The 141,854-nt window shown below is 43.2% G+C and overlaps 9 protein-coding genes across 15 annotated transcripts in view; 4 read left to right on the plus strand and 5 right to left on the minus strand.

Moving 5' to 3' along the window:
- Positions 1-6,574: 6,574 nt before the first annotated feature.
- On the minus strand, positions 6,575-73,617 carry numbl (NUMB like endocytic adaptor protein). 2 transcript variants are annotated; one of them, XM_030108098.1, is made up of 9 exons: positions 73,491-73,617; positions 25,644-25,794; positions 21,743-21,817; positions 20,251-20,325; positions 17,578-17,718; positions 15,014-15,221; positions 14,631-14,900; positions 12,185-12,364; positions 6,575-12,078 (listed from the first exon to the last, which is right to left on the minus strand). In XM_030108098.1, exons 2-9 carry the CDS (start codon positions 25,767-25,769, stop codon positions 10,925-10,927), a joined length of 2,229 nt encoding a protein of 742 aa, XP_029963958.1. In that variant the 5' UTR covers positions 25,770-25,794; positions 73,491-73,617; the 3' UTR covers positions 6,575-10,924. The 2 variants fall into 2 exon arrangements, with proteins under 2 accessions (XP_029963958.1, XP_029963957.1); XM_030108097.1 differs by lacking the exon at positions 73,491-73,617 and adding an exon at positions 39,418-39,568.
- Positions 73,618-78,024: 4,407 nt separating this feature from the next.
- On the minus strand, positions 78,025-88,673 carry coq8b (coenzyme Q8B). Of its 2 annotated transcripts, none has more exons than XM_030109079.1 (16): positions 88,560-88,673; positions 87,888-88,069; positions 87,289-87,433; positions 86,751-86,956; positions 86,293-86,359; positions 85,925-85,999; positions 85,386-85,505; positions 85,221-85,306; positions 84,986-85,126; positions 84,811-84,892; positions 83,932-84,025; positions 83,239-83,380; positions 81,009-81,116; positions 80,841-80,906; positions 80,547-80,633; positions 78,025-79,106 (listed from the first exon to the last, which is right to left on the minus strand). In XM_030109079.1, coding segments are annotated over exons 1-16 (1,899 nt in total). In that variant the 5' UTR covers positions 88,561-88,673; the 3' UTR covers positions 78,025-78,809. The 2 variants fall into 2 exon arrangements, with proteins under 2 accessions (XP_029964939.1, XP_029964938.1); XM_030109078.1 differs by having other exon boundaries at positions 87,289-87,436.
- Positions 88,674-93,310: 4,637 nt separating this feature from the next.
- On the plus strand, positions 93,311-103,910 carry fbxo46 (F-box protein 46). Its single transcript, XM_030108181.1, has 3 exons — positions 93,311-93,711; positions 100,762-101,361; positions 101,540-103,910. Exons 2-3 carry the CDS (start codon positions 100,882-100,884, stop codon positions 103,355-103,357), a joined length of 2,298 nt encoding a protein of 765 aa, XP_029964041.1. The 5' UTR covers positions 93,311-93,711; positions 100,762-100,881; the 3' UTR covers positions 103,358-103,910.
- Positions 103,911-105,830: 1,920 nt separating this feature from the next.
- Positions 105,831-110,910, minus strand: slc5a2 (solute carrier family 5 member 2). 4 transcript variants are annotated; one of them, XM_030108548.1, is made up of 15 exons: positions 110,812-110,910; positions 110,670-110,741; positions 110,376-110,480; positions 110,229-110,288; positions 110,038-110,142; positions 109,862-109,967; positions 109,048-109,128; positions 108,364-108,593; positions 108,070-108,205; positions 107,377-107,484; positions 107,152-107,302; positions 106,860-107,028; positions 106,580-106,795; positions 106,353-106,500; positions 105,831-106,289 (listed from the first exon to the last, which is right to left on the minus strand). In XM_030108548.1, exons 1-15 carry the CDS (start codon positions 110,908-110,910, stop codon positions 106,075-106,077), a joined length of 2,001 nt encoding a protein of 666 aa, XP_029964408.1. In that variant the 3' UTR covers positions 105,831-106,074. The 4 variants fall into 4 exon arrangements, with proteins under 4 accessions (XP_029964408.1, XP_029964409.1, XP_029964411.1 ...); XM_030108549.1 differs by lacking the exon at positions 110,812-110,910 and having other exon boundaries at positions 105,831-106,292; positions 106,368-106,500; XM_030108551.1 differs by lacking the exon at positions 110,812-110,910 and having other exon boundaries at positions 105,831-106,274; positions 106,362-106,500.
- Positions 110,911-111,751: 841 nt separating this feature from the next.
- Positions 111,752-117,410, minus strand: LOC115400567 (kelch-like protein 8). Of its 2 annotated transcripts, none has more exons than XM_030108547.1 (5): positions 117,217-117,410; positions 116,452-116,605; positions 116,263-116,341; positions 115,068-115,295; positions 111,752-114,924 (listed from the first exon to the last, which is right to left on the minus strand). In XM_030108547.1, the coding sequence occupies exons 2-5, from the start codon at positions 116,603-116,605 to the stop codon at positions 113,427-113,429; spliced, it is 1,959 nt and encodes a 652-aa protein (XP_029964407.1). In that variant the 5' UTR covers positions 117,217-117,410; the 3' UTR covers positions 111,752-113,426. The 2 variants fall into 2 exon arrangements, with proteins under 2 accessions (XP_029964407.1, XP_029964406.1); XM_030108546.1 differs by having other exon boundaries at positions 116,948-117,409.
- Positions 117,411-117,999: 589 nt separating this feature from the next.
- Positions 118,000-123,815, plus strand: sars2 (seryl-tRNA synthetase 2, mitochondrial). Its single transcript, XM_030108553.1, has 16 exons — positions 118,000-118,295; positions 118,856-118,951; positions 119,100-119,129; positions 119,224-119,364; positions 119,472-119,526; positions 119,692-119,755; positions 119,843-119,948; positions 120,035-120,082; positions 120,634-120,742; positions 120,996-121,041; positions 121,136-121,223; positions 121,329-121,441; positions 122,162-122,255; positions 122,430-122,522; positions 122,617-122,682; positions 123,440-123,815. The coding sequence occupies exons 1-16, from the start codon at positions 118,014-118,016 to the stop codon at positions 123,578-123,580; spliced, it is 1,572 nt and encodes a 523-aa protein (XP_029964413.1). The 5' UTR covers positions 118,000-118,013; the 3' UTR covers positions 123,581-123,815.
- Positions 123,816-125,545: 1,730 nt separating this feature from the next.
- Positions 125,546-133,331, plus strand: LOC115400242 (vicilin-like seed storage protein At2g18540). The gene is made up of 6 exons (XM_030107989.1): positions 125,546-125,717; positions 129,379-129,419; positions 129,514-129,583; positions 130,195-130,260; positions 130,374-131,395; positions 131,569-133,331. Exons 1-6 carry the CDS (start codon positions 125,672-125,674, stop codon positions 131,635-131,637), a joined length of 1,314 nt encoding a protein of 437 aa, XP_029963849.1. The 5' UTR covers positions 125,546-125,671; the 3' UTR covers positions 131,638-133,331.
- LOC115400243 (inositol-tetrakisphosphate 1-kinase-like) lies at positions 132,744-137,757 on the minus strand. The gene is made up of 11 exons (XM_030107990.1): positions 137,621-137,757; positions 137,438-137,540; positions 137,152-137,176; positions 136,311-136,433; positions 136,046-136,163; positions 135,866-135,967; positions 135,725-135,765; positions 135,388-135,553; positions 135,033-135,100; positions 134,560-134,722; positions 132,744-133,613 (listed from the first exon to the last, which is right to left on the minus strand). The coding sequence occupies exons 2-11, from the start codon at positions 137,518-137,520 to the stop codon at positions 133,516-133,518; spliced, it is 987 nt and encodes a 328-aa protein (XP_029963850.1). The 5' UTR covers positions 137,521-137,540; positions 137,621-137,757; the 3' UTR covers positions 132,744-133,515.
- Positions 137,758-138,531: 774 nt separating this feature from the next.
- Positions 138,532-141,854, plus strand: part of LOC115400245 (proteasome subunit alpha type-6-like) — a 4,056-nt gene continuing 733 nt past the window's right edge. The window contains exons 1-6 of the mRNA XM_030107992.1: positions 138,532-138,793; positions 139,645-139,739; positions 140,624-140,705; positions 140,973-141,128; positions 141,274-141,452; positions 141,673-141,767. Coding sequence (XP_029963852.1) covers positions 138,718-138,793; positions 139,645-139,739; positions 140,624-140,705; positions 140,973-141,128; positions 141,274-141,452; positions 141,673-141,767 — 683 coding nt within the window. The 5' untranslated portion in view covers positions 138,532-138,717. The remainder of the gene's footprint in view (positions 138,794-139,644; positions 139,740-140,623; positions 140,706-140,972; positions 141,129-141,273; positions 141,453-141,672; positions 141,768-141,854) is intronic.

Below are 141,854 nucleotides of genomic sequence, written 5' to 3' on the forward strand. Positions count from 1 at the left end.
GTTCCAGTGAAACCAAACACTGGCATATCTATGAATACACCAAAATCACCAGCCTCCATAGAATTGCCCATGTTTTTGTAGCTCCGGCTGTCTGTGGCAAAATAAAGAGTTTCAAAATAATGTTAAGAGCAGCTATTCCCAAATGGCTTTGGCTTCAAGTCATTTCCACACCATTAGTACATCTTCTATATCAGCAGCACTACATCACCATGCAGACCCACTTCTCACCCTTCTATGACAATAAGATCAATGAAATAAATATCGTATTGTACTTTTCATGGGAAAATATTCAGTAAAGGCATCAGTAGAGTTATACCGTGCCTTTCACATAAAACAAAATCAGCAAAATTCATTCCTTGTCGATCTTCATTCAATGTGATAAAGTAGGGTATGGGTCAAATATCTTCCTATATATAAAGAACTGAGCACCCTTTTCATTTACCTGTAAGATTACAAAACGGGATGAAAGGCCCAATATTCAGCTGAAAACAGCAAAAAAATTCAAGTTGGGCGAATAACAAAAAAGGCAGCTTCATAAGATGGTTAAAAAAGATTTGAATGGACGCTTGATTCTATTTTAAAAATAACATTTGGGCCTTTTAGGGTGTTGTGAACATTAAAAAAATAATAACAGTCTAATATATCAGACACTGGCACTGGGTTAATGGTCAATGGTGGACAATAACATTTGTTTGCTCAGTCTTTAATCTGCGCCTCCTCTCACCAGGACATGTAATTTACTTCCTCTCATTCTGTCATTTCAGATTCTTCGACAGATCATTTTGACAGTGGGGAAAGTATTCAGCCAGTCGTCGCCTTGACAAATGACGCTCGGCCCTTCAGCCGCTTCACTCCCAAGGTCCTGGCGGACGTTTGACTGAGGCCTTTTTCCACCATCACAAATCAAGCTGTCCTCGGAGAAAAAAAGACCTGCCAGTGTGAAATAAAGGATGCCAGCGAGAGTTTAGTCATCGAGGTCATCAGAAATGCAGCAGCGGTCACTTAAAAAAAACTGAGCCCATCAAGAAAGATACAGTGTTTGTCACGCAATATCAAGCCTTAAGTCTTTTTTTTTTAATGCTGAGGAAAGGTCACTGGTTTAACTGCAAACCTTCAGACATGCGCAGTACAGCAGAGACCCCCAGTCATGAAAAAGAGTAGCTGCATCTGGTAGAATCTACAGAGAAAGGTTTTTCTCCTGGTTGTGATGTGTTGTTCCTACACAGGAGGGCGCCAGATGAACAGAAATGCATCAGCAGCACATGTTGGAGGAGAGACCTCCTGCAGTTCGTCCTGAGTGAGCCCCAGCAGGGGATTTCACTATGAAGCTGTCCTCTTTGGAAGTCATGAATTAGCATTTGCACTGCTAGTTAGTGATTCATTTTTTTTTTTTTCATCCAAGCCTCCTTTTTTTCATTCCAAGCTGTTGCAGAGGAATCCTGACGCGCCACTGAACAAACCACCGCGGCTTCGTGTGTCATGTAAAGCATGTGTGCTTTGATCAGTGTGGCATTACATGGGCTACATGTATTATAAACATCCTCATCACACACTCAGAAAATCTTTCCTCATTATGAATGCTGTGAGCCGTGTAGCAGCATTACAGATTAATCAGATCTTTTAACTGTGGCACAACAACAGAGACGACATTTGGAAAGGAAGACATAAATATTAGAAGATTCACTCATATTGTTGACATGATGTCAAACAGGGAGACGGAGAGGGAGGACGATTAGGCTCATGACTAAGCCCTCCATTTTTCGAGAGTTGTAATCTCAGTCTCCTTTAGGCTTATTAGGTGTAACACGCCATACGGGCGAAGCTCCCCACCGGCGCAGCAGCATAGTAAATAGACGATTTACATCACCCACTTGGATGATTCAGGGAACAATGGGTGAGAGCAGCCTGGCTCTGGTCCTCTCTGGCACCCAGCACTGATGAGTGACAGCTGCTGGCAGGGGGTGGTAGAAGCTGACACTCTCGCTTCAGTGTGTGTGTGAGTGTGTGTGTGTGTGTGTGTGTGTGTGTGTGTGTGTGTGTGTGTGTGTGTGTGTGTGAGTGTGTGTGTGTGTGTGTGTAGTGAGGCAGCAGTCATGTGCATCTTCTGGTCTATGGGGAGTAGAACAGTGTTTCTGCCCACAGCCCTGGAGGGAATGCCTCATTCTGCAGCCAGTCCACCAGAAAGAAGGAAGGCGGCTCCAGACTCGACCTTGTTAGGAGTTTGTGCTTATTGAGGCCTTAAATTTAGTCTATAATCATAGTCTATTTATCATATTATTCTACACTAGTGGGTTTAAAAACGTCTTTGTTGAGGCCTGTTTGCTCAGAGAATCACTTCAGTGAACTATATATCTTTAAGGTTTACATTATTCTGGTGTGTCACACACCTGGAACCAGCTGTGTAGCAAACAATAGTCAAGCTTCTCCTCTAATCAATAGCAAACACAAGCAATTAATCAATTTAATTACTCCTTTCCAACTCCAAGGACTGCAAGGTCACATTGCCAACACTGTATCAATCGCAATTAGCAGTATCAGACCACACAGAGTGTGTGTGTGTGTGTGTGTGTGTGTGTGTGTGTGTGTGTGTGTGTGTGTACTTCAATGTGACCCTTTCAGGACCCTTTTGTTTGAAGACACACACGTCTGCATCAGTCGTGTCCAAAAGTCAATGTTCCGAAAAAAATCAGTGCTCAAATAGTTACCATTTGCTTAAAATAAAAGTGGAGTTTTAAATTTGTAACTTGAGAAAATAACTCGTTACTTGCAAATGTAATGTGTATGTTACTTTAAATTAGGGCTCATTTTAAGACGTTCTGTATTCAGTGACCTTGTTTGAATCACTTCTGAATGTCTTCAGCCCTGATCGTCCAGTCAGTTCTCTCACTGCAGCCTTGCGTATCCAGAGTTTTTAAAGATTTATTTGGACATCCTGATAATAGGAAATTCCTACAGTGCAGTCTGGAAGACTTGGTATATCCTTTTTATCACAGTGTTACATTTATCCATGTAGGAGTATCATATATTTTGACAGTCCAAATATCCGCTGTTTTTTAATGCCTTGCATTTTACTTACTTTTGAACATGCCCACATGTGTGTATTCAGACATTTTTATGTGACAAAGAGGCAATGAGAAGGATAAGCGAGTGTGTGTGCATGTTGCATGAATGCATTATCCAGTCCCAATCTGACAATCTCGCCACGGCCCATTACACAGACACCATTACCGAGGAGAACGCTATAGTGCCATCAGATGCTGCCATCACATTGTCAGTGGCGTGCACGCACACACACACACACACACACACACACACACGCACACACACACACACTTCATCGCGATTGACTTATGTGAGTGGTGATGCAAAGAGCTGAAAGAGACAACAAGCTTCATTTTGTAAACATCCTCTAAAAGCAGCGAGGAGAAAGGGAGCACTAATTAACAGTCTTTTCTTTTCTCCACACACTCAATGATTGCAGCCCATCCTCTGGCAGCTGCAATGAGTCACACACACACACACAAACATGCAAAGCTGCTTGAAGATGCCTCCTCCAGGTGACGGCACACCGCTGTCGATGTTCAATCTAAATAAAACACAGACGACTCATTCACTCATTCAGAGGGTTGGCAGAAGGTTGAATCACCTTCATGTGTTCATCCCCATGACGATCCAGTCGCCCTTTCACTGCAACCATGTCAACAAACTGCTGCTGCGAGGGTCTCCAATCTGATTATGCAAGAGAGAGAGACACACACACACACACACAGAGACACACCCCACCTGCTACGGGAATCCATTAGGATGACATTGTATTTTCAGCTGCTATCAATTCTTTTGGCCCTGTAATGCACAGGAGGCAGTTTTTGCAGATTACAGCACTTTTCAGATGTTATAAATTGGTCTTTTACCATGTCACCATGGCAACCAAGCATCTCCGTCGCCCGCATAGGCTGTTGTGACCATCCTCTGTAGAGTATAATGGAGAAAATAAAGATCAGTGAATGTAAGAGGTATGCATGCTGAGGCTCAAGTAAGTCTCAGTAGTGTGGAAAAGGTGGTACAATAGAAAAAAGAGCTCGCAGGACACTAGATGAGGAGTCAGCACAGCTTGCTGTAATGGTATTTCATTGAATAAAACACTTGATTTCTATCTATTTCAACCTGGAAAACTGTAGATTTAACATTCCTTTGCCTACACTTGTTATGATCTCAGGCATATGTGTCAAACTCCTTTTAGTTGGAGGGCACTCCGATAAGGCCTGAACTGATCTGTAATGACTGAGTGAAATTAAAGCACTATAATCTTAAAATACAGAAAATCTGAATCCCTTAGTTGAATATTGTCTATTTCAAATATTGAAAACATCCTTCATTCCTCACTTCTACAGCTTTCATCTTGTGTGTTTTCACAAATTCACCTCCATCCTATAGGCTAAAGATGTCTTCACTCAACATAAGGTTCTGCTGCTGCATCACTCAGGGTTTCAGTCTTCGTGTCCACTACTTAGTGTGAAAAAATCAGGCATTTCTTGTGCAACCTTAAAGATTAGAGACGGTTCCTTAAACAAAAGTTGAATATGCACAGAAATAATCAGCCAAATTAAAAAAAAAAAAAAAAAACCTTGTAACTGTATATCAAAAACTCAAAAAATAATTTTAATTACATTAGATATGAAGAAAATATGCCAAGTACTGTAAAGTGTGACTACAAATCTGTCAGTTTTCTGCTTATTCATTGAATGAATAAAAGGCTGTAATGAGGAAAAATATGTTCACTTACTATTCACAGTCTTATATTAAAATCTTATCATTTCTATTGACATAAAATAAAACATTTTGATAACGTATACCTTGTAATTTAGAAAACATCATGAAAAACTATTATGTTCACAGCCTCTCAGCTTGAATATATAATACATGACCCTTACTGCACGCTTCAAAACAGTGTCATATCAATAAGTTTGCATGTTTATCTCTGTGCTTCTCCAGGTCCGATATGGTTAACAAACTTGAGCAAATTTGTTGCGCACTTTATTTTCTCATCAAATTAGTGAAATCAAAGTTTGTTCCATCAAGATACCCTATTAAGAGAATCAGTGTAATCACAAAAGTAACAGACAATCCGAACAGACATTTTAATGACTAATTGTTAAAACTCCTCAGGCGAGTTAAGCTCACTGCAGGTTGATTCACGACTAATCTTTGTCTCCGGCTGTTAAAACTGATCAGATGGTGCAGTAATGCCGGTAAATCTGCAGGCTCGGAATTTGTGATCCCCCTCCTTATATATATATATTTTTTTTTTTTTCACTTGAGCCACACGGACTCATTGACTCAGATCAGCACACAATGGCCTGGTGAGGCTTACTGCTGCTCAAGAGTGTGTGAGTGCGTGTGCGTGTGTGTGTGTGTGTGCGTGTGTGTGTGAAGAAAAGAAGCCTTGTCTGGCCCCATTAGTGACCCGAGATGCAGCACCGCTCGGCCCTGGATGACTGCAGGACTGAGCAGCAGCAGATCCAGAGAGGAGGCTTTAGTCCTACAGGAAACATGCAAGGTTCACAAAGGAGAGAAATCAGTTGGTGTGTAATGATGCAAAGAGTTTTAACTTGTAACCAACCACAACCAATGCTGTGTTGCAGAGTTTGAATGCATTTCAGTACGTGCTTGACAGATAGTTCTGATAGAAAAGGGCCCTGACGTGTTTAATGCCCGGATAAATCATCCATCATTAAAGACTTGGTGTTTTTTGATTATAAAGCCTTTAAGAAACAAGGTAAAAGGTGCAATGTGCATAGATGCAGTATGAAAGTAAAGTACAGCACCTGAGCTTCATTTAATCCAATTCAAGGTTTCTTTTCTGAATTGTGACCACATCAATCAAATGTGAACGAGGCCAAATACAATGCTTAACATCGTCAGACTATAAACTGGGAAATGGGAACTTTCCAATAGCTCCACCAGTTTCCAGCTCCATGGACACAGCTTTAGACTTCTAATTGAAAAAAAAAAAGTTAAATAGTTAGAATTAAATTTTGTTCTCATGAAGCAACATTGCTTTCAAAAACTTCAATATTGTTTGTTTTAAAGGAGAAGTGTCTCATGTTTCAGTTCCAGATGAAGATATTCCCTCTTATAAACTTGTCAAATTTGTTGGATTGATAAAATTCGGAAGCTAAATGATGGTAATTATTCATTTCAGTGACTCTTTCCTCTTTTTAAGACATTGCTCACCATCACTGAGCATTGGTGAATTTTGCCAAGAGATGTGACAGTGTAATGTTCCTCTCATTTAATTCACAGCGAGACATTGAACTATTGCTTAAACACGGTTTGCCTGAAGCTTTCACACCAATAAAAACGATGAAGATGCAACCGCTGCGTCACATTCACGTACAATAACAGAGAAGAGAAGTTGTAATAAGATTAATAACAGGAGGCAGCTGGAGAAGTGAATATAAAAACAGCAAAGAAAAAACACATAAAGGGGGAAACCGAATGTATTATTATGTCATAAAAACGAAAACAGACAAGAGAATCCAAAAAATTACCATCTGCAAAACAGGAGCAGTTGTAATATTATATTACTTTATTTATCTTTTGTACAATGTAATTACAATACAAATATGTTGGTTTAAATACAAAAAGTCTGTAAATAAAGATTAAAAATAAACTCCACTGGTCTGCTTTGTTACCATCACTAAATTATGGTTTTACAATCAAGTTTATGAGGTCATTTAGTTTGCTTTAACCCGGAACACAATTAACCAACATTTATAATTTGGAGGGCGTGCAAACAAGAGTCAAGGGCTAAAATATATTCCTAATGAAACAAAACCTTTTGATTTTTCAGAGTGAATCTGTATCGATTTGTAGAGAAAGGAAGGGAGGGAGAAAGACAGAGAGCGGTTTGGGTTTGTTGAAAGAGGAAGAAATATTGATTGACCCTGAAGACAAAGGACTGAAGCCCGGGAGGATCCGAGGTGGGACAAATCAGTGGCAAATAAATCTGAGTTCTGAACAGCAACAAAAAAAAAAAAAAAAAAAAAGCCGACATATCGGACAGGAAGAGACCAAATAAGCTACTGAATCTGTAGGAAGTTAATGGGCAGGAAATCTAATCAGTGGCAGTTCACATCCATACAATTCAATTCCCAAGGAACATAACAGGAACATCTCGGGGAAGGTAACATGGAGATAACGTACAGACACAACGTGAGGAAGAAGAGCCCTTGAATCATGACTTTTTTCTATTTGAATCCTCTGTGACGATGCATCTTCGTGAAAAGACACAAGATTTATTATATTCAGTTTAGTTAGTTAAATAAAAACAGCTTATGAATTTTTTTTTCGATTATGAGAAGTTATATTTGAAGCTTAACGAGCTGAGGAATATGACGTTGAAAAAAAAAGAGCAATTTGGCCTTAAGAAAAAGGAAATGATGGCAGACAGTGCTCGTGTTGTCGGCTACGTACGTGATGAACGTGTCTTTGTTCTCAATATTTTCACACGATCCGCCTCTCACTCTTATCTCCGTTTTAGCACATCTTATCCAAACGTCCTTCTTTCAGACTTCCGTCGCTCTTTAAAAGAATATCTCCGTCCCTCTTTCAGTCTGAAACGTACAGCTCATCCCTCCTCTGTGAAGAAAACTTCTGAATCTGCTCCAACTTTGTCTTCGTTAATCTGTCCAAGACGTATTTGTCATTTGTCACACTTTTATGTCAGATATCCTCCACTGCTCATTTTTAACACCTGAGTCTGTGGCTGCACTCAAAACTGCCTGCTGAGCTCACAAAACACACCGTTTTAGAAAAATGTAACCTGTGGTACGGAGAACACAAACCGAACTGTGCCACAAATACCTGGATCTTGCACAGAGTGCAGAGATATTTTCATCCCTACGACAATATTCAACAGCAGGATTTTATTCTCTGGATCTGGATAGAAAATAAGTCTCAACCTGAACAAAAAACTTCATATCTGAAAGTCTACTTCTGGAGATGTAACTGTGCGGTAAATATAATGGGAGACATGACCCACACAAGACATTTGTTAGCTCTTCAGCACTTCTGAGCTACAATACTTAGAAAACCTTGATTTGCCTTTTCGACAAAACAAGCATAATCACATAAAAAGGGCAAAATGAAAGAAATGTAAGATCGCATCAAGTGCTAAACACAAACAATTTCAGGGAGATATTTTGTCATTGTTTAGACACCCCTGCCATAGATGCATCACTTCTTTTTTCCTGCAACATGACAAATGACAAATGACAAAACTTTCCTCCCAACTTTGTAAATACCATCATCTAGTAAATCTACAAGTGGGAGAGCTCGTAAAGACGCCCTGCTGGCATCCACACAGGAACAGATAAACGCATAAAAGTTTCAAATTAATTATAAATCTTTTAAGATTTGTTTGCTCAAGGATTTTGGGAGAGTGTGGAATAATCCTACATAAAGTCTAGTTCCATTTGATTCATTTCATCATCATCATTTTGATCCCCAGGTAACATTTAATCTTTGGGAAAATCCTTAAAAATCTCAAGAGAGTAGCTTTATTGTTTACAAACGTGAACTTTAGCCCTTTGATGTGGCATTTTTAACCTATATTTACCAGAAATAAGCTCTACTTGACTTTGCATTTGAACCCTCATTCTGTCAACTACCAAGAATCTGATCTACTAAATGTTAATGAGTATAAAACTGGTGTAAATATGACACACACACTTGGAGGATTGCGTGTCAGAAGTGTGCAAAACAGCACACACTATTGGTTTAGTATGGTTGCCTTCATGAATATGGCGTGTCGGGCACATTCTATATCCTGCAAATTCCTGGGAGTCTGTATGAATGGATTAATGTACAAATTACATTGTTTATGCATCTGTTTTTCATGAAAATGAGGAGCAAACTGGCTCTCCATTTTGCAGAGATGTTATTATTTTGGCATTTCATCAGCTTCCTTCCACAATGTTTTCTCAGGATTTTATTATTAACATTTTCTGTGTTTTGCTCCTTCTTAAATCCTGTGATTTATTTTTTCTGAATTTCTTCTGATGCTCTTCTTTTTCTGGTAATACTCCAATTATGTTTGAACACTTCCTCCATCAACATATCAAACACCGTACATTTAATTTTGTGTTTGTGGGGGCCTCAACTGGTGAACTCAAGCAAATGAAAATGGAAACAATATTATTTCCAGCACACCGTTAACATGTAAACCATGCCTAATGCACACAAAACCCTCCTTTGAATACTCCTGCCACTCGTGAGCTTATTCTCACTTGATCATCTGCAGCACTCAAGACAGAAAAGTGCAATCTATTTGAGTGTTCAATTTACCACGCTTCCTGCAGGACCTCGGTCAATCAGGCTCTTCCTATCGGACGTGCAGTAAGATGCTCATAGGCAGCGTGCAGAAGGCGGATTCGTGGACAGTCCGTGTCTCCTCACGTTACCCTTTTTCTCTCCACATGTCATTTTTAATCCCGAGAAGTAATACGAAAGCGGCACTACCGTGACTGACGCGAGGTGGCTACACAATCACACTGAATGCAATGAGACCGTACCCTGTGTTTGAAGACGCAAAAATATTTATGGATGCTGGAATGTAGTGCATTATGTTTCGCTTGCACAGTGTTATAGATTTTCGTAAATATTTACTTCCACTGAGTTGTTAACATTCCTTGGGTGTTGTCTGGTGATGACGGCATCCAAAGGACTGTTGTGCTGTATTGTCCAGAGTGTCTGTGTGCTGGATATCCTGAAGTGATTGTTTATGTCCCAGAGCCGTATTGTCAGACATGAGCGAGAGGAACAGGCTACACCGCACAACGTGAAGCCATACTGGACTAATCCGGCCTCGGGAGCAGGGAAACATATAGTTTGTCTGTTAGGGTGAAAGAAACATGCAGCTATATACACTTGAGTTGTATGTTGAACTACGCAGCTGCACGGCCGGCCTTCACTATTTGGTTCCTGTGATGCGATTCAGTTTCACACAGTTCGCTCGATGACTGCCCAATCACACCCGCCGACTGTCTGCTCCCTGCACCTTCTCTGCTCTTTACAATTCACCAAAAATAAATATAGGGGATAATAAAAATGAAAATAAACACATGCTTCTGCAACATTGATTTTAAATTCTGAGATTAAGTACATATAACTTGTTGAAATAAAAAATAAAATACAATAAATAAAATAATTTTGGCCATAAATCTCTACTATTGGTCAGTCAGTCCTTTTGGGTTGGTAAGGTTGAGTCTCACATCATTGCCCCGTCCTTTGAGGAAACCAAACTCCTGCTGTGCTCGGCTGACTTCAACATCAGTCCATTCAACAGCTGATCCTTCCTGTGCCTCTCTGCGTATCTTCTGATGTTACCATATCTGCTAAAATCACCACCAAAATCAAGCCAAACTGCCAAAAACAAAACAAAACAAAACAAAACAGCAGTTTGTGGGATTGGAATGCATCTGAGTGGAGTCGGCTTTTAAAGAAAGGAACCACTGGACTGTGTCCCCCTCCCTCCACTGCATTTGCCAGAGTGGGCACATGCAGTACATTTAGAGACTTGCAGCAGGTGAAGTAAAGCCAGAGTGGAGAGGTGAAAGCAAGAAAGGCCGGCAGGCAGCAGGTAGAGTGGAAGTATTCAGTCCGTCAAGTCTGGAGAGCTGGAGACCTGATCTTCCAATAGCAACCCGTCAGACTGCCAAGTTCCTCTCTCACTCACATGGGAGCATAAAGAAAGCAATTAAAATATTTGTAGGATTGATTCCTGTTGAGAGCTTTGAGCAATTGCTAGGCTAACTTGAAGGACCTGCACCCCATTCTAAGCAAAGAGGCTGGAGTTAGCACCTGGCTGTCTCAGGCTTTAATTCCAGGACTAGTGCTACAGCTTCAGGATGCTGAGTTCATCTTAGAGCTCAATCTCAAAAGTCTTCTGTAAATTGTTGGAGAATGGGTTGGCTGTAGCAGTTGGCGCCTTGTTCCCAGACTGCTGAGGCGTCGGTTTTGTCTCCAGTGCCGCCCACTTGGCCTCGAAGCGGTCATCATCTTGGGGATCGCTGACCACCGGTGCCGCTAGTTGGCTTCCCTCCGGAGGCCAGCTACTACTGCTGCCACTGGTCCCTCCACCGCTGGAGGTCCCATTCTGAAGGCCCAGTGTGGCGCTACTGTGTGGTGGGAGGCCATTAATCGCTGTCGGTAATGGCGAGGTGGAAGAAAACGAAGGCGTGGAGAAGCCTCCAGCATGACCAACGGCGCCGGGGGCTGCCGGATAGGGATGGTGCTGCCCGACTGTTCCCAGTGCACCCACCTTAGGTCCTCCTGCAGCTGAGCCTATAGCACCTCCTGTGCCGGACGAGCCTGTGGCGGTACAGAAGACGTTGGCCACCATTTGGGATGGTGTGATCCCAACCACCGGCACGCTGGCGTTGGGATACGTCATACTGCTTGCCAAACCTGGCATGTAGGTCTGCATGGGCACAAAAGCAGGTTGGACAGGCTGGCTGGCAAACATTCCCACAGGAGCTGGAGTAGTATCAAAAGCCAAGGGGAAGGGCTGCATGGAGCTTGGAAGGGAGCCTGGGGGTCCAGGCAGGGAGGTTTGCATCAACGAGGCCCCGGACATGCTCGGACCCGACATCGTGGGGATGGACATGGATGGAAGAGACATGGGAGGACCTGACACAGGGGGGCCTGGTATTAGAGGAACAGACGGAATTGACATGGGTGGGAGGGGCATCGGGGCCTGACCTGAAAGAGTAGAGGGACCCGAAATAAGAGGCTTAGACATGGTGCCAAGGGACATTGTGACAGTGGATACTGGGGCCGCAGACATGACTGCCTGACTGGACATCTGATGACTGGACATGGAGGGTGGTCCAGGAATAGTGGGGATGGTGGGGCCTGGAGGGGGGGTCTGTTGGGCCTTGACAGCCTTGGAGACCTCCTCTAGCCATCTCTCAGCTTCCGACGGTGTGCGCTTGTGGCCACTCTGCATCGCCATCGCCACAGAAACCGGAGGAGGAGAGTGGAGTGGAGGCTCTGGCTGCACCCAGGAGGAGGTGGCTGGAGGGGGAAAAGTCAAAGTTTAGAACATTAGGATCAACTCACGACACTAGCTCAGTGAGAAATATTTAAAGTCTGTTGCTTTCAGACATTTTTTGTTTCTTACCCTGCACTGGTGCAGGTGGTGGGGGCAGAACAGGGGGCACAGTGCAGTCCGGTGGACCGTTCGCAGACATGGAGGGATTAATGAAGAGCTCATCTGATGGCTTGGTGAAAGAAGTGTTGATCTGGCTACACAATGCATTGATACTACTGTCCCCTTCACCTGGATACCCCAGGTCCATGTCTGGCATTTAGCAAGATGTAAAGGAGGGGGAAGAGAGGAAGAATGGGTAGGGTGGGGGTGAACAGAGGGACAAACAGAGAGAGGGAGAAATAATATTTATTCCATTGTGTAACAGACCCAGTTAACATCATGAAAAGAAAAATCTGGAGCAAATGAATACTCTGATATTGGCTGCTGTTGACCTAAAAAGACTAAATATCACAAGTTTCTCAAGACAAATGAGCCACTGTGTGAAACAAAACTGACTTATTGAAGAATCATGAGGTGCAGACTTAACAAAGATGAGCTATTATCCACATTACAGTCTATTTTGTCCTGATTTGTCCATTTTGCAGTTCAACAGCGCAGATCAAGTGTAAGTGAAGGCTTTGGCGCCAGCAGGAAATCAGCCATTTAAACCACAGATATAATAATTGTGTCTGCTGGTGTCTCCTCTGACAAACACTCAGAGCCCCTGGAGAACGACGTAAATCTCTCTTCCGCTCTTTGTCTTCCTTTCATGTCATAACAGATAGACAAGGAGGCAGTGATTATATGTGCAGAGCTAATGAAATAAAATCAAGACAGATGGGCTTTAACTGAAGTAAGCAAACACCTGATTACCACTGACGGGCCCACAGTGCAGCACAGGTAGCTATGCCGTTCAAGCAAATTCTCCCCAATGCAGGTACGTCTCCTTAAGTTATGTGCATTTTATTTTTGCGGGCCTTAATTCCCGCTTGAGAGAGCAGGGGGCGCTTGCAGTTTGAAGAAGGTCTTCCATTGCAGTTTTCTCTGTACTTTGCTCAGTAGCCTTGCTGACTCCGTGATCCATGTCTTTTCCCTTTCTGGTCAACGTCGCACAGAATTCAGAGGCGGTCCTAACAACTGACACGCGTGTCTCCGCTGCAGGAGTGCCTTTGTCAGCACCGCGGCAGGTTTAAAGGCTGGTGGGAGACTTGCTGAGGGCTAACCAGGGGAGCTGATTGACCGCACAAATCAATACACTCTATTGTTCGGGGAGTCACACGGGAGCAGAGAGGCAGTGGAATTGGCTGCTACTCGTGTTGCAGCTAGGTATGTGTGTGTATTTGTGTTTGTGATAGAGAGAGAGGGAGCACTGTGTATTTAATTCAAAATACCACTATACTACCACTGGATTTTTGTTTGAGTGAAAGGTGAAAATCAAAGATTAGACACTGAGTAATTGGTGAAAGTGTCTCCTGACTGCTGTGGTTTATTATTCCAGTCAAAGGAATGACTCTCTCTCATCTTTCCTAATGACTGCAATCAGCCTCACTGCTGAGCACTCTGATCCTGCAGCACTCACACCGAGTGGGAGTGTCCATGCTTCTGTGTGTTTTCTAATATGGACGAGAGTGTGGATACATCAGCTTCTCAGTTCAGACTAATTATCCCCTAAGAAAAAAAGAAAAAAAAATGAAGCCCAGACCTCCCAGGGTGGCGCAGGTAGAAGCCATCAGTATTGTGACAGTAATAACAGCAATTCATTTGCCTGGTTTTTAATCTTGTGAAGCATTCAGCAGGAGGAGAGAACCGCGATTAAACAGAGGAATGACACCTTGTCTGCTTTCAAACATGAATGCAGATGTGCCGAAGGTTATTCGGTGATGTGCTTAGTGAATCCTCTTCAGACAGAGGTCACGATGCCACTCCAGCGCCGAATGGAAAATGCAGTAATGCTTCAACAAACAAACCATGACGTAAGTGGAAGAGTTCCGACGTGAAGTTTCTGTTTGCGTCTGATGACAGCAGGAATTTACTTGACTCCTTCTGGGATAATTTGAAGGAGGAAATCCTTCCTGATGACACCGAGGGTGTGTCACAGGCATCTCACTGCCGTGTGTAAATTAGATGTGAATAACGCTGGAGATGTCATGCTCTGAAATTAGCTTTTAACAGGTTGTTGCCATCAATCTCTCAGTAAACTGAGGACCTTGTTTACAATACTGCAGCCTGAAAACAGGATTGAACATGGTTTGTCATGGCCAATACTCTAACGTCTGCACTGACATAAAAACGGTAAAATAAATTTGGAAAGTTCCCACATCCTTGGTAGCATTGTGTTCATTTTTGTCAATATAGATCTCCAAAACAACTTTTGGTTTTGGGTGTAATTCAAAGTACTGCAATTGTCCCCCCACCACAGATTTCAAATTTAGAACTTCTAGCCTGCTAAGTCGACCATCCTAGAGGTCAGAGGGATCAACAGGTGTATTCATCTGGCAACAATTGCGAGTCTAATTTCATAAACATCTCAACTTACCCGGGTTCTTGGTCTCAAAGTCTGTCTTGCGCTGCAGGGTGGATGGCAGGTCGTTGAGGCGGAGCGACAGCTGCCGCTTGAAGGGAGAGTTCTTCTGGCTGAGGGCCGGAAATCCCCGGAACGAGCCCTGACGCACCAGCTGCTCGATGGGCGCGTGGCGGCGCGGGATGGCATGAGGCCCGCCCGGCTCTGGACGCTCCATGGGGGATGCTGCGCCCTCGGGGGGCGAGGCGGTGCCAGGAGGAAGGGCGGGCATCACAACTGGCTGGTCTGGAAGGAGAAGAGGTACTGAAGGTAAACGTAGTTTGTGTTATTCTTCACCAAAGATGTGAGTTTGTTTTGGACATCGCGAGGACCGAGTTGAGAAAGCGGTGAGCGGGTACCTTTCCTCTTGTCCTGCAGCTTGTCCTCTCGCTCGCTGCTGCTGCCCTGCTGGCTGCAGGAGGAGTTGGCTCGGAACGAGCCCTCACGCACAAAGGAGGTGCGACTGGCGTCAAAAGACGCCGTCACGCCGCACTCCTTCTCCCGTCGCTGTTTTCTCTCCAAACAGGCAGCAAAGGCACACCCAACTGCATGGCTCAGCCTCTCCCCCTGTTCCCAAAGAAGCATTAAAAATAGATTTGAAGTTGTAATACAAAGCTCATTTTCATTCTTTTTTTTTTTCAATAACATTTCAGTGCTCCATTATTCTAACTACATCACTTATTTCCTCTCCACAATGAAAACCTTAAACTCAAAGCTGTTTCAACACTGAGCTGCTGTCGACACTGACAGTGTTTAAGATTACCACAGTCATAGATCCTTCAAGGGATCCTCTTTAAAAGCCGGTACTTACTTGAAATATCACACCTGAATACAAATTGCATAAAACATTCAGATGAATATATTTGAGTATGACAGAACTTTTAGGGATCAGTCTGCAGTTGATCGCCTCAAATGTTTAATACTGATAAAGGTTCCTGCCCCCGGCTCTCTGTTCTGCAAATAATCCCCCCATTTTCCCACTAATTTCCCCTTTCGCCGGAGTTAGCTCCTTGCTCATACAATGCGATAGCAGAGATTGTTTTGTTTAAGATGTACAGATAAAGATGTGGAGAGAGTGTGGTGGAAACAGAGACAGACCGAGATGGACGGATAACTCCACGGGTTTCTGTCTAATCCCTCCTCCTAATCCTGGAGGTCTGTGCAGCGTTCCCGCCCGTCCGCATTAATAATCCAACTCGCAGTCTAAGCTGATGAAACTACCCTGAGGGCTGAGACCACAATGCACCGGTTCAATCACAGCTGCCTTTAAATTCCAATCTGCTCATCCCAAGGTCAGCAAAGTCAACAGTTCGATTCAGAAGCTAGTAAAAGTAGGAATTCCCAAAACAATACGCTGGACATCCATTTATTTGCTACCACAACAGTATTTTGGTATTCGGGTGGTGTAGGATCGACTGGGGTGGCTAAATAATACAAGCAGGACACACTGTGGTTTGTGTTATGTAACATTAATATATAGCTGCAGATGGTTAAGAAAAATGTGAGTACGCCCATCACAGTTCCTCCAAGAGACTGCAGTCAAGAGACTTTTTAATTGGACCACCAGTCGGGAAGCAGAAGCAAGTCAAGCTTGAATTTTTACTGTATGTTCTCCTGATGCATGTGTAACTTTTCTTTCAGTGTCAAAACCATGCATTTGAAGTTAAGTGGTGACTGTAACTGTTTAAGCAGGTGTTAAATGTGCTGTCTCTTTGTGTTTGACCCGTCCATATCCTGCCCCTGCTCATGAACATGCAAACTCCTCAGAGGAAGGTGTTTGTCCACGTGTCCAAATATAAACTAAAGATTGCTCTTTTAATTTTAATTTTGCATTTATCAATTTTACATAAAAATATCTATAAAGAAAAGTGTTTTTCTTGAATAACAAACTTGAATAGATAACTGACGTAGTCATATTGTTACAATTTAATGTGTTTGCATAGAGTAGTATATAATCACCTGAAGCTGCTGAGACTGCTTTAACGAGCCCATCATAATAAATCTACACAAATGAGGCTATATGTACTGCCTTTTTAGTTAAAATGGGGGTTTGGCTGGAGTCTCATCTTTCAGATGCAGCATAAGTTGGATGCCAAGATTTTTGAGAATACCAGAACCTCATCATCATCACTATTTTCACAAAACCTTATTAAATATACCATTATACTATAGCTGATATAGCAGAAGTAAACTCAGATACATTCAGCTACATGGGCGGCTGTGGGTCAGTGGGGAGAGCAGTTGTCTCACAATTGAGATGTTGTTAGTTCGATTCCTGTCTCCCCCGTCTGCATGTCGAAGTGTCCTTGGGCAAGACACTGAACCCCAAATTGCCCCCAGTGGACGGACTGAGCGCCTTGCGTGGCAGCTGCCTCCACTGGTGTGTGAATGTGTGTGTGAATGGGTGAATGTGATAATGCAGTGTAAAGCGCTTTGGGCTCTGTTAATGCAGCGTAAAAGGGCTATATAAGTGTAGTCAAATTACCATTTACCATTTTACATAAAACTGTATGCATTGTAAAAAAAAAAAAAAACTCTTATTTTGAAGGTGGCTGATTCTTTTTTTCCCCATTTTATTTTGATGATCGTACTTTTTCGTACTTTTTCCCCATCCTAAAAAACAAAAAGAAAAGCTGCTGCAAAAAGCCCAGAAAACCACAAGAACTTGCCAAGTGAAGAGTGGAACTGAGTGGAAACATCTTTCTAAAACCATGTAGCCTCCATCCATTCATTCACCTTTAATATCGCTGTATCGTGTAGCATGCTGTTTTTAATAAAAGATCAGTAATCGTTGAGCATAATTATGTTTTTCTTATGGCTCAGCCCTCCACAGCAGTCCAAGTCCTTCAAGAAGCCTTTCAGTGTTTCGCCCACCTCTGGTGTCGATAATGAATTGTTCACGGGAGATTTACTGTCCCCTCACCGAGTCTTTCAGAGCCATGAAGCAGTGGCACATCCACCGTCTGGTCGTCCCATCTCTGCAGATGTAGGAGAAGGCCTTGTCGTAGTTGCGATCGGGTGCACAGAACGAAACCTTCTCTATGGTCTGGTCCACGATGAGGTCCTGAGAGACGAACCGGAGGAGGGATTCAGCTGAATCAATCAAATCGTTCCAGTAGGTACATCACATCAAATTACATCTGACAAGGATTTTTTTTTTCTTTCAAACTCAATAATTGACATGCTGCTTTCAACCTCACTTAACCCCGCAAGCCCCCTCCTTCACTTCAGCCTATTGATACTTCCACCAATGACAGAAAGGAGAGTGACTACAGACTAATGACACTGAACCCTCTTTTAATCTCTACGATGTTTCCACACTACCAACCAATAAAGAGGCCCGATTCAGGCAGCCCTCAGTGTCCATAGTCACTATAGAAAAAAAAATCCAAGAGGGGGCCCCGTCTTTCTCTGTGTACATCAAGGGGCCCTCAGCTCACCTCTTTGACGCACCAGAGGGCTTAAAGAGGAGGGGAAACAAGCGGGAGAAGGAGAAGAAAGAGGGTTCACACACTCATCCACACACTTCCTTCCTCTCTTTCAGCCGGGCCGAGAACAAAGGGAGGGGAGGATGAGGGGAGCAGAGGAGGGAGACGGGAAAAGGAGGAGAAAGGAAGGAGGGATGTGAAGAGAAAGAGGTTGAAGAATAACGGCCATTCATTGTGGGCCGATCAGTGAACGGAGGGGGGACGCTGGTACCGAGGTGAAAGGCTGAGTGGAGACCGGTCCATCCATCACTTTTACAGTCGAACAAGTTGTTCGAAGTTACAAAGTACTGAAGGCACAATGAGTTTCCGATTGATTTATCATCATTTCTGATGATTTCTGACGACTGGCGTGGGGTCCGGGTGGGAGCGTGACTCACTCCAAGTTCATATGTCACTGAAAGGATAAGTGCGGCAGAGCAGTATGTGACTCACGCTGCGTCGCCTAATGCAGACAAGTCCTTCTGACTTAAACTCGCACACAAAAAAACCTGCTGGACTGAATAGGACTTCAGTGTTTCATCCTATTGGAGAGGCATTATGAAGGTCAGGCCTTTCTGTGAGAAGCGAACACGCAGACACTGGACATTCACAGGCTGTGGGAACGGCTCTGAAGAAAGAGTTGTGTGGGCGCCTACTGATTCATGGATAGAAGCTGAAAAGATGAAAAGAAGAACCTTATGACAAAAGTAAAGACGTCGGTAAAGGTCACAAATTAATCTATAAATGATTTTCATACTAAGAGTCAGCATTATGGCATTTATCATATGATCTCTATGTTAAATGCAAAAGACGCATTGCAGACTAATTTTGACTCTCATACATTTTCAGTGATCAAAACCAGATTTGGCTGGTCAAACGACAAACATTTAACATTCACTAGCACACATATGATAATTACAACTACCAATCTGATGACAAAAACTGAAGGTATTCTGTAAATAAAAGAATCAACACACATGCAGCTTAATATTCAACTAGATATATAAAACTATTCTAGAGTGAAAACAATTAAAATCTGGTTTGACATTGGCTTAAATAACCCTCCTCCTGTTGCAAATAATTCAACAGTTTTTAAAAATTGTCCCATTATCCAAAAAGACTGAAGACTGAGGTTCACACATGTCTGATCAAACCGATCATTCAGCTTCATAAAGATGATCTAAACATCAAAAACAAGTGCAGAAATCAGGACTGATTTCTCTTGCTGAGCATTCACAGTTTCCAAGTAAAAGCCGGTGTTATGGACTGTTAATGGGATACGGCAGACATTGGCCAATATTTCCAGAAGCTGAATAAACTGTGGATTCGTTGGGGACTGCATTTATCTGTGAGACAGATCGAAAATCGATATTCGTGTCTATGTCCAGAGTCGTAAAAGAGAATAACACCCACCCAATGTTTTTAATAGCTTTTGGAGAGCATTGGATCTCCACGACATATGAGCAGTGATAGATATGAGATGTGAGGTAAAGTAAAAATAGAGCGATAAATGTGACGCGAGAGCAGAATAATGCTGCTCCGAGACTCTGGGAGGTAAGGTCATGTGTGGCCTTGACAACAAAAAATAAAAACTAGTGAAAATGACAGAGTTTTGTCGGGCTTGCTCTCTGCTCCGTCCTCCAGCTGTCTTTATTCTGCTCAGCTTCCAACAAAGCCACAGCGAGCCGCTCTCACTGTCGGAGGCCTCCCGAGCCACCAGACACTGCTCAAGTGCATGTGTGTTTACTCCGTCGTCCCTCCCCGGGCACCTGGAGCGAGCAACCGTGAGTCATACGTGCCAGCTCCACAACTGCTCACTCAACAAACAAGCACACATGGGCACACAGGACGGGGAGCGAAACTGGAGAGGCGGACTTCGGCCTGAAGCGGCAGCAGAGTGAGACCCTTGTAGGAGAAAACGCGAGTCTTAACTGAATATTGGACAAAAGAAAACAATTGTGCAAAATGTACTCTTTTTTTCTTCTTTTCATCAAGTCATTCAGTACACATTTATAAACAGTACACAACTACAAGGTGTACCTCTGTCCCCATTGTGCTTTTTCCTCATGTCAATGATGCCATAAAGACAAGAACACATGAAACGGGGCAACACGAATATGGCTTCTCACCTTGGTCTTGTCATCCACCACCCTGAGGCCATCAGCTGAAACCCACAATACTGCTTTTACTGTCTTTTTCCCACTCTGGAAAGAGAGAAAAAATAAAACAGAAGAGTCATTTCAAGTTGTTTTGTCAATGTATTTTTTTTCCCAGTGCCGTCAAATGGTTTCCAGTCAAAAACTGCAAAGGTGCAAGCTTGTAAACAAGCAAGTCAATTTTATTCCGACTCATGGTTATGTAAAGTGATCATTACAGCCTCTGAGCAGATGAGGTAGTGGAGGGTTAAGAGCCGAGAGGCGGGCTGAGGTAAAAACTGTGCCAGCTGGCACCGAGTATTATTTCTCCAGAGGAGGGCACCAGGCAGCGCTAATAACATACTCAGCATGGGCCGCGCTAAAAATACACAGGATGGAACAGCAAGGACTCCATACGAGTGCATATGAGTCTGCATATGAGGATGACAGTGTGTGTGTGTGTGTGTGTGTGTGTGTGTGTGTGTGTGTGTGTGTGTGTGTGTGTGTGTGTGTGTGTGTGTAAGAGGAACAGAGAGCCAGGGCGCTGCAGGAAAATGGCTTTGAAACCCACAGAGTAGCGATGAGGAGCCTCAATTTTTGCATAATCCCACTGACAAGAGGAAAGGGGGAGTGGAGGAAAAAAAGAAGTGAAGAATGAGAATAATGGAGGGGAATGGCGGGAATGAGAGGAAAGGAGAGCATGGAGAAGAAGAGAAAGACAAGTGTAAGAAAGTTTTTCGTTGGAGGAACTGCAGAGATGCTGAGTAGATGGAAGGAGGTAGAGAAGCAGAGTGGATCCATCAGGGAGAGCCCAAAGAGGAAAACAAATGAATGTAGACCAGGACACACACACACACACACACACACACAGCACTGTTCTCCTGCAGGAAAGTTTTTCTGACAAAATGGCACAATTAATAGTCAAAAGACACCCCACGAAATCCAACGCAAACAAAAATACACTGTATTCTAGCTTCCACACACTAATCCAGTGTGTTTCCAGTAACATCAGTGAAAGTAACCGAGCGTGTGTTTTCTGTGTGGACTGTGACACTGGACTATCTGTGGTGCTCTGTTCGCACGCTCCCTGTGTGAATCCTGCTCCCCAAGGGAGGGGGAACTGTGTGTTTGTTCGTCCATATTTGACTCTGTGTGTGCTCTTTTTCATAGGGGGATTTGGCAGGCTGGCAACGTGAAGAGCAAGCGGACAGACTCGGCAGCGAGGGCGATTAAAATGATAAACAAGGGAAATAACAGGAAGAAGTGAGCGGTAACTGCAGGGAGTATTGAGTGTGTGAGTGCATTTGTTTTGTATGCTGCTGCGGTCGATGCACCGACGCGGGATCTTCCCGTCTGTAATGAGTTCCCACGAAGGTTCCAGGTCCTTGAGGTTACGGTTTGTAACTGCATCTATACACCAAGTGCAACTCCACTATTGCAGATGTGTGTGAGTGTGTGTGTGTGTGTGTGTGTGTGTGAGACGTACAACTTTTAGCTTCTTCACCGCCTCTTCGCATACGTGCATCCCTCGTGACTCCTCCACCTCCACCAACCCCAGGTACTGCAGAGAAAAAAGAAAAAAACAGCAGAGGCATCAATAACCAAGGCTGCACCGATGTTCATTTTTCCTCATTTCACTCCATTTTTAAACACTCTCGTAACCTTCTTGTCAGCAAAGCAGACTTTGTCAACTCAAGAGAAAGAGGCAAAGTGGCACAAAACCGACCAAAGCCTCATTAGTCTCCATCAGTATTTCAATGGCGGCTGTGCAATTGACAAGCAAGTAGTTAATAAGCACCCATACAGGATATCCAGTTGTATGCTGGTGCTGATAATGAGGACGTACGCTTGAGAGAGGAAGGCTGCAGTCATTTATAGCATCACATCCTCTTTTGTTGTCTCTCCAGTGCTTCGTTCTGCGGTGTGCCGAGAGCCCACGGGGACACAATTAAAGCTCCCATAGCTCGGCAGAAGTCAGAAGCCAAGTAGTGAGCAAGGAGAGGGGTTTTCACCGTCTTCAGGAGAGCTCCAAGTTTGGAGAACATCTGTCTGAGAGCTCAAGGACCAGCAGTAAACACTACAGCATGGCCATGAGTGGAGGACATATGCACATAATTCTTTGGCAATCCATTGATTTGGGGGGATTTAGGCATTTCAGCTAAAGTTGTAGTTGGTGTATAAACAACATATAAACAACCACAAAGGTAATTCAATAATCACAGAAAGTAATCATCAACAATATTGTATTAGAGTTAACAAAGGACCAACTGGGAAAACAGACATCTGTGGAGTCAGTTTATCCTCCATAACTACAGCTGGGCAGGTTATTGTGTGAAACCTTCAGAAATTCCTCCATGTTACCTGCAGGTTGACACCTGAACCTTTGGATCATCAACTGATACTTCTAAAGTGAGGATTATAATTGGCTTCATAGGTTTTTGATGAAAAATGCAGTGCTGGTCTGTCCAGGGTGCAATGCTGCCTTTTGACCAATGTCACCAACTTCAATTACTCTAGTTCGGTTAAAAGAACACATATACTGTTAAGAAATAAAGAAACCGTATGACTGAGATGGTGGTGTCAGTGTGGCTTCACAGCCGCAACAACAGTTTTCAAATCCCAACAGGTACTTTAATTCTCGTTGTTGCATCGTCTCCCTCAGCCTGGGTTTTTCCACCGAGGTGATTCCGCCTCCTTCCAGCACTGCCAAAACATACTTATCCAGTTGAGTGTCATCTGACCCTGACTTTCACCTCAAGGTAAGGTGGGATTGGCCCTGCACCCACCAACTGTAAGCTGATTGAGAAGACAGATGACTGAATCAGTCAGTTTCTTAAGGAAACTTTACTTGAAGAATATGCTGCATTATCAAATGTGATGTCTCACTCGGCACATAATGTGCCGTTTCCCCAGTGGGAGCTTGTATCTGGATAATTTATAGTCACAGTAGTATTTACTTTCCCCAGTCAGATGAAGAATCAATTTATTTACTTACACGACCATGGGAACAGTAGAAGTGACACACGCATGCATTCCTTTATTTAAACGTCTGGAATTACCTTGTTTAAAGCATGCTATCCTAAATAAGCATTCTGTTTCCATCTGTAATAATTTTCCGGAGAAGCTGTAGAGAGGGAGTGAAAACAGACAAATCACTTGACAAACCTTTATTCGAGTCTTTTTCTCTAAAGCCCCAGTTTTCTCAAGTCAACTTCTCTAACATTGGCGAGCTCAAGCAGTTTGCTGTGCGTTTTGGTTCAGCAGAGGAGGCATCAATAGTGAATGACTCATAAATACATTTAAAAAGTGAAAAACAGAGAGAAGGCCCAGATATGAAAAAGAAAAGTTGTTCCAGAGAATGTGGAGAAATGATCAACACATAAAGCGAGTAGGAGGGTTTTTCCCTCTTTCTTTAAAGCTCCCGCGGTGTGCCATAAAGCTTCCAGCCTCACTCCACTGCCCATTTCACTGCTAACCCAGCGGACCGTTAGCATTAGGACCATTTTCCATCAGACTGCCTGAGCCACTCCAGCTGCTTCTCCCCACTCCTGTTCTTTCCACCTTTTATTTTCCTTTTCGTCCTGGCTCCGCCATCCACTCTTCAGTCTTTCCCCATCCCTCTCCTATCTGCTTCTCCATCTCCCCTGCTTTCTCATTTCATATCTCACAATGTCTCTCCATCCCCTCAGTGAGCTCTCATCTCCCACCCTGTCATTTCCTGTGGCCTCCGTAATCTATAACTTCACCTTATTGTCACTCCTCCCTCTCTGGCCTCCGTTCCTCATCGTCATTGTCTGTCCGGCTCTTCAACAAATCACTTCAGCTCTCTGCGATAGGCACACAGTACAGGCTCAGGCTGCAGCTGGTTATCTGTGAAGTGGTCCATTAATAATGCCCCTTTTTGCTTTTATTGCATGGGAGACATTCGGCTGCACAGCTGAAATACGGGAACGTGCCTGGCTCTAAGGTACATTAAATATCGTATAAATGGCAAAGGTCAAAGCTACTCAATCCTAATTTACACATTCTGTTTACGACATAAAATCTATTAGACTCTGTTTGACAATCCACATATTTGAGTCCATTGTCTCACTGGCAGTTCATGGAGGTTAGACTCAAAAGAAACTGACGTGATGAGCACACTTTCCTAAAAGCAATTTTTTTTGCATGTTTCCACACAGATCTAGTACTCCAGTTTCCCCTCACAGCCCAAATATATGCGCTAAAGGTTAACTGGCGATGTTAAGTTGCATGTAGGTGTAAATGTGTGTAGCTTTCTGTTTTTCCTGGGATGGATTTTCATAACCGTCAAGGGTGCAACTTGAATTTGTCCATTGTAAACTGGATCAGCTGGGGTCCAGGACCCTGAGAGAGAGACGGATGAATGTCTTGGTATTCATATGACCTTCACACAATGTCCGGATGTTTGTTTTCTCAGTCCCTCTTCCAAATAATGATGGTATTTTTCAGGATGTTTTACATGCAATATACAATGATGGCACCCAAAACAGGCTGTTAAAAATATAATATGATACACTATTAAATCCAGTAGTAATCCTCTCATAAACAGGAGAGACTGTCAAGTGTCTCCAAGTATACAGAATAACACAGTCACATTATACTGTAAGGTAAAGTCAAATGGCATTAATTAAGCATAGTTTAACTTCAAGTCAGAACACAGTTACAGGGTAATGATTGCACATAATTGCAGTTCTTCTTAAAGTAAAAATACTGGATGATATTAATAGTTCTCTAAAAGTGAGGAGGAGTATCACTGCTCTGCTTTGTAATACCCCTCCTGCCCATGTATAGTATCCAGTAACTTCTAAAAAGAGCATCAAAGAACTTTGTCCCAATACAGATTTATGGTTTGCTCTTCTTCTGTCGTGTTCAAAGACAAATACATGATAAACCTGTTTTTATCTGCGTTGACCTGAGCTATGAATAATGTTTTGTACTCTGGGCATTAACCTAGGAATCTTTGTGTGTGGCCCTGTGATTTACTCAGTAGAGGTCATTTAAACATATAAATAACAAAAACAAAGCAACAATAAAATCACCCAAAAATGTTTATAAATCCACCAAATATAAAATCTTTCTGTGAAGACTCAGGGTGTGCATGAACTGAGGGCACTTTGGTGGATTAGAAACAGGTGGTTGGGGGGAAAATAAAAGGTAACCGTGACATTTGATCTTTTCCACCAATAACTGAACAATTTATCACTGAGTAAGCATGAAATAACCTTCAGACTGTGGATGGACCGGCTGAGTGAACGAACCTCCTCGACGAAATGACTGAGCTTTATAAGCTTCATGAGACTTTTGGTTTATTATGCTATTCTTGTAATCTTTCATCTTAAAACAGGAAGCTCCACAAAGCGCCTTACCCGAACAGCAAAGTTACACTTTCCCTTGCGTACAGCCTCCTCGTCCGCCTGCCACTGATGCGGTCTGCTGGCCTCTGGCACATAGGTGGGCTTCTTCCTCCTCAGGCTCTGACGAAGCTTGTTCATCTCCGGGGTCACGTGCTCCCTGGTACTGCAGAAACAGAAAGAGAACATGGGTTCTTTTTTTTTGTTTTGTTTTGGGTTCTTTTGAGTTTTGTAGCACAAATAAGCTCAGCAATTCTTCCCCTTAATTCAGCATTGACAACAAAAAATAAACACAATAAAACCAGCCTTCATTTACACTTTGTGTGTTGTTGAGGTTCATTAAAAGCTGTTTAAATGCAACTGTTCCAAAGCGGAATTTAAAGAAAGAGCTTTGAGAAGAGAAGACGCTATAGTCTTGTGCCTCATACAGGATTATGAGTGAAGGGGGAAGGATTTCATTGATTAGTGCGAGCTCATTATGCTGTAATCATCCTTAACAAGGCAGCCGGTACATTAGCGCCATGAACACTTTCCGCCATGATGCTCCATTGATTCTCTATTCAGACACAGGCAGTACAAATCACACAGGTGGAAAGCTAATGAACGCAAAGCGTGGGGCATGCTTTCATCTCTCCAAGATACATCAAAAAAACGACAAGTGCATGCTGATCAGCACACACACACACGCACACACAGTGCAACCCCCCCGTCCCCGTTCCCGCCCCCACCGCCTAATTAGGACCATTCAGCCCGCTGGCCTGTTTAGAGGCACTAATTTCCCAGCACAATGAAACAGGATGATGATGCCATCAAAACATGACCTGCTTTAAAAAATAATTACTGTTTTCATCCCTCCACAACAGTCACATCCCCCGATCAACAAGAAGATCTGGAGAATAGTAAGGAAAGAAAGAAAAATCTCTCTCCCGCATATTCTAAGTTTTCGCTGAGACTGAATTAGCTGCATCATCAGCTCACTTGTTATCTGTGTCAGAGGTTTCTCATCTGACTTTACTCTCACTCGTTTTTCCTGCCTTTGTCATCAAGTCTTTGCACACGCTATCCCCTTTTCTCCTTTCGAACATGCTGGCGGCAGTCTGAATGAGAATCTGCAATATCAAATCAGTGAAGAAACTAAGAGTCTCAGGGGCTTTGGGAACATTCTTGTAAATACAGCAAAAAAAAGAAAAAAAATCAAAAGAAATACATAAAATATGAATAGTGAAGGAATAAAGTGCTCCTCTGTGCCCGTATCCTTTTACATTGTTTGAGTTAATCAGAACAAAAACTACGTTATAATAATTTCTTACCATCTGGGAGCTCCATAAATGGTTATTCTGGCTTTCATGAGGTGTGAAAATGTACCAGTCCCACACCGAACACATGAAACGTCCGTATGTAAAGCACAGATCTCCATAATGAAAGACTTCTGAGGGCTGTGCCACACTCAGGTCAGGGTAGGCATGCAAATATATACACAAACAGTCACATCACTTCTCATAATCACTGCTGTGTTGCTGGTAATAGAGGCAAAGGCCAGTGTGCCGGAACTGTGTGCAATTAGACGTTCTCGCTTCTTACACGCACGCTCAGATGTGTGTGTGTGTGTAATGAGGAGTATTTGAACGCGGCAGCTCAAGTGGCTTTACTCATGCCTGGCATGAGAGGAACGCATCCTTTGCCAAGCGCGAATGCACATGCACATCTGTGCACACGCACACGCACACACACACACACACACACACACACACACACACACACACACACACACACACACACACAACAGGCCCCTCTGCAGCCTACTCAGTGTACACATGTTGAGGCCTGCGCCAGTCATTTCTGGGCAAAATGCCAAGGTGGCTGGCACCTGGCAGGCACCAGTACTGCTACAGCAGGTGTGAGGGTGTGTGTGTGTGTGTGTGTGTATGTGTGTGTGTGTGTGTGTGTGTGTGTGTGTGTGTGTGTGTGTGTGTGTGTGTGTGTGTGTGTGCAATGGGTTAAAGCAAAGTGCTGTATAATGTCCCATGAGGGATCTTGGGGGTGGGGGTTCCTGTTTGGGGAATCCAGGATGCCCTCTGACGGCCCTCATACGGTTTGGGGCAGCAAACAGTGGATGGAACTGGTGTCTGACGCAGGCCGCAGGGAGACGCTGAGATGAAATGACGTGAACTGAGCACCATGGGAGGAGCTGAACGAGGACTGCTGGAAATGAAGCGAGCTGGAGAGAGGAAACTGCACTGCAACGCACAAAACTAGCTTGATCCCGATTCGACAGTGATGTAGAGCTGGCAACGTGTGAGGAGCAGAAGACCTTGACCTTTGAGAATAAACAGATAGAGATTGACCAACATTAAAAAAAGAGAATCTTTCACGAAAGATCATCCATTACATTCAAAAATTTAAATGGACTGTTTCAGTAGCTTCATTTTTTATCCTTTCTCCTCATTATGTGAAGGTTACGAAACTCAACTGTGTGCTCAAACTACTCCTTTTGTAAACATTGCAATACAGGCAGCAGGTTGTAAAAAACTTTAAGGAACTAGCGAGTTCACTCTCACAGTGTTCGTCTCCTCAGATATTCATTCATGAGCAAAATCTAATTAAGCCTGATTAAATCAGCCACTTCAGAGCAAAGATGTTCATAATTTAATCTTTGTTTATTTCTCCACTAACTGTCGGGAGTATGAATAATAATTAGTCTAATCAAGATAAAAAGAAAAACTTCCTGCTTTGCAACTATATCTGGTGTATTTGATTCTAGCGGTAACATTAAGGTGGATCTGTTGGTCCAGTGACTCCTGCAGAACAGAAAAACATCCAACAGCAGCTGCAGTTTTTCAGGTGCTTAGATACGATCAAAACTTTACGTTTGTCTTGTTTCGGCTTTGAACACTCGCCCCCTTGTATCCCACCACCTGGCACATGGTTCAAAAAAGAGGAATTGACATAGAAGTGGTCTTAATATGTCAGAGCTGACTCAGCTAAAAAGCCACAGTGTATTTAAAGTAGGGATAGGGCAGAATGAATGCCATGTTATTTGTCTTTCCAATTTAAAGCCAGCATTGGAACAAGTGCACACACAAAACTGAAAACATGTGAAGGAATTAAAAAAAAAAAAAAAAAAAAGTGGTGTAAATGTCCAACCCATCAATTGGAAGGAGGAAAACACAATGAGGGTACACCAACAATGACACTTTAAGAGTTTTGCATATTACATTAAACGGTCTAAACGAAGAGCATGTGGACAGATGTGTGAGGCGGCACGTTGGCAGCATCACTGTAAGTAAGCTTTATTTGTATAGCACTTTTCCCAGACCAGGGTCACAAAGTGCTTCACATAAAAATAATATGTACATAATAGAAAATACAAAAAACAATCACTAAAATAACAAATATGCAAGGTAAAACAGTACCATGCAGGCCAGAAAACAAATAGATATACAAGATAAAAAACAGTACCATACAGGCTAAAAGGCTTGTTCAAAGAAAAAGGTCTTTAGCTGCTTTTTAAAAGAATCAACATTGTCCAGAGACCTGAGCGAGCAGGGAAGCTCATTCCAAAGACGCGGTGCCACTGCCTTAAATGATCTATCCCCTCGAGTTTTGAAACATGTGCGGGGAACCATTAACAAGTTTTGGTTGGAGGACCTCAAGCAGCGAGTGTAACAGCAGAAACTTGGTGGGAAGATGAAAGACGACGCCGCGGACCGGAGAAAGAGAGGTAGCTCAGCCGTGCACAAAGAGTGGAAGTGGGAGGAAAACAGTCCCGGTCCAAAGCTAACAAAATTTGCTGCCCAGTAACAGCTACTTTACCAGACGCCTGCGAGTGGAACTACAATCCCAGACCTGTGGTTGTATTTTTCGGCCAACTACCGGAGCTATAGCTGACACCGCGGCTTATGTACATGGTGAAAGAGCCTCAATTAAAGGATATAAATGCAGGCTTTTAGAAATGACAGAAAAGGCACAAACATGAAGTCATTCAGTAGTTTCTGATTCTAACTTCAACCAGTTGAGGCCAAATTTACAAATCCTGGGTTTTCTCACTCGGATTTTATTGGAGTGTTAAATGTCATGAGATTACTATTCTGAAAGTGGTGGCATTTATGTAGAAATGTGTTGAGTTGAATTAAATAAGCCTCAAATAGTTGACCAGTTCATCTTTAAGTGAGCGTGAAACTTAATTTCAGAAATGCATCATGTTCTCTGAAAATATCACCTCAGTACGAATGAGATGAAGCCAGTAGAACTTTTGATTTTAAAATTAAAGGGTCTAATTTCTGACTGTTTCCTGTTTTTCTGAGGGCCTGTTAGATGAAAGGAAGAACATCTTGGAGCATCTTGAAGAGCTGGTGTTTCACCCCAGAGGTTGAGCTGTAAGCTTGAAGAAGAAAATCTTCAAATGTCTCATTCAATTGACTTTTGAGTTGAAGTTGAGACTTGCTGCAGTAAGCCATATCCGAAACACACTGATCATTCGGCCATCACTTCATATTTAGCAGAGAGTATTGAACATGATATCTTTCTTCTCACCTAATTCAAACCTCATTATATACCCATCCATCAGCCACACCCTTGTAGATGGTTTGTGGTGGTTGACCAACGATCGGGGTCCAGGTCAGGTCACCAGGACTAACACCGACGGAGTAGTCAAAACTGAACATCAAAGTGCAACTTTAGATTGTGTAAGGCAGCCTGGAAAGACCCTGCAGACTTCACACAGGAAGGCCTCAACCATGAATAATCTTTCACCACAGAGGTGTTCTCAGTCTCCACAGTCCTCATAAAGAGGTCAGAACCAGATCAAGGAGAAAAACATACTCACAAATCATGTCTGTTAGGAAAAGTGCCAGACTGCGCTGAAAATACAGGTGAAAACACGTCGCGAGTTCTCGTCTCGGTAGGCAGCACGGCGTGAAATGAAGCAATCTGGTAGTAAACACTCATTCGATGGAGGGACACGAGAGGGTGGAGACAGAACCAAGCAATGCAAGAGGCCTTGCGTATAGCTGCGACCTCAGGCTGCACAACGACAACCATCTGCATGGTGGGAAAGAGGCGAAGGGCAGACAGTCGGGGCGAGCTGGCAAGAAGGCCAGGATGCAAAGCATCAAAATAAATCTATAAATCAACTGTGCAAATAAAGCCCCGCTCTGGTCATAAACCCACACGAAAAAACTCAAAAGCACTTCAGTGCAGACTACACAAACAGGAGGCCGCGCGCCAAAAAACACATAGTTGTTCCACATCCAGCGCTCCAGTCAGCGACCATCTGGAATGTATTGTTGCGGAGGAGGTGGCAAGAGGGACCACTTGTGCTCATGTGATGTTATGTCGCAGATATTTAAATTTGTTCACCCGGGTTGGCCTCTCTTGATCGCCTTATCCTGATTCTTCATCGTCTCACTCCAGATCTTGACAGTTCCACAAGCGGGCCTGATATGAGGGAATGGGTTTCACAGGGATGAAATTTGGTGTGAAAAGCCTTCCTACGCATAGAGGCTCATAAAATCTGGCAAAAAACGTGCACTTTGTGCTTCAGCTGGTAGATTATTGGGCAGCGTAGGTGTGTTTTATTAATATTAGTAATATCCATTTATTACTCTTTCACTACTTGAATACATTAAGTGTTTTATATACACACACACACACACACTCGTCACTTCTGCATTGACTATATAATCTGCGTTAAAGCTGCATGTGTGTCCAGCTGCACTTTGTGCCTGCCAGATGCGAGTCTGATTGATGTCTTTGGCTCGTTGCCTTTCTTTCACACACACATATCTAAACACACACACGCGCACCCTCACACTAACACCACGCCCCTCCCCGAGCCAGATGTTCTGTGTTCAACGGCAGCTCAGAGGTTTTTTTGGCAAAACGGGACACGCTCCTCCCTCACACATCTTCACAACCAGATGCTCACAAAACAGACTGGAGACCAAGCAGGTCGGAGGCGGAGGAAGAGGAGGAGGAGGAGGAGGAGGAGGGTGGGTGCGAAAGGGGTGATGCTGCTCACACACACACACACACACACACACACACACACACACACACACACACACACACACACACACACACACACACACACACACACACATTTTGCAAACACACAATGAGTCACTGCCACCTCACATTACGGTAAGTCATATGTCTAGAGTTCTGGAGAAACAAGGAGTGAACAGTGAGGGGTTGACCGTGTGCCCAAGTGTGTGCTCTTGTAAGTGTGTGTGTGTGTGTGTGTGTGTGTGTGTGTGTGTGTGTGTGTGTGTGTGTGTGTGTGTGTGTGTGTTAGCTGCAACGGAGGTGGTGGGATGGGGCGGGGCGGGTGTGGGGACATGTCTTGGCTTAGTCATCACTGATCCCATCACTTCATGTGAACACAGTGTTCAGGAAATGTCAACGTTTTTGGCCGCACCACAGAGAAGATGATGTGATTTGCCAGAGCTTCCAGAGTGACTCAGAACATTTAAAATCATCGAGGAAGAAATCCACCAAAGCCTCGCTCTCCCACAGCGACACTCAAGTTCAATGTCTTCGTTGTACTGTGTCAGGATCGGGGGGAAAACAAATAAGAAGAGGTGATATTTCTCATGCAACACTGACGAGAATAAATATTGTTTCCCAACCTGGGGTTTGAGACCCACTTTTGAGACTCATTTCCTTCAGATGTGCAAATTTGAAATCGGAACTTCAGCTTTAGACTCTACAGCAAACCTGGGAAACCACCACTGACTGACCACCATCGTTTTGCTTCACTGACCATAAGTATGGCTCACAATGTTTTTCTTCAGTGGTTTATTGTAACCAGGCTTTGATGGATGGATGATAACTTACAAAGGCCACCAAGCATTTCTGCTTGTTTTAGAGTTATTTATGAGTCTTTAAGTGTTCATCCTCATGCATGTGAATCAGACGTCCCTTTTATATCTACAAAAAATACAATAAACAATAAAAAACAAGCATATTGATATAAAAAGAACACAGAAAGGTGAACTGTCACACCATTAATCCAAAGACACAATGCACAAACGTGCTGCTGATGGGATTAATTCAAAAAAGCATCACACACACACACCAGCACATAATGCTCGCACACACACAGTTAACTAAAACTGACCCACTTTCTGTGCTCTGCAGACTTCGGCCGACACCAAATGACCCATATATGGACACACACACACTTTTACTATCATCCCAATCTGGCCGCTTGACTCCCACTTTCACAGGCCGAGCGAGCGACAGGTGGTCCGTGTGTTTGTATGCGCGAGTGTGTGATTGAAAGAAAAAAAAAAATAAAGGAGTGTGATTCCATGGAGACAAAGCAGGACATTAGTGTTTAGACTGCAGTCTGACCAGGGACAGGACGGCCCTATTCATTATAATGGTGTGTGAGCCTGTATGCATGTGTGTGTGCAAGACGCACAAGAGAGCTGCAACACATAAGGCCAGCGACTCTGCTTGAAAATTCTCAACCGAAAACATTTTTGTTAGAAGTCAAATCACAGATCAAGATTCGTCTTTCAAGTGTTTTTCAACTCTCACAACATAACCTGAACTGTTTGAAGCATTTATCAACTTTTATAATAATAACAGGATCTGTTAAAATAAAGAAAAGTAGTAATGTTCCAGAATACAGGTTGACGCATAACTTACAACAATTAAAAGAAAAGAAGACAGGCTTGGAATATTTCAGTGGATCTGTTGGACATCTAAAAGTTATTCTGTTTCCATGAAATCAGACACACATTTTGACAAACTTGTTCAATCAGAGACTGGCGAATCTCCATTTGTTTATAAAAAGGCAATCAAAAGACAATCTATTGTCATTGTTTGCAGACTCACTGGTCTGCTCAGAGCTGAAACGCGAGCGGAAATGTACAAATAACCGAGCCGACGTTTCCTCGTCCGAGTTCATCCACAACACACAAAAACAGGCCTATATGAAACGTAAACGGCCCGAGGTGCTGCAGCCACAGTGAGCGCAAACAAAAAGCAGAGTTTCTCTTTGAGAGGGTCCAGATGAATGCCGTATATAGTCCGCTGTGTGGGCGGCTCATGGAGCGTGCATTTCTGTAAGTGAGGAGGCAAAAATGATCGGACTGCGTCAGAAATGGACCGCCTCTGTTCAGATGAGCAGCTTGGACAGACTGATGGACAGCGGCAGCTGAGGAATCTATTGTATCTGCCTCCTACACGCATGTACACACACACACACATAAGCACACACACACCTCATTTTTCTCCATAAACCAGATCAGCACTGTAAAAATTCTACGTGATCATAAATCTCTATTATTAATATTCAGGCCGGTTCCACAATACATGGTGGTTTTTATATGATGCTCATCACCACCGCTCATAACATTAAACGGGACGCGCATTCCTCCATGAATGATTTTCTTTGCTGTAAAATACATTTATTTATGAAGTCAGACCTGCTGCATGCAGGGTTCACTTTATTTTTTAATATAGACCTTGTCATAAAAAAAGTGAAAAGAAGCAGTGCCTCAGTAATTTTATTGCCCGCAACTAATTTAATAACCATCAGTAAAAGAATACATAATAAATGTAATTTATTTAGATTTTATGTAAGGAAATGACATTATAAAATCCACTTTCAATGTATTTGACTAAGCAAAACGCCTCCAGACATGAGCACTACAGTAAGTTCACAAAGAATTCATTCTTCCTCTCAGGTCTGATGAAACCGAGGCTACACATTTGACTACTAAAGATTAGAAATGACTGATTATATTAACATTTCCAGAATGAAGCAAACATGTTCACATCATTGTGTTATTATGACATCTATCATATTGTAAATGAAGAGTAACAAACTAAATGATCCTTGATATTATCAGATGACGTTGGCTTTTTGAGGTTCTCCCTTTCTACCGCAGCTGTGTTCTTGAGTGATATCTTCTGTGACGTTTGAAATGTGATGTTATTTGTTCACTCGTTGAGGTTGAAGTCCAGAGAACAAGAAAATACTCATCTACTTATTGCTGAGGAATGACGATTACAACACAGAGTTAGATAAATTACAAGGACGGAGAGAGAGCGACTGCGTGTCTGATGTGCGTGTGTGTGCGTGTGTGTGTGTGTGTAGTGAACGTTAGCCCCGACAACATGTTTAACAAACATGTCAATTAGATTGACTTTCACTGGGAGACACGCGTGCACGCACATGCACGCACTGTCCTTCCACTGACCTTCTACTGCAACAAGGTCTATGTGGGAGTTTTCTGGGTGGGGTGAACGATTACAGGAAGCTGCACTAATATAATTACAGTAAGCATGCGCATAGGTGTGTGTGTGTGTGTGTGTGTGTGTGTGCATGTGTGTATGTATGAGTGTATGGTCATCTTACGTAATCAGATTGGAGGCCCTCGCAGTGGGAATTCTTTGACATGATGACAGTGAGAGGATGATTGGATCTTAGTGGGGACGATCACGGAGGTGATTCAACCTTCTGCCGACATCGGCTCCCTCACCAGCACTCACTGAATAACTTGTGGGCAACAAGTAACTTGACCAGACCGACTTTCTCAATCACAACTGAACTTATGTTATCACATGTACTTAAATCTGCAGAAAAGCATTATAAAACTAGACTCTGTGACGCTGCAGCTTGATCGCAGTGTCTTCTGCTTTATGAGACGCACAGATTTAACCGACATTAATTCTCGGCAATGGAAGTATACCAAAATTCACGTTCACTGTGTCTTCCATCATGTGGATTGTGATATTCATTCCTTCCAAGGGAAGACAAACTCTAAGTAGAATATATTGATCACAGACAGACAACCCCATTCATACTCACATTCACACTTCAGTGCTACCCACAGCCTACTGAGCATGCTTTTGTGTGAGGACTCAGAGGAAACCCACACACTCACAGGGAGAACATTCAAACTCCACTGATAGAGGCCTGGCCCAGACTTGAACCCACAAGATTCTCATTAAAGACTTTTATGTCTTTGCTTTTATTGACTGATTTAAAAAAAAAAAATCACTGTTGTGTTCCAGAAATGTCTTCATTCTCTGTTAAAACCCGCACAGCGGGTCATTCAGCCAGTCACACTCATTGCTCTGAGACAAAATTCATTCATATCAACAAATCCTGGAAACTTCAAGTATCATACATGTATTTTTTTTATGCAAGCAAACTTCATTCATTTTTATCTCTGAATTACCATTATTACCACAAACCATTTACCTGTTGACTCCATTTTCTCCTCATTACAATGCACTCCAAAAGGTCAGTAATTCTGTGATGCACTGAAGGAGATCACAAAAACCTAAATTGTTTAAAAAAAATGGAAGATATTTTTATATTATCATACACAGGATGCTCTCATACTGGTTACTTTCAGTGGATTCATACCTGAGCACATAATTGAGAAATATGCAAGAATTCCACTGTGCTTTAAGGAAGTTAAATTTGCTTCTCTGAACGCTCAAAATAATTCCATTTTCCAAAGAGAATTTACTTTGATAGCACTCAGAGGTATTTCTTTGACTCGGAAGTTAAAGCTTTTACATTTCTTTCTCATGCTCACTGAGGTAATTCCCGAATCATAAACGTACCAATTTGTCTTTATCTGTTCATTTTACTGGTGTAGTCAGTAAAGAGGGGTATATGTTGAGAGTGAGCTCGAAAAAACAAAAGCGATGTAACTCAATTGTGAGAGAGTGACACAGTTTTCCATGTTTTGGTGAAAACAGCTGTCGGGTGTGGCTGCGAATGGAGAGAACATTTTCAACCACTCTGCCGGGGATTAACTGAACTCTCGCTCTGAAGGTGAAGATCGTACACTACAATGCAGCTCTTTCCCTGATGAGTCTTTGAAAATTGGAGAAAGTCAAAACAGACTAATTATTTAACATTGCAATCAGTGTGGACCTCATTAGATGCCAAAGATATGGAAAGAATTAGGCAATTGTACTAATTACAGATCTGTATGGACTTGGACCAAAACTCTAATGAACACAAATCTAGAGGTTTAATCAAGGCCAATAGATGAACTGTGAGTCTGTAATCCCTTTGTAGTCAAACAGTGAACTTTAATGCAACTTGGACAACTTGCAAACTCAAAGAGCGCAACTTTAAAGGAAATGAACTGTCAGTGCTGGGAAGATGGATAAATCTGGGAAGCAGCCCAGGTTTTCAAAGTTGACTCTGCTGCGGTTGACTGAGTTTAACTGGTATCCACGCTGGTCTTTCATACTTTCAGGGACAGAATATGCGATGCACATGTGCAAACACACTTCGTAACGCACATGCAAACAAGACACTCAGCTCGTTTCCTCTCTTCCTGCTTTACTGACTCAAGCCAAATAACACTGAGGTCAGCTCGATTCAGAGGACTACGCTTAATAGAAAAGAGAACATAAATTACAGCGATGATAGCGTGCCAACAAAAGTAAAGTAACATGTAGGGGAACGATTGGATGAGGAGGTCAGCCTCCGCAAAGCTGGGAGTCTGAGAAAACATCCTGCAATTAACTTTATCTGCTTCCCCAAGTCTGCCCGGCAAATAGGATTTAGCAGGGAAACTCTGAATTACATTGCGTCAGCTTTTGCAGAGGTGCAGCGAAGCCCTGGAGATGCTGGGATCCGGGCTTGTGCGCACGCACCATCACCCAGACGCCGGGAACACACACACACACATAAACACACACAGACACACATTTTATCCACCTTCAGGGTCATTACAGCACTGTGTCACGATCCCATCAATATGCCAAGCCACTATTTCAATTCCCACCCACCCAAGTTAAGCCTGGAGAAGATTGTATGCATCAGGATTTCTGTGCATGCACGTGCATTTCCGCAGGACGATTTGTTTTCACCGTCTTCTATTAGAAAAAGATACCGAGTTGTCCTCCGTAGGTGACATAAACTCAAAAGATTCGTGCACAAAAGCCTGTTTCTCCATGTCTCTATACCTGCTTGTGTCTGTGAGGCTGAATGGGTTCCAAGACGCAAAAGAGAGGCAGATTAACATAACAATATCCAAATCCCTCTCTGCCCTTGGAACAGCAGGCTAAAGGCGCAGGCTAGCTTTACCAGCGCTAGTCACTGTGTGCATCTAACGCGCCGTCATATTCATCTCCGTCAAAGCATGTTCGAGTTTACACGTCTGTGTGTTCCTGCGACTGTGGCAGAAAGAGTGTGATCGGTTGTGCGGGTGGAAGCTAATCTGAACACGGTGCAGCCAGGCGTGAAGTGGAGCAGTCTCGTCGATATGCTCCAGCCCTGCATTGTTGCGGCGTGTTCCCACTTTGTACGTCCCTCCTATCAGCCTCGACCAGAGCCCACAGGGCAGCTTATCATCTGCACTGCAGTCGTGATGTGGCAGCCGAGTGTGCACGGCAAACTTTCATCTCTGAGGACAGAGATAAACTTTGAAAAATGAACAGTTTTAAAGACTAAACTGGTTGTGAAGCCAGATTTACACCGCATGCTGCAGAACGTCAATAGACGAAGTGACACTACCGCCGACAAGTTAAACCCAGTTCTGCTCTCCACAAATGCTCCTGATCAGAGCGGAGGATCTTTTTGTTGCTGGTGTAATGTCTGAGAGTTTTGACAACTCCACCCTTGGGCTTGAATTGTGCAGATTTTACGTAAGACTCCAGTGTCAGAGAAGAATGTGGATCGACCCAACATGGCTTCACTGGCTGCATTTCAAATCTAACAATGATATAAACATCCTCGGTTTAGGCTTAAACTCTTATGTGCATTGCAGCATTGTTGAAACATTCTTAATTTTCCATTTTTTTTAAACTCTTTCTCGCATTATTTCCTTGAACTTATAAAAGTTAAGCATGCTTTCTCTACATATTTTACTTTTATCCTTACATTGAGTCAAATCTCTCTTTTCCTTCAACTGCTTTAGAGTCCCTCCAGCCAGACTTTCAGTTTCCCACACCCGCCTCTTATCTTCACCCTCCTGTTGAGCCCCTTGTCCTGCCGTTCTCCGTTTGTCCTCATTTCACTCATCGCGCAGGTCTTTGTCGCCTGCAGCATTCTCACTTGTACGCTTCATTCATTTTCTATTATGCACAAGAGAGCTGGCCTCCTCAATTATCCAATCAAGAGGGCAAGGACACATAGGGAGAGAGAAAACCAGTGGAGGAAGTGCCACCGTCAACAGGGAATATTAAAGCAAAGCAAAGCAGTCTCCTGACCACTGAACTCAGAAGGACTTGAAACACTCAGATACGCATATGTGTGCACAGAAAACATATGAAGGCAAGAAGACATGTGCGAGACAAAAAAAAAAAAAAAACAAAGTTGGGCGTTTGTATCAATTTAGCAGTTTAATCTCTTCCATATGGGCATGGGGGCTAATACATCTGCTAAGACTATTAGCCGCTATGAGCTCTGTGGATACAGGCTGGACTAGATCTATGATCAGTGTGGCACAGACTGAGAATACCACCACAGCCAATAACGCCACGCCAAGAACGCATATCGCTGTAGCGAATTCGTTTTGGTGGCACAGCTTGCGGATTTCTCCCCTGCTGAAACAGGGTCAACTTGATGGACAGAAAACAAGGTGAGGCTGAGAAACACAGCCCAAGGTGCTGATTGCTATAGTAACAGTCGACCTAGTTAGCAGCAAAAAAAATGCACCCAGGTGCACGATCGCACTTATACGTGTTTAAAGTATGTTAGGGAACCCTCCAAAAACGAATGTGCCTGCTGGACCATCTGCAACCAGTTTTCACACAAGAGACAAACCGAGCTCCCAGTGATCCTCTGCGTCTGACTCACCTGAGTTCGATGGCCTCCCCCATCTCGCCCCAAGAACTCATCTCACTCAAGGACCACAGCAGATGAGAGAAGATGCAAGGACGATGACCTGAGAGCAAGGACTCCCTCAGACTAGTGGCCACGGCAATAACAACAGCTCCAGATAGAGATGAGAGGAGTGAGAGAGCATGTGATGATATTGTGCTCGGAGTGAGGGACACAGACAGGAGAGAGAGAGAGAGAGAGAGAGAGAGAGAGAGAGAGAGAGAGAGAGAGAGAGAACACCACACCTCCTCTTAAGGGATTAACTTAGAAAAAGGAGCCCTGACACATTCTGAGACACACACACACACGCACGGGGATGCACCCAAACACAGTCAAACTGCCCACGACAAAGCATGGAGCAGCGTCTGGTGCGCACACACACATAACCCATTACAGTACACACACATTTTCAAGCACAGCTGCTCTAAAAATAAAGACAAATCAATGTTTGACGCACTAAATCCTGGGACTGAGGGAAGAAGAGAGTGGGAGGGGAGAGTGAGGCAGAGCCAGAAAGAGAGAGAGAGAAGGGGAGGGGTGATTAAGCGAGTCATGGCGGGTGGTGACACAGTTTTCTTTTGCTCTCCATCTGCTGTAGGTGCGCTGGTCAAGAGTGCACTGGGGGAGAGGGCGAGAACTGGAGCTGGAGCCCCAGGGACAGACACTGGAAGGTGGAACCGGGGGGGAATGAGGCCAGGCGAAGGAGGATGTGGTTACCTCTGAGAACATTCAGGCTGTTTGCTTCCATCTGTGCTAATGCGCATGAGAGGACACTGCTGATCTTCCAGGACTGGATGGGAAAGGGAAACCTGCAGATATGCAGCAGATAGACCTCCTAAGATGAAACCGTATGGTAACATGGTCAAGTGTGCATGCCACACTCAAACAAGCTGCGTCATGATTGGAGTATTGTGGTTCACTTTCCAGATTGTCTGTATCAGCGGTTCCCAACTGGTTTGGCTTCAGGACCCACGGTCGTCCCACAATAACAAGCCGCAACCCAAATCAAGAGACTTCATTTACACTGAGTTAAAGCAAGCAGCATTCTGAATCTGTGATTCCTGAATAGATGTCAAAACAAGTAGGCAACACAAATTACACAAGTTAAATTAAATGAAATAAGCTGAAAATGGGACTGTGGAGAGGGGAATATTTTGTGGTAAATTAGCAAACAAAACTCTTTATTTGTAATTCCATCTTATTTTAAACAGACCACTGTGTTTTCATGTATTTTGCAAGAAAATGGATCTTTCCTGAGATGTTTCCAAAATGTAGGTCCACATGGGTTAAAATCTTCCAGTGTGAAAACGTCACATCAAACAAAGGATGTTTTTACCCGACATTTGCCTCAATACAAAAAAATCCATATTCATGTTCAGTATTGCACCTGTGTTTCCTCATACTGGATTCACATGAGCTCACTTTCTAACCACCGTTTAGGAGTGTGAAAAAAACGACATTACAGTAGAAAAGCGCCAAGTGACCCACCCGCTCCAGCAATTTTCACCTCAATGTAGATATGAGGTGTTTAAGCAAGAACTGGCCTGTGAGGCTACTTATTTCACCCCATTTCAGTCACAGTGAATCAGATTTTTCAGTGTCAGAAGGTTTGTAGGTCTTGCTGGGAAGCCCTGATTTATACACCGTATCAGTACAACCAATATGCAAAGCTGTATATCACAATCAGAGCAGCCGCTGAAGCACAGTGGTTCAGCAAGACTGCATAGCCACTTAAATATCGAAATACACACATCAAAAACAGACGTTTTCCACAGCGGTGATATAACTGCAAAGTGGTTGATTTACTATAAAAGTAACAAGAGCCTTCGATCAAAATAAACTGTCTTGGCTGCCTTAAAAGGTTGAAATAAACGAAGAAATGGAGATAAGATGAGCTGAATGCAGGTTTAGTGAAGTGGTGTCAAACAATTTAGTTTAGAGGTTTTAAACAGCCCAATCTCATCCTGAGTGGGCTGGACCAATAAAACAGTGTCACATTAACTTCCAAAATGAAACTTTTATATGATGAGAATGTCTATATTTTCACAAAGTGAAACAATTACAAGCAAAACTTACTACAATCTCAACATAACGACAGTTCTAAAGATACCATCTGCTGCAAATATAGTGAAATATCAAAAAAAAAAAAACAAAAAAAAAACAGTGCATTGTCTGAAAATCAATGCTCTCTTCTTACAATTTGCTTGGTGGTTTGATGCGCTGGATTGATGCCTTTTGCAAACTGGTTTTGGCCCACGGGCCTTATGTTTGGCACCCCTATGAACAGACAAAAACAAAGACAGCCACAAAAGAAGATGTTGTTGAGCCGATCAGGATGTTTTACAATGATCATCATCTTCATGATGAGTTCACTTGTTGACATATGTGGCTTGACTGTCATTTTTAAATACAACTATGCAGAAGTACTAAACACATCTAAACAGACTACAAGCCATATAGTTGGTGGAGGTGTGAAAACGACTGAGGCTGGATGCAGAGATCCAGTTAAGTAGAGCAGAAAACAAGCTTAAGTTTTGAAGAACTTGAAAAAAATACCCTGGGGTTTGTAAAAGGAACAACACAATAAGGGTTCTAATAAGGGAAACAACGCAACAAAGCTGATCACAATGAACCGTCACTGGAAGGGACAGTAGCATTGAGATCATCAGTAGAATAGCAGATTTAAAAAAACGATGACACAGTATATCTTGACTGAACTAGAATTTGGCACTCAGAGAGCGCAGACCTCCGCCACAGCTCAAATCCGTCACCAACAACAATAAGAACGCCATATATAAATATAACTTAGCAGATGTAAACAAAGCCTGTCATCAATTAAAGACGTAGTACTGAGGCCCTCTGCTGGATAGATACAGTACTACACTGGTCAAATGAAAGTCGTCACCCTAACGTAACTCAGCAATTAAAAAAACAACACATTGACGGACATGCAGAGATGCATAACAAAGGAAAGGAACAGTCCAACACAGGGTGAAATCACTTACAGATGAAGCTCTGATCAAGTTTTGAAGAGAAGCCAACTTGTGGCGATTTTGTTGTGCTGCTGCGCGACTGTTCCGTCCGTGAAACAGGTCCGACTAGGAACTAAAACTAAAGTTCCGCTGGGCGATACACCGTATCGGTCAATGATAAAGAATCCTTTAAAAAATTCCTGGATCCAGACAGTGATCTGGATCATCACCAAAATTTAATGGATTCTAAGTTAGCCCAAGACCCACCTTTCCACAAAGTTTCATTGCAATCCATCCATAACTTTTTCCGTAATGTTGCTAACAAACCAACCAACAAACCAAGCAACCAACAAACCGACGTGATTACATAACCGCCTTGGCGGAGGTAATAATAGGGAAAGTATTTCAGAGTTCAACAAATACATCAGACGCATGGATCACATTACATAATAATAATCAAACTATTTCAGGTGGTTTCAACACAGTTTATTTTTTACTTTTTAAGAAGTTCATTGGAGAATGTTCCAGAAACATCTGATGTGTTTCTTCCACAGTAGTTACTTGTATAAGGTCTTCATCACAGCAGCCACAATTCTGCCAAGAGTTTCCATCTGTTCATTCATCTCATCTACCGTAGAAGTCTTCATGCAGAGCAGGGTTGCTTTGAGCCCATCCCAGCTGAACATGTTCTCAAGGACCAGTCTCATGGCTAACACAAAGAGACAGAAATCCCTTACGTCCACGTAAAGGCGATCAACCTGACAAGCACATTACTGGATCATAGGGAGATGTTGGACTTCATCTGCAGAACTAAATCACGATCCTTTCACTGTGAAAGGCAGTGTGAACCACTGCACCATGCTGGAGTTTCCACATAACTCACATCAAAAGAGAGATTTGATCTGATTGCTGGTAAAAAAAAAAAAAAAAAAAAGTGACCTGCCGCCGAATCTCACCGATTCAGGTGAACAGAGAGCTCAGACTGCGAAGCCGAGACAGTTAAACTCACTGCCGGGTCGTGTTTCAGCGTTATCTCTTTCACTTCTCACACATTCTCAGGCTTTCGTGATGCCAGTTTATCCCATAAGCTGTTTACCCTCCAACACCCAGGGCCAGAGCTCAACCGTGGATGAAACCAGGGGGATCAAAACGTCCTTGTTGTGCTCCAGCTTTGTTCACGTGTTGGTTTCATGGACAGCACTCGCAGCACTTTTTGAAACAGTCAACACCGTCTCTCCTCATGCTTATTGTCAGTTGTTTTCATGAGACAGTCTGCTGGGAGAAGAGAAACTAAAACCCTGACAGGACCGGCATCATTGTGATTGCAGCGTCCTCGTGACTTCCCATGGGGAAAGTCGTCTGGGCGCTCATCGCGTTAGAAGGGAACACGAAATACATTTGTACACACGCTCTGCAGCTAATACAAAAATCTGTACAAGACTCTAAACAACCTGATCTAATCCAGACAGACATCCCAAAGCATCACAAACACGAGCGTCAGGCCTGATGACAACAGACACACACACAACCACTGCAGCTTTAATGGATAATACCACATGGGTTTAAGCAACAAGTCACATGAAGAAAAACACTTTTATGTGAGGTTTGTCAGGAGAGAACAGATGTAAAACAAAAGCTATTATATCTGTTGAAGGCTAAAATTACCATTTCACTATTACCATCAGATATCTGTTAGCAGTATCAGATCACATTTTCCAATAACTCTTGAGGAACGTGACAACAGAAATAGAGATATTTTACTGAATTTATACTATTGCCTGTAAAATTTAAAATAACTGGATATTCCAAAAAGAAACATGGCTGCACTGCACAAGCAGATGTTTCTATGATGAGATGAGAGGTGTTTGAAATATGCAAGTATACAGTAAAACTATAACTGCTAGATTTTAGTTTTTCTCGGATGACCGTGTGTAAAAATGGGGGCCCAGCGATACTGACTTTTGATGTTGAGCCTTCAAACCTGACAAAAATAATGAGAGTGGACATTGTGAAGTAGTTTTAAAATGTGAGCGTTTTAGAACGTGTGATAGCTTTAGTGGGACAGTTCCAAAATGTGTGAGAGCTTTCATGCATGTATTCTATTTATTTGCACTAAAACGTTTGGATTTTTGGATGTTTGTTCATTATTGTTCCATCATTTCACTGGTCTGACCTCCTCTAGTTTCTTCCTGAACTAAAATGACTTCAACAAAGCTGGCTTAAACCGTACAAACACTTTTCTTAATGCATGCTCCATTATTTCACCTCCTTCTGGAGAATTCACATATTTAGTTCGTGCAGCTGGTGGATCACAAAAGTGCCTGTGTTGCAGTCTCCAAGTGACTTTGACCCAGAACTGTATTTGTGATAAAACTTTGAAGAAAATTATATTGTAGATCAAGTTTATACCACATAGTCCCTATTTTGAGAAGAAATATGCAGGTATGAATGTTGGGCCATATTGCTCAGTCTGAACATGAACATTCGAAACAAGTTTGATTTTTTCTAAAATCTTTCTTGAGATACAGTATGGCTTACATTGAGGTCAGTGAATTTCACATCTCACCACTTCTGAAGGATCTTTATGTTGAAGTATGTGCAACATTTGAAATGTATTTCCTAGAGGGCCTTCAGGAGATATTACAATAATGAATGTGAGACAGGTGGGTGGATATAATCCTAAGACAATCCAGCTGCATTCAGCCTCCAGTCTACAGCTGCTGTTGTTGTACAGACAGTAAAAGCCCCGTGACCTCCTCCTGGACCTCCCCATAAAAACCAGCCCTCCAAAAGCAGCTGCAGAACGGAGGAGAAATGCAGCCATTCCCCATTCTCTGTGAAATGTCATATTTATTTGAGATGTATGAAAACACCAAAATATCTAAACACAAACCAGATAATTAACTGAAATGCAGAAAGCGTGAGCTGCTTGTCCTGCTGACGTGACTTGAAAGTTGGCAGGTCTGAAGAGTTGTCTTATCTCACTTTACACCACCTGTCACCTGCTGTTCGAGCGACAAGGATAAGGATCTGACCGAGCCCAGCGGCTTGCAGCAGCGCTCAGACTCCACTACACCTTCCATCGTGACTGACCTGACCAGGACCTGCCTTCTTGAGCTTCTCAGCCAATCACAGCGCAATAAATGATGAACTTCCTTATTCACTATACTCAGTTGCTCATACATATATTCTTCTCTTACATGCATATAATTTCTTTGTACATATGCACATGCCTATTAATTTAGGGGAATGTATGCAATGAATAAAGTATGTGTGTGAGACGGCCAGAATGAATTAAGTCTAGTACGGCCACACATATTCGAATCTCCAGTCTCACAGTGTTCATGCTATTGTCATTTTATTTACTCCTTATAAAAATACATGGATTTATTTCACATATTTTCTAAATGTGGATAGTTTTCTATTTATTGTGAAAACATTTCTACTGCCATCATTGGGGGAAAGGATTCAATTAAATCTAAAAAAAAAATGCATTTTTCTGTTTACATTACTTTAACCAAAGTAACCCAATACTCTTGGCTGGTATCATTACTTTGACACCTCAAATCATCATGTAATAATGTGTAATATTATTGATTTTCAACGTTGTGTCTTTTTATTTGTTGTCATATTGAACAGTATTTCAATGGTAACTTCGCTCCAGTCTCCCCGATGGATCAGGTTAAAGGGGACGCTTGAACAGTAAAGGTGAGATTCATTATTTGCTCTATGTTCTACAGTCCATTTGGTTTGAAGACGATTTCATTTTCCCCTTCCTCCTCCTCCTCCCCCTCTGCTTTTTGTTGCACTCCTCCAGAGCGATATTCATAGAGAGAAGGATGAGGGCGGCAAGAAACAAAAAGGATCTAAAAATAAGAGGAGGGAGTGAAAGATAAAGCAACGAATGAAGACAAAGAGGAGAGAAATATTAAATAACAACAGGAAGGTACAGAAGACGTTATCTCTCTGGTGCTGTACCAGTATCATAACTCTAAGGATTGTGTGTCTGTGACATCTGCTCGTGCATATTCACGTCTGCTTGTGTATGTCCGTCTACGGGGCAGACAATAACATAAGCCTATTAAAACTGCTGCGCAGTTATGAAACATGATGATCTCAAACAGGTGGTAACAGACACTCCTCCTGTTCGCACTAAGAAAACCCTCCAGCACGTGTTTCCACTGAGCTTTTTCCACCAGTTCCAGCCCAAACAGTAAAATGAAATTGAGCTGTCGGCGTGTGTGGCTTTATGTGTGTGTGTGTGTGTTTAACATGTTTGTGTCAGTGAGCGTGCTAAATTGGAGACTCTGTGGTTTTATAACCACCATGCCTCAGTGAATCTGTAACGGCTTGTTGCTTTAACCAACACTAAATGTGAATTAGTCTTTGTCTGATGCCTGCACACACACACACACACACACACACACACACACACACACACACACACACAGTCTTGTATTTCTATCCTTGTGGGGACCGTCCATTGACTCCCATTCATGTCTAGCCCCTAACCCTGACCCTTACCCTAACCCTAACCCACACCACAACAAAGCCTAACCCTAAAGAAATGTTTTTGCACTTTTACTTTTTTCAGTAACAACAACATGGTCAAGAAAACACTGTTTCTCCTACTTAGGACCGGAAAAAGGTCCCCACAAGGCACGTCGTTCCACGTTTTGCTATCCTTGTGGGGACATTTGGCCCCGACAAGGATAGAAATACAAGAACACACACACACACACACACACACACACACACACACACACACACACACACAGCTACAAATACGCAACAATCAACCTGTGTCAGCATATAAGAAATGCTACTGATCAACAGGCCTGCAGCCCAAACCTGCCTGCAGTAAGCAATATTTACTGTAACTTCAACTGGAATAAACAATGACAAGGCATTCAGAAGTATTTTAATTGTTCCAGTATTGAATTTACAAACCAAAATGCATTCTAAATTTTTACCTATCAAATATCCACCGTGGGTAGATGCAACAGTTCACCAGACTCACGGCTTTCTTTCTTCCACGGAAGTCAAATATTCTTCCAAAATTCTTCCCCAACTCTTCAGCAGAAGTTCTCATAAATGTCTAGCAGTTGTTTTGATTTCACTCTTCTGTCCAGTTCATGGCCAGACCAGCTCCATGGGGTTAATGTCTGCGAAGCATGCTCCACTTCAGGATTTCAAGTTCACAATCTTGTTTTCACTGACGTACGTCTGGCTGGACTCAAGGTTAGATTTGTGTTTTGGGTCATTATCTAGGACGAACCCTTGACCGTCTAGACTTACGAGGTGACCATTTCAGTTCAGGGTGTCTCAAGTCACCCATCCTGGATCCAGCAAGACAGTCCCAGACCATCATACTGAGGACCATCCTTTCTCCTACTGAACAGCGTACAAAGATCCTGCGCGATGAACCGAAGGTTTTAAACAAACATTGACAACAAACAGAGCAGTGGCTGTGGCTCACTTGGATTCTAAGCTTCTGACTACAAGGTGGTTGTAGTTTGAACACCCAAGCTGCCGGGAACATATCGAGGTGAGCAAAACATTGAATCCCAAGTCTGAATGGTGTGTGAACGCCTTGTGTGGCAGCTGTCACAGATGGTATGTGAGTGTGTGAGCATGTGAATGTGTGAGTGTGTGCGAATGGCTGAGTGTGACACATGTAAAACGTATTTTGACTCTTCAAGCAGAAACATGTGTGATGATAAAATAAAAATATATGTTATTATTACTTTTGTCAGGAATGCATTAGGATTGGTTTCCATGATGAAATTGTAAACTTATTTGTAACGTTTCTTTCTTATATATGTCACATTATGTCAGCATGTTCATAGTTTGAGAACTGATGGATTTTTCCATTTGGTTGTTATTAATTTATAACTTTTTTTTTCCCAACAACACACAGATCACAAAGCTTCAGCCTCCAAAAGAAAACCGGTGTAACTTCAGCTGAGTGTAATGAGGGAATCAGTCAACAGACTGACCCACACAGAGCTGACAGCTGGACTGGTGTGTCACAGCAACAATACAAGATGCCCCACTGTGAACTGTTAAAAAGAAAGAGAGAAGAGTAATCTTTAAATGGGTTTACGTTATCTCATCACCTCAGTGAATTCTGCCTGAAGAAACACAAGCCTCCCAATCATCCGCTGATAGAAAAAGCTGAAAGAATTTCGATTATCCAATCAGTTCTGTCAGAGAATTTGCCAGAATCCCATATTCCTTCCCATCAGAATCGGTAAAACTGCATCCAAATGAAAGGACTTGCCTGACAGTGAGGCGTGACGGCCAGATCCACTGCGTTATCCCAACAGGCTGCTCCATCGATTTCGCCCTCTGGTCAATACCACTCTCTTTTTCTTCTCTCCCTCCCTCCCCTAATCCATCTCCCCGCTCCTCAATGACTCTCCATCATCGTATGTCTCCATTATCCGGGACTTATCTTTCTCAACAGACCAACGCAAAGCCTGTAGTTACAGACAAAGCCTCATTGACCAACTCTAAAGTGATGGAGGGGTGTGTGAGCGCACCTTCAAGTGGCTTCGGACACTTGGACACACACTCGTACAGATAGATGGATACTCGCTGTATTTTAGTGTGCGCATGTGTGTGTGTGTGTGTGTGTGTGTGTGTGCGTGCCCTAATCGACATAGAACCCAAATGCCGTCATGCTACAAGAGACACACTTACACATAAGGACCACGTGAAAACCTTGCTGCTGCATGGCAACCAGATCTCATAGCAACCGATAGTATGGGGGTTGTTTCGTTGTTTTTTGGTTTTTTTTTCTTCTTTCGAGGGCTGAAGAGTGAGAGGAAGGGAAGGGAAGGGGGTGGCAGGGGGCGATGGGGTGGCAGGCATTTGGGAGAAAACCCTGGAAAAGAACAAAAATAGAAAAAGAGAGGAAGTGGAGAAGAGAGGGAGAAGCAACACGAATACACAAACACACACATGCGGATACACACACACAGACACACACTTCTTTCACTGTGCTGGGATCAGATGAGGGTGAGGAGAGAGGGACAGACAGTGACAACATTGTGGGTGAAAGGAGGCCTCATTCCTCACTGATCACAACAGAGTCTGAGAGCAGAGATGGAGGAAGAGACAGAAACAACAAGACGCAAAAGGCAGAACGTACGCTCTGTGTAGCGTCACTATCGGCTGGAACACACATGATCGCAGTCCACCAGGATACATTTACAGGATGTCCACGCCAGCTAACAGCTCTGCAGAGTAAATAGTTCCATCACATTTTATGATGACCTGAAAGCGAGCCAAACTTTTCACATTCCTCTTACTCACTGTAAAAAAAAAGTTTTACTTCAGCGGTATAATGCTTTATAAATAATTTTTCATGAACAGATAAATTATTAAAGAATTATAGGAGGTGGATATAATGCATCATCAGCATCATCCTTGATGTTTTATACCTCCACGGTGAGTATTATATGAAGTCCAGGGCTGTACACTCTGTTAAATTGCTAAAATGTGACACTTTAAGCTAAAAAATCTGATGAGATATTTCTATTGCTTAATTGCAGTATTCACCTTATTTCATGATGTATTACAGTACGGTACTTCAGATTCATCCATACGATAACGGTGTAAGACTAGATGAAGGATTAGATTATAATATATCTACCATTCATCATTACTTAGAAGTATATCTACAAGGTGTGATGTATTAATATGAACTCACTTTATGCTTACCAAAGCATTATGAATGCATTACAAAGCCTTGGAAATGTCATACATTTTAAAATAAGCCTTTATTGAACATTTCACCCAATTTTCCCCCCATCTTTTCCTCAAGTCACCAAAAACCATTAGCTCCTTCCCTACCACTCACTTTGTGTGCTTGTAATAACAGCTTCAGAAATAAACGGAGACTGCTTTAGTGTGCTGCCCATAAGAAAAATGAGCTTCATCCCAGTTTTCAATGCATTTTTGCCTCATAAGTACTATGATATTCTGTAGACGTTGAACAATGAATTCAAATAAATGGGTGCATTAATTCAGTTTCGTTGTTGTTACTCATGCATGGGTTCACAAAATTACATTACTGTTCTTCTGCACAATATTTTAAAAACATACACCTGTTTGCTAGCTACAAAGCAATGCCTTGATATCATCGGCTTGCTTTGGTCTTCATCCAAATAATAAAATGAGTATTTATTGATGCTCAAATCAGGACCATTATCTTTTGGGTTGTTAATGTGCATGCTTGAATTTGCCGACATTAGAGCAATACCCAGTGTGTTTGTTCAGGATGGATGGATGGATGGTTACAGAAAAAAAAAGGCCATTCAAAGAGCTCAAAGGCATTAACACAAAACCCACTGAACCTAAGTAGTGGCAGAAACTATGACAACAAGGACTGTTAATTGAAATTCGCCGAAAAATCAAACAAGATAATTGTTGGCATGCTGTGCCCCACATTAGCCTATCGTGGAAACATTAAAAAAAAAAGTAATTTAGTCCTTTTTAAAATCTTTATATGATTTTAAAGTCAATTACTGCCTTGCTAAAAACATTTTACCATGAAAAATATCAAATATGTTCAATAAATGTAATCAAAAACATGCAGAGAGTCTTTTTATGAAGTTATTTGATATATTTTTCAGATATTTTTGTGGTAAAAAGTCACAATTCTCCTCTACCAGTCATTATAAAAGTTGCCCATCCCTGATTTTCCAGCAAGGTGTGGATATTTGTAGTTTACAACTTCACAATGTATCATTACCCAAATTCCAGTTCAAGAGGAAGGTTTTTTTTTTTCTTTAGTATTATCAAAACTTACAATACAATGCAACTATAATTTGTAATTGCGTTGTTATGTTATTCAATTTGAAGCAGGTCTTAACAACCATGTAATGGATAAAAACATACATCAGTGCCGTCAATACTATGAGGCAGGAGAGGAGGGGAGGAGAGGACAGAGGACCAGGATCTTCCTTGCCTGTGTAACAGCGCCCCTACTGGACAATCACGAGATTGCTGCCATGGAAACAGCCCAGCTGCCCCTCTTCATAGTTTTTTTTCATTATGCGGGTCACTTTCTCCGAACCCCTCACCTCCAGACCCGTGTCAACGTTTGCAGCTGATGCCCTAAATCTAGACTGCTGATAATTACATGAATGAATGAATGAATGGTCTGAACACAAACCGGACTCGTCCTTCTCAACGTGAGCGTCACGTGAGATCTTCAGGTTTCAGGTGCTGACTGTCGGAGCAATACATTCATGCATAATGCATGTTTATACATGTAGAGCAATGCCGTACAAGGCCAGAACTCTAAAATCAATAGGGCTTTTAAAGCTTTTAACATCTGCCCCGTGGCTCCCTGACGGCCTGTCTGACGAGCTTCAGCTGTCTCTGCCCGGCACATTCCTCTAAACAAGGACCACTCGGACCATGATTGGATCCAAAATCAAAGGTGACGCGCCAAAGCTCTCGTCAAAACAGCACTCTATTTTAAAAGTGATTTAGATTTTCAAATGCAGAAGACGTGTGGTGCAGGTTTATATATAAATATGCATCAATTATCTGTTTATCCATCTGTCTATCAGTCTATTTGCCGATGTGACATCGACCATCTGTCCCCTTGCCCTCCAATCTGTCCTCAGAGAGTCTCGCAGCATTTTCTGGGCCACAAGGAAGCAGCCGTGCCCTTCTTTCTGTCTCCCGACATCACAACAGTCCTCCGAGCGGCAACATCTGGTGACACAGAAACTTACTATGCAAGAGAGGGGGGAAAAAAAAAGCCTCTGAGGCAGAACCGTTTTTGTTTACAGTAAAGAACAAAGACGCAAGTAGGAATTACAGTCAGACCGCGTTATCATTGTGGCTGGGTTTGCAGTGCTTTGGGAGTTTTGGTTGCTGAGGAGAGGCGAGACGGGATGACCTTCACGGGGTGGTCGTGTCCTATCGACCGGCACTAAAAGCCCAGACAGGGCACACAGAAACGCAGGCGGAGGAAATGGGTTCAGAAATTCAGGCATTATTGTGGTGGCGCTGCAGCACGCTGCTCTCATGGGCGTCGGAGGGGTCAGTACGCATCCTGACCCTGGAAAATCTGGACAGACACTCTTGACAGATGTTTTCTTGGGAGTTTTTTCAGGTCAAAACATTCAATATTCCTCCATGGTTAGAAGTTTATGACTCTTTGGAGGAATTTATGAGCTCTATTTTATTGATTCAGACTGTATTTCCATCACGGCTTAAGAAAACATGAGCACAAACCCTTAAAAATATTACAGTCACTAAAAAAATAACAGCAATGTGGTCTTTTCTAACTTCTTAAGATAAATTGTTTTTGTACCGCTTTAAATCAATCTAGATTTTACGGTAAACAACTATTTAAAAAACAAAGAAAAGGGTCTTTATCTCTTTGTGAATAGACGCGCCATGCCCAAAACACATCCTGTTTTACAAATTTCGTGTAAGGACTTGAAGAGGAGAGAAAAGCAGCACAGAGATGATGCAAAAGGGAGTTGGGCACACGAAAAGAAGACATATGGCAGAGAAACAAAGACAAAGATAAACAAACTGAAGAAGATTGAAGAGCAAAGGAAAGCCAAACAATGGGAAGGGGAAGGGAAACGAGCAAGAACGGAAAGCAAGACGGAAAACATGCAGTGAACAACAAGTAGTCTCACATTTCAGGAAAAGCACATTTCACAGGACATATTACTCTCCAGATATTTGTGCATTATATTATAATCTTTATAGTAAAGATAAAAACACTGTTGTGTTATTGCCAGTTTCATTCAGCATGTTGATGAAAATTACTGTATTCGGGATCAGGGATAAAGCACAATTTGGGTTTTGACACCATAACTACCTGTTGAGGTTCATACCTAAACCACACTCTGGGTTAGAATTAGTAAGATTACCATCCTCAGTGGTGAATTCTTCAAATGAGAATTTTCTCATGTTGAGCGTTTTTTGTGCCATAATTACAGCGGCCACGAGACAGAGCCTTGTGGCCAACTTGTAGAAACAATAAAAAGAAAAAAAAAACATCTTGAATTTCAACCTTCACTATGTTTTTGAACAGCGGGTGTAAATCAGACAAAACACACACAATCGGAATATGAAAACAAACACATCAACGTTTTAATGGAGGCCATGGCTGAAAATGACACTGGAGATGCAGAGTCAGCACACACACACGCTCACACAGATAACGGGCCGAAGAGAACTCGAAGACAAGTGGACTTTTGTTCCAGGCCTGTTGTTAGAAAGCAGACACTCGACAATAGTTACTTTAACGCAAAGTGGAGAAACGAGGACGAACAAAAGGTGTTATCGCCTTTTGGTCACTTTCTCATACAAGTTGACTTCAACAGTTGTGGAAGCTCGAGGACGGCTCTCTCTTTCTCCTCAAGACTTTACACGAGAGCAAACCTGAAGGCCGTCAGAAGCGAAGGGAAGCCGACTCAATAGGCATCATGCCCTCCGAAAAGCGTGGCAAGACAAAGGGGAGGAATTCTTTTAGAAACTGAGAAGTGTGTGCATGTGTGCGCAGTCAACCCCCTTCAACCCCGACCCTCAGTCGCTACAGATTACAGACACGCACCACAGATGGCCAGCGCGTCTCGTCTTTTCACCGCCGCCACCGCCGAGAAGAATGGCCAGCGGTGTCCCCTCCCCCTCCACCTCCGCTCCCTTTCTCTTTTGTCAACACGTGTGTCCGTCAAATGGAAGCGTGCGTCTGGGACAATGGCGGCCAGACAAAGAGCCCGCCTACCCCCCACCAGGATGCTGAATAGGGGGGCACGTGGGCCTTGTCATCGAGGGAACAATAGTGCCGGGGGAGAGGGAGAGGGCGAGGGTGGGTGTGGCGGCCGAGCAGCAACGGTGACGTCCGGCCTGGGTGGCCGCAGCTCAAATTTGAACTTGAAACACTCACTTATTCGAGTACATGTAGAAAGGAAATCAGGCATTACTTACGATAAGCCAGGATTTATGATCAATGTTTTCCACAAGCATTTTAAATTATTTACTATTAATTTACAAAATTATCAGTCACTCCCTAATTCAGTCGCTGATTTAATCTGCTGCAGGCTTTTAACTACATACAAAGTATGCAGATAGACATGTATTAGCATAATATATGCACGAGCAGCTACTTTTAATCATAGATTGCCAAGATGATCAGATTATGTACACATAAAGTCTGTTTGAGATGAGTAATCCATCACTTTCCAGTCCTGAATGGGGCTCTGTAGTCGTGTTGCGGCACAGCTGAATCAAGACTGCTTGTTGCTGCTTTCAAGGAATGTCAAAGGTTTTAGACTCACGCTTTCAGTCAAACACTATATAATTTCGATGACTTTTTACATCCTAACATCAGTAATTGGTAGGTTTAGGCCACAAAAATTACGACTTTAATGATTAAATTAATTAAATACTTTACACACTTCTTCATAGGAGCATAAACTTTTTTATTTTTCTTCTTTTCTTCTTTCTTCTGGGTCTGGATCTGTCCTGACAGGGCTGTATACCACTATATATCTACATTTAAAGGACATTAAACACTGATAAACCGTTTGGATCCACCTCGTGTTGGGTTTCCGGACAATCATGTTGATATCAACAGCTAAACTTTTGTAATATACATTATGAACATCAGAATGCCATCATGTGAGATTGTTCGCAGGCTGTTATAATCATGACTCATGTTGAATATTAAACCTCACCGTTCCAGGTAACGAGCTAAGTCCAGACACTTATTCTCCATTTAAATCTGTTAGATTTACATCTGCTAGATTGAAATGACCTGAAGTTCACGTGGAGCTATCTGAGTAGTACAAAGCCATTCTTCATTGAATTTCCCTTTATTTATTCTGCAGTCACACTTGAACAACAGTATTCATTAATTCTCTGACTTTTCATCAGCCGACCTTCAAATATCAGCTTTCAGCACCATCAAGTTTTCCTCTCTGGTTGGCAGCGCACACGGCGCCGGTGTATAGGTGATGAATCATTACCTGTGAATTATTTACCATCTAGCAAGCATGTTTCAGGCCTCAGTAACTTGACTTCCATGCAGGAAGAAATTAAATAAACGGCATTCACATATATGGTGTACAGTGACACCCAGCATTCATAATTTAGGGCTAAAGAGCGCACAACACGCCAGCTGCACAGTATGGTTCCTGAAGCTGCTTTTGATGTGGCTGAAAAAAAAAAAAAAAATCACCAAACATGAAGAAGTGATTCCTGCAGGGTCCAGGCCCAGCTGGTGGATTTAGTCCAGCCTGGGGCTTTTACTCGGCCCAACAGTGGGCTTACAGATACATCACCACTCCTGGGACACCTTTGATGCAACTTATTGGATTACAGCCTGGGCAAAAGACAAGTCTGCCGGTGTGTGTGTGTGTGTGTGCGCGTGTGTGTGTGTGTGTGTGTGTGTGTGTGTGTGTGTGTGTGTGTGTGTGTGTGTGTGCATGTGCACTTAAAAACATGCATGCCTGTTTGTAAGGGCAGTTTTTCTCTCATTGTGAAGGAGGTCAGGGTGCATTGTGGCAGGCGAGCAGAGGGGAGAGTTTGGAACAGCTGGGATGAGTCTGCAGGGGGGCTGATAGGGGGAAAGCCGGAGGGGGAGGAAAAGGACAGAAAGAAAAAGAGATGAAGAGGGGCAGGCACGTACATCCGGGCGTGCCGACGGGCGGGCGGGCGGGCGGGCAGGCTGCTGACGGGCTTTTTGTAGGCAGCAGCTGGTTGGAGTGGGGGTCTCACCAGCTGTGCCTCCACTGACCTCTCCTCACAATTCTCCACCTCCTCTTCCTCCCGACCAAACGCCACCTTCCCATCCCCCCCTCAAAGTAAAACAGCATCCTCTCCCAAATGCAGGCAGGAGCACACACACACACATACACACACACAGACACACACCCATAGAGCCATCTGTCAGGAGGAGGTGGACAGTTGTCCCTCTGATTGCGCCATAACTGTGTTGAAACAGTCTCAGGAAAAGCAACAGCGCCACGCCCCAAATGAAAGCCCTGGAGATATGGAACTATTATTAACCAGACGTCTTTCAACAAGCCTCCTCTGACGTTTCACAACCAGACACGGGTCCCCAGATAGATCAGCGCCGCTCAAAGGCTGCGACTCATAAGCGATTGTGATGCAACTCCGCTCTAGAAAACAAGACGCATGCAGACTTCTCCACGTTTTCTCCATGTCTCTGTCAGAGAGCAACACAGCGAGGGTGTTCTGAGCCAGTGCCTCATAATGACAGTTTTATGAATATCTGACTGCATTCTTCGAAAAAGTGTGCCGTTATTCCAAAAAATGCATTTTATATCTCAGATCCATTCACATGGAAGAAAGGCTGACTCGTGGATATCACCGAGCTCCCCGTCGGCTGCCTCCTCCACGAAGATCTGCATCTGTGCCAACAGCAGATCAGAGTCGATCAACTCTGATTTTAACCCCAAAAAAGAGAGAAAAATGTTGCCTGGTCTGATGCAGTCAGTATCACTTCAGAAGTGCGTATTCACAACACCACAGAATCGAGTTCATCCACACTGTAATTGATTCAAGCTCTGGTCTTGTTTTTCACTCTGCTGTGTGTGAAGCCGGTGGGGGGAAATCTGAGGCATCTGACGAGAAAAACAAGAAAAGAAGAGAAAGTCCAAAAGGCACAATTGTTCCAGAGGAAGAAAACAGACAAATAAAAGTGGGTTCAGTGAGACAAGTAGGTATGTACAAGTCAAAGAGCTAATGGAGCGGCGGAAGATCTGTCCTGGTCATTTATTTCATCATTTCAATCAGAAAAAAAAGTTGAGAAAAGGCAGAATTCTGCCTTGACAGTACACCTGCAGGGATCAGACAAGTCCAAGGGAAGAAGTTCATGTTTGCAGTCAAATACAATTCACCAATGCTCTGTGGCTATATATCTAGTTTCTAAAAGCTGCCTCAGCATGTCAGTCCATTCAACCTGTCACACAAGCCAGACCTGAAACAGTGAGCGCAGCAGACCTTAATCATTCTTATCACAAAATTGCTTTGTGACAAGTTTTGATAAGAGACAGTTGTTGCAACATTTGGAGATTACATGTGAAGACTTGCCAGATAGTATTCAACCACGAAAGCCTGTCTGTGGATCCTGATGGATGTAATGTGATGCAAAATAACATCAGGAAGATCAAAAATGAGGGGAACAATGTGAATTGAAAGGCCATATTATGCAGCCATGTATGTGCAACCTCCAAATCAAAGAGGGCTTTCTTCCCTCAGCTATGACTTATGAGGGTTTTGACTTCGGTTTATGTTTGATCAGTCATCGCTTTTCTCTTTAAATGACTAAACAATCTTCCAATGAGAAAGCCCCGCCCACTGCAATGAGTAGCAGAAAAAGTCCCTGAAGTAACAGAAATAAAACTGAACACACTTGGCAGGAATGCGTGTTTATGTAGGACTCCGTAGTAAGAAGCTGAGTGAGGAAACAGGTTCTCATGGCTCTGGAAGATTACATGTCAGAACACTGGGTGTGTGCGTGAGTAGCACTGACGTCACTTACAAACGCGGGCGTGTGTAACTATACGTTTTAATCCATTGACTGCTCAAGTGACTGCATGCGGCCCGCTGCAGACACGGAGACGGCACAGGCTAAATGGCTTCGATGGCATTTGTCAGCATGCGCGCGACACTTTTAGTGTGTGTAGTGAATCTGTTTTGTGTAACATTTCCATTTAGAGTCGGGACACTTCCAAGAAGAGTTCTGTTTATTGGCAAGCCGGAGCTTCTCCTCAGCTCCGCTCTCCTCTCTTTACCCTGAAGGGTTAGCACTGTGAATATTAGATAGGGACAGATTGCATTAGATAACAAAGACCTACATAGAGCCGTGCACAGATCCTCGCACACAGGGAGCTCTGTGACTTACTAATACACAGATGGCGAGGAAGTGGAGAGCACCTAACAACTGCTTAACGGCATAACAATGATCTATGCAGCAAATTTAACTAAATAAATATTGAGTTTTGTAATTAGTGGCATTTCATTGGAATGAAGAATTCTTAAAGTTTTATTGTGTTTAGTAGCACAATATGAACTTAACAGTGTGAAAACAATGTTACAACAACACCTCCACAGCAGTAGCCTCATCGAGCGCACAGTATGTTGGTCTGTTTGCCCTTTGGTGAGGAGAAAAGATCCTGGGGGGCCCGAAGAGGCAAGAAACCGACAAAGTCCATCAGAAAGCCACAAGCACAAAAGTCTCCTTTGCACAGTGTTCCTAAATAATCTTCAGCGAGATGAAAGAAGAGGGAAGGGATGAGCCTGAGAGCAGGGCTTCAGTCTTACATGGATTTTATGAAAACACCTGTTCATAACAATGTGATGTCTGAATGAAAGTTCAAGGGGGGGGCAATGAACTTTATTATGAATCCATAATACTGCTGGGGATGGATCGAACATGCTGTATAGTCCACTATTGTCCAGCAAAGGTACATATGACATGAAGAATACATACAGGTTTTCTCCTCCAGCTTCGGTCACACTGTTTGTAAGAGCGGGGGTCTCAGGGCGTTGTCATCACACTGTCCCCTCACCCAGGGTCACCTCAATGGAGGGATAAAAATATGCCGTTCACAAACATTGCGCACAGGCTTTGGGACCACAATTACTTCATATTCAGTATAAATTTACATGCATTTAATAAATGGAGAGGGAGAAATGGCTCTGCACTGGTGTGCCCCCATGTTATTTGTTACAGCAGCACAGCAGAGTGAGATTTATCTGTTGTGCAGCAAGACACTAATTAAATATTGTACTGTTCCCTATCCTTTGTGTGTACTTCAGTTTCATATCTATAGGAGTTAGTTTTCCCTGCTTGCCTAAAAACTTTGAATGCAATGCTTTGAGAACAGAGTGGGACAAATGAGAGTTGCAGGCTGCATGCAAATATGACAAAGTACACATTACATATGTCTGAGATGTTCTACACAAGTCATCTGAAGATGGAAGTACGAGTGACAGAAACAGAGAGTAGAGCATAAAAAGATTAAGAAATACGACACAAAGTTGATGTGTAGGTGTTGTGATTTCTCATCACACAACGACACACACAGCATGCCTACAAACAGCCGCGCACTCCACAGGCTGTTGAGTTACACGGTTCTGCTTTGTGGGCTGGGGATCTGTCGATCACAACTACTCTTCAAAGAGGAGGAAAGGCGAGGATAAGAAGGGTTGTTTTTCTTTCCCGTGCTATATTTATTAGACCAGCAAGTCTAATAAAAATCTTCCTGTTTGTCTTTCCACGAAAACGAGATGCGTACATTGAGGCCAAATTGTCACACGAACTGCAGCTTGACGGAGCAACGCCCCAGCTGGAGAACGTATCTGTGAGTATACCTTCCATACTGCCTGCGTCTGAGACAGGAAGCCACATGAGGTGGCTGCCAGGATGTAAACAAAATCCATGTGAGGAAAGAGAGGGAGAGGAAGAGAGAGAGTCAAAACTTCAAATCTGGTCTACAGCTGAGAAAAGGGGGGCCAAAGGGGCTTGAGATTTTCCTTTCTCTCAGGAATGTGGAGCTGGGGCAATAACACATTCCCTATGCGAAACGCAGAGAGCATCATAGCATGTAAGCACACACACACAAGCGCGTCCTGGTCTGTTCTCGCCGCACATATCAAGCAGCCATTTGGTGAACCGGACAGTTCAGGATGCAACAGAGTCGGTCTGTTGTTCAGCCTTCCCCCAAGACATTTCTTTCTGTTCTCCTCGCAGCTTCTTAAAATCCCCTCACTCATCCCGCTCTCCTCCTCATAACCCACACCGCACTCTCCTGTACGCGCCATCCTTTGAAAAACCAGGAGACGAGGGGGCGATGTCGAGGGGAACGTTCGGGGCTTAAAGAGAATAGCAAATGCAAGCTCACCTCCCCTGACATATTGACTTAACAAAGAGCGAAGTTAGGGGGGTTACAGAGTGGGAGATAAAGGAAGACTAGCACCATTAATCACATCATTGCGTTCCCATTAAATCAAATCATTGCCGCGGTGGCGTGGCGTCGCCTTGGCATCGTCACAATATTCCTCTGTGATCCGACGTGAACGCAGATAAAGCCTGTGGGAGGACAGTCTACACCCTTCCTATTGAGCTCCTTGTTAAGGCTTGTTGAGGTGCCTGGAGCCTTACCCATTAAAACTCATCCCCCACTCACAAAATAAGAGGGATAGAGAGAAAGATTTACACAATGGCTTGATCCCAGATTTCATCATGCTTGTGGAGTCATCTCAGGCAAAGCCGTGAAAATGATACCAGAGGTGTCATATTGCCTGTAATGATATAAAGTAGTTTCAGCTTTGAAATGTAATAGAAAATCAATGTTACTGAATGTTAGTTGGTTTCGTATCTCAACAGGGGGCTTGCATGTGGTTGAGAGGAACTTTGTGTAGACAGGAGCCTCCTCGAAAAGTGGTGTCATTCGTATTAGATTGTAGGCAGTTAACAAGAAAATTTGCCACTAATTATCTGGGATTGCTCTGACTCGCTCTGTGAGCCTTGCTGTCTTAGTCTTAGTAAGCGCGTTTAGGAATTTCAAATGTCACTGAGATTTATCTCTGAGCTGACGGGTGAAATTGTCTTTAAGTGGCTTAAAAAGACGTGTAGTAAACTATTAGTGCCTTCAAGACTCACTACGCTTTTTATTCACTCTGAGATGTTTGTAGGGAAATATACTAAATTCAATCTCTTAGTCATGGGCAGATAAGAAAATAAGTGATGACACTGCTTATTTTGCATTGATATTATAGTTATTATTTGGGAGACCATAATGAAAAGACCGAAGTCATACAAAAATAAATTAAAGGCCTGGCGTCCATGTTTGACAGACTTAAAATGGAGATGGTTCGACTTGTATTGTTATTTATTGTGTCTTTATACATTGTAGTCAGGCCCATTGAGACAACACTTGTATCAAGGAAGATCCAAAACACAACATCCTCCCTGGTAATCTAATTAAAAACCACTGAATCAGGTCAACTCGACTTGGTTGTGTGCTTCATCAGTTCATGCCGTTTCCTCAACTGAATGGTTGCACACATTTTTCCAACAACTGTTTCTAATGTTCTAAAGGTTCTTTGTTGATGGACTATTTGGCGCTTGGTTGATATTCAGTAGTGTTTAAACCACTTGATGTGGTCAAACTGCAGATTAAGTCAAGAAGGACTATGTATTTATTTATTTAAATATTGGACACAGGATGTAATTTGAGAAGAAACCACAGGTTGGATGATTTATTTTATTTGAAGATACATTTTCTAGAGCTGAATGTAAATATGTGCCTTGAAGACTAATTCCATTTGGAAATTACTGTATTGTGAACGACAACAATAACAGGTCGGACTGTTGAAGGCCTAAATTAAGGATCTACTCCTAGAGCAGTAGAGCCATCTAACTGGCATGCCTCCTTTGCTTTTTACTGCCAGTGGATCCCAGCAGCCGTTCACAACATTTTTTAAACACAATCTTTTAATGTCAAATTCCTCAGGTATATTGTAAAAAAATTGTATAGACATATAGTACAAAGTGATAATCTCGCTGAACTGGACAGGGGCCAGTTCGACTGAGAGACTCTTGCTGCAAGACAAGACAAGTTCACAACTGTTCTACTACTTACTTACTCACAACTGTTCACAAACCTGATTTATTACAGCATGACAGATAATAACGTAAACTTCCCATTGGAATTAACAAAAGCATTTACATCACCTTCAATAATCAACTGTCATCAAAACACAGTGACCAACTAAAAAAAGCCACCACCATCACCTGTTTCCATGCAGTCTGCCGTGGGGTTTATGTTTTTACCGGCCAAGGTGATATTCGTATGAAGGTCAGAACCCAAGGTTTCTCAAGAGAACATTGTCCACAGTATCGCCCCGCACACTGTTGACTTTCTCTCTTTCTTCACACAGGTTATCCCACTGCAATCTCCTCCCCAGGTAAATGATTCACATGCACCCAGGAGTCGACAGACAAGTTGATTCATCAGACTAAAGCTTTGTGGTCGAGTTCAAGCACTCATGTTTCCATCTGAGGTCATAGAAAGGAGTCAGCATATATAGGCACTCCTGCTCGTCCATAACCCGTCATGTGCAGCAAGGGGCGATGAACATGGGGTTCGAACTTACTTTCATCCTTGTTTTATGCCTTTTTTTCATAAATTAAGAGAAAAGACTTGTATTCTCACATACAAAGCTCCCCTCACCTCATTACAGTCATTAAATTTCCTTACATTTCTTGTGTTACATTTCCTGACACCATGCAATCAGTTAAGTAACATATATATAATGTAATTACTTTAAACCAATGGAAAAAAAAGGCTAAATGGTTCATGCTTAAGTGCCATAATGCCATGTAGCGTTGTAAATCACCGAGCAGCTCGCTCTGCTCATGCCATGAAGTAATAAATTGAACGGCAATAGTTTCACATTATGGAATTCATCCAAGTGGAGGAAAAGTAAATGGCAATATTGAAGTTTCAAAGTTATTGTATGTTTCGATTATGCACCCAAAGACTTTCACTGAAACTCTGCAGCCTGTCTGCGTCCATATGCAGCCTGCTTTCCCATCCATCCTCCATAACAGTCATAAGTGCCTAACACAATAACAGACCAACCAGCTATGCAGACCGGGAAGGACCTGGCTTGAGTAACTGGCTGATTTACAGGCATTCTGGGTGGCTGGCTGGCCACAGACAGACCCCGAGTCCCGGCTGGAAGCGCTGGGCTCACTGGGTGGACTGGCGACCCATCTTCCTACAGTGCAGACACAAAGGCAGGTCTGTTCCTCTGGGAGCCAGCAGGCAGAGACGACCACTTCCCCTGACCAAAAGAGGCAGGGGGAGAGAGGGGGAGCGAGACCAGATGAAGAAATGAGTGGGAAGGGAGACGACTGGGAGAGAAAAGAAGTCTGATTTTTAACAACTGAGGGCTGTGAGGAGAGGAGAAAACTCACACGAAACTAAGACAGAGTCCAGAGTAAGAATGTGCAGGTCGGGCACTGCCTATTAGCTACATATTGTCCAATATGCTTCCTGTGTAATAAGCTACAATCAATCAGAAGGTTGACTTCTATTGCCCTTTTCAAAAAGGATTTGCGATTTGCCTTCCGGCCTTTAAGTAGTCACGACCAGAACAATCCACTCTAAATGCTAACACGTCACATATACATGCATGGTTGTTTCTCCTTTTTTTTTTTTCTCCACAGTGGCCTTTGTGCTTCACCTCGCCTGGAAAAAAAAAAAAAAAGGACACACACTGCTTTCTTCTTTATCTCACTCTTTTTAATCTCTCCATCCATCTCTGCAGCACCTACCTCACCTTTCTGCTCTTGGCCAGCAGCTTCATCCATCTGCCTCTGCAAATAGCTGAGAAGCAAAGATTTGTATTCCTCACTTCTGTCTGCAGTTTTCTGCTTTTCTGTGTAGTTTGACAGTTTTGTCTGAATCTCCACTGAGAATGGTTTTTGAAGGCGGCACGATACAGTGCAGCTCATCCCACATCAACTTTAGATGCAACCCCAGCGACTAAAATGTTGGAACGCTGGGTAAGATGTAAACCAAAAGCGAAAGCAATGACTTAGAGTTTTCTCAGAAGTTACAACATGCAGAATATAAATGACATCTAAAAAAATATCCATCTCCTCTATAACAAGTTTCTTTTCAACCAAGCATCAACAGACCAGACTGCTATCACAAAAGCATTAATGAATGGTTATTGTTGTGACAAAGGCTCAAAGCTCCTTCAAGTACACTAAATTTAGGCACATTCCCGAGGATCTGTGACGTGCCTGACAAACCGTACTATGTTTTCAGTCACCTTCATGATCTTTTATTGAACAACACAGTTATTCTTCTCAGAGACTGGTCTACCTATTGTCCTGATCGCTTCATGTCTGAAATGTGTGTGAGACTATTTGTGAATGTGTGTGAATGTGACCGTTCATTTAAAGTGCACTGATGCTCCAAAAGCTGTACAAATGTGCTAAATAACAGTCCATTCACCTGTTACCTGCAGTTCGAGGGAAATCAATTCTCGCATCTCATCACCATAGTTAACGTATTTTCTGAAATGTCAACAGTTTCAGTAAAGTATCCATTTCATTCTCATATTCTAAACTACATTTATTTCTTATCAGCTGATACACTTTTAGAAATTTAAACTTGGAAAATTGTCCTTATCACAGAGTTGGTTTAACAGTAAACACTGCCTTATTATCTCTGGTTGTCACATCTTCCTCTGGAGCTGTGTGATGTGTTTTTTAATGAGAGTAAGTCGCTTGTGTTATAAAACAGACTTGCAGATGCTGCAGTGTGCTGTTCTGTGATCTCAGCTTACTCTGAAGTATTTTTCATCATCAGTGACACGACTTTATTGAGCCTATAGCTGATGTCAAACATGTGACTCAGGTCAAAACCAGAGGTTCTGGTTCAGTCAGACATGACAAAGAAAACATCGACTTTGCTTGGCTGATCTTTCTGATATGCTCGCTGGGAATCGCAGCACTTTCGTAAGACTGGAAGATACACACAACACTGACGCCCATGCCAGGATCAAACATGCATGAAGGCTGCATCACTTTAGCATCAAATCAGAGGGTCAAATTTGTACAATTATACACGTTTAAGGCTGCATATTGCCACCATGGTTAGACATAGTTTGCATTCTGCACCAGTTTTGTTCAAAAAAAGGGTTCCATATTGAAAATGAATAATCTTTCTCCTTATAATATTGTTAATTTGTGAATATATACTCATCCTTTGCATATGCATCACAAGAATTAATATGCTTTGTCATCCATGAGGTCAGTTCCACCTTATTCTTCTCTGACACATGATCATGATGCCAACAGCTGCATGAGCACCGGGCCACATCTGGTGTCCAGCTGGCCTCCAAAGTATTACAGTCAGATGGATACCATTGAGGGGAGAGTAAAAGGGAAGAAGGAGAGGAGAGGAGAATGTAAGACATGCAAGCTGTGAAGGGCAATGGTGTGATAAGGAAATCTGCGTGGAGGCAGTCTGAAGGTCGAAGAATGAAATGAAATGAGAATCTGTGACGCGATTCCTACAGGCACGAGTAGCTGGTGGGAAATGTAACAAGGATGCGGAGGACAGCAGGGAGTAAAAAAGAGGAAGGGAGATGGAGTGACGGAGGCCGGGGGAAAGAGGGAAGACGGAGGCAGTACAGTCATGAGGAGTCAGATGCTACTAATCAGCTGCGTTGCTGTCAGAGCTCCTCGCCATGGCAACCATGAGTCATAGTGCCGGTAAACAGAGGGAATGTTTTATAAACCGAAAGGCTCACCGGCACTTTAAAAGCGCAGTGTAACAGGCGGTGAGCCGCAGACTGCGTCGCGCAGGAAAATAACATGCGCAGCTCACAGGAAGAGTTCGTTTTCACAGGTGGATTTATTTCTGCCATCACCTCCGTCCCACAGGCCCAGAACAGTTCCTCTAGTGTCAAAACACGCTACCAAAATTATAGTCAAGTTTTATTTGGCCTGACTGGTTCCCCAGTGGGATTTTCCTATACAGTCATAATACTCCAGTGGATTCTCATATAGTTGTTCCATTTGTTCTCTGATGAAACAGCAATACAAGAAAACCACAAGCGTAAATGTCTGACCAATCAGCAAGAAGAAATCAAAGATTTAAAATGCAGCATGGTTTCAACATGCAGGCGGGAGGCCCAATGCCTATTTCATAATTACTTCAGTGAAGAGACTGATTAAAATGTGACACTACGCGGTCGTAAATCATTGAAAACACATGAAGCATTTAACATCTTTGCAATTCAGTGACACATTCCTGTTGCTACTTTACAAATCATCATTTTTGATCCAATCAGCATTAGCCAAGCACATCAGATATGTAGTTTGTAACCTAAAATTACACATTACCTGATTGACACTGCAGGCAGTGGGCTTTACATTTGAAAATGAACAAATCCAGGATGAAAACCAGCGTAGGGCTCGAAATTGTGTGAAATTGAAGTAAATATAGGAAGCCAGGAATTCAGTTCACCTATATATACTTTATCTTTGTCATTCAGTTACATTTATATAATCATATAAGACTATCAGACATCATTCATTTTCACCTATAGGTTTTCTTCTATCAAATGTGGGGCAATCTTCTCACATACTCAAGTGTGGAGAAAGAATATGCATTTATCTGGAGCTCATTAATCTGGGCATTACAGGAAATTAAGCATTTAAGACATCAAAGTGTGTTTACAGGTCTTTGGGAGTACTACTGAAAATAATACATTGTTGTTGCACAAGAGGGAGCTCCACTTAGTCGGATAAACTGCCTGGAGTATTTTCACTGAATCTCACAGTAAGCTTGTATCATCTGGTTGATCGGCCGGGCAGATTATTTCTCTTCAGATAAAAAGAAGAACGTTCCTATTTATTTATAAAACTAGAACAAGTCACATACACACCGTTGCATATACAGTATATTAGCATGTTTCATCACAATAGCCGTGTGTCATGAAGCCGCTTCCACATATGAACTGAAAAACAAGCCTCTCCCTCACACACTGCACTGTCCATACAGAGAGCGTTTGTCTCCAATATGGTTTCTCCATGAACAGAACAGGTCCTGCATGTGTGTGTGTGTGTGTGTGTGTGTGCGAGTGTGTGTCAGACAGGCCTGCAGAGCGACGCAGCGCCCAGATGCACGCAGCTTTAAGTGCTGTCAGCCCACCACTCCGCCACCCTTCCCACTCCATACTACTCCCACTTCACCCACCACCACCTCTCCCACTCTTTCCTGCTCTCCCTCGCTCTCTGCTCCTCACACAGTGAATAGAGCCCTCTGTGCTCTGGAAGGTTTAGCTTGGATTCTGTCTGTCGCTAACAATCCCACTCCCTCACCATCGCACTGAAAACATGCAGCCCAGGAGTCATACAGTCATACTCATGACATTTTTTTTTTTTTTTTTATTTCTCCACAACGTTCAGGCAAGAAGAAAGAAATGGGGCCTGTAGCCACTGTAAACAACAGCATTAATATGCAACGATATGTGTGTAGGCCATCTGGGCTCACTGACCATCTCTGCATTCATCACATGGAGAATCCTGATTATGCAATCGCAGTTTCTTTTAATCCCATGAACGTTGAAAGCCTGTATGTAATATTTCAACATATGTTAACACAACCACATTTGGTTTTAACAGCCATCATTCTCCATAATCAGGCGTCCTGAGGTACGTTGCTCAAGAGAATGGTTAAGAAATGGAGAAATCTTGCTTTTCTTGCTCGTTTTGAGGTTTGGTGACTTTTATTACAAGAGAATTAAGATTACACGTGTCAGTGCCACTCTGTTTGTCCCTAATGTAAAACTAAAGCCTGAGATTGGTTTGCATAGCTTAGCATAAAGAACATTAAACATGAGAAAAGCCAGCCTGACGCAAACCACCAACAATGGAGTTGCTTCCATTGAGTTTTAACCTCTTTAAGTTAAAAAAAACTTTGCTCATCTGATTCTCTCAACTGGAATGAGGCTGGATGTTATGTAATCACATGGAACTGTAGTCTACCGTTGGAGCAGTTCTGACTTGCCAAGTTCTTTCTACTGTTGTTTTTTGAGAGCATGCAAAACTTTGTCAACGTAATGGCCAGGCTCCATAAAATTACAAATGAAAAGCTGAGAGATACTTATGTCACCGCATGCAACTTCCTGTTTGATTTTATTTATGTTTCATGGATAATAAAAGCGTGTTTTTCCATGACACCTTCAACAAAAATCCAGAATCTACTGTATCCATCAAGCTGGCATTTTTTTTGCAGTGGTCTAAGTGACAGGTAACCTAGAAGCAACGCCATCCATCCATCCATCCATCCATCCATCCATCTTCCACTCCCACTTTGTCCAGACTAGGGACACCAGAGGCTGAGGCCTATTCCAGATGACATTGGGTGAAGGGCAGAGTATACCTTAGATGAGCTGTGAGTCCATCACTGCACTAACTCTGACGTCTATGACTGATTTCAGATGTCATGTCTCACAAAATGTCGAGGAAAAAAAACACCTTAAGCATCCACTTCTGCCAGGAAGGCAAATTGCTAAATTATCATTAAAAACCTTCAACCTATGATTTCTACCAGCACTGTTGAGGTAATATCATCACTACAGAACTAACATCTGTATTATTATCATTATATCTCGCATTCGTTACCAAGCAAACATGTTTCCCCTTTAGGAATTCACAGGCAGTGTAATGGACGGAAGGAGATGATTCATTGTTTGGTTACTGTGCCAGTCTGCCATGGATCTCACGCTGGGATTGTGTTCTGTTTCTTGCGTCGCCAGCCAACACTTTTTCTAGGAAATACAAAAGCAGCAGGTCTGTTCATACTGCAGAGGCAAGTACGGGGTTAAAAGCATCTCGCGTCAGGCATTCATTCAGAGGGCGCGAGGTGTAATTTGGGACGAACCCGCCAAAACAATTGACAGCCAGTCCAGTTGTTAAAAGCCTGGATAAAGAATATAGATTAAATCAGACCCTGAGGGATCAATGTGGTGTTTCAGGTGCTTTTTTTTTTTTTTTAAACCTTTTTAGGTCTTTTAAACACATTCTCTAACAGACTGTTGCATCTGAGATTCAGCAGCTAAAATGGGTCATCATAAAGATATAAATCAAAAGACAAATGAGATCTGAAAAATGCAACCCTGGCAGCACAGAGTGACAGTTATTAGTTGCGATGTGTGCTCCGCTTGGAGCCGAGGCTGCCGGGAAGGAACAAATTCCACTTTTCCTATTAAAACGCTGAGAACGCCACTGAGGCAAAGAAACAAACATACACATTCACACACACAAGCCAGCCAGCATCGCCTCCTGCACACGCATGGCCAAACAAGCACAGAAAAGCACAAATTGCTGCCTTCACACACGAGTGTTCATTGGGCAATCATTCAAAGATATCACACCAATCAGTCCAGACTGAGCAGAATATAAAGGAATAAAAACATGTCGTCTAGTATGTGTATAGAACACATGGACAAGACAATAAGTGTGTGTCTATTGTGCTCCAAGCATGCCATTAGTGTGTGCAGTAATGGAGCACTGAGGGGGGGAAGGAGTGGTTGCATTTAACTAGCCTGCAGAAATCAGATAACTCCACTCAGCACATACTGGAGGCACTTAGGCATCAGACAGCAGCCAGTGTGTGTGTGTGTGTGTGTGTGTGTGTGTGTGTGTGTGTGTGTGTGTGTGTGTGTGTGTGTGTGTGTGTGTGTGTGTGTGTGTGTGTGTGTGTGTGAGAGAGATGGAGGATGACGCGGGCGTAAATGTCAGAAGGCATCTTCTGAGTCGAAGGTTCTGTACAAACTGATGTGATCAAATCCAAGTGAGAAGTTTCGGCCAAAAACCGAGAAGAGACGAACAAGCGGCGAGCAAATGGAATCCAGCCGCGCACACATCCCGTCCTCACTTTCCCCGTTTGATTTATCGTTCTATCTTTCTTCTCTCTGGTCTTCCACAGATTCAGTCTTTCTGCCTGCCTCTTCATATTTCACTTATCTCTTCTTCGTCCAGTTCTCAGTTCCAAGCACTTTTCCTCCTCAATACTCCAGTGTTTAAAACTCTCTTCTGTTCAACATCGCTCTAGTACTTCAAATGTCATCATTTTATTCAATTGTTTTAATTAATCGCACAGACATAAATGGGATTCAGTTTAACTTGAAGGGTTGTGTTCCATTCATTAACAAACACCTACGCATCCACATTTTACAAATGTACTGTAAACAGGAGTGCTGTATCAACAGCGCTCTGTAAATCCCTCAAACACGATCAGTCGCTCTGCAACACTGCAGTCAACTCAGAAAATTCAGCTCCACAGCACTGTGTACATATTTTATAGCTTCAATGATAACCTTTTATGCTTGTAATCTTTCTTCATGAAGTCTCAACACTTGACATTTTCACAAAGCGGCTGGTTTTGAAAGGTTTACGGACTAGAACCAATAAAAAACTCGTAACTGGACAAGCAAACGGAACCCGCCGTCTGACGGAGCGTCCAGCGGCGGGTGTGCGTTGGCTTTGGGGAAGCACAGGGTGGCTGCTGGCGCTGGAAGCGGAGCTGCTTGTTTAGCAGACCCACCCTGACCAACACAAAGAAGGTCAACGCCCTCCTCCACCAGCAGTCAGCCCAGACAGCATCCTGATTGGCCAGCTGGATGACCTTTGATCCCTGCTGTATTGTGGTCTCATCTGCGCTAACCCTCCGCCTTGTATGTATCGGTAAGTGGTGTGTGTGCGTGTGTGTGTGTGTGTGTGTGTGTGTGTGTGTGTGTGTGCATACAACAAAATCAAGCCAAGTCCTAATGCAGCAATCAGAGCAGTCAGAAAGGGAAAATGGTCCAAGGGGAAATGGAGAGTGTGTGTGTGTGTGTGTGTGTGTGTGTGTGTGTGTGTGTGTGTGTGTGTGTGTGTGTGTGTGTGTGTGTGTGTGTGTGTGTGTGTGTGTGTGTGTGTGGATTAGTTGGTGTAATTATGCTCTAGCTGTGATGACTGAGTTACCGTACTGATTAGCTACGTCAGTTCCTATTTTTCTCCAGCAGCAGTCAGTTGGTTTGAATTTCACTTTTTACTCTCCCTATCTGATCCTCAGATCTCCTCCTCCAGGTATTATCTATCCTTCCTCTGCTCAACTGTAGCGCGATTGTTCGAGCTGCTCACGAGGCCATGCCAGCTCTTCTTGTAGCCACAGCTTCAAACCAAACCGTTATCTTACCTCAGTCCAATGCTGGACCAAAATAGCATTTTATACAACCAAGTGAGAAACAAAGCAAATCCTTCCCTAAGTCTTGCTGATTCTACAGTTCAGCAACAACAAAAAAATTTACCTCAAAGTTGAAACTCTAGAAAACAACACTGTCACACTTAAAACCCCGAGAGCAAATTCTCTATCATTTTCTAACTCTAGCAGAATTGAACCACATCTTCAAAACCAATTTAATGCTTTAGCCCAACCTCAGCACGAAATAAACATGTTCATGGCTCCTGAAAACAAAGCGCGTTACTGTGTTGTGCTACTCTATTTTCCTTGTATCCCAATCTGAACTCATGTTAGTCACAGCACAAGACCAAATATCACCTTCTTAACAACCAATTTATCTCAATATTTCTTCAAACCACAGAACAATTTTTCAACCATTTTCTCCAAATTGTCTCCACTTTTATCCTGTCTACTAAACTGAAAGCAGCTTTCCTTGAACCTTAGCTGAACCTGGGTCCAATTCTTACCCAGCAGCAATTATGCAAGTTATCTATCCCATACAGCCCAAACCAGACCTCTTTCAGGTCTTTCAGGTCCAGCTCCACATTACCCCTGGCCCTCCTTTACCAAACCAAGCAAATAATCCATCTGTCTTTGTGCTTCAGACCGAATTTATCTTTTACCCAACAGTATTAGCCCAAATTTGTGAGTTCCTTTTATGATGTCTAACGATCTTCACCTCATTTTGCCTTTTGCCTCAAACCACAAACCAAACATGTCTTGACTCACATTCTTGTCCCAAACCAAATCTAACATCATGCTAATATTTACATGACAAACAGGTGTTTCCCCTTTTCTGCCCTGGTAGACTCAGCCTGACAGCTTCAGTATCTCTTTCGGCTGTTGCCCCAAGGCCCCATCAAATCAAGCTTTCACCTCTAGATTGCCAGGCATTAAAGACTTTCATTGCACAATTACCAGAGTTTCAAGCAGAGCTGGGAATTTGCAAAGTGCTTTGACTTTAAAGTGGGTGTGTCAAGAACTTTGACTTCACTGTTTGGGTGAATGTTGGAAAAAAAATGTATCAAACCAGCACTTTTGCATAATCTAATGTGAGTTTACCAGAACCAATCCCTCAATCCTGAACCTTGTCGTACGCTCAATCGGGCTTTTTCTATAGGGGACAGAGACACTCTGAGCCCTTCACGTCCAGTCTGGGTGCAGCCAATGTGTCTGTGTCCCCGCTCTGATCCAGCGGATCAGGGTAGACCACCCCCAACAGCATGACTGGCTGTCTGAGGAATGCCATGTCATGGAACAGATGGAGCTCCACAGACAATGGAGCCTCATGCATTTACTAGGCCCTATATAGGAAGGCATGTGCCAAGTCTGTGCTTCAATGCATTAGGACTCCATTCTCCCAACACTCTGAATGACTTATGCTTTGGCTGGAGTGCTCCTCTATGTTCCATTTATGAGAGGTTATAGGAGAAGCCATCATGGAAGCCTTTTTCTTTTTCCTCAAAGGAAAAAAAGCTGTAATTTGAAGAACTTAGAAAATGATGCAATCATGCCCTAAAGATACAATACAGCACACAGCATGATGCAATGGGCAGAGAGTTGGGAAAATCGTGGAGACAGCCTGAATTATGGTGCACATTCAAATGCAGGGCGCGTATTTCAGTGGCCACACTGACCTGGAGGAGAAAAAAAACGCTTAGAAAACACCGCAACTACAGAATAACCCAGGAACCGATAATTAACCAATCACCTGGAGTCTTTACAGCTCAATCGATAACACATTATCTCATTCACACGCCAAAAACGACGCAATAAATCTAATCCCGTGACCAATAGAGTCATAATCGCCGCTATAATTCAGTAAATGACATATAAAGTTGGATCATTTCAACAATGTATGGCCTCATTTGGGAAGTGCTGCTGTACAACATACAACACCAGGAGAGACTACCTGTGATAAGGTAGAGGACGATCAGAGTCCCCCCTGACTGTAGTTGCGCTCTTTAGTAACAGATCGTGGTCATAATAATAATAAAGGCTGGAGCTGCCACACTTCATTCATTGGGCCCGCTGGCGAGAACACGTCCAGAAGCGAGATGTAGTTCCGTCCGAACAGTGCGACCAGCCAAGAAACTCACGAACCGGGGAATCGACACAATCCCAAAGAGGGTGGCTGACTTCTTGGTGGTGGATTCGGTCATCACGAAGACATTAAGCAGGATAAATAAACCCGCAAGTGTCAGTATATGGAGATGATAGATGGTGGATCCGGTCAACTCACCCAAGAGAACGACGGATGATCGGCTCCCCGCTCCCGCTCCGGGTAGATCCAGGACCCCGGACAGAAAGGCGTGACAACGAAGAAACACCTCTAAAACGGATATATCGCAAAGAAAAAAAAATCTGACGGATCCGAAACGCTGGGAAAGCGACGTGTGGAGGTGAGCCCGCAAAATCAACCTGGTCGGTGCGCGCACTCACACGCACATTACAAGGTTCCCCCTGTCTTACTACTCATTTAGTGAAACCCGGATTCAGAACGGGGGGTTTAAAAAAAAAGAAGCGGCGGATCGGGGTCTCGAGGTGTGATCTGGATGAAAAACGGTGTATCTGTAGTAATCTCTGATGCTTTGGTTGTTGACTGTGCACTTCGAGAGCTGCTTCCCCCGGCTCCACCCGCTAACCCAGCCTACCCAGTGCGCCCATTGGCACAGGCGGCCGGACATGCAAATCTACTCTTCCCATTGATGTTTTCCAGAGAAGAAGGAGGGGGGAGCGAGCACAGGGGTCCGGATCCGCTGCTCCACTGCGCCACCGTGCGTCATCCGGCCAGCTGTGATCATGTGCTACTCCAATCATCCCGGTGGAGAAATTCTCGTTGTGCTGGCTGGTGAAGAGCTCAGCATCACGTCTGCTCATGTCAAAGGTTTAGGTCAGGTTCAGTTTTAAAGACTGAAGAAAACAGAGATTCCACGTGCAAATGATAGAGCACTAATGATGAGAAATAAATCATGCTTTATTAATTCCCATGGGAAAATTCCTCCTCTGTATTTAACCCATCCTATTAATAGTTAGCCTTATTACTGCTCATTAGGATCAGTGGGCTCCCATGGTGCAGTGCCCAGAGAGCCGAATGGGGTCAAGGGTCATGCTCAGGGGACCATGATGGCTTTCTGTCAGTTGTGGGATTCAAACCTGTGAACCTCCAATCCCAAATCCACTTCACTCATCGTAGATTAGAAATTAGATTAAAAAATAATTTAAGGCACACAAGCATACTGAAAAACAAATCCACAATTAAAAACATGGCTAATTTGAAATGAAAGTTTCTTCATAATCAGAAATCTTTATTTAGGTTTCATCATGGTGTAATCATCAGCATTCTTGCTTCATAACAAGAATTTCCCATGATTTGAGTGTGATTCACTCATGGGAATCTTTCTGTTTAGAGTTTGCATGTTTTCCTTTTCCTCCTACAGTTCAAAGATCATATTGAAAAAGGTGAAATGATGTCTGATTGTGAGTGTGTCATTATTGTCCCTGTCTCTGTGATGTACCCTACCATCACCCATACGCTGGGATCAGCTCCATCTGAGCATCTAATCTGGATAAAGAAATTTAGAAATGGGTTTGATGGGTTTTTGCTGTAGCAGCTCCAAAAATGTCGACAATAACAGAGAAACTTATCCAGAGGTGGAAAGCCCACAGGTTTTTTTTTTTAAACTTAAGAACAAAAACTGTGATTTGGCTTAAACTGTGACAAATTACAACTAAAAGTAGTTACTTGCATACTAAGCAATAGTAGTCTTTTTAATCTCATTAAAACAGTACTTTCAGTAATAAGGGTTTAAATGAACTTGCCTGTTTAAAATATCTATGCAATACAGGGACAAGGCATATAAATATAAGGATATATACTGTACGCCATTTAGTTTTATCAACAAATGTAGAAATACAGACAAAAAGTATTTTTCAAAATAAGTATTTTTTTTACAAAATCAAAAGGTTTAAATACATTTTCAAATTGTATTATGGTGATGTAGAATTATTGCAGCAGATTATAAAGTTTAAAATTTTAATTAGATACATACATACAGTAATATTAGATACTGCTTAATTACAGAAATATGTGTATTTTTAATTCCAGACATGGTCCTATTGCTTTCCTTTTTTAATGGTTCCTGATAATTCATTTATTTATACTTACAACGTTTTTAATAACTGTTTTACTCATGTATTTTCCTTTTACATATATGTGATAAATGACTAGGCACTTGAATAACCAAAAATCCTTATGTATTAAAGCATTTGAAGTCTTCAACATCTTAATACATTATGCTTAATAAAGTAGCAAATTACAGTACTGCTCCTGTACTTGCAATAATGACTAAAGCCTTTGAAATGTGAATAAAGTTCAAGGAAATTAATCCAGCATTAGATGTGATTACATGAAGTGTGATAAGTGAAAATACCTGTAGGACTATTCAAAGTGAAGCTCTCAGATCATTTCTCTCTTTGTAGTTGCACAGATGCCAAGTAAATTCTTGGCAGTGATATCTTTCAGGCAGATTCGTAAAGCTGTAAATACTGGAATATTCACTGAGTATCTCATCTTGTGTAGCACGATTCACATGAAAATAACTTAAGAAAAAGTGAGCTGGATCCTCCTGTCTGATGTGACTACAAAAATCAAACATCTGAGTCTGGAGCCAAATATGGTCCAGTGAAGTGAATCCAGCTGCTTCTTACATGCAGAGAATCTCTCCAACTTTCCATTGCGTGGAAGCCACAAGAGAAGAAAGTGCTTTTTCTTTTCTCAACATGTGCTGTAGTTATTTACTGTGGCTCATTCCCCAAGAAAAGATTTTGATTTGGCATTGAGGTTTCACTGGACAGGATGCAACCACACCCAATGGAGGAACAGTTGTAGTGAGTTCTTATGCATACCTGCAAATGAACAAAACGTAAAATGAAACACCAGAAATTTCTTCAGGCTTTGATTTGATGTTAGTATTTAGCTACTGAAAAGGGAGCTGGTCAGTTTGAGTCTTGTGTTATATTTGCTAATCAGCAATGCAAGTTAATCCTTTATAGTCACTGGAAGAACCGAAAAGTTGAGTTTACATTTGTAAAGATTATAGATGACTTTAACGCTCTAACCATCCATCCATTTTCAAAACTTATCTAGTTTTATTCATGGTTCCTGTGGACCGAAAAAGTATTGAGTGCTTTAGCAGAGGTCATCTGTGTCTCTCTGGGAGTTTGCACTCTCTCTCTCTCTCTCTCTCTCTCTCTCTCTCTCTCTCTCTCTCTCTCTCTCTCTCTCTCTCTCTCTCTCTCTCTCTCTCTCCTGTTGTAACCCAGTCTGGTCTGCCCCATAGTCTCTCACCCTCCCCCACCCCCCACGCCCCCCACCCCCCACGCCCCCCACCCCTTAAACGTAAGCTTTCTTCTTTTTAAAAGGGAGTTTTTCCTTTCCACAGTTGCTTATGCTTGCTTATGTAGAACTGTTGGGTTCATATCTGTAAAAGTGCCGAGAAATGACTGTGTTGAATTTGACTATTCATAAAGCTGAATTCAATGGAATGGTGAGTTGTGGTATACATATAACAGTGTCATAATAGATTAAAAGAAAGTGCCTCATGTGAAATAATGATAACATTTACATTAAATGCTTAATAATTAAATGAAATATGATGCACATTGTTTTGTAAAAACAATGTTGCTTTAGAAAAGATACATTGTTGCAAACTCGTCAGTCAAGGAAGTTAATGATGTCATCACCTAATTTGCATAGGTGTTTATTTGCATATCTCGTGATGTGACAGAGATGCAGCGATAGAGATTTGATTCAAACGCAGCTTTAAAATGGAAGTCCAGACATCTATTGACATACTTCTACTGTGTTTTATTATTCTTTTAAAAATGTAGAGATGCTATCTACAGTTACAAATCAAATTTGATTGGTGTCTTTTTCTTTGTTAAAGAAACACAATAGTTACTTTTAAGATATTGCAACTTAGTATACCATAACTCAGTTACTTTTGGAAGAAGTAATTAGTAACTATAATTGCTTTTTAAAAGTAACTTGCCCACACTGGTAACAGAGCACACAGACACAGACAACCACAAACACCTGCTACCATTGAAAACCAAGTGACTCCATCTACTTTGTTACATGTAATTAAAATCTGACACACATTTCACAGTATTCAAAATGCCTCTGATGGTACATAGTTCAGACGGTCAAATCTTAGAGCTGGATGTGATTTACAAAACACTGTAAATGTAATAATTTTAAAAACATAATGGAACCGTTCTCAAAGTGTGATTTGGGTGAAACGTTGCACTGAAAGCTTCACCAAAAGAGAAGTCTTTATATTTTTGCCAAGAAATTTAAAATGTCTTTTCTAACTGGTTTAGCAAGTCTGACACAAGTCACGTCTCTCGGCGTTACTAAAAACGGTCATTTGCCTGATAAAAGGTCTTAATGTCTGCTGTGCCATTTTTACACTTTGTAATGTCATCAGTTGGAGACGGTACTGCCTTGAATTAAAAATAGCACCTACAAACAATCTTCAGTGCCACCATTAGCTGAAGTCATCCTCTGTTCGAACCAACTATTATTATACCTGCCAGTCAATAACAGGACGCTGTGGGGAAACAGTGAGGTCAAACATAAACGTGACGTTTCCTCCCGAGGCCAAACCCTGAAATGGAAAGATCAATACCAAGTGGAGGAAAGGCCTTGGCTTGGAGCCTCTTTTGACAGCTGCAACAAAAAGCTCATTTTTGTGAAGCACATGTGCAACACAAAAGGTTTTCCACCACTTTATTTCATTAAAAAAAAAAAAGAAAGCACAGCACACTGATTTACAGGATACAACGCACCTCTCAATACTCAAGAGTAGATAAAGCATTAGCAAGAAACAAGTCTTTCACATTGGAGAGTTGTGTGTTTATAATTCAAGGCCACCGTCACACAGAGGGGCTCCATTAGCCCGCCTTCCGTAATTCCTCTGATAATCTGCTCGTCTAATCTAGTCAGCCATTACATTTAGGTGAAAGCTTTATTTGACCAACGCATCAGGCGGCAAAGTCCTTCAAACATCCGACAGTGCCTGACAGCAGCGGCTATTTCTATGAAAGCTTTGTTTTCTTCCATGGAGAGACTTTCCAATAAATGTAGCGGCCCTCACTGCTGATGTTGGATTTAACTGTATCAAGTGTTTACGGAGAGGAAAAACTCAAAAAATGTTATTATTTACTCAGCCTATGAGGCTTTATTGTGAATTCATGGTGGATCTTTAGTAGTAACTCAGTTTTTGAGGATTTCTGTCCACATAGGAGCCCCACCACGCCTTGATGAGCGTCTGAGTAACATGCTGAGGTAGAAAATCAGAGCTCACACACCCAGACACACACTCCCGATGTCAGTGTGTAGCAGTGCGGAGAGACAAGCAGACAAACATCACGCTCCTCATTAGAGCACATCGGCATTGTCTGTGACATACTGGCACAGCGTGGGGTCTGAGGTGAGACCTACACCGAAGCCAGTCCTAAATAAAAAGCTCCGGATTTGCGGACGGACCCAGAGTTTCTAAGAGCTGGCCTGCGCTGTCTGCATCCTCTGGTTGTAGGCGTTGTACACGTCCAGGAACATGTCCTTGCAGGCAATCTTTGCCTTCAGCTTGGAGCAGATGAGGAAGGAGCCAGCCATCTTGCGGTGGAGGGAGTACGTCTCCTCGGGTGGAGGGGTGAGGCGGTGGCGCAGCATGACGGGGATGAGGCTCTGGATTCGCTGGGTGGTGCTCTGCGTGCCGAAGTCAAAGGGCTCGGCGGACGCGAAGGCTTCGCCGAGGATCATGACCGCCTCTACGTGGGCGTCCTTGAAGGCCTGGGAAAGAGTCAAGGGAACAGTTGACGACTTCACACAGTGAGCATGTCCACTCCACGTCTGCAGACATTTCAGTCGGCTCTGTAGCACATTAGTTATTGATGACTTTGGGTCAGTTCCAGTCTCTCTTCACAGGACCGGGTCAATACAAATCAAGACTAAAGTATTCTGATTGATCACGTTCATACGCTGATACGACTTGGCAGTCTAAAAGGAGTTGTCTCCTGGGCATGGGGGGGGGGTCACATAATGATCTCTGATCAATCGGCATGAATCAGATGCTATAACATTAAGTCGCAAGGTCTCCAGCCGCTGTGGACCGACACACAGGACTGCGCTCTCCACCACCGGCACTACACCAAATGAGGGAACTATCATCCACCGTTTCAATATTTCACTAAAATCTATCCCATGGTGCAATGAGGCTGCAACACCTTTACCTGTCAGGGTGGATTTGTGAAACTCGAGCCTGCTCTACCACGACAATCTGGCTAATGTTGGACAGTCAAACTGTCCACAACGCTTTTACTGCACAACTATATAGAAAACTGGCTCATCCCTGCAACTCTAAATGAACCTTCAGCATCTCTATCATGGCTCCATAAAACTTTCACAAAAATCACATGTAAATAAAGACTTTGCCTAAATTTTTGTTTGCCTAAAAGAAAAAACAAATGATACAGGAAAAACAGGTAAAAGGGTAAAAATGCTTTAACTTCTTATTATTAGGGCTATAAACTACTAAAACGTTTGAAATAACCAATATGCATAAAAAGGGGAAAAAAAATTAACACTTGAGAAGATTTCTGAGGAAAAAAATGAGAAAATAGCTAATTTTTTCAAATAAAATTATAGCTATGAAACTTCATGAAAGCAATGTCAGCTTTTAAGTGTGAGTTTTCGGATGATTAACATGTTTTGCAGCTTTAGAAAAATTTAATTTGACGAAAAAATTCACAAAAACATCTGTTGTGATCATGACGGTTGCAGACCTCTGGTCTATGCAAATTTCATGAAAACCGGGCTGGTGGTTATTTGTATTTTAGAGGAAATGATCTCTGGTTTCGGGAAAGGGAAATGCCATAAATTCTGCTCTGTTTCTTCAGCACTGACCCGGACTAAAAAAAACTCAAACACAGGATCCCTCACATTCCAGTCAATAGAAATGGTTTGAAATCAAAAGCAGGTTAACATTTATCCCCTCAAAACTGAAACCTCTTCATCTGAATTCATCAAAATCCATTCACAAATGTAACCTAGACTGAAGTGAGGACTCTCTCGGGTATTTACTACTTTATAAACCTGCAAAAGGAGTGTGTGATATGCACAACAGAGTTAGCATCCGTCGCAGTGAACACAAATAGATGGAGAAGACACGAGATGAAGACACGGCATCAAAAATGAATGAGCACAGCAGCAGCAGCGACTAAAATATCCCACCTTGGTCTCGAAGCCTGTCAGGAATTTCAGGTCCTTTGATTTGGAGAGAACGGTGTCTCGATCACCCACAGAAGCTGCGTAAACAACCTGAAATCATAAAGCGCCAGGAAAATCAATGCAAACATCTCCTTTGGAGGTCTGAAGCGGCAGCGGTAAACACCGTGAGGTCAGTTTTCCTCAACTGTTGCAAAATTTAGCCCGACTCGAACGTTGAATTATTCACTGAAATCTCATTGCATAAATCATGCTGTGAGGTCCACTGGTGGGTGTTTGATAATTTTAGACTCCTCATACCTGTATGTAGTCATCTGTGAAGGATTCTGGGTAACTTCTGCACGCTCCAAAGTCCAGGAGAACAACCTAAAGACGCACGCGATTTAAATGGAGGAATCCATTGATCCACCATGACATTATTTGATCCACCTTTTTGGTGTTTAACAATGAAAATCACACTGTTCTCACCTTGTTGGTGTCCGAGTTGTAGAAGAAGTTGGCCCAGTTTGGATCGGTCTGCATGAACCTGAACTCAAACAGCTCCCTGAGACACAGCTGGAGGATGTTGAAGCAGATCTGCAGGGGAAAGAGGAAGCCTCTTTAATCTCGCTTCATTAACAGAGCAACAACTATTCTGCCGACAACATCCCACAAAAAAGCAATAGATTTGTGTGTAATTCTATTAAGTATTTAGTTTACTCATAATTCTTTCACACTGAACATTTCCAGAGATATTTTTTTCAAGGAAAACTAGTGCTTCTGCATTTGTAAGAGAAATGAACCAAGTGAAATAGTGTACAACACTGTAAGCTTGGCTGACTGAAATATTTAAGGGCTCTTTTTCTCCCCCTGAGTTGTTGCCTAATTAAAAGCATAATAAATGATGTTTCTATCATTTTAGACCTTTTAAAAGCACATTGACAGCCTGATCATTTTGTGATTTCTGGAGTTATTGGATTCTTCAAAAGATCATAAACAGCAGGACACGTTCATCTGATTATGAGAAAACAGATTAACACACCTAACATTTCTCCCCAATACTATGATGTCTTTCCAGAAGTACGCCCATTAATCTGATTTCTTCAGTTTTTTTTTTATATCTGTGTATACATTTAAAAAAGTTATATAGTAGCAAAATGTGTGGCAAGACAAAGCAATCGTTATCACATGAATTTCATATTAAAATAATATAAATGTAACTGGATTCCTATCCAGGGTTTCTTCAACAGTCACACTTCTACATGCAAAGATTTAATGAAGACCATAATCACATGATTCCCAGTTCGCAGATCTTTATGGTCATGTTAACCGACTCAATGTCAAAACTTCGGTACTGCTACAGAAAGAAATGTTGTGTTCATGTTATTATCACAGTATTAAAACAGCATGCTACCCGAAGATAGTCGGCTATTTTATTGATCAGGCGATTGATTTCTCCAGGTGGGATTACAATACCCTTCATTCAACCAATTACTGCATGTACAGCACAACAAGAAGACGAATGGGGAAACAGACTAAAAAAAAATCCTCTTAAAAGCAGTTTTATGGGTCACAGATGATTTGGTGTGACGTTTTGCAAACACATAAAAAGGGAAAAACCACAAAAGAGCATCTAAGATTCACAGGAAAGCGCTTATGTGTCATGTTCAAGACCAAAGCTTCTGTGTTGTTATAGTTTTATGATGATCATTGAAATTATCGCTGCTGCTGCTGTACATTTCAAACTGGATTTGAGTTTTTTGGTCAGCTATTCTGGGGAATTTTAACAGGTGACATGTTTTTGTGCAGCTGTTCAGTCACAGACAGGGAGTGAATAACTGACATGTTCATGAGAAATGATGGCCGAGGTGTGCAGCGATCTACGTTTCAGAGGGTTACATCTCTGATTGGCTGCAACGCTCATGGACCAATAATTATACATCTTTCTGCCAGCTGCTGGTTTCTGTGTGGTTTCCATCAAAGCTGCTCTGGAATATTTCTGACTGGGTTTTTTTGAATACATTGACAGAAGTACTGCAGCGACCTGAGAGTGGTTCTTCCTCCTTAATGGTCTCCAGAAATGACAAGGCTGGAGTGGAAAGACAGTCCAGACCAACATCCCCGCCGCTGAGGAGCTGACAGCACACGGTCTGAGTGCATCCAGCCAAAAATACCATGTCGACTGAATGAACAAGCAGAAACTGTTTCCTGTGAGTGGCTTCTTTGTTTTTGACGATTATTTATTGATTTATTGCTGGAGCACTTGGAGATCTCTGAATGTCAAGTGAAATGCATGTTTATTTATATGTCCTCACTCTGGAGTCTATATTAATGTGACGTTCACATGCTGAAGTGTGTATTTGGTGAGTATGTTATAATTTGAGATCCTCTGCCAGAAAAACTGCTGTGTAAGCGATTTTCCAATGTAAGTGATTCATGATCTGAACCTTTTGTTTGTTTGATGTAAGTTTTGTTTTACATGGAACAGATACTGACTGGTAGAGTGACACTGTAGCAGCTGACACTCGTCTACAACTGCGGAACTGATGAAATGTTGTGATTTAGTTGACATTTATCCAGTGAAGCTCAGGAAAAACCCCCATTAATGTCACATTGTCAAGAACGTCCAGCTTTGTATTCCTTCAAAGAGCTGACATAAGTGGCTGGAAAGCTTCCCTGACATGTCCTCTAACAAAATCTCACACTAAACTAAACTTACCTGGTTCCTGGTCTCCTGATCCAGGTCCACACAGCGGTCCAGTGGGACTCCCTGTATCAGGTCCATGGCCAGCACCCTGCGGCCGGACAGCTCATCAATCACCTCGGGAATGTGGAAAAACTCATCTCCCTCCAGCAGTGACCTGGTGACACAGAAATAATCCATGCAGCAACAATTTATCAAAGTTATTCCTACATTTCTACACTGGAAACGACAGAAATCAGAAGCTAAATGTGCACACAGAGATACTGAACAACATCTGTGAGTTGAGTAACTGTGGTTTTCAAAGAAAACAAACAAAAAGCATAATTTTCCATCTGAAAATTTGGGATTCATTGTTCCTTTCATTCTAGTCCCTGCAGTGGTGTGCAGAACATTTCCAAAATAAACCACTTGATAAGAAAGTTCTTTGAAAAACCAAAAATAGCTCAAAGCTACAAATCAGACAGAGCAGAACCTAAAATATACATGCAGAGTAATCGACTCATGCTTCAGCCTGCGAACAGAGAATAGATGTTTAGAGTGTTCAGCAGTTGCTGGCCACTTGCTGAAGCTACTACCTCCTTAAAGAGTCACTGTTCTCCAAATTAAAAGGGAAACAAGTGGGATGACCTCTTTTTGTACACTTGAATGGCGAGTACTGGTAAACAAATGAGCTTCAGTGGATAAATCTCCCAAGTCTTTTAAACTGACCTGAACTTCTTGGCACACTCTGCTTCCCTCTTATAGTCACACTCCCACGCCAGCTCCCTCTGAAGAACCTCTAAGCTGCTGTCCGCAAACAGACCTGCCAAGAAAAGAGAGGGTGCAAAACTCAGCAAAGATAAAAGACAGCGGTTTCTAGACACAGCTGATTCTGCTAAAATACGGATCCTGGTGATACAGGTGGGTCTGTAGTGTGGCATGGTGATGACACTCGATCACACCAAGAGGATGGCGGTCTGATGTTTCACTTAAAGCTTACGCTCATCTCTCTGCTGCTTGCTTTCAAACGAAGAGTTTCACACACTAAATCAGGCACTACTACATTTTATAAGAGAGAATTAGTCTTAAGAAGCCGTTATGAAATCTCAGTGCTACAAAATAAGCACCGTATGGCCTTCACACCATGCTGGAAGTGCAGGAAAAGAATTGATGACCTGTATCTCTATTACTCACACAGACACTGTTTCAATCACAGTAAAAGCCCCTGAGTTAGTCAGAAAGCTGTAGTTCATTTGTACTACAGCACCACCTGGTGGTTAAAATTGTTGAAACTGAACATAAAATGAGACCATGAAGGAGCTCATTTAATGCAACATTCACAATTAATTATTCCGTATGCATAATTATGAGAGTTCTCACTACTTATATTCATTAATCTATTAAATGCTGACCTTTAGGACACATTTGCAGAGTATTTAGATTATTTTAAGTAGTAGTAAGACACATGCAGTAGTAATTCATGTGGAAGTTGACTTGAGATATGAAAATATTATGATGCAAAAGTAACTCCGGAGCAGCTGAATGTGTATCTTGAAACTGAAACATGAATAAAAACATAAACTAGACAAATATCTATGGACTTGTTACCATCTGGCAGGACCACGCTCATCTTCAGCACCGACATCAGGTTGTTTATATCACTGTGGATGCTCTCTGCCACACCGGGGTACTGGGGTAAAGAAGGGAACACCACACAGTCAAAAACAAGCAAACTGATGGTTTGGGACAAAAAAAACAGGTTTGTCTGACTATAATCTCCAACCTGTATCTTCATGGCGATTTCTCGACCATCTTTTAACACCCCATGATGCACTTGGCCAATGGACGCTGCAGCAAAGGGTTTGTCCTCGAAGGATGAGAGCTTCTCTCGCCAGCCTGGCCCCAGCTCCTCGTCCAGGACTTTCTGCACAATGCAAGACACACGTCGCAGCAGGTTTACAATAACAACTATTAACCAGGCAGGTTCATATAACAGATGAAGAACAGTCCGTGCTCACGTTCATCTGCCACGCAGGCATGAAGTCTGCACTCTGTCGGACCCTCTCAAAGATCCTCTGCAGTTGGGGATTGATGAAAGCGTTGTCTGTAAACAAAAAAAAAAAAGTGCATTGTGGGAAAATTGTCATGACGTAAATGTTCATTTCACTGAGACACTGTGGTACCTTGTATGCTGAGCATTTGGCCGATCTTGAGTGCAGCTCCTCGAACCTTACAGAGTGTGTTGACTATTCTCTCAGCGTTTGCCTCTGACAGGAAAGGAGAGTCCAGCAGGGCGTTCATGTCTATGAAACACACCCACACACACATACGGTATTAACAGTGACACTTGGCGCCAAAAAAAAAAAAAAAAATACAGAACTGCATGGCAGAAGCAATTTGTCTCATTAATTATCATCACACTGCCGCTTGTAAAGTAATTAAGCTGTGGCCCTGAACAGGTCCGGCTGTAGATGGCGGAGCATAAAAACAGGGGCAGTGGTACATCGTTAAACGCTACTGATTTAACACATAATAAAGCCTCTATTGAAACTCTTATTAGACTGTTTGATTTACAGCCCATCCGGTGCAGAACAGGTGCTAACACATCAGAAACTTCAGGGGGTCGGCCAGCTGTCCATCTGTCTGCCGGGATCTGTCACAACAGGCCGAAGGGCTGTTTTATGGATGGGGGGGTGTTCGAGGAGGCGGAGAAGTGCTTTACCTCCTTTTTGTTTGCCTCCCAGCGATTGCTTAGCCACTTCAGCAATGGCTCCGATCCCCAGGCCCACTGCCAGCCCTGCAGCACAGACACAGACACACAGTCACGTCAAAACGAGGTTCACCCAACAAATTCTCGAGAGAAAAAAAAGCAACTCATTGGCCACACATGATGCTGCTTCTGAGGCAAGAAACTTTGATTCAATTCAGTTTGGTATTTTTGTTTTTCACATAAAGAGGAAAAAAAAAAAAAACTGCGGTGTGAACAAATGTAATAACATCTAACTTTCACCAGGATCATCGGCAGACCTCAGCGGTTATCAGAGTATTGCTGTGGTAAATATAAAAATAATTGAGAAACTTTCATCTTACCTCCAAAATTAACCAGCCTGCTGATTCTTGTGGCAGGAACTTTCCTTTCTTTGGCTCGATCACTGAGCTGAAATAAATCAACAAGTGGACAAAAACAGTCACAACATGCTCCAAATAATTTATGAAAGTCTGGCTTTGTTCAAATGTCTATTACATTTCTCCAAACAATGAGTCATTATTTGACCTTCCTACAGATGTTCCGAGAAATGTTTAAAAGATTATGGTTGTGGGAGATTCAAATACATCATAGCAAAAGGTGAAGACAGAAAGAAGAAATATATACTAATTAAAAAGAGTCTTCATATGTGAGAATATGGAATTTCAAGTCTGTACATGCCTAGACAAAGAAAAACAGGCAACAAACAAAAAAATTCAATTGAGAATATGTTAATCACAATCATATACTGTATTATGAATCTTAGCTATGAATGGCCTGCTGGTTTATTTCTTCAGCTAACCTTCTGCTTGACAGGTTTGACCAGGCCCTGTTTTGCCTCCCTGGCCTTCTTGATGTCTTCCGGCGTAAGTCTGGCCACCACCGTGTTGTGGACGGATCGGTTCTGGAGGTACCACCTGTTGAACCTGGGGGCGGTGTGGAGGAAGCGGGCGCTCTGGCCCGGCCAGCCTGCTCCCCCTGCAGTCGTCCCCGATTCTGACTGTACTCCTGAGATCAAGAGAGGATGCGGTCGTGTTTGACTGAAGCTGAACATCAAGGCAGAAACCCCAAAGCTGTGTTGCAATTGAAGTCTAATCATATTGTGTGTAACTGCTTAATCTCAGACAATGCAATTATTTTCACAATATCAAGTTACAACAGAATTATACAATCTTATGAATTTGCAAAAGAAAAACAATGACCAACACCATCTTTTTTTTAGATTATGTGTTTCAAAATTAAACTTTACGATAAGATGATAAAATAGCTGTAAAAACAAACAAACAAACTGAATTTCAGTATACATCGTTTCTACTACTGTCATTAAGTTGTGTCCATACCTGTTGCAGGTCCAGGTTCTGCCTGCTGGCTCTGCTCCGCAGCTTCAGCAGGAAACTCGGACCCCACAGCCCATTTGGCTGCCTCATCAGGGTCCATGTTCTCCCAGCCCTCTGCATCCGGAAACACATCTTCCTTTACCGACTGCTGCTATCCAGATGTAAAGTTGGAAGGCATTAGTTACAATATAACAATCCATTTTCATCATGGCAAAGCTTTACAAACATTTGGCCAAAAAAGACCCAAGTAAATGAAATTAATGAAAACTATCCATATTTCTGTTTATTTCCTACCTTCCATGTACAAAAAAAATCTTGATTTTCAGGTTTATCTTGTTGTGTATTTACCTACAAAGATTTTTTCGCCTGATTGTAAACAGAAGAGACTCTGAGGCTACTCTCTCTTTGTCCTGAGATTAGTGGGAGTGGCTTTAGGCGCTCGAAAGAAGGTTTAAAAGCAAATATCTCAAACAAAATAGGATAAGAGAGAACCCCTGAAGATAGTTGTGAAACATCAGTAGTTTCCATGATTTTGTTACCAGTCTCTGTAAAATGATGCCAAAAAATGAGGAGTGATCACACACAAGTTTAACCCAACTCACCTGAGAGGCACCTCCCATGAAAGTTCCCAATAGTCCTTCCACCACATCCTGAGCAGCTTTGACTCCTGCTCCAACGGAAGAGTTGCAGGCCATGAGACGGAGCTGCTCCCCCTGAGTGGACACCAGGGCAGACCCCACTTTACCAGCTCCACGGAGGACCTGCAGGACTTCCGACAGCATCACTTCGAAAAAGAGAAGCAAGGAGATCAGTTATCAGACGCATAACAGCATGGACAAGGCCAAATGATCAATCCACTTCTTAAAAAAAGATGAACAGTGATTGGTGAGTATTATATTCAATAAGAAACTACCTAGAAAGTGATTCCACATATTTACGAGAGGCGTCCACGCAGCTGGCGGGGTCAGCAGACACAGTCTACGGTTTAACCTTGAAATGTGTCCAGCCACCCATGTTTCAGCACATGTTCACATGCTATTCACACGCGCAGCGTTGTTCAGAAATAGCATATCACGCCATGACACAACATATAGATTAATAAATATGCTGAACAAACTGTTACGCGCCTGACTGGCTAATTTCTGAGTTGGCTCCTCATTCCCAGGTGATGTTAGCCACGTTGTGCAATGCGTCGGTAGAAGAAGATTGGCGCGTAAATTACACAAGCTATAAATAAATCCATTAGTCTACAGTTAGTAAGTAAAACAACTCACTTTTTCTAAAGTCGCTTTGTCCAGATTTTCTTCTGAGACTGTTCTCTGTAGCCACTGCTGTGCAGCTGCCTCTTCTGTTTTGCAACCACAGGACACCCGGAAGTTAGCTTTTGAGTGACGCAACAGGCATCCAATCACGGTGAGGTGTGGGCAGGTCCCAAATGGGGGTGGAACATCTCAACCAATAGCAGTGAAGAATGTCAAATGACTGACGTAGAAGTGAGGGAAAATTGTCTAATCATACGCAGTAGAAGGCGGTCCTACTCGGAGTAACTCTCCAATGAGGGTGAAGAGATTGGGGCGCACGTGCAGCTGCCAGCTCAGCAGTGTACAGTTATCAAACTGGACGTGTGAACTGCATTGACTGGATAGAGATGTACACAAAACCAATCACTTTTAGTGATTTTACTGATTTCACCGCTGGTTGGTAACGTGTTTCTTTCAGGCAGTCATCTAAAAAGTACTAAAGCTGAAATCACAATCAGAAAGATGCGTCTTGCATACAAGTATATTTAACATATTCTGTTTGTGTTCACAAATACACATACAATTGAATAAATAAGTCAACAACAACAAATAATTCAAGTGTATGGACAATTGAGATGACATAAGTGACTGAAAGAGGAGCAATGAATCTGCATACACGCTTAGCACTAGAATAGAATAGAATAGAATAGAATAGAATAGACATTATTTGTCTCACCACAGATAATTTTTCAGTTATAGAGACTTGTAGAACACACAGGGGGGCGCACAAAAGTGATAAAATTTGCAAATAAGAATAAAAACAGTGTAATTCTTAATGACAATATTAATGGAAATCTAAAGGATGAAAAGATCTAACTTTCTATACAACATGAATCTTAACATACAACAGGAACTACAATATATACAAATATGTACAAATATGTTTTCGTGCAATAGAATGTGTGGTTTATAAAGTGTCCATGATTTCTTATGGGGTTATAAAGGGCCGATTCTTCCTGGGTGATATCATTTCCAGGGTTATGGCAATATTCTATATACAATGGTCTGACAGTCATTACATACAATATTCAGTCTGACAGTGGTATGAATGAAGCACCTGCAGTAGCTCCCTTTCCTACACTGACGGTGTTTCAGTTGGCCACTGAAGGAGCTGCTGAGCTCCTCTATCGTCTGGTGCAGTGGGGTGAGAGCTGTTGTCCATAATGGATGTGAGCTTGGCCAACATCACCCTCTCACCCACATCCTCTCCAGAGTCCAGTGGGCAGCCCAGGACAGAGCTGGCCCTCCTGGCCAGCTTGATGAGTCTCTTCCTGTCCCAATCTGTGCTGCCCTGGCCCAGCAGGCGGCAGTGTAGTGGATAGCAGAGGCTACCACACAGTCATAAAAGGTCCTGAGCAGAGGTCTGCACACCCTGAAGGAGCTCGGTCTCCTCAGAAGGTGAAGGCGACTCTGGCACTTCTTGTACAGTGGGTTGGTGTTGTGGGACCAGTCCAGTTTATTGTTGAGGTGAACACCCAGGTACTTGAAACTGTCCACTGTTTCAATGTCACTATGTCAGCGACACTGCTTCATTAAGATGCTACAGAGAGCCGCATAAACACATGAATGTGTATTTCGGTGAAGCAAGGCAAATTTATTCGTCTCACACCGTTCAGCCACAGGGTAATTCATCGTGCTTCACAAAGAAATAAAGGAAACACAATAAAGCAAGGCAATTAAAAGTCTGAATCCTAAATGGTTAAAATGATTAAATACCGTCAAGCAAATAAGAAAGATTCAACAAAGGGAATAAATAAAGTAAAAACTTTGTTAAGATAAAGGTAATAAAATAAACACAATCTACGGTTTATTTGAAATTCTGAACAAATAATATTTTCTGTGGCCTGATTTAAAAGAAGCGAATAATAGTATAGAAGTATAGCATGTGAGCAATGACTGGGGAATCCTAAACCAAAATAACAATCATTTACTTAAAAAACAAGTATAATTCAATAGTGTTTGTCCATTAAAAAAGTACAAAGTTAAAGCTGGTAAACCATGTCGGTGTATGCTGGAAAACCTTCTAACCTAGATAAAGATTGTATATGAGTGGAGCTGATTAAACTGCGCTTCTGTATTTGTTTGCAAAACTTTATTTGTCATTTGTCCGATTCGCATCCCGTTTTGGGGGTCAGGGTTTCCCAGATGTAGCTGTACAAAATAAAACTCAAACGTCATATGAGAGATTATGTTTTAGGAGAGAAACCTTTTGTACACAAAATTTGTTTTGGTTTTTCCAAAAGTATTGGTTGTAAGCAAAACTCATATTGAATACTGAAATAAAACACCTACATCTACATCTGATCTACTACTGGTCTCTAGATCAGTACTCTTGTCTCAAGATTTGTTTCTGGCCTGGAGTCTGTCTGTGGGGCTTGCATGATCTCCCTGTGTGCGACAACATCTTTACACTACACAGCCCCCTTTGTATGATAATTTTTATATGGTTTTACATTATCCCATAAAACTGTAAAAATTTGTCAGATCTTGTTACTGTCCAGCACGACTCACAAAGTCATTTCTCCAAATACAGTATAGGCCTATTGACAGGTAATACAATAGTTTTTGTACATGACAAAGATGGAAGGAAATGTCTTTTTATTGTTGTGCGTTAATATGCAAATATACAATGTACCAACTGTAATAAGTGAAAGGTCCACTGGAAATGATGCTGCCATGACAACCAGATTATTCCTGTGGTTACTGTGCATCATGAAACGGGAAAAAAATGTGTTTTATTGTTGTTAGTGACTTTATCAGATCGCTTCGAAACACCAGTAATGACTCACTAATTCAAATGATGTGTCTATGGTGTACGTGTGTGTGGGTGGGTGGCTACATTCACAGTTCTGCTCTTATAAGTGATTTTTTTCTCTTTTCCAAAGAGTTGAATTCCACACTGATGGATAACAGAGTAATAAAACATGATTGATGAAACACCAGAAATATGCACAAGATGATTGGCATTATTATTATTATTATTATTATTATTATTATTATTATCAACAAACTGTCGATTACTAATGATCCTTTATGTGAAACTTCATAATACAGGAAATGTTGACATCCAATATTTCATAGGTGAGATTTAATCACACAGATACTAAATGTTAATTTTAACTGATTGTGTGGTAGTGGATAAAAGTCTTTTGTCATCAAATCACCCATCACTTTTCAATTCCTGCTACATCTCTGACCCCAGAGTGACAATTAGACGGTAAATTAATGACTTGCATGGTCAGCTTAATCAAACAGCGGCAAAACAATGTTGTCTGCATTAAATTAATCAGATTATAGGTTAAAAAACAACAGATACTGATGCTCTTTTTGTACTGTCAAAAGAAACAGTAATTGCAGGAAAGGCTGAGTTATAACATTTGGCCCTCTGCTGGACTTCTGCAGGGTTTGGAGCTTTTTCCTACAGCCTGTTTGAGATGAATAACAATATGCCTGAACAATCTTCTATTTTCAGTTTATTAAAAAAAAACCTTTAAATCTTTGGAAAATTAAACATGAAAAATCCCCTATGGAAAACTGTTAATGCAACAAGAAGTGTTCCAAGATTTCAGTGTCACCAACAATGAGGGATACTTTCTTTTCTTCTGAAATAATAACAGTAAACTGATGGAAATACAGGTTAATAAATAAAGGTTAAGTAGTTGTTTTGTTGATCAGGATAGGCATTGGTCTTGTCATACAGGGTATGTATGACGTATGTATAATAGTGGGTATGTATGGGTAAAGTGTGAAAGAATAGGAGAGTGAAGAACATGTAACTTGTCTTTTGGGCATAATACCATGTACAAATCTCCACCGTGGGTATATACTCCTCACTAATCCAGTATTTTGTGAGAAAAACAAAACAACAAAGCAAAATTTGTAAAGTTGTTTTTATTTCTTATCATTTAATTAGTCGTGCTTTAAAGTCTCCAATTAGAAATTTAAGAATTCATATTAAAGATCAGCACCAGTTGTTTTCTGTTTTGTAGCATTATGCAATACCTTAGATAAAAGAAAACATTTTCAGAAATAAATGTGCCCCAGAAAGGGCCCCAGCTGAGCTTGAGTTTGAGACCCCTGCTTAATGTTTCAAATTTCCACAAATATTTGCAAAAAAGCCGTTGACGGTGTCAAGATATTAGTGGACAGCATAAAGTTGCAGGTGATGAAAGAGATGTGATTATGGTAGATGGCAAAAGAAATTTATTTATATACCACCAATCAGACACAAGCCAATTAAATACAAAGAAATAAAGGAAATAAATAAAAAGAAGGCAATTAAGGAATCTGTAAAAAGTCTAGAGCTACTAAACCTCTTCCTGAGGACTTCGGGGGTCTGGACGTTTCATATTCCACAAATAAATCTGAGATGTATTTCGGTTTAAGACCATTTAATGCTTTATAGACCAGAAGTAAGACCAGAGAGCATTTTAATTGTTGATAAATAAGTGTGAAATATTGATGATGGATCTTACAATATGGAGTGCATGGATGAGAAGGAGAAAGATGAATGGATGTTTGCACCTGTCTTTGACACAGTGACCTTTTAGTGTTTTAAATGTTCTGTGTGTGTGTGTGTGTGTGTGTGTGTGTGTGTGTGTGTGTGTGTGTGTGTGTGTGTGTGTGTGTGTGTGTGTGGCGGGGGGGGGTACAGATGGGGCAGTAGAGGGCGGGAGCTGCATGGACTCCATATATGGGCACACCACCGACTCTGCGCCGCCATTGGCTGCGGGCCTTATGCAGCTGCTTGTCAACAAGATGGCCTTCCTCCTCCTCCTCTCGCCGTTCTGACACTGATTATTTTGGTATCCCCGAGAACATACCGTAAAAGCCTGTGTCACGTCTAAATAGATAGCGAGAGAGCGGCCGCTGGGAGTCCTAACAAGGCGCACAGTGAGACAGAGCGCGTCCGGAGAGCTGACACAGAGCCGCGACAGCGGGCGCCAGCAGACGGGGCAGATAATGGGACGACATTAGCCGGAGCAGCTGCTAGCTCCAGCTACGTGGACGCGGATAGTTAACTCGTGTCACCTGCATCCGAGCACACGGACCTGTTTGGTTTTAGCGGAATAAAAGCCAGGGGGCACTTGTCATCGAGCTGTCTGTGGAGATTAACACCACCGGGGTAAGTCGGACCATGAAACGTGAGGTTGTGGGTGTTTTTCAGGTCCTAGCCTGTTAGCCGACGCTGTCATGTTTTTATGCAGGTAAGTTGTTGCTACACCGCGAGCAGGCTAGTTAGCTCGTCTCGGACCCGTCTCTTCCGTGTTATTATTCAGGAATAAACTGAACGGTCAAAGTTTTTAGCTGGTGCAATAGTCGGGGCGTGACATTATTTATGGTTGAATATCACTGGATTGGAGATGCATTATGTCAGACTTGGTCACTATTTGTACGTCGCTCTGTATGCTAACTGTTTGCTAGTTGGTTAAACTAGCTCCTGGTTGGCCAAAGACATTTAAATCCGACTGTTCGGAGTGTAATTTACACACTTGATCCGTCGCTATTTGTTGTGTTTGTAGTGAGATAACACTTGTTGGATGGCACAGGAGTGTTTGGGATAATTACAACCCGTAAAGAAGGTTTATAGCTTGTCTACAACAACACAGAAAAGTAAAGGTTAAGTGACCTGCAGGCCTGAAACGGTATAATCTGAGCTACACACTTACTGAAGCCTAAGAGGTTTTTTTGCTTTGATCTTCAATAAGATAAAACCAAAGTATTCTGAAGAATGACTAAACGTAGTTGTCATCCTAGTATTACTAGTCTAACATTGGATCACCTGCTGATTCCTGCTCATAAGATTTACAGGAAATATTTTGTGTGTAGGTATCCCACTTTATTGTAGTACTGTGAGAAAAAAATCTGACTTTCCTCCTTTTATATTGCATTACTTTTTATTGATTCAAATGTATTTAGTGATTGTTACCAAAGCCTGTATCAGAGTCCAACTTGAGATATTACAGCACACACATGTAGTGGCTCGTGAATACACACATACACACACACACACACACACACACACACACACACACACACTCCAAGGAGCCCTGAAGGCTAGCTAGCCACTCTTCCTAGGTGTCCTAACAGAGAGGCTGCTCTCAAGTAATGTCCTGGGCAGACTGCTGGAGTAATGCACTCAGCTCTATTATTCTGTTGACAGTTTGCAGCAGAGCTGGCCTGCTGGCTGTGCGTCTGTTGTCTCCACAGACACATGCAGAGAAGGAGATTGAGCTAAGATTTTTTTGGCATTCGGTCATCCTTTGTTATTTTTGCAGTCTGGCTGTAATGTTGTGCAAAAACAGTCCAGGAGAGGTAGAGGGTCACTTTGTAAGCCCCTCAGTGCAGTTATTGAACTGACCTTTTGTCTTTTGCTAATCTGAGGATATCATTACATCAATGAACTGACACGTCTTTCGGGAAAACAACAAAAACTTTGACGCAATGGGTTTTGAAATCAATGCACCGTTTGCGAACAACCCTTGTTAAACCTTAAACGACCATTTAATTAGGGTGTAGTACACTCTGTCCTGGACTACATCCACCTACTATGGAGAAAGCACCATCCTGGTGAATGTGCATGTGAACAGGCTTTCAATTTGTGTAGGGAAATGACTCTGTCTGGCAGAAATTAATGTCTCATGCAATTCAGCAAACTTCAAATGTCTTTCTGATTCCACAGAGATGGTCATCTTTCACTACCTTCATATTATCTCTGTGTTGTGGACTGTATGTGATGACTAATGTCCACATCACATTTTTACTGTAGAATTGAATTGTTACATTATGTTCTCACCTAACAGTGAGTAAATCATTTGTATATCAAGACCTATTTTACAGTTGGGACAAGCATTCCTTTACTCATCCTACTTTTATACCCGCATCATGCCCGGTGAAAGGTTGGGCACACACTTGACGAATCACGAGTCTATCACAGGGTGACACAATCACCCACACATAGATTCACACCTACAGCCAAGTCACAAGTTTAGAGTCGCAGCTTCATGTAACTAACATGTTTTTCAGTTGTTGGGGGAATCTGGACTGCCTGAAGAAAACACACACAAACATATGGAAAACATAACCTCATACAGTGACCTTGGTCTGGATTCAAACTCTGGTCTTCCTTTTGACAAGACAACAGTGCCAACCACTTCAGCCACTGCACTTGAATGGATTATAAACAGATGGTACATTCTCAGAAGAGCCTGTGTTTTCACAGGATTCACATTCTTGTCGAGTTGTACCTGGATTTACCCAGCAGCATGGTTTACTACTAAGTGGTAATATATATTCTGTGTCTGTCAGATGACGCTCGGTCCCTCCCGCTGCAGTGCTGCACTGCTCTGTCGTGCTGCTGTGGTGTCACTGGCTGCCACTGTGCTTGGACGGGATTTGAAGGATTAGTGTGCTGGAGAAAGCTTAAAACCAAATGCAGGTCTTTATTTGCAGAAACTTTCAAACACAGAGGAAACAACAACATAAAACAAGCATGTGCAGCAATACAGAGATGTGAAACTTGATGGGATCAGATGTTGGATTACTGCATGACTTTGCCTCTTACCAGGATGTCTAATTGTCCTGTTGCTGATTTATTCCTCTGTCTTGTGAGTGAAACCTGTAGTAGCTGATGACATTATCTCTGTGGACTTTTGACTGTTGGAGGAGAAAAGCAAAATGCTGAAACGATGAATAATCATCTATGTCCTGAAACTTTTTTGGAAATACATATTCATGAAAGGGGCACAGATGAGTCAATACTGTTATATTTCAAGTGTAGCATCTGAATAAAACTTTTCAGGACTACAGTGAAAGTTGCAATCACTTTCTGGTATGACCCCTATTAAAGGAAGTAGTCCTGTGGAGCCTATAATTGTAGATTAGATTCCACACAGTATTTCTTGTCACACTGTATTTTTAAGATGTTTCGTAACCTCCACATCTACCCCCGATGCTTGTCTTTCATGCCATGTGAGTCGATCCCACAGTGAAAGAGTTGTCATTGATTTGTTTTCTGACTGTTGTTGTCGGAATGAATTTCATGAACCGTCTCAGTGAAGCAGCCAAAAATAGCAATTTGTGTTGATGAACATTTTGGCATTTCTGCACTGTTGTTTGCTTGTTCTGTCTTCTGACACCAGAGACGGCAAGCTTTCCGGCATCAGCTGAGTTTTCCCTTGATCTTTACTGAAACTCGTTATATTGTAAGTAAAACAGAGTGGAGGAAAGAACAGAGGAGACCTGGCTCGGGATATCTCACTCTTTGCCAGGATTTTGCCTGCATTGCACAATTTTGTTGTTTGCCAGTGTCAGTTTACAACGGAGGAGAAACAAGAGCAGATCTTTAAAATTTTCCTCTGTTTCATTCAGATAGAAGACGATCACAAAACACTGGTGGCTTTATCCTTCTTACATGCGTTAACGTCGCTGTTACAGACAGACGTGAACTCGAAGGAAGTGCTGCAGTGAGCAGGCGGTCCCTCTCCTGGCCTCTCCTTTTATATTATCCTATCTGGTATGAGAGATGGATCGTGTGATGCAGTGGGATGAAGGATAGAAAAGGAGTGGATGCGAAGGAGCGAGAGGATAAAGGCAGTTAAAAAACAGTCATGAGGGGTCACAGAGAGAGAGCGCAGTTAAAAAGGTACACTGGCTTTTTTTTTCTTCTCAGTGGTATAATCTGTTAGCTCTTAGTGGGGTTGCTTCTGTGTGATTATAGAGGAAGGATTTGAATTGGTTCACTACAACGTGTGGGTGGTGTTTGCTTTTTGCACCTCTCTCAGCTGCTCCATTAGTCCTAATGTTTGAAGCACCACCCATCCAGTGTGTTAGATGGAAGACAACAAGTGACCTGCTTTAAGAGTCCTGTAACTAAAGTGCAAAGCAGGCTACTGTGCTGTACGAGCATGGGGAGAACGTGTCTTAAACAAACATTTCCAGCATTTGCTAAATAGACTCTTTGATCAGCATTATTATGTAACCACGGTGTTTGAAGAGCCGCATTCATCATGTGAAGCACTGTCAGATTGTCAAGTGCTGCAGTATCAGCATGTATTGTGCACGGAAACACACCCTATGTCCACTCATATCTGTGTTTTTTTCCATGGCAAGCTGGATAACGGTGTGTGTCGCCAAAAAAGCATAAGAGGTAACTTGCTAAGACTGGAGATGCTTTGAACCCTTTCAACATTGTGCCTGAAAATACTGTTTTATAAGATACCATTTGAATCCTTTAAGGACAGACTTGAAAAACATCCTGTTCTAAGTACTGCTGGAGCGCTCGGTAGGTTAGCGGTTATATTCCTCAACTGTGTTTTCAAGTTCAACATATCACAACGTGTAACTTCTTGAAGCCTTTATCTTAAATGTTGACGTAGATCGTCTGAGGTTGTTCTCTTAAACTGGGTGGGATCACTGTTTTTGGGTAAATTATAATTAATTGCCCTGAGTGTGTTTAGCAGCAGCAGCAGCTACTATTCTATATACTGTTAGATTATCAAGTGCTGCAGTATCTGCATGTATTATGCTGATATGAGTCGACGGGGGTTTGTTTAAATGCACTTATTCACAGCAAGCTGGATAACACTGCATGTACGACCACCATTTCTCTTGTTGCGTAGTGGTAACTTGGTTAACACTGGGGATGTCCCTGCAGACTGAGCAGAAATCGATTGTGATTAATCTGAAAGAAGATTGATGTCAGGGAACATCGGGGACCTCTGAACACTTCACTCACTTTCTCTGGAGGTTAGCCCTTAACACATGAAGCCTTTACTTTCAATTAAGTTAAATTGAAGCAGATCTCGTGACATTGTTGTGGAAATGAGCTGCGTTGTCGTCTCAGACTGAGCAGGATCCAGACTCCCAGGAGAGGCGATAACAAATTGGCCCCAGGGTGGCCATTTCCAGTCAATGCAAGTTCCTATCTATATGGTTGAGTTGAGTGTGCCTGTGCATTGCCGCAGTAAAGTAATTATGCCGTTTTGTTTCGACACGGTGTGCTTGCTGCCTTCTTTTAATTTTTTTTTTTTTTCCCAATTGGATGAAAGTACTGCCTAACTGTACTACTTTTGCGAGATGAAATCTTCTCAAGAAAGTTCGGTCCAGAGTTGATATGATAGCGATGAAGCTGTAGCAGGGTGTTTTCTCTGTGGTTGAATGTGTAACTGGACCCAAACATGTGACGAGATGCACCACACCCAAACACAGAGGCCTCTCAAATGTTGTCATCATTTATGGGAAAAGGTTTTGAGGATTTTCATGAGATGAGTTTCTTTCCAATTGTTTTTCATCTGTCCAAAATATGTCTGCAGTTTCAAGAATTTCTTGTCGGTGTGATATGTTGTTTGCAAACTCTAGTGAAACAGTTTTATCACAGAAGTTAGATTTTTTTTGTGTGTCTGTGTTTTTGTATTTTAACACATTCTTAAAGTTCTGCTCATGAGAAAGAAACAGCTGTTTTGTGTTCATTTTTTTCTTCTTGAGTTAATTTATTACCAAGATTGTCCTGTTCAAATATTCTATAGTACAGATGGTTTAATCGCTTAAGCAGGGTGTTAAAAAAATTAAGTTTAAATAACAATCTCAATTCCACAATGACCCGATAGTTTTTGTTTTTTTTTTTGTGTGTTTTTGTGTTTGAATTCGAGATGTGTTTTAATGATTGTTTAATTTTGACTTTTCGCCTCTTTGATTGCTTTTATTGTTTGCACTTTGTGAAGCACTGTGGCATGGCTAAGCCATCTATAAATGTACTATATAAATAAAAGTGACTTGACAATACTTTGAAACTTTTATCTCCTTATAGTGAAACAATACAGGTAAAATGAGAAAATTCAGTAAAACACTGTTCAGGTAACAAATTTCGGAAATCACATGCAGCTATTTTTACCTATTCAAAATCAATTGTGTCATGGTTTAATCATTCTCAATTAAAGATCATTTTCTGAATATCATTGTTTCTGTATTTGTCAAACAGCTTGTTTGACTGTAGTGGTATTGTAGCTCCATTTTATTCTAAAAAAGGTTAATTATTTGGGGAATGAATGTCATTACAGCATGATGCAACTTTTAAGTTTTTTCTTTTTATATGCAGTTTTCAAATAGTTGAAAGTGGTCGGGATCAGTTTTGAATAATGCCATCATATCCTCTGGGCTAAATAATGATCTTGTATTAAACATTGTTGCAGATAAAGAAAACATTTCTGTTTGATCCTGTACAGCGGGTCACACACGCACTGCATGACAGGTATCCCTGAATGCGTGTTCTTACTGCGGGAAGCAGCAGAGGTGTGAGTCCAAGCTGTTCTCAGAAGCAGAGGAGACATTCATATCCCCCGCCAGCCCAACATGTTGCTCCATCACCACTTGTTCTTCTCCTTAAGCGTGCCGGCACGTTCCTGGCAGCCCCTGCGGCTGGCATAGCAGCAGAAGCAAAGCATTCTGGGTGGACTAAAGGCTTTCCCTCCCAGCCTGTAGTGTGGGCTCTTTGGCAGGGAGAAAGTGGTGAGGACAGGGAGGACAGCTACAGCAGTTTCACTATTACCCCCCCACCCCCTGCTGTTTTCTAAAAATAGGTCCAGCATATGCCTGCATGCTCCTCCTGTGTTGCCTCTTATTTAGCAAGCCCTCTTTGAAGCACTGAGATGCAGAGAGGAGTACACACACACACACACACACACACACACACAGGGATAGAGAGAGAGAGGGGGGAGAGTCCATTTGGTGCTTTTGTGTTCCATCTTTTATCCCTTTCACATGCAGGCTTCAGACCCCAAACCTGAAATGGAATCCTTCTAATATGATTTGGAGCCTCCAAAGTGGGAGACATGATCTTGGTACGCTGTAGTGAATGTAACTGCTAATTGAATTTGTCCAAAGTGGGAGACGGGTCAGGAGTGATTAGTTTAGATGGTATTACGATGGCTGTGCTGTTCGCTCTCTGCAGTCCAGTGGATGAGCTGCTGGCACACAGAGCCACCACTCTGTCCAAATACCTCCAGGCAACTGGTCAATGCTGCCACAACTGGCCATTGATTATCTGTAAATTCTACCACTGATGAGCATTGTAATATTCGAGATACTGAACAACGTTGTAATCATGGGATGTTTTTGTCTTTCTTTCTGTCTCACATCTCCTCCACCTTTGCCTCCTGTCTCTGTCCTGTCACTGCAGGTTGTCTCCAGTGGCGGGATTGGTGATAGTGCCTGTCAGGTTGGCACCAGGATAGGGAGCCAACGATGAGAGCTCCTGGTGTTTGCTGGCCAGCGTAGAAGCCGAAATGCCACGGTCCTGATGGATCGAGACACCTTCTCCCACATTCGGCTGTGGTGCCCACGCCCTTTTGGCACCTACTCTCAGAACAAACCTCGCACTCCAGCGTCGGGGGGCAGCAGCGGAGGCAGTGGCAGGGCGGGGTCCCCGGCTATCTGCAAAGCTGAGCCCTCTCCTGGTGCCAGAAGGGCGGCGGATGGAAGTGAAGATGTCGGGATGATAGTGGGGGTGCAGGAGGAGAATGGAGAAGTGGAGGACGTGGGCTTGGAAAACACTCCACCGGAACCGGAGCTTGACTCCACGTCTTTGACACTGAGCCAGGCGCCTCAACCCCCATCAGCTCCTCCTTCCCCGCCATCCTCGGGGTCCCAGATGGAAGATGGCCGTGTGCTGTTGGACACCTGGTACGTCATCAAGCCAGGAAACACCAAGGAGAAGATTGCCTTCTTTGTGGCTCATCAGTTCAGTGGAGCAGGTCAGCCCAGACCCAGCGCCATGAAGGTAAGAAATCAAACCCCCCCCCCCCCCCGAAAATCAGCAGTGGCTTTTGTCTCAATTTACCCATCTGCTCACTGTTCATACATTATGAAACATCTTAATTAAGCAGGGGTGGGGACTGATCTCTGCTGACTCTGAGCAAAAGCAATTATTTTAATCAATCATTATTTCTTGTTATCAGGTTAAAGGTAATTGGGCAACTGACTGCAGTAAAGCCAAAAGACGAAGACGATGCTCGTCCTACGACCCTCCAACACGCTCCCAAGCCTCCGAGTCGCACCTAAACCAAGACTCCACCCCTGCGCCGCCCAGTCCCGATGAGCCACACCTCGGAGGGGTGAACGAAACGGACCTGCTTTCGGTAGCAGAGATGGTTGCCTTGGTTGAACAGAGGACTGCCATGGCCTTGCAAGGAATTGTGGCGGTACACGGGAACCAACACCACCAGCCCCCTCCAACCACTCAGAGCCAGGGCCTTACCCCCCACCAGCACACTCTCCTGCGGGGCACAGTATCAGACCCTTCCTCTGTGGTGTATGTGTCAGAACGTTCGAATAGCCAGCCCTGCAAGGAGACCGGGGAGTCGTCCTCCCCTATCCAGACAGACCAGGAGCTGGAGGAGCAGCAGGAGTCATGCAGGGTAGCCCAGGCCATCGCACACTTTGAGTCCCAGAATCTGGAGAACCGGCTCCATCTGGGCCCAAGTTCTGGAACAGACTCTTGTAGTCGAGACAGAGAAAGAGAACGTAGAAGAGGAGGCGAGTCCGACACTGTAACACCACCTCCACCCCCTAGTCACAGTCACGGCGAGGTTAGAATAGCTTTCAGAGTGTCAAACCTGGACCCGCGGTCTCAGCTGGAGCCGGCTGGCAGGTCCCGCTGTATGTTCATGAGCTGTGGTGGCGGGGGGAATCAGGCAGCAGCCAGAGCTAAAGAGAAAATCACCTGTGACCTCTACCAGCTTGTCAGTCCCTCATCGAGGGACCCCAGCAGTCTGCTGCTTGCTGCAACAACTGCCACCCCCAAACCAGATGGAGACCATCACCCAGACAGGCCCGCCTGCGGCAGCCCAGACCCGTCCCAGGAGCTCTCCTCCTCGGAGAAGAAAGGCGTGGGAAGGGAGCGAGTGACTGGTTTTCACGTGGAGGTGGTGGTGACGGGCGCCGTGGACCAATGTGTGTTTTATGGTAAGGACAGTACAGAGAATGTGCAGGAGGAGACTGTGTGTTTTGCTATGCCTACTGGTGCAGGAGTCAGTGGGAGTGTAGGAAGCTCTGCTGACCCCTCATCAGATGATCCCCCTCCTGGACAGCTGTTCTTCCTTCAGCCCTCCCGGGGCCCGGAGGAGGACGTGAAAGTATCAGGCACTGGCAGTGGGTCAGGAATGTGCTCTTTGGACTGTGCCAACAACAACAGTCCTGTTACAGGGGGGCCAGTGGGCTCAGGGGAGCGGGCAACTCAACCGGACTCTCCAGGTGTCGGGGAAGACTGTTCAGACCCTTCACTGTGTCGCCTCTACCGCCACGTGTCCCACGACTTCCTGGAGATTCGCTTTCAGATCCAGCGGCTCCTTGAACCGCGACAGTACATGTTACTGCTCCCCGACCACATCATGGTCAACATATTCAGCTACCTGCCCACGCGCTCCCTGGCAGCTCTCAAGTGCACCTGCCACTACTTCAAGGTCTTGATTGAGACCTACGGTGTTCGAGCGGTGGACTCGCGCTGGAATCAAGACCCTCTGTACAGGGACGACCCCTGCAAGCAGTGCAAGCGACAGTATGAGCGCGGGGACGTTTCTTTGTGCCGTTGGCACCCCAAACCTTACCACCATGACCTGCCTTATGGACGTTCCTACTGGATGTGTTGCCGGCGCACAGACAAGGACACACCGGGCTGCCGTGTCGGGCTCCACGATAACAACTGGGTCCAGCAGCCTGCCGATGGCTCTCAGCCGATCCGCACCAAGAGGGAGGACAGGAGGGAGGAGGCGAGGTAGAGCGGAAAGAGTACGCCTCATACCGACCGTCATCTCATCCTGCGCACCTCCTTCAGCAGTGCGAGGTTGGAATCAGCACTCCAGGACAGTTTTTTTTTTTTTGTTTTTCTTTGCTCCAGCACTCCTCTTTCCTCCTCGCCCTCAGTGGAGGGAGGTTCAGATGTAAAGAAGGAAGAGAGGTGTATCACTCTCCTTGCCTTTTTCTTTTTCAAGCCCTCAAGAATCTCCTCTTCTCCTCTACTGTGCTCCAGAGTGGCTACTTTTAAAAGTTTGCATACCAGGGTTGGGGTCCCCTCCTCTTGCTGTCATTCAGCCCCCCCTTTTCTGCCTCTTAATCATCTGGGTCTGTCTAACTCTGCACATGGTTGTTAGGTAATTCATGTGAAAACTTTGCAGTGTATTTGATTGAGATTAGCATTGATTAAGTGACGCATAGAAATGTAATGCCCTAGAGCCTGCTTACGATTCCCAATACTTGTTCTGCGTTCTGTGTCGTACCACAAACCTCCATGTTAGCTGTACAATGGTGCTTCAAGGAATGAGCTGTACCGAGTCCAACAGATGTAAAGAAAAAAAAAAGGAAAAAAATTACTTTTCAGTGGGTGAATGTTCAGCATTACTATAGAAATGTGATTGTATAAAGCAAACTTGATTTTCCGTTGTACAAGATTGCCATTTGTACCTGTCCTGCACCTCACGTTTCTATTTTTCTGAATGTGCTGTGATGTTGTACTCTGTCGATCAGTCCCCTGATGATGCTGCTGAAATCATTGCCTGTGTCGCTGATGTTGATACTGAAATAGCCATACCATCAGTCCATCACAGGCACTGTCTCTGCATACTAGCCAGTCTCTCTGAGATTTGGGACCCTTGTCATTGTTTCAGAGCGGACCCTAACCTTGCTGACCAGCCATAACGAGGAGCCACTGATTACTTTCTGGTTTACAGAGAATTATGGGATGGACTTGATTAAGATCAGGGGGATTGAATGGGATTAAAAAGAGAAACTTGATGTCACTTTGGAAAGGCCTGATGTCACTTTGTATGGTTTGATTGACTTGCTTGTTTGCCATTTTGTTGTTTTCATTTGTTTGGCTGTTTTATTGAGGCGTGTGTCGGAGAATGTTTGCTGTTGTATTTGCTTTTATTCTTGAGGACTGTGTTCTCCCTGTATCAGTCTGTCGCTACTCAACCTACAAAGATGTATTTTTAAGATATGCCCATCTTTGTTTGAACTCCATCTCCCTTGCTCCATTCCTCCCCTCCATCCTCCCAGTCGGCAGAGGTCAGTGTTTTCCTTTTTTTTTTTTTTCTGTTGCCAAAGCCGTCATTCATGCTTCGAAGCGGGTGCAAACCAACAACCACAAAACTTTCTACACCAGCTTCTAGCCTTAAAAGCCCCCCTACCTCTTTACCCACCCTGCAGGAGACTGAGGCGTCAGATACCTCACAGATGATCAAGAGTATTTGGGAGATGCACAGGACCCTGGAAGCGGTGGCATTTCACATGCCTGACAGCTCAACCGGATCCACCCAGATCTCTTTAGCGTGGGAGTGTAAGATGAACAGTGCCTGGTGACGGCTCTGACTCTTCATTCTTTAAAAAAAAAAAAAAAAAAAGAAGAAGAAAAAAGAAACCTCTTTCTCTCTCCTTTTTTCCCTTGCCCCACCTTGCTTTTCCACTCCCAGCCCCCACCCCCACCCCCGCAAGCTGACAGACTGGACATTGAAGAACTGTTTTGATGAATGATGCTGAATCTCTGCATGGAGATGGGAGAGTGGCGAGTAGTTGTGGGAGACCTCAGTAGGTTCCAGATGTGTACAATGCTAATGGGAAATATCTGCTTAAATAAAAACAGAATTGATGATTAAAACTGGAAATCTGAATCCTCACCTGGTCTGTGCATTATCTGATAAATACAGTTTGTTTGGATCGGTTGATTCAATCAGTCATGAAATTCAGGCTTACAGTAACTACAGAAATGTACAGTTGAAGAAATGCATTCTTAGGTGGAGTGTTAGTGACTGCATGTATCTTCAAAATGCATTCATCAACTTTGTGTTCACTTTTAAGAATTAACTTTTTCATCACCATGTGCCTTTTCCACACCAAGAACTTGAATTAAAATGACAAAATTTATGCGAAACTCCTTTTGCTTTACATTTAAAGGACAAAAACATGTAGGAAGTGGACAAACTAGAAATGTACCAACAACACTGAGGACTGAGCAACGAGACATGAACGTTGTCAGAAGTTGGGAGTTGATTCCACTTCCCTGTCATTGATTTCCTTTGGGGCAAACTTTTGAAATGCAGTCATTAAAAACTCTAACAACAAATTGCACAGCTATCTCAACCTTTATTGAGTTTAGATCTGTGCAGTGATTTCATCCTCGTGCACCTTTTAGGATTGACTCGTGATCAAATCAAAATGAAACCTTATACAGTAATGGTTTCCTAACCCGATAAACGTTTCCTAGACTCTGCGTTGCATGTGCGCCTTAACACCAGGTAAATGTAACAGAGGAGCATTACTTCATACTGACCACTTTTTTTTTTTTCAAGCTGATTTGATTCAGGAATATATTTGCAGTAACAGGTCATCACCAATAGATGGAGACACTTCATCGCATTTAACCATCAGCATAAGATTCAGATGGATCTGATCAAGTAAATCACATGTGACATCTGCTGTGGTGGAACAACGAGAGGGCCCATCAGGCGTAGAATCCCCACATAAACACAGCGACGGACATCATGATGAGAGCGTTGGCATCCACAACGTGCTTCCACCCAGGGTCCTCACTGATGTCAGGCATCTTCTCAAAGGCCTCGGGTTCTTCTTCTTCTTCATGGGACTGGGAGGACCCACTCTGGCCACAGAGACGACCAATCATCCGACGGAAGGTGGATTTGTCTTGCTGTGCAGCCACTGAAAGGAAAAAACAACTTGAGTATGTTTTATTTGTGTTTGATTACTTCCTAACACACTTACAGGCATCACTGTTGTGTTTTTCCCTCATCTTCTCCCTCATCTTCTCCCGAGCCTCTCTCCTGGCTCTCCTCCCACTTTCCTCCTGCTCGCTGTCCAAATCTTTCCTCTCTTCTTTGGAGTGGCGAAGACTGAACACCAAACGGTGGAGCTGAAATGAAAGGCAGGGCTTCACTGCATGAGGTCCTTCTCCAGCTTGTCTGAGGGCACCGAGTGCGGGAGTCACCTACATGCTGCTCATCAATGGGCTCCGTGCAGTGGCTGACCAGCAGCACCAGCACGGATGTGCACAGGAAGAGGATGATGGCGAAGTGGAGGTAGTGGACCCCACACACCAAGACAGGGCAGGTCGAGGGGAAAATGCAGCTGCCGGTGCCGTACCAGAACTCAGGCAGCATCCTACACAGACCCATCATCAGGCCACCGATCAGGCCCCAGAAAGCTCCCTGAAAGGGAACAATTCAAACATCACAAATGACTGTCAATCAGCATGTCCTGGTGCTGCCTCACCGTCTCATTGACCCGCTTCACAAACACAGCCAGCAGAAACACGGAGGCGATGGGGGGAGCCAGGTAGCTGGAGACTGCCTGGATGTAGTCAAACAGCTGACCGCTCTGAGCCGCCTGCACTATCGGGATCCAGCAGATACTGACGGCCACGATGCACAGAACCCACACTCTGGAAGAGAGAACATGATAATAACCAAGAAGCCGTGACTTTGAGGTTTCTTGTTGAATGTCTTCTGAACAATAAACGTGTTCCAGTTTTGGACGCTCGGTCCGTATGGTGTCGTCTGTTGACCTGCCCACGATGATGAGTTCGCTCTCGCTGGCCTGTGGTCGGATGCGCGTCCAGATGTCCATGGTGAACAGGGTGCTGCTGCTGTTGAAGACCGAGGCCAAAGAGGACATGAGTGCAGCCAACATCACAGCCAGCATCAGACCTCGCAGACCTGGACCGAGAGACACGAGTCTGAGGTTCGGAAGGAAGGAAGGGCAAGGAAGGTAAAACTCAATCACAACTTACCGCTGGGCAAGACTGACACCACTAGTTTAGGGTAAGCAATGTTGGAGCAGCCCACTTCAGTTCCACACACCTTCTTACACTCCTCTGGGACCACACAGCCCACTTCATCTGTAGGAGAATGGAAAACATACATGTATCTGTGCACTGGAGCCAATCCCAGCTAACTAAGAGTGAAAAGTGATGGCAGGGTAAACCCTAAACCAGTCATAGTCCATCACAAAACAAAAACAGAGAGACAACCCCACACATACTCACTTTCACACCAGTTAACCTCACATGGACGTTTTGAACCCATGATCGTCTCACTTTGCAGTGAGAGCGTTATTCACATCAACGGTCTTTTAAGGCGGTTCAGTGGTGCAGTAGGTAGAGGAAGAATAGAGAGTCCAGACTGCAGTCCGGGTTGGACTTGGGGACGCCTTTCTGTGAGGAGTTTGCAAGTTCTTCCAGTGCATGTGTGTTTTTTTCTCAGGATCTCTCCAGGTTGTACCTTGATCCTCCACTATGGTGAGTTGAAATTGAACATTCGACCTTCCCATTGTCTCCGAACAAGGTTCTCACAGCTTCTTACACTTTGCCACTTAACACAAAAATTACAGGGTTTTTTTTAATAATGTAGCAAACAGCCTCATTAGATCGGTGTTTGCAGATTGCAGGATGGATTTTACAGAGTTTGAGTGGTGAGCTACAGACCTGGGTACAGCACCCTGCTGATCATACCAGGGAACACCATCAGGAACATTGGTAGCACTTTGAGGTAGCCGCACAGGATGCATCCGGCCTTCACATGGGTGATGCTGCGGGCTGCAAGACACCGCTGGACAATCACCTGATGAAACACATTCAGAAAATCATCACTGAGCTAAAAAATTAGGGACAGAGTGTTATGCTGAAAAGCTTACTGAGTTCAAAAAAGAGTTATTTCAGATATCACTGAAATTACACGAAGATAAATAGACTACTTCATCTGACAGGTGGGGGATTGACCTGGTCCGTGCACCAGTACCAGATCCCTGCTATTGCAGTCCCAAACAGAACCCCCGGCCAGGGCAGGTCCCCTGTGGTGGCGTCCCTCAGCAGGCTGAAGGCGTCCTCTCGGGGGGTGTAACAGCTGGACGAGATATTGTATCGGTGGGGATCCAGGGACGTGAAATTACTCGGCATCGCTGTGCTGTATTTATCAAGCAGACCGCTGTAGCCTCCTACCTCAGAGAATGCTACGAATGTGGACGAGAAAAGAAAAAAAGAGATTTCATTATAATTTAAAGTGACATTTAGCTAACATTTTGGTAACAAATCCTGTTTTAAAGATCTGAATCAGCACCATCTGCTGAATGCATCACAGGTTGCACAGTCTGCCTTCTTTTATTTATAATCTTGGGCTCTTTTTCTTTCTTTTTATACGAGGATGAGATTCTGATATCCCAACATTTTATACAATAATCAATGACATTGTAAAAGCATAATCACTGATGAGTTTCACATTTTTCTGCAGTTTCAGCATGCTGTCCTCCTCTGCAGTGAAATTAATGATTACTAAACCTGGGTGACCTCTGACCTGTACTGGGGAAGGGGAAATGTGGCAGGAAGGAGGTGAAACCACACAGAAAAAAACCCCATGAGCTATGTCTGTCAAAAAGAGAAATATGCTGCTGTATGACTGGTTCTTACAGAAGGCGGTGAGGATCAAGGCTCCAGCAATGATGACAAAGGTCTGAACAGTGTCAGTGTACATCAGTGCAGCCAAGCCCCCTACAAAATACAAATACACACACACATCATGAAAGTGAGATATAATCACTTTTAGATAAACTTGTAAACAAGTAATTCTTAATCTTTGTCTCTTAAACTCCAAGCTCATCCTCTAATGTCCTCTATCTTTGTTTAGTTCCTTTTTCCTCCAGGCCCCAGATTATGTTGTTGATTCTGTTGACAGCCTCTTAAGACATCAACCAGTAAGATAACAAACTGCTTGTGCGTTTTTGCATGATTGATTGTTGAAAAGACATTATTTTAGGGATACAGGGGCATCATACTTTGGGATTTATTAAAAATATGCAGCAGCTTTGAGTAAATTTCAAGTGGCCTCTTTTTAAAACATTTAAATCTAAAATACTGACAGTATAGAGGCTAGAAAAGTTTGGAGATGTAAAGATGAGCTACCCACTGGCCTATGACACATTATTCAACTATTAATAAGTAACCTTCAGTGTTATAGAGACTAGACATCTCCAGAGCTTTACTTTAAACCATGCAGTGTTTTTTTTTTTTTTTGTCTGCTGGAATCTCCGATCTAAAGAACGCGTTTTCCACTTCAGCAGTTTGAGTTGCATATTAACTTATTTGTGAGTCTCTCTCACTCCTTTCTTGTATAATGACTGACTTCCAAGCACAGAGACATAAGTTGCTCTTCACTTTACACATTGACATCCAAGTTATATTCCTTGAAAAGACTCATGACTCGGGTTCAGGCCTGCATTCATACCTGTGACTGTGTACAAGGCTGTGATGGACAAAAGGGAGATGACGGCCACGTAGATGTTGAGGCCTAGCGCTTGCTGGATGAACACAGCTCCTGAAAACATGTCCACCTGGTGACAGACCGAGTGAAAGTGAGGGAATGACGAGAGAAATGCGGCTGCTTTTTCCTCGCCGACTCACCGAGATCTTGGTGAAAATGTAGAGAAAGAGAGAGATGATAGAGAGGTAGAGGCTGATTCTTCTCCCACCAAACCTCTTCTTCAGGTACTGAGGCATTGTGATGACCTGGCACAGGACAGCGTCTCCACACATTAGTGAACGGCGCTGATTTTATAGTGGACTGAATTGTTTTGAGGGGCAGGATTTCTTACCCCAGCTGTGAGGTAGACGGGCACGAAGAGCCAACCCAGCAGCAGCACAATGAACAGAGCCTGATGTGTGATTTTGATAGACAGCGGAGTCACATTTAAATACACTTTTTCTTGTGCAGGTCAGGATGAATAAATGATGTGACTTACAATCCACTCGAAGCCTCCCACAGCGATGCCACTGGCTGCCCCGGTACCTGCCAGGCCCACAAAGTGAGCGCTGCCAATGTTGCTCGCAAACAGAGATGCACCGACCTGTACAGAGGAGATGCTGGACTTAAGACACATACAAAGATAAAAATGCCACCAAATTGTCACTAAACTGCCCCCAAGCCTGGAATCAAACCTAGACTTCCTCACTCTGAAGTCAGTGTTAAAAAAACAAACTACCCCTTTGTCTACATGAATAAATTGACATTTTATGATTTTTATTTCTGAACTCACCGGCCACCAGGTCATGGTGCGCCCTGCCAGGAAATACCCCCCGACCGTTCCACGATTGCCCCGAAACATGGACTGCAGCACAGACACAGGGAGGTTATGAAACTAATCACTTTGTTATTCTCTCTCTCTCAGGTGCACTTACCCAAATGCCCACACTGATCACCAGGATGAAATATCCAATGATGACGCTGATGTCTGCCGGGTTTTTGACGCTTGTCTCGTCTGAAGGGAGGCCCTCCATCTCCTCGGCCTAAAATGTGATTTAATTTTCCTCCTGTACAAGATTTGTCTGAATCCTTGCTCCCGATTGCAGCCACTGATCAGAGTTTGCTGAGGTTTCTTTCTTTTTTCTTTTTCTGGTCTTGATGGGAACTTTGCCCGTTTTTAACAACTGACTAAATCAGCAGTTTATACATTAGCCTAATTATTAACAGTGCATGATGACAAATTGCCCCTCAGTCATGTGAGCTTCACTGATTTCACATTCAACTACGGTATAGACATGTTTTTAATGCCGCAGTATTCGACCTGAAATTTTCAGTGTTGTTTAAATTATACTCATTTGTTGTGATGTTAACCAAAAATATCACACAACTACTGGTAGACATAAAGAAATTAATTCTTTATTGGGTAAAAATTCCACATTTGGTCACCTCTGGATTTCTTCCCGTTTAATCCAAACTAACAGCTGTAAAATAATGCAAATAAAGATGAAAAAATGTGACTATAAGGATCATGATTCTACTTTGGGGCCAGTGTGTTCTCTTTTAAACTTAAATTTGTCAGGTAAATTCAAGCTGTCTTTTGATAAGTTTCTATTGTGGGACAAAAGGACTCAGTAATGTGTAGGATGTGGGAACAGGATTAGGAAACAGAAACACTAATATGAAAAATAAGAAAAAAGCGATAAATGGTCAAATTTGCCTGATTTTGGCCTGTAAAGTACGGTATATTATTAAAACCGACTGAAGAGTAAGAAAAGTATAATAAACCCATCCCTCCATGATACTCTTGGATTATGAATTTAAATTTCTAAAATTCGGGAATGAGGATTTCAGCTGATCAACAGTGCACAGGTCTAGTTTGTTATGCTTGAGAAGAACAGATTTCAAGGCAGGTACAGACTGAAGAGGTCACCTTAAAAACCAGAGAAATAATCTGGATGTAAACTGAAACAACAGCAGGTGTCACCATGTGCTGCTCTGACCGCGAAACTACTTTAAACGGAAACGTGGGGAATTTCCTCTCCTCGGTTTTTCAGAGTAACCGCAACACTTTCCAGTGGAAATACAAGGAGATTGATGGATTTTTCAATGTATCTCTTAAATCTTCATAACCTCACGCAGAGCTGAGAAAAGCAGATTTAACCTGACCTTTGTCCAGTTGAAGGCAGGTGTGGTCACAGTGACTTTATACTGTCCTGTCATTGGATACCCAACCGTTTTAATAGTATGGCATGAATAAAATTGTGTTTTCTGAGGTAAAAATTGATGAAAATCATTGATCAAAGGAAAAAGACAAAACTGTCTACAAGCCAGTGGGTTTATTACAAATGTTTTCAAGAATGTGTTTCCTCTCAAGCAAATTTCTTTTTGGACATAAAGCAGAACACAGCATGTTTGGATGGTACCGGTAACCTTCTGTCAAACACTGGAGGCTGCCCAAAAAATTCACAGCATTAAGAGATTTCCAAATATCAAAACCAATGCAGAACATCAACAAAAAGCTTAAAAGAACATTACAGTTAGAACCAATCAAATTAAAAAAAATTTACTTTTCCAAAAAACAGTGGATTGGGTTACATTCAGGTGTGTGTTGGCTGACTCTTGGGCAGGTTATAGCTCCACCTGCTTCCTGACTGTTTGACCACCCGTCGCTGAGTTTCCATGTCTGGAGGAAGTCTTTCTGATTGGGGGATTCGATTGTCTGGTTTTCATGAAGAAGTAGCGATCAGACTGATATGTGGGATATTATGCACCAAGAAAACCATGATTCACCCGGTGAATCAAACCCTTTGAACCATGAAATTGAACATTGGCTTTAACAGGGAGCCCAACGACGATTGATTGTTGATGTTTTACTTGTGTAAAATTTAATAGTTTGTATTTGATAACATCAACCTGTCCAGGGACTACAGGAGGAAATTAGCATTTTTTTGCTATAACCTGGCACACGCATATTTTCCTTTTGTGGATTGTTTTACTGTGTATTGTCCCTGATCAAATAAATGAATAAACTAGAAACTAAACTAGAACAGCGTTCATTTTTTTAACATATAGACTGATCAAACTTGTTGTGTTTCTTTAAAAACTGCAACACCAGGGCTTCTTCTTCAGAGATTTTTCTTGTTTTTGTGAGATGTGACAAAGTAATTTCCCGTATGGACTGACTGTGCTTTACTACCGATGTCCTTTTCACAATACTTTAACTTAAAGCGTCACTCAGTGGAGACGCTACATAACAGAGGCGCACAAAGCTTCGACAGCGGAAGCAATGCGACCTCTGACTGGAACGTAAACTGTAAGAGGGTCTCCTCATATCCTATCTGAATTTTAAACTGACGGCATCAATCTAACCAAAACGTATTGTTTACATTACTGGACTGCAATCTGATGACTTGTGGTCCATGAGACCAAAGATCTGGTCTGTGATAGGCCTGTTTGGTGGCTGTGCTGGGATTGTAGAAAACAGTATCCCCAAACTGACCTCAATTCAAACCCAATATTGACATTTAGTCAATCTCCCAGCATGTTTGAGCTACTCGGTGGTCTTCTTGCAGTTTTCTTTGGCTAGTCTCAGTCTGGACAGAATGTGTTTTTTAGGGAACTTCAGAGTGGTACACCCAAACTGGCTCACTCCGCCAGTGTCGCCAGGGAGTTTTTCCCGCCTCTGGACCCAGCTGCGCCAGCCGGGTTTCCAGCAGTACACACTGTCATAAAACCGCGATCCGTTTTCTCCACCCAGCACGTAAATCCTCCTTTTCCACCTGGCCACGCCGCCTGCCGCGATCCGCCGGGGCAACCCGGGGAAGACGACAGGGCTGGGGGCTCGGTCGCTTCCGCCTCCCGCGCCCCCTCGCTGCTCCGTGCTGACCATCACACCTCCCCCGGTCACCTCCCTCTCCACGGCCGATCCCCGGCCCTCCCGGAAGAACAGGACGCGCCCGGTAGCGTCTAAAGTCTCCAGGTTGGTGAAGTTACCATCCAGGAACTTGGTGGTGTCCCTCATGTACCCTCCAATTGCACAGACTCCCCCTCGTACCGCCACCCCTCCAGCAAGGCAGGTTGCCCCAGAATCCAGCGCCACACGTGTCCAGCAGTCTGTCAGTGTGTGATAAATAAGCACGCCCGAGTGGACCACGGCTCGATTCTGTTCTAGTGTCGTTCCTCCCAGGAGGTAAAGTCGCCCGCGTAGTGCTGCACAGGCAAAAGCACGCAGTGGGAGCGGCAGCCGGGGCCCGGGGCCCCACTGAAGCGTGGTCAGCTCCAACGTCTCACTGGAGTCCAGGAGAGCCGAGCGGTTGCTGCCACCCAATGCAAACAGTGAGTCACCGCAGCCCAGCAGGCCGAGCATCGCCCGGGGCTGGGTCATCGAGGGACGCTCTATCCACCGGTCCAACACGGCGTCATATTCATGTACACCCTGCGACACCGAGCCGGTCCGGAGGATCCCGCCCGCTACAAACAGCCGGTCACCCACGGCTGTGCAGCCGGGACTAACGAGCGAACCTAGTGCCGCCAGCTTCTCCCACTTTCCTGTCCGAGGGTCAAAGCAGTCCACAGTGTAGTCTCTTACAGCTAAATCTTCCTCTTCCCTTGGGGTCAGGTCCACACAGACAATTTTCTTCTCAAACATTCCCTCCCGTGGCCTCAGCGGCCCGCCGAGGCCTTCCCCCGCCGCAGCGGGTCCCAGTTCCTGGCTCAGTCTCCGGCTCTCTTCTTGGGACAGCAGCCCTGGGCGTAGGTGGTGAAGAAGCGCCGGCATGTGGGCGTAGCGATCCAGAGGTTGGTGCTCTGCCCAACGGCGTGCAGCGTCGTAGACCTCCGCCTCGGAGTCCACCCCCAGGCGGTCGGAGCTCAGGAGGCTGCCCAAGGTGCCGTGGTCGAGCAGGAGGAAGTCTTTCTGCCGGGCCACCCGGGGAAAGTGCTGCGCCACCAGCCGCAGGGAGGCACGCAGGAGGAGCTGGTCGTGATGAGAGCGAGCCAGAGAGTACATCCCCAGGCAGTTATCCACTGACAGGTGCTCGAATAGAAACCTGGACGGAAACACAGATGGCAAAACGGAGGAAGATATGGAAAAGAAAGGGAAAAAAAATACTTTAAAATTCACAAAAACAAAATCATGAAATTAAAATTCACGCAATCTGTGAAATTTGAGATTGAGAAGCGTTATTTTCACCTGGAGCACAGGTCCTGGAGGGGCATGACCTGAAGCCGATTGGCAGCCACAAAAAGGTCCTCGGCTGTGTCCAGAGAGAGCCCCGCCTCGCCGGTGTATACGAACTGGATGACCGTCTCCATGACGGACGGCGTCACCTCCTCCAGTCGGATTTCAGTGAGGCGGGACTCCACCAGAGGGCTGGTGAACATGGCCCGGAAGTACGGACTCACAGCTGCTAAGAGGACTCTGAAGAGGAAAAAAACAAGACAAGATATTTTTCACAATTCACAGCGCTCCATGTTTTCATTTTAATCTGCACTCACAAGAAGGGGCTCTCGTACTGTGAACAGCTTTCAACAAGAGAAGAGCTGAGGGCTCAAGTAAAGGTTCTACACAATTTAAATGTGTATTACAGAAAACTACATGGTGATTTACCATCTAACAACTGTAAATCAAAGTCCATGCTAGTAAATTGTCAAGTAGGTTTCCGTCTGCTGACTGGTTTCTGCTGTTCATGGGGAAACAGGTCATTCACACAGGTGAGATTACACAAACTTGGAGCTTAGAGGAAGTGCCATAAACAGTTTTAGGAGAACGCATGTGGTATACAACAGCTCAACAACAAAGGGGACTTTTGAGAACAGTGTAAAACTGTTCAGACTGTGCTGTTAATGACGGCTATTTTTTTAAACAAGTCACGGGGACAGTCAGGATCCTTCCTCATCACCCCGAGGCAACACAGGCTGACAACTGCACAGGGAAGCAATTTTATTTGCACTGAGTGGGTGTAAAGTTGTGATATGGAGGATGATGCTTGAGCAAGTTTGTCATGGAAGCAGAATATTTGGGATTTTTAAATAACGGTGTCCTGTTATTTCAAATTCATATGCTAAATTGTGGATTCATGTCTATTTACACAGAGGAGCATATGATCATCAAAATTAGTGTGATCGTTATAATATATCTTTGACTAATAATGAGTTTACATGTTCTCCCCGTGTATGCAAGAGGTTTGTGCAGATGCTCTGGTGTCTTACAACGGTTGTAAAGCATGAATTTGATTTGAGGAGCGGAGTATCAAAAGTGGGAATGCAGCTGACGGCCTCCTGGAGATGGAGTGGTAATCCGTCCAGAGCATACCCTTCCTTCATCATAAACCACTGAAATGCTCATCTCAGTTGGTGAATCCATCACAGGGAGATATGAATCCTACCTGTGACACATGAACTTCCTCCCCTCGACCAGCAGAGTGACGTCACACAGCTGCTGAGCATCGAGGAGCTGCTTCAGTCCTAAAAGTCCCAAATGAAAAGGCAGGAGAGGAGATGATACAGACACAGATTTAGGGTGAGTGGACATACAGATGTCGAAAAAGCCTGGCCTCATCATTTTAGAATTTCACCATGAGTTATATAGTCCCCGAGCGGGGTGGTGCTGTCGTCCGGGAAGTCCTCCTCTTCCGAGTCGCTGTCTGACAAGGGCTCCCCTCCTCCCCCGTCCCCGTCCTGCCATGGCTGGGGACGCCAGGTGACTGTGCCCCCACGCACGGCATTCATCTGGAAGTTCCAAACAAAGACATTTACAAGCACGCCTTTAACACCTGGAAATACAGCAAACACACCAGGCTTCTTCACACAAGTGATTGTGTTAAAAACAGAAGCTTATCTTGAGGCACATATGACCCAGATAACACTTATCTCAGAAAACATTGTCTTTCACCTCAAAGTTGGTACTTGAGTGCAGGACAACTTGACCACTGTGTCAATTTGATTCATACACAGATAAATATCCTGATCAGGGTTATCAACATGATAGATCAAACCCCTTTATAAGAGGCTTTCCACAGTGAATGACAGATCATGGTTTGGTTTGGTGGGATGTATCTCAGCTGTCATCACCTTTGCTCTTCGTCTCGTTTCCACCGTGAAAGCTGGTTGGGTCTCACTTACAACGGGAACTGGTGAAGCGGGCTAACTGTGCCCAGTCAACCCCGGCTTTATTCAGAAGCCCACACGCATTGGCCCGTCCCCGGCTCGTCACGGCCTGCGGTGGAGAAGCGAGGCTCCTCTCTGCTCACCCGGCCCGGCGCACATCATAACGGCCGCCGCCGCCGCCGCCACTAAGTGGCGGACCAAAACTAGCGCACAAAGAAGCAATTTCTCCTCACGTTTCGACGTAACACACGTCAGTCCACCATGGTACCGAGGACCGGCGTCTAGTTCAGCGGTGAGGGGGCGGGGAGAGGAGTTTGTAGGGCGTGCGGGAGTGACAACCAGGACCAGGACGGACTTGTGCTTCCGTCGGCCGCACTTGTCATGTCTGAACCGGATTACTGCAATGTTAAACTTCCGCTCCTCTGATTGGCTGACCTTTGGCTCGTGACGATTGTTTGAGTGGTTTGTGTTCGCTGGGAAATTACCATTCCGCCAACCAATTCATGAAGAGCAGCCGGAATTAATTTTATCTACCAAGTAAACATAATATTAACTTTATATTCACAAGGCGTTCATTTATACGCAATTCAGTAATTCTATATTATACATATATGGAAAATTAAAGCAATCACAATGTCCGCATTTCTGCATATATCTACAGGAAGACAATAAGGAAATATCAATAAATGTGAAAAAAAATGATTCAACATAAAAAACCCAAACCCAAATGTAAATTTATTTAAATCGCGCGCGCGCGTGTGTATGTGAGAGAGAGAGAGAGAGAGAGAGAGAGCGCGAGAGAGATAGGGAGAGGGAGAGGGAGAGAGAGATGAAGAATGTTCTTCATCACACACAAAAAAAGGTAAAGATTTATAAGAAAGGTCAAATTAATCACAAAAATTGATTTTATCCTTTTTTATGTGTCTATATTTTTGTATTTTTGAGCATTTGTTTTGAAATCTGTGGAAAAAAAGATGCAGTTGCAATAATTCCTACAGTCCCTGAACGTCACATTAATTACCAGAAAAACATGGCGACCTCCATGAGCGCTGTTGCGAGAGTCGGAGGCTTTGCTCTAACTGCCTTAAAACCAGTCTCCAGTCAGTGTCTCAGGCCACCTCCGAGCACGATCCGCTTCACCCCGCACCGCTTCACGCATGAAATCCGGAGCAGCCTGTTGGAGCACGTCCGCGCGGGCTACAGCGACAAGCCGGAGCTGGACATGACGGCGGTGTGTGAGGAGACCGACAAAGTCATCCGTGATGTGGAGAACAGGAAGGGAGACCTGCGAGGGGACGAGGTCCGCAAGATTGTAAGTCAGCAACATTATATTGTGCATAAATCAATCGACTAAAATTGTTCTGATCTTTGCTTTTATTCACACTGTAGTTCTGCATAACACACGAAGTCTTATTTTCTCTTAACATTGAAATTTTTTAGAGATTTCCATTTCCATTTGCAGTTCACACCAGCGGCATCTATAAAAAAAAATAGCTAGTCAGCGTTGCAGTTTTTCTTATTTTTTGCTTGATTTTTGTGCTTCTTTTGCAGTATGTGCATAATGTGCATGCCTATAAGTTATTGTGCAGGCCTTATCCAAACAGTTTTTTTTTTACAAGTGAATCCCGGATGTGATCGTAATGAATGGAGGTGCTTTAATTTTCAAAGCTGCTCCTCTCCTATTAACAAGTCAAAGTTTATCACTATGAACTCTCGGATATTGTCAATACACGAAAAATCACACACGGAAATCGATAAATTTAGTCTAAAATACGCTATTAAAATGGGGAATTTTGGTTTGAATATTTGGTAATGAAGAATAATGAAGAAAATAACAGGTGCTTGGATTGTGCATCTGTGTGTGTGTCGTAGGTTTGCGTCTGGCAGGAGCTGCAGGCGGTCAGGTCTGCAGTGTCTGAGCTGGAGAAGGAGAGGAAACACATCAGTGACACTGTGAAAGCTTTGGTGGTAAGGAAATTGTACTGCAAACATCTTGAAGTTTATCCAAGTAATTTGTTACATGTTTTACGTTTCTCCGATTGAAACTTATCTTATGTTGTCAAGAGCTGTTAAAAAACGCATTGCAGTTTCTCTAACTGTGATTCTTTTCTCACAGCAAAACAATGACAAGAAAGCCCTTCCCAATGTGAGTCAAACTTCACTGCCTCCTCATGAAATCAGGCATTTGCCTCTCATTGCTTTGCGGAAGTTGCTTTAAATCCTTGTCGTTTGTCTTGCAGGTTCCAGAGTACACTCAGGCTCTGCAGAGGGGTCGGGAAATCCGCAACAAGCTGAACCAGCTCAGCCTCAGACAGACCGAGCTGGAGGAGGAACATTACAGCCAAGCACTGAGGCTGCCCAACTCCTCACACCCCGACGTGGTGAGGGACTTCACACTCCCACTGTGCCCACACTGTGTCCTCGTCGACGTGGCAGACGGCTCCCTCTGACATTTGTGGGGTGAAGTTTGTCTTTTTCTTTTCCTCAGCCAGTTGGAGATGAGAGCCAGGCCAGGGTGGTGGAGTTTGTCGGAGAGAAACCAGGTGACTGATGAGTCTTAAAGTGTGGATAAACTTCGATCAGATTAAGTCTAACAAAAAAAAAACTAATTCTAAAGAAATCTGTGAAAAACAGAAATGAGACACTGCCTATATCTTAAAGGTTCCAGCTGCAGTTATATTAAATGCCTGTTTTTTTCTTTGCCTCAGAGTTTGATTTCAAGCCCAGAGGCCACCTGGAGTTAGGGGAGAAGTTGGGCCTCATCAGACAGAGGTAACAAACGCCTTTGTGAGTCTTTTAGTCCCCTTCCAACCACTTTATTTGACATGAATGTGGATTTGTTCCCGTGCTCTGCCGCAGACATCTCGCTCATGTCTCAGGCCACAGGTCGTACTACCTGAGGGACGCCGGCGCCAGACTTCAAACCGCTCTCCAGAACTTTGCCCTGGACACACTGCAGCGACGGGTGAGCTTACACTGAATATTATGTTTAAAAAAAATAACCTTCATCTTATGAAATCCAAACCAAAGTGTTCCTGTTGTTTCGTACAGGGCTTCATCCCCATGGTTGTGCCCGACATGCTGAAAGGAGCTGTGTTCGTGAGTAGCAAGAACTCAATGCTTCACATTTTGCATACATCTTCGCTTCATTTTGTTTTGACAGTTATTGATCTGAAAAAATTGGAATATAATAGAAAAGTACATTTTCCCATTGTCTTTGTAGTTTAGATATATGACATGTAGAATGATTGATTTTCATTATTCTACCATAAAAGCCATGAAACTCAAAACTCCAGTAACTGGATGTCTTTTATGAAATGAAAGTGTGAGTTCAACTATTAAATGATTCAGTACAGATTTCTCTTTCTTCTTTTGAGATTTTCTGGCACCTGAGACTTTAAAATGAATGATGATTTGTTCTGATTGTCTTCTTCTCTTTTGAGATGATTCATAGCCAAACCGATGCTTTAGAACATAACTGATATCACAAAGGTAATAAATGAGTAAATAAATAGCTCATCTATTCACACGGTCACTAAGTGAATGCCATGCAAATTAGTCTTTCTTATTCAAAACTGACCTGAAAGCCCTGCAGGTTTTTAGAGGTGTGACTGAAAGCTGACGTCTGATCGTGTTTCGTTCACCTGCAGGAGGGTTGTGGGATGCAACCAAACGCCCATCGCTCTCAGGTCTACTCCCTGAACCCGGCTCGCTTCACAGACCTCCACCTGGCCGGAACAGGAGAGGTCGGCGTGGCAGGTGACGCTACGTCTCCCACGACATCGTTTCAGCACGTGATGCGTTCTAGATATACGTTTATTACGGTAGTTTGATTTTAGACCAGTCAGTGAAAGTAAGACATCGCTGTTCCACCACTGTTTGAGTGACACTTGTGCATAAATAAGACTTTTCAGCACCATTAAATAGATGTAATCATGACTTCTAGATGTTATTGTTGTTTTGATGTTCCAAATAAGAATTAAACTTAGTCCTCTCCGTCTCTCTCTCTCAGGTTATTTCATGGATCATGCAGTGAACTGGAAGGACCTGCCTGTCAGGTTGGAGGAGCCACTCCCTCCGTTTCTTCTGCAGATGTGGAATCTTTATGCTGAGATTATTTCATCTGACTTGAGCTGTGATCTGTCACCGCAGGACGGTCTGCAGCAGCACCTGCTACAGAGCAGAGACGGACACGGGCAGGGAGACGTGGGGACTCTACAGAGTTCATCACTTCAATAAGGTCACATGCAGTCAGCAGAAAGATGTGAAGCATCCTCTCTCTTTCAAGTGTGTTTTCTCACATCGTGCCGATTTGCTGTTCTGTGTGTGTTTATGTCTTCTTCAGGTGGAGATGTTTGGAGTGACAGCAGATGAGACGGGACAAGAAAGCACTCAGCTGCTGGAAGAGTTTGTTTCTTTACAAAAAGAGCTGTTTTCTGCACTGGAACTCCACTACAGGTCATTTTAAACACATTATCACACTCTCTGGGTCTTCTCTATGACAGCTGCTGACTGACCTGGGTGCTGTATGAGACAAGGAAAAAAACTAATCTGATCTGAAAATATTTTCTATAAGTTTTTTCCTATCCTTTGACTCCACAACAGCAGGTTAGGTGTCATTTAGAATTTGAAAAGAAATCTGCATTTTACGTTGGCTCTATTACCAACAAATGTTTTGCCTCCAGACTTGAATATGAATACAGTCATGTGCAATGTGCAAAAAACTGACTGAACTTCAGCAGTTCATGTGTCCGTTCACTCTGCAAATACCAAATAAATTGCAGATCATTCACAAACATTGTGCTATTAACCAATTAAAAAACTCTAGTCTACAGAAAGAACACAAGGGACAAAGACATTGCAGTGACAGTTAATCATATTTATAATTTGGTACTCAGTAATAATATTGCATGGTCTTCACTGAAGCCTGAATTATCTCATCGAAAGAGCTCCATATCAATAACTTTCATATTTTGCTTTTTAACCATACTCAGTATGAGCAACCGCCTTTGTGTTTTGTCTGCATTAGTTGAATAAATGAATTTTTAACAATTCCAGGTTGGGCTAAACTTTATTGGGACATAATTACATTTAAATCATGAACGTTGTATTCATTATTTTGTTTTTATTCAGTTGATTCAATGAGTTCCTTTTGTCCATTTCATGTCCTTCCTTCAGAGTGCTGGACATGCCGACTCAGGAACTGGGCCTTCCTGCCCACAGGAAGTATGACATAGAAGCCTGGATGCCTGGAAGGAACAGCTATGGAGAGGTGGGCTTCAATTTCCTCTCATTTTCTCACCGGAGCCAGCAAGAGCGACTGATCCATAAAGATGCTTCCAGTCTGCATCCATCAGAGACTCTGTCCACTTACTGCGGACATTAAGCCGTGGTGTAATGCCTTATCTAAATGTTAATTGATTCTGAGGAGGGTTCCTCTCTGCAGATTTCCAGCGGATCAAACTGCACTGACTACCAGAGCAGACGTCTCAACATCTTGTATGAGCAAGAGGACGGCAGCCTGCAGTACGCCCACACAGTAAGACCACAGCGCTGCTGCGCCATCCTGCTGCTTTACATTATGCAACCCTCTGTTTTCCAACGTCCCCCGTTTGCCCCCCTTTGTGTTGCAGGTGAATGCCACGGCCTGTGCTATCCCCCGGACTCTTATCGCCATCCTGGAGACTCACCAGACCAAAGTAAGATCCGTTAAAAGTTAAATATACATGAGAAGCTCATCTGATGTCTGATGAAGATGCTAAAGAGGGTAGTTGTTCGTTTGAAAAGGAGTGGTTTCCAGAAATTCCCAACCTCTATGTTTGTCTCTTAGACAGGCTGTAGACCCCTCCAATCCACCTCAGTGTCCTCAATTCTCCATGAGCGTCGTCTCTAGTCTTCTTCATCATCAGCATCGTTTTTCCTGCACAGCTAATATCTTCCCCTTCATCCTAACTGAAACCTTCTAACACAGATCCTGCCTCCGTCCTCACTGGTTCACCGTCACTGACGAGCATCCTCTGTTTTAGAGTTCACATTCATGCCTCTCCTCTTCAATACAACCCTCTGCTTCTCCAGGTTCTTCTCGATCTGTGCTGTTCTCCCACTAAAGACCACTGTATCTTTCTTTTTCTTCTTTTTTTTGTTGTAATTTCCATCAAAATATTTATTTCCTTTCGACAAACTTAATGATATTTATGGTGCTCAAGTTGGCCCTTCTTGTGATAACTGAAAACCTCTTCGAGCAATGTTTTCATGATGATTAATGTTGCAGTTTTCACCATGTAAACATGCAACACTTTCCTGATGCAGTTTTTTAACAGCCACTTGAGATACCAGCTTAATACTTAAAAAAATCTATTTATACTATTTGTGCATTATAACTCTGAAAACCAATGAAACTTGACCTTTGTCAATAAATTTGCTGAAACATTTTTTTCTTTTTTAATATTTCCCCAGGAGGGAACAGTGCGAGTTCCCCGAGCCCTGCAGCCTTATCTGGGACTGGAAGTTATTGAGAAACCAAAGTATACTCCACTGAAATATATTGGACCGAACCAGGCCAACCGGCCACCCAGACCCGCGCCTAAGAGGAGATGACCCCGGTTGATTGAACTGACACTAGCGCTACAGATGGCAGTGAAAAAAATGGTCAGATAGCTAATGAATATGGATTTGTTTTGTGGACATTGGCATCAGATAACATTATACAATCTCATTGAATGAAATATAAAATTGAATTACATCAATTTTCATGCTGTCGCCATGTTTTCTCCCTCTATTTGGAAAATGTACATGAATTCCTAAAGCCTGACTCTGGATGATTAGAGGAACTGCTAATAAAAATTATGGGATTTTGTGTCCTGTGACTTTTGTTTTCATTCCTGAATTTTGCTACTCAAACATCGCCACCGCAAGACTAATGGTGAAGGAAAAAAAAAAAAAGCCAAAAATATGGTCGATCTCTTACATCTGAAATAAAGCAAAACACCTCAGAAGCTGTTATGCCGTTCATCATCTTCAACAATAAGGAAAGGGGCTTTTCCCATCATTGGTATTTTGTATCATATTAACCTAACAGAACTGCGGAACACAGTTTCAGCCGCCTGAAATGAATTAAAAACTATCTCTGGGCATGCATGAATGAGGCAAGACTCTAACCTCTCTTTGCCATCTATAGAGCGGGACGTTGTCATTGATGTCATTGATAAGTACAAGGTAGCTGAAAGGTGCAAGGATGAAGGAGAGGACTGTGTTCCCAGAAATTAGGCCACATGTTCAGAAATGCGTTCAAGATTGGCATGTTCAAACTGTTGGAAGTTTTTTCATATTGGTCATTTCTTGTTGGCTGCAGTGGATTATTTATTTATTTATTTATTTGTTTATTTATTTATTGCTGGATTGGATACGTTGTTGTTGGCATTTTTTCTGGATCAGAATCAAACTCCCCACTGCTGATAAAAACATCAGCAAGTTGTTCCATGTTCAATATTTGTGATGGCATAAGCTAAGCTTGTCATGGCTGTCTGGTCTTTTTCTTAAATATTGTTGTTTTCGTTGTGGACCGCCATGTCTGCTTGGTTATTTCATTAACAAAAGGCCACACATGTTGCTTGCTTGCCTGTTGTCCTGTGTGGGTTGATCATGTTGATTCTGCAGGCTATCTGGATGCCATTGACTTTCTGTCCTTCATTTCCCACTCTGTTGGTTTAGTCTGCTTTACTTTTTAACCTTTATTTGACCCGGATTTGAGAAAATTATTGATAAAGTCCCTGGCGCTGACCATGGTGCTGAAGGTGCCAGATTATGGCGCTGTCCATGGTGCTGAAAAATCACAAAACGTGTTGCACAACTATCCATACTCTGTCAGTTTTGCTTTTCTGTCTCTGTTTCCCATTATTAACGCTCCTAATTGTTCAGCTGTGTCATTACAGGCTGTCACTGCCAGATTCACTTTGTTTAACCTAATATGGCTGAAAAATTGAGTCTCTTTGTTGATCTATAATTTATCTCTTATTTTGAGGGTTCAAAGTGTGAGACTATCTTTTTACTTTTGAAGCTAAAGTTGTTCATTCGGTCCATCTTTGGCAGCGGCCAAATGCATCAGATCCAGATCAGATCCGTAATGTGAATTGTTAACAAGTGAAATAGCCAATAGTAGTTTACGTGAGTAAAAGAATTGCATATTTGAAAAACACTCACAAAAGTGCAACCCTACAGTGGTTACTTAATAGCAGTGATTTTTTTTTTTTTTTTTTTTTTGTCCACTGTGTGAAACACAAATATTTAATGCTCCCAACGGTGGAACACAGGCCTGATACATTTCCAGCTGTTACAGAGTATAAATAAAAAATGCGCCCTGCAGAAACCAGAGGAGCGGGAGATGCTTTGAATCGTCCTGTAACCTGGTTCATTCTATCTAATTTCACTTCAAGAACATAATCAGGTTTTACCTCCAGCCTTTTTGTTTGTTGATTTACTGCAGAAACAGGGCAGTGTGGAGTGTGTGACACGAGTTTCTGGGATTTGATCTGGTCTGGGTCACCTGACACCAACATACGCACGCGGACGCGCGCACACAGAGGGCTGTGCTCCGCGGCTCGGCTCCACCTCGCTCTGCGGGCGCGTGAAGAGGATCCAGCCCGTCATTTCAAGGTTATCTCCTGCAGGAGCCTCTCTTCTTCGGATCCTATGGGAATTCTGGTAGCCGCGATCTTTCTCTGGGCTGCCGTCGGAGGTAAGCATTCATTACATTAATTAAACGGCGGGTGTCTGTGTGCGCGCCTGTGTGTGTGTGTGTGTGTGTGTGTGTGTGTGTGTGTGTGTGTGTGTGTGTGTGTGTGTGTGTGTGTGAGCATCGGGCGCCCCAGAGTGTGGATTGTCGGTACAAAACGCGACCAGGCTTCGTCCCAGCAGGCTACGCCGGAGACGAGCCTCATCTTTCCCCTCTCCCTTTATATTCAGATATTAATGGCTTTACCATTAAAACAAGCATACATAAATGATTTGCTGTGATTATTCTTTATAGAACGAACCTGGAGGTGAGATCTAATGGCGAAAGCCTCAGGGGTTTAAGACTAATAGGCTGAACAAGAACGGCGTTACATAATTCCTCGTGCGCCCACCTTTACCGTGCTTTATCCTCATTTGCTTCGTTTTGTTTTCTTCCAGCGATGCGCAGATTTCAGAAGACACAGATAGTTTGCTGTTTATCGCATATCCTGCCGCTTAACTGCTCTAACATCCATTTAAAATGCACATTTAAAGCTCGGCACAGGTGAGCAGGCTGGTACGCACGCTGCGCCGCGACACGCGCCCCTGAGCGCAGAGAAGCCGCTGTAATTAGTTCAACAAGAGCAGGCTGCCTGCTCGGTGGGGGGGTCGTGTGGAAGACCGGCAGCCACGGAAACATAAAAACAGGATTAGTATCGGGCTGCAGCGGTGTTTTACGCGCAGCGTCGTGCAGAGGCACAGCCGATAACCTACATAGAGCCGACTATAGAAAGTGGGGCTTTAACTTGTGTCGCAGTGTGCGAGGGGCATAACCCCACCCCGACGCGAGGCACCCCAAGGATTAATCCCCACTCAATGAATGCACTCGTGTTCTGTGCCAGTCAAACGCCAAGAAGAGGTTCATTACCGTTATGAGTGCTATATCGCGCATCCTTAATCCTTTAATGTTGCGCAAGTGGTTTGAGACTGATTTGTAAAAGGCTTTAATGGGTTAACCTTTCAGGTAGGTTATGTAATCTTTCTGTTCTAGCTCATACATCAATTGACACACAAAACAGAAGTCCTGCTAAAATCACAGGCAAGTCTGTGATGTGCTGCTGGTTTACCTGCCACAGTCCAATTCACCTCGCTTGTTTTTGTTTTTCAGTATAAGTTTGCGCCAGAATGTGGTGCAGCAAGAAGACTGCACAGCAATGAACAGTCAGTGACAATGTGAGCAGCTTTCTTGTGATATGCCCCAGAAAGAGATGGAACAAAACAATCTAATGAGATGCAGAGAAGAGGCGTAAACAAGGACATGATGTAAACATCCCTCAAACTCAAGCAAGGCAAAAATGCGAAACAAAATGAACACGATATGCAGTTAATAAAGATATTATAGATTTAACTTTCATGACCACCAGTGGATACAAAAACCATTCCTGCAACGATAATCTGTGATTTTAAGAGACACAAATTAACCAAAACTTAAACTCAAATTGAGAAAGTAACAGACAAAGGGGTGACAATTAAAGTCAGAAAATGCACAGAGAAGCAACAAATAAATGCAACACAGCCTAAAGGAAGCAGATATGTGATCAAAATCTATCAGAGACGCAAGACAGTCACAATAAAAACAAAAGGACCCATTATTGAAGTGCTCTCAGGTGAAATATTCTGTGATAGCAACTGATATGCCAAACAAACAACAATAAACCTACTCTGTCAAGGAGAGAGAAAAATATTCCCACAGAAGACTCAGAACAAATATGATAGGATGAGACAAGGATAAGTGCAACAAATACTAAGAGCAATACAAAGGTAAATATAGCATTGTGGCACTGTGCAGTGTGAAACATATTTTATTTGTCAATTACAGACTTTTTCAGAGTGTGTCCTTCTCAAGCACTCTGGTTTCTTTCCACATCCTAAAACCGTGTATTTCAGTGTAATTGGTGACTCTAAATTCCCCTCGGTGTGAACATGGGGGTGAGTGGCTTTCTAGTTCTCTGTTTTCCGTGTGGTGGATCGGCGACCTCTTCAGGGTCGACCTGCTTTCAGTTCCAGAAAGACCCTGAGTTGGATAAAGTGACATACAGAAAATGAACGGACACTGCAGGAGGAATGCATCTTCAGTTTTGTTGTTCTTTCCAGAATGAAAATGAGGACATTTGTGGCACAAAACCTACAATGTGCATAATATATTATAATAAGGTGCACCACAGCAAGAATCAGAGGCTGAACGGCCAAACTCAGCATCCAAAAACAGCCAGGAAGTGTTTCAATCTGCAAACCTGCATGTTTGTCTTAGCTCAAATGTCCTGGTAGAAACACGCAGAGGCATTGTTCAGGTCTTCACTCTGAGGCCTGTTGCTTTATAGTCCATCCATGAGTTCATTTACCAAGCCAACACAAGCAAAGCCAGATGATGGCATTAATTATGGGGCCAGAGTGTCCCAGCTCAGAGTGTGTGTGTGTGTGTGGACAACACACACACGCACATGTACACGCTGAGTGATGCACAGCTGACCGGTAAGCAGCTCACGTGGCACCACTGCCTAAAAGTATCAATTAGTTGTATTGATCCCGGTGTGCTCTGAGCTGGCTGCGAGCTGACACCGACCACAGAGTTCAGATACAATCCATAACTTCTTTCTTTCTTTCTTTCTTTCTTTCTTTCTTTCTTTCTTTCTTTCTTTCTTTCCTTCTTTCTTTCAGTAGTATCCACTATGGAAAGAGTCTGACTTTTGTAATCGGCATGCTTATTGTAATTTGGCAAGTATTTATCCCAAAGTATTTATACTCTATAATGCTAATGAGTTCATATGGGTAGAAAACAAAAAGCTCTTTTCAAATGACAAAGTCTGACATTTAGATTTCGGAGTAAACAAAGGTTCAATATTAAACAGCTTCATATGTGGTGCTTCAGCCAGCAGATAGAGGAAGGAAAAGGTCGCGGGCTGCAGGATGGACATACACTGTGAGCTAAGCTGACATTTAGGCTTCTTGTTGTGCCTCTGATAAGACGGGCCCCGATGGCCCTTCTCCGTGTTCCCTTTAATGGAGTTCTGGCAGGTTTGGGGACCGGCGACTGATTTAACTCTCGTCTGGAAGCTGCCTGGGAAAGCTTGCATCTTAGACAAGCGAGAAGGACAAGGGGTTAATCTTCTTTTGCTGTGCCACTTTACCAAGGGAACTGTGCTTACTCTAATGAGGGAACAGCTCCACCCACCCACCCACCCACACACACACACACACACACACACACACACACACACACACACACACTGCAGGGAAAACCATGCACCTCCTATACCTCTTTACTCAGCTTATCTTCATGCACGTGCTGGAGCCGATCCCAGCCGGCTGTGGGCAAAGGTTGGGTACAGGACCCTGGACAGGCCAGCTGTCCATCACATCGCAGAGGAGCATCACACACACTCACCTGTGCACCGAAAGACAACTTTACACTCAGAAGTCAATCTCAGATGTGTGAGGAACAGACAGAGATAACCTACACCTGCACACAGACATGAACAGGACTGAAAGCCTTGACTCGTCCTGCTTTGAAACCAAAGTGCTGACCGTTGCTATCAGAGCTTTTTTCTTTCCTTAAATGTGCATTATACTCTGTTTCTTACGTCTTTCTGTGTCTTTCCTTTTTCTCCCTTTGTTGGATATGTCAGTGGGAAGCCGGCCAGTGACCTCACCCCTTAATGATGCAAAGGTCAGAAAGAATCCCTATTTCTCATTCACTTTAACTGTGCATGTGTGTTTTACCAAACACCCTAATGTGTTTGTTTTTCTTGGTTCTGCACTAGGTTGAATGTATTATTCAGGAGACACTGAATGAGGATGGGTCGCAACACGAATGTGGCCCAAAACTAGAAGGTAACACAAAAAAGATAACAGAACCTGTCGCCTTGTCTGCTTCAAAAATGGTTAAATATGGTTAGATTAACCTTTTTATTATTTTGTAAAAAGTTTAGTTCAGTGAGAACAAACTGATATTTTTCTTAATGACTTAAGATCAAAGACCATTTATCAGGGAATAAATGCATCATGTTCAGGAAATGATTATTTTACACTCATTGATTTTATCTTAGAAGTAAACCTAAAAAACAAACTTCACTATTAGATCTTGAAACCCAGAAACATCTTAGATGTCAATGTAAAAATGTTGATTTTTATCCGTTTAAGATGATTCAAGTGACTTCTTGTTCTTTTTCTTTTTTCAGAGGAGTGGATAAGAATTTTTGTTTTTGTTAAGTTCTCTTATCACATCTGAGAAAGTCACGCCCAGTTTAGTGACACAGAGGGACGTTATCAGTTTATCACCAGCTCATCGCAGAGCAAACAGACACAGAGAATAACACATGCTCACATTCACAGTCACATCAATTCCATAAAACTGGAGGAACCAGTCACATTTATCCTGTGAGGCCTCACTCTGTTGTTCCTTCATTGTCATTTCAAGTTGTTGTATCTCATTGCTTCTGTAGAGGAACTCAATGAAGTGCAAAGACACCAGGGTCTTCTCAGGGAGCTGCAGAGGCTAGCTGAAGATGGTACGCACACATTCACATCGACCTTCTGTATACAAAGGGTTTTATGAGTAAAATAAAACACTCAGATCAGCTCTGGTACTGACACAAACAAATGTAATGTGACATTTTTGCAGAGAGAGAAAAGGAGCACGACACTCAGAGGGAGCGATACGAGTACAATCTGGCCGATGACGAGAGCGACTTCGAGCAGCAGGACGAGGAGGCAAAAGACGAGAGCGACGGCGTGGCGGAAACAGAGGGAAAGACAGAAGAGAAGTCAGAGGATGACGACACCAAGGAGAAGATCATGGAGGAGCCGCGGATTGAAGACAGAGGGAGGGATGACGAGGAGGAAAGAGCCAAGGAGCTGGAGGAGCTGCTGGCTGCAGAGATCACCAAGAAAGGAAACGAAGAGAAGAACGACGAGGAGCTGAAAGAGCTGCTGAAGGAGCTGAAAAAGAAACGCTACGAGGCGGTGAAGGAGAGGGAGACGCAGAAGGGCTCGGAGCAGAAGGAGGCGGATGGAAAGAAGCCGCAGCAGGACAAAGAGAAGGAAGGAGGGGTGGCGGAGGATGCAGAGAAGCAGAGGATGGAGGAGCGGAGGAAGAGCGAGGTGGAGCTGATGGTGGAGAAGGAGAAGGTGGAGAAGGAGCTGAAGGAGCTGCTCAAAGAGCAGGACAGCAAGAGCAAGCCGGAGCAGGAGAGGGAGAGGAAGGAGAAGCAGGAGGAGCTGGACGAACTGGTCAGGAAGATGAAACGGGTGCAGGAGGAGGAGGAGGAGCAGGAGGAGGAGGTGCCGGGTGAGAAGGAGGAGGCTGCTGCAGGAGGAAACGAGGATCAGAAGAAAAACGAGGGTGAAGAAGAGAAGGAGCCCGGCGAGAAAGAGGAGAATGAAGTCCAAAAGAAGGAGGGAGCGGCCGAGGAGGTGAAGGAGCCGCAGCAGAAGAGAATGATGGAGAAGGCCAGCGACGAGGCCACGCGACAGTTTGAACGCGAGAGATTTAAGGAGGAGGAAGAGGAGCAAGAGGAGGGAAACGGAGAGGATGAGGAGGATGAGGAGGATGAGGACGAGTACGTCAGAGAGGATGAGGATGGACAAGACGGGGAGGAAGACCAAGTCAACGAAGAGGACGATGCAGAAGAAGATGAAGGGGAGGTAAGGGGAGGGCTTGTGTGAGTGGTGGACACACACATAGCTTGCCGAGAGTCCACACACACACACACACACACACACACACACACACACACACACACACACACTCAGCTGTCATTCTCTTCTTATGGATGAATTTAATACACACATCCTTCTTCTTCTCTACCTTCCCACAGGAGCTGCTGGAGATTGAAGCTGAGCTACGCAAAGTCGCTGCAGAGCTGAGGGAGCTTCGCCGAGGATGAGACACACACACACACACACACACACACACACACACACACACACACACACACAGACACACACACTGCAGACTGACAGATACCCTTTGTTGCATTCACACTCACACATTCCCCATTTAAACGCCTTGGAGTCCCTGCAGCACTCAGAGGAAAATGTCTTTAGATGTGAATCTGTAAATGGACATAAGTAGAAGTCGTACATGCCGTTGTGTCATTTCTACTTTCAGACTTTCCCGGGTGAAGCTGTCACTGTTTCGTTGCGAGCGTGCACTTTAGCGCCGAGAAAAAAGAGGCAGAGTTTTCCCGGGGGGGGTTCTCAAAGTTTGCGTCCATCGCCGTCTCAGTACCTATGAAACATGTTTGTGAGGTGGACAGGTGATTTCACTGCAGCTGTAAAGGGATGCAGAGCATTCAGCACTTGCATTGAAATTCCCCTACTATCCTACCAGTTAATATCTGTAATTGAATATATATTTTGTGCAATAACTGATAGCCACTACAAGTGTAAGCTGTTCCTGCTGTTCCGACTGTTAATAACATGTTCTACTGATCTTTCTACACAGGAGTAAGTCGATATCTGCTCTTCATTTCTTTGATGAGAAAAAAAAAAAAGTAGAGATGAGGATTGTGTTTCATTTGGCTCACGCACTGTTAAAACCAGACTGTTTGTAAATGAACCGGGGTGGCACAAGCAACACGCTGTTCAATCCGCGCACCGACGCGCGCGTCAGGTGTCAACTTTGTCTTTTTCACGTGGTGGCGGCAGGATGCGATGCGCTTAGAGCTTATAAGGTCTAAAAGTGTCACCTCAGGTTCTCAGCCAGCTTTGCACTCTTATCTTAACAAGCCAAGGAGGAGGAGATGAAGGGGAGGAGGAGGAGGAGGAGGAGGAGGGAGACACTAAAGCCATTTTGTCGTCTTTTGGTGACAAGAACATTGATAAATGCCCGGTAGTGTTGCATCACAGTTTCCATGGCTGTCATTTCATTTGTGTACATACTGTATGAGATATGTGGTCTGTAAGCCAAGGTCATAGAGAAAAACAACGCAACAGCGCCCCCAGGAGGACACTGGAGAGCAGGTTTAACAGGGTTACTGCTGGAGGCCCATTTTACTGCAATAAGACGACATAGAATACAGCACACGTGAATGCAATAATTAGCCAAGTAATAAATTATGTAAGGTATTTTAATATGTAGTCAAAGTGCATCATATAGTACTCATATTACAAATATAATCTCTCCTTTTTCTACACATTCAGGATTTAGCGTACATTTATGTGATCTACACACAAAGTGGCTGGTCGGCTTGTGTAAACACAACAATAACACACATTATCAGTCAACACCTATCAGCGTATTAATGTCTATTCCAAAGAGCAGATGTTTGTTCACTGAAGAATAACTGAAAAATGAATGTATTGGTTGTTTTTTTTTCTTTTTCCTTTTTCTATAGAAGTGCAAAATGTTTCCACAAAATGCAAAACATACCGTACAAACCAGCAAGAAAGAAATGTCTGCAGAGGGAGGTGGGGGTGAGCGGGGACATGTTTGGGCAAAGAGGACATTTCGAATAGGAAAAAAAATAAAAATAAAACATCATTTGTAATATTACTGGCCAATCAGAGTGCTGTATTTTGTGCCTGCTGTATCTTCTTCTACGCTACCTGTCGATCAATAAACAGAAAGTGTATCAAACTCTGTTGTCTGGCTTGTTTTGTGGAAATCAGCAGCACAAAGTTATTACTGTGGGCAAGACCAGTTCCAGATAACTTAATTAAAAAAAAAAAAAAAAAAACTAAACCTCATAATTCTTTTTTGTTCATCTGTTTGTGAAACACTGATGGAACTTTTGAAGCCACTCAAGCAGCAGCTGCTGCTTCTAGTCGGAGGCCGGGTTCATTGCGGAGCTGTGCTGCTCCAGCAGCGTCTTGATGTGGCTGAGCAAAGAGGAGAAGAACTGGGGCACTCCCTCATAACCTGTCATAGGAAAGAGTCAGAACATCAGCTCCTCTATGTGAGTATCCAGGGTGCATTTGGCAGGGGAGAAGGCCGGTCAACATGTTTACTCTTCTGCAGTCCGACAAAATGCTGCAAATCAATTTATTTTACAGTCGAGCAGGCAGCAATCCTGAAACGCTGATCATTTAAATCACTATCTATGTAGGCTATACATTCTAAAACCACAACATAAAACGCTTCACATGAAAAGATTTTGTTGTTGATAATTGTGATCCTTATTTGCAATGAAAAGTAGAATGGCAAGCACGTTCTTGTTCATTTTAAAGAGGGCTTGTACAGTTGGGTTATTCTCTGTAAAGGCCCCTTGAGATAACTGTTGTATGTAGGGTAATCTATACACTGTGTAAAACTGCACCTGGTTTCATCCTTTCTGTTCGCTAAAGCTCATTTTGTCACTTCAATCTGTCTTAATTGCAATTATATCACACGCTGACTTCAAAAATGCCTTTTCAGAACAACGATTTAAAATTTTTAACTCCACTTATTACTGTACACTGCATATTAACTATTAAATGCAAAAAAAATCAATTTAGTCATTTTCAGTCAGTGTTCAGGATGCTCTTTACTCGTATTTCACTCCTGTTTTCAGAGTAAAACAAAATGATTTGCCATATTTATTTAAGTAACACAAGAACTGTAACTGGTTGACTGTGATAACTAACTAATCATACTTTATTACTCTTCTAACTTTTAGCTGACAACAGGTAGAAAAACTTATTTTTATTTCAAAAATGTTTCAAAAGGTTCACAGACCTTATGCTTGACACCTGTTTCCTACACTCCCTCTTCAACTGTGCTGAGCTAACCACCAACCGAGGTTATGCTGCCACCTGGAGTTGAAACTACTGCAATAGCAAGTGTACAGATGACCTCTATGACCCCCAACATAATGCTGCATGCATACCTGGGAAGATGTTAATGTCAATGACGGTGAGCGTGTGTGTGTGTATGTTGATGATGACGTCCACGCCGAACAGAGCCATGCCCAGCTGGACCCGGAGCTCCTTGACCAGGGCGGCCACGGCCTCGGAGCTGGGAGGAGGCAGGTACGGCACATTCTCATCCAGCTTTAGAAATGAGAGGGGAAAATGTGGCGGATCCACACCGAGAGCCCAGATTTAGAGTCCAAACCAGCCCGAAGCGCTGACTTTGAAGCAGTTGCCTACAGTCCCGGTTGAGAGAAGACCTCAGTCCTGCATGTTTCAGTCGTCTCTCCGCTGCAACACACTCGCATCTGATGCATGCGGCATCATGACGCTCGACAGAAAGCCTGACGATGAACAAATCTAGTGTGTTTGAGCAGGAAACGTGCAAAACATGCAGCACTTGACCCTCCGGGACCACGGCTTTGGAACGTGTGTTACAGAGGGTACTCACAGCTGTGAGGTCCGAATTCGACTCTGGTTTGGACACTTGATGGCTGTTGAAGAAGATGGTTTCCCTGTCTGGAAGCAAAGAGAAATCAACTAACAGAACTTTGAAACTACCATGTTACAGCTGCACTGTATGTCTCTGACAGACTGCAGCTGATACTCATGTTCTTTCAGACATTAAGGAATACCTGCGATTCCACAAAAAATACAAATAATAAGACAATCAAATGAAACGAAATGCAAGCATTGTGTGTGTGTGTGTGTGTGTGTGTATATATATATATATATATATATATATATATATATATATATATATATATATATATGTATATTTTTTTTTTTTATGAGTGCAGACTGACCACAGGGTCCAGGAGGAAAGTTCTTGATGGAGGGCCTCTCCACACAGTAGTGTCTGTCTCCGACCACATACACTTTGTGCAGAACTGCCCCGTGGTTCACGAAGCTCTGGAGCACGCAGGGAGGCTGAACATCAGCCAGACCGTCCGCACTGAAGATCAGAGACATCTGCAACACAGGGAATGAGCAGAAAAGCAAATACACAAGAAAATACACATCTCATGGCTCAAACATATAACCTCTGCACCAACTGGTAGATTTCTTGGGGGTTTTTTTTGTGTCGTTTATTTATCTCAATGATGCGAAGGTTCAGCAGACAGTAAAATGAGAACCACTTACCTCATGAGAAAGTGAACCGTGTGCTACTCTGGTTTTACAAACTGGGTTAAAAGGAGGAAAATAAAAAGCTGAATTGTTTTATGACATGTGAAAAGAATAAGGTTTTCTTCTTTTGTTTTTTTTTAATGGCGTGAGACTGACTGAGTGGGAAGCTTAAGCCCCGGCTGATGACAGTCTGCTGGACGGACGGTAGATCAGCGGCGCTGTGGATCTCCAGATAAGGAGGACTGCAGATGCACCAGTCTGCACAACACAGACAAATGTTAACCGGCGTAATCGAGCTGTAAGCTGCAGGATTTAGACTTCTCAGCTGCAATTTACCCCGCAGCGAATTGTGCAGCTTGCTCATGATTCGGCAGGAGGCGAAGCGGTCGAGGAGTTGGGTCATGGCGGGCAGCGGGTCCAGCAGGATGGTTCTGGGATGAGCTGAAACGTAGCTCTGTGACACGAGGAGCAACGAGAAGAGGAGAGGATGCTCATCGACGCTCTGATGCGTTTCACGAACAAGCAGATGAGTTTAAGCTTTGAACACTGTGATCATTTCATTTAAACTCTCTTCTTTAAACAGCTTGAAATGCAGAAACACCTGAAAGTTGTCCAGGAGCTGCTGTGATTGGCTGTCGTGCTCGGCCTCCACGATCACGTCGGACAGTTTGTGGATGATGATATCAAACGGCCCCTGAGGTCCCAGCGACTGCGTGAGGTCGATCTGGACGGTTGAAGAAAGAAAAACACTCATACAAAGTATGGGAATCTGCATTTGGTTCTTTGCTGGAACAATGCTTATTGACAATAAATCTTACATAACCGTGACGCTGTTTATTATCTTTTTTAAAGGTGTATGCCTTGATTCCACCAATTAATCAGACATTAGTATAAAAAAAAAAAAAAAAATTACGGGGAACGTTGGGAAAAAATACGGGGACATGTTGAATGAAGTCCCTTATTATAGTGTAGCTGTCCGGATATGTGCATGCAGTGTGCAGTTACAACAGCAGTTAACACATCATAGCAGGTGGCTGCAGGTGGTTGTGACACCTTTTAGGTTGTGGGCATCTGTATGTGACACATGTGTGTCTCCGAGTGCACAGTTTCCCTGAGCTGCAGCAATTGCTACTATCATTCTTTAGAAAAAGAAAAGAAAATCACCAAATCAACAGTATGTTAAATCTGCAGGGATGTGTGCAAACTTGAAACTGTATTTAATAGAAAATATGGTATTTCTAATAAATCTTTGGCTGAAGCACTAGGATTTAAAACCTCTCCGAGCATTGTGGAGTTCAGATAGAGCACAATGCAGAGCATACCTGTGCCTTCAGCGAGCCACTCCTTTCAGCAGGTACAATTAAAAAACGCCTTGTCCCCGCTCCTATTCACATTCTGCATGTGATTTAGAGGAACAGACCTAGTGTGAGAAAAACACTCACCTCCACCACTTCCACTCCATGACTCCTGCAAGAACATTAAAGTTTTTAAAAAAGATCTCTTTTAAAGGCTCAGGCCAAATGACACCGTCAAAAACACATTCATATTTATTACTGTTCATAAAGAGTTACACAACTGAGTACTCTGTAATTATATAAGCCTCACTTCTACTTAAACTACAGTGTCGTGCTTGTTTACACTGGTAATGATCGCTCTTCGGGGTATCTATAAGGCTGGGGCTCTGTAATGGGAATAAGTGCCCTGTTGGATGAGTGAAAGAGGACTTACGCGCAGAAGTCGGTGAAAGCGTCCAGATTCATCCTCCTGCGCTTCTTATCGCTCAGACAGAAACCCACTCTGCGGACTGACATCGGGCTGGGGGACCCTGGGTCTGCGGGCCACCAGCAGGTAAATGACAGCAGAGAGGGACCTCACACACACGCACACACACACACATACACACGCGCGTACCTGCCCCTCCCTTTCCACGTCCTCTGACCTGCCTCCAAAAAGCCAGTTTGCCACCGAGTCCATGTTGAAAACCCTCCGGGGCCAGTCCGACTGGTGCAGTGGCTCCACTTCCTCGTTGATGCCATCCAATAAAGTCACCGAGCGAGTCTGGTGTTACGGTGAGTTCTGCATGGCGGTGGAAACCCGGCCCCGCCGCGTGAACGCGAAGAGCAACTTTCTGTCATATGCAGAAAGCATGACTGCTTTTAACACGCAACTCTTTTTTTTTTTTTTTTTTACATCAGTCAGTTCATAACAGTAGGGTGTATATCAAATAATGTTTCTTTTTTCCAAAGTGTAGTTATATAAAATGTATGTTTCTTGCAGGTCCGCATTATTTAGCGTTTTACTAAGTTTTAATCACCTATTTTTGTCTCTTTTTTTTATTTTTCAAATTCACCCTTTTCTTATGGTCTTGTAGTGAAGACCGCCTCACCCAAGACTGAAGACCAAGACCAGAGCATCCCAAGATTAAACCAAAACACTGAAAATATGTTCATGAGACCGGTCCCGGGACTACTCTCCAGACAAAGAAAAAAAAAAAAAAAAAAAAAAGCTATAATATCAGATTTTTTTTCCCCCATTTTATTCAGGTGAATATATGTTAAAGTTCATGGACAAATTAAATTCACGTTACTCTCTGGGTTAAAAAAAAACCTGGGGATCTAAGTCACGTGTCAGAAAACGCACCCCGTCTTTTTACTAAGTTATTCCTCTTTTGAGTCACATATGTTTAATAAGTAACAAATCATTTTTTCCCCACCAACTGTTAGTGCTTCATCCTTTCCGTTTGAAGCGAGGGGGCAGCATTCAGCTGTGATACAGAATTCTTCATAACACCGAGTCGAGGAGCCGCTCCGGCTCTGCTTGCAAATGAAAGAGAAAGTAAAAAAAGGTCTTTGGAGGAAGTTGCTCTTTTATGCTCTGTATTAATCAGCAGAAAGGCGGACATGTTGTTTGGAGCCCGCGACTGGCAAAAAAGCACTACAAAAAGTGGTAAATATTAGAAACTGTCGAAGTAGTCAAAGTGCAGTGAAGTTCATCTGAGGTCAGGAAACATGTCGCGCGGATCCAACGCAGGTTTTGACCGACACATCACGATCTTTTCGCCGGAGGGCCGCCTCTACCAAGTCGGTAAGACCCCTGAACACATGCCGTCCATCGTTCCTGAAAATATTTAAAAGCATACCTTAAAACGAAGCAGAAACGTGATCAGTGAATTTGGTCTGTCTGTCTGGAGTGCTTTGTGCGCAACTACATGCGCCTTTCTGTGCGCGTAAAATGGCTTCAATAATGCGTCAAAGCTCACGTTATTGTATATTAACCACTAAAAAAAAGCAGACTGTCAGATTTTATCTCTCCAGTTTTAACGCTTGTGACATGGGAGGGTTAAAAGAGTCGGGGATCCCTGAGCAGAGACACGTGAAAAAGCCCCCCTGATCCTCATCACTGTCATTTTTATTCCAGTTTCATGCTTTCCTCCGATCATTTCCTGTCTGTCTGTAACCTGCTAGTTACAGACAGACAGACTATTGCAGACTATTACATTAATGTTACGGATTACATTAATGTAGTCTGCAGTGTTTCTGTGCATTATTATTCTCTTTTTTTCTTTTTTTCTTTTTTTTTTAGCATAAATTGTGTCTCTTTATGGTTATAGTTGTGTTTCCTGGAAATAGTTTCATGATTCTTTCTGTTCAGTATGTGCCTCTTGTTGTCATTCATTTCACTCTCTTTTCTTTTCTTCTTTCTTTTTTCGATAATTTTATGTCTTTGTGATATTTCTGTGTATCTCCATCAACGTATTGCATCTGTGGTTTATTCCAACTACTTGATCTTTGTAACTATTAGAAAAGAGGTCTTTTTTTGTTTATATTTCATAATTTCTTCTAATTTTCAGCTCTGGCATTGTCTCAGAAAGCACTGCATCTTACTGATATTTTTAATGGTTGTGTGTGTTTTCTGTCTCCTGTGGAATCGTGCAGAGTACGCCTTCAAAGCCATCTCTCAGAGTGGGCTCACATCTGTAGGGATACGAGGGGTAGACAGCGTTGTGGTGGTCACACAAAAGAAAGTACCAGTAAGATGTCTTTCTCTCTCTCACACACACACACACACACACACACACACACACACACACACACACACACACACACACACACACACACACACACACTCATACACACAAATATGATGGTGATGTGAGCTGAAGCCAAACTGCGAAGCCAAGCTGATGCCACATTAAGTCTGCAAAAAGCTGGAACATGATGCTGTGTGAACAGGATTTCACCGGAATACTCACTTGAGCGCGACACAGATCATCTGTCTTTTGGTTTGTGGCAAGATTCCATCACATGGCTAAAATTTACAGGACTCACAAACCAATCTGAATCTTCTTATCTTCTAAATGAAGCTTTTTTGGGGGTTTGAGTTTTATTAATTTTGCAATCTGATGATCACGACTTCACGACTTTATGTTCTCTGATGTAACACTGAGCAGGATTGTGAGATCTCTGGAGTGTGAGGTGGTCCAGTGGTTTCTCTCTTCACCTGTCAGTTTTAGACAGGCGGTGTTGGTAGTAAGTCAAACTGTTTTCATGCCTGTATTTTAGAGATTCAAGTCTGTGCAACTCGGATGATTGGGTAGGTCTGCTGTGTGTCTTCAGGGTCATCTAGGAAGACAAAAGACAAAAAAGGCCTAAACACCTAAACATCTAAAGATTTAGAGTAATAATTCATGGAAAATTTCAAACTAAGAACGCATTATAATAAATTCTTTGATCGTGATCAACATAAAGGTTATTTCGGTGTCACAAGAGTAATCGGCCATATTTCTTCACTCAGTTATGTTGGTTTTGTGACTTCATAGTGATCCACAATAAATACAAACACACTGCTGTTGCATATACATGTATACAGTGTTACTTATTCCAAATACTCTGTTGTATCAATGTGTGTGTGCAGGACAAGTTGTTGGACTCGTCCACGGTGACCAACATGTTCAAACTGACTCCTCGCATCGGCTGTGTGATGACCGGACACAATGGTACGATATCCACACTAACTGCATGAAGCATTTTAAAGTCCAAGGATGTGATCAGCTGGAAAATTCAGGCGAAGATCAAATCAGAACTGTAAAAATGCTTGTGGAGATGACTACGCATGTTGCTGTTACACAAACTGAAGTTAAAAAGTCACAGCCTGCTCCAAATTTGCAGTACCTGGATCTGCTTGTTGGGTTTCACACATTCGTGCACGTCAGAATATTTCATATTTGAGATGTATTCATTTTTTTTTTTTTTTTTGCATGCAGCGGACAGTCGTTCACAGATTCACCGGGCTCGAGTGGAGGCTGGCGAGTGGAAATATAAGTTTGGCTATGACATCCCTGCAGAGGTGTTGTGTCGCAGGTTGGCTGACATCTCCCAGGTTTACACCCAGAACGCCGAAATGAGACCTCTAGGCTGCTGTGAGTGCACACACCTCACCGTACATGACTCTGACTCCAAGAAATTTCAATTAATAGCTACATACTTGCCAAACTTTCCAAATCAAAACCCAGTTTTGCTTGGAGCACTCCTCTCGGGGGCCTCACGGTGTGACTCTGCTCACAGGTATGATGATGGTGGCGATCGACCCCCAGCAGGGTCCTGTCCTGTACAAATGTGACCCGGCGGGCTACTACTGCGGCTTCAGAGCCACGGCGGTGGGAGCCAAGCAGACCGAGGGCAACAGCTACCTGGAGAAGAAACTGAAGAAGAAACCTGAGCTGACGCACGACAGGACGGTGCAGGTACAGAGATGAGACCTGACGAGGCGGGCCGGGCGACAGGATCATCATGAGTCGCCCACCTGTCCGTTTTCAGTCTAAACAAAAGACTTTCTATTTTGGCTTCCTCGTCGAATTTGACAGTCTGGCATCAGACAAAGCTTTGGAGCCTGACGCTCCAGAGATGACGACGGTATGTTTCTGTCAGCCCGTTCAGCTCACCCGCTCTTCCCTCTGTGTCCAGATGGCCATATCTTGTCTATCCTCCATCCTGTCTATGGACTTCAAAGCCACCGAGCTGGAGGTCGGCATCGTCACAAAAGAGAAACCAAAGTTCAGGTACTGTGAAACACATGACTCAGTCCATCAGGAGTTTTATTTCTTAGTGACCGCTTCTGATGTTCCACTGATTTTTTACATTTTAGC

Source organism: Salarias fasciatus, chromosome 14 (genome assembly GCF_902148845.1).
Source record: "Salarias fasciatus chromosome 14, fSalaFa1.1, whole genome shotgun sequence".
Lineage (NCBI taxonomy): Eukaryota > Metazoa > Chordata > Actinopteri > Blenniiformes > Blenniidae > Salarias > Salarias fasciatus.

Excerpts from the sequence above, each read along its gene's own strand:
- sars2 (XM_030108553.1), top strand. The coding sequence starts at position 118,014 with ATGGCGACCTCCATGAGCGCTGTTGCGAGAGTCGGAGGCTTTGCTCTA. Across the intron at positions 119,756-119,842 it reads TTGGGCCTCATCAGACAGAG|ACATCTCGCTCATGTCTCAG; the intron begins GTAACAAACGCC and ends GCTCTGCCGCAG. Across the intron at positions 121,224-121,328 it reads GAGTTCATCACTTCAATAAG|GTGGAGATGTTTGGAGTGAC; the intron begins GTCACATGCAGT and ends TGTCTTCTTCAG.
- LOC115400243 (XM_030107990.1), bottom strand. The coding sequence starts at position 137,520 with ATGTCAGTCCGCAGAGTGGGTTTCTGTCTGAGCGATAAGAAGCGCAGG. Across the intron at positions 136,164-136,310 it reads AGCTCCTGGACAACTTTCAG|AGCTACGTTTCAGCTCATCC; the intron begins GTGTTTCTGCAT and ends CTCGTGTCACAG. Across the intron at positions 135,766-135,865 it reads GGGCTTAAGCTTCCCACTCA|TTTGTAAAACCAGAGTAGCA; the intron begins GTCAGTCTCACG and ends CTTTTAACCCAG.
- fbxo46 (XM_030108181.1), top strand. The coding sequence starts at position 100,882 with ATGGATCGAGACACCTTCTCCCACATTCGGCTGTGGTGCCCACGCCCT. Across the intron at positions 101,362-101,539 it reads CCAGACCCAGCGCCATGAAG|GTTAAAGGTAATTGGGCAAC; the intron begins GTAAGAAATCAA and ends TCTTGTTATCAG.
- coq8b (XM_030109078.1), bottom strand. Across the intron at positions 83,381-83,931 it reads GAGTGTGCCAAGAAGTTCAG|GTCACTGCTGGAGGGAGATG; the intron begins GTCAGTTTAAAA and ends CTGTGTCACCAG. Across the intron at positions 80,634-80,840 it reads TCACAGATGACTACATACAG|GTTGTTTACGCAGCTTCTGT; the intron begins GTATGAGGAGTC and ends TTATGATTTCAG.
- LOC115400242 (XM_030107989.1), top strand. The coding sequence starts at position 125,672 with ATGGGAATTCTGGTAGCCGCGATCTTTCTCTGGGCTGCCGTCGGAG. Across the intron at positions 129,584-130,194 it reads ATGTGGCCCAAAACTAGAAG|AGGAACTCAATGAAGTGCAA; the intron begins GTAACACAAAAA and ends TTGCTTCTGTAG. Across the intron at positions 130,261-130,373 it reads GCAGAGGCTAGCTGAAGATG|AGAGAGAAAAGGAGCACGAC; the intron begins GTACGCACACAT and ends ACATTTTTGCAG.
- slc5a2 (XM_030108548.1), bottom strand. The coding sequence starts at position 110,910 with ATGGAGGGCCTCCCTTCAGACGAGACAAGCGTCAAAAACCCGGCAGAC. Across the intron at positions 108,594-109,047 it reads CTTGATCCTCACCGCCTTCT|CATTCTCTGAGGTAGGAGGC; the intron begins GTAAGAACCAGT and ends CCACATTCGTAG. Across the intron at positions 107,485-108,069 it reads CAGCAGGGTGCTGTACCCAG|ATGAAGTGGGCTGTGTGGTC; the intron begins GTCTGTAGCTCA and ends ATTCTCCTACAG.
- numbl (XM_030108097.1), bottom strand. The coding sequence starts at position 39,458 with ATGAGTTCTTGGGGCGAGATGGGGGAGGCCATCGAACTCAG. Across the intron at positions 21,818-25,643 it reads AGTGTAACTTTGCTGTTCGG|TACCTGGGGTTGGTGGAGGT; the intron begins GTAAGGCGCTTT and ends TTTTCTCTGCAG. Across the intron at positions 17,719-20,250 it reads TGGTGGATGACAAGACCAAG|GACCTCATCGTGGACCAGAC; the intron begins GTGAGAAGCCAT and ends TTCGTCTCTCAG.
- LOC115400567 (XM_030108547.1), bottom strand. The coding sequence starts at position 116,605 with ATGAATGCCGTGCGTGGGGGCACAGTCACCTGGCGTCCCCAGCCATGG. Across the intron at positions 115,296-116,262 it reads AGGAAGTTCATGTGTCACAG|AGTCCTCTTAGCAGCTGTGA; the intron begins GTAGGATTCATA and ends TTTCCTCTTCAG. Across the intron at positions 114,925-115,067 it reads CTCCAGGACCTGTGCTCCAG|GTTTCTATTCGAGCACCTGT; the intron begins GTGAAAATAACG and ends GTTTCCGTCCAG.